The sequence below is a fragment of the Lethenteron reissneri genome, chromosome 13 (genome assembly GCF_015708825.2).
Source record: "Lethenteron reissneri isolate LAM-NWPU_2019-01 chromosome 13, ASM1570882v1, whole genome shotgun sequence".
NCBI classification, from domain to species: Eukaryota; Metazoa; Chordata; class Hyperoartia; order Petromyzontiformes; family Petromyzontidae; genus Lethenteron; species Lethenteron reissneri.
This window is the reverse complement of record NC_083791.1, coordinates 7,964,704-8,086,599: the sequence shown is the minus strand read 5'-3', so window position 1 is coordinate 8,086,599 and position 121,896 is coordinate 7,964,704. Positions and strand designations below refer to the sequence as shown.

At 43.0% G+C, this 121,896-nt stretch overlaps 2 protein-coding genes across 4 annotated transcripts; both read left to right on the top strand.

Annotated features, from left to right (window-relative positions):
- The first annotated feature begins 645 nt into the window (after positions 1-645).
- Positions 646-11,268, top strand: LOC133342063 (hyaluronan synthase 1-like). Its single transcript, XM_061550977.1, has 5 exons — positions 646-723; positions 2,389-3,059; positions 6,196-6,421; positions 7,824-7,956; positions 8,760-11,268. Exons 2-5 carry the CDS (start codon positions 2,391-2,393, stop codon positions 9,421-9,423), a joined length of 1,692 nt encoding a protein of 563 aa, XP_061406961.1. The 5' UTR covers positions 646-723; positions 2,389-2,390; the 3' UTR covers positions 9,424-11,268.
- A 14,488-nt stretch (positions 11,269-25,756) lies between these two features.
- SORL1 (sortilin related receptor 1) lies at positions 25,757-112,320 on the top strand. Of its 3 annotated transcripts, none has more exons than XM_061550972.1 (47): positions 25,757-26,094; positions 35,730-35,846; positions 43,384-43,506; positions 44,873-45,034; positions 47,776-47,843; positions 51,626-51,806; positions 55,696-55,797; positions 56,956-57,125; positions 59,889-60,084; positions 60,575-60,692; positions 61,065-61,138; positions 61,570-61,658; positions 62,437-62,615; positions 65,434-65,620; positions 66,624-66,746; positions 67,029-67,114; positions 67,935-68,107; positions 69,636-69,767; positions 71,826-71,917; positions 72,473-72,722; positions 73,858-73,996; positions 74,569-74,706; positions 76,047-76,160; positions 77,578-77,700; positions 79,085-79,213; positions 80,299-80,418; positions 81,182-81,310; positions 81,687-81,836; positions 83,106-83,243; positions 84,220-84,387; positions 85,976-86,107; positions 88,242-88,364; positions 89,638-89,755; positions 91,466-91,635; positions 92,406-92,518; positions 92,755-92,859; positions 94,563-94,626; positions 95,521-95,600; positions 96,462-96,558; positions 97,815-98,011; positions 99,337-99,456; positions 100,528-100,692; positions 102,977-103,157; positions 105,106-105,215; positions 105,769-105,970; positions 106,761-106,961; positions 109,528-112,320. In XM_061550972.1, exons 1-47 carry the CDS (start codon positions 25,789-25,791, stop codon positions 109,593-109,595), a joined length of 6,522 nt encoding a protein of 2,173 aa, XP_061406956.1. In that variant the 5' UTR covers positions 25,757-25,788; the 3' UTR covers positions 109,596-112,320. The 3 variants fall into 3 exon arrangements, with proteins under 3 accessions (XP_061406956.1, XP_061406955.1, XP_061406957.1); XM_061550971.1 differs by having other exon boundaries at positions 95,521-95,609; XM_061550973.1 differs by lacking the exon at positions 55,696-55,797 and adding an exon at positions 55,112-55,198 and having other exon boundaries at positions 95,521-95,609.
- The last annotated feature ends 9,576 nt before the right edge of the window (positions 112,321-121,896 follow it).

Sequence of the window (121,896 nt, the reverse complement as noted above, 5' to 3'; positions counted from 1 at the left end):
ATCGTGATATAACGTAACACTGAACTTTTCCTGACTCATATCAGGAACATTTTATAAGTGGCAAAATATTCCAGTGTAATAATAACTCAATGACTCTCCACCACCCGACAGAAACACTCAAATGACGTTGTCACGGGGAAATCGCAACTATGCCCAATTCATTTGTTTCTTCAGAAAAAAATTTGAAAATCAAGCGACAATTTCCTTAGATATTACATTGATAAAGCGTTCACAAAATCTCAGCTATCACGTGAAAAGGATCAGAGATGTATCCATCCCCCCACCACCACCACATTCCAATTCAACACACGCGTACCCGAACGATAATGTCACTTTAAACTTAACGCTGCATAATCTTTCTCATTGTTTCTGGGAGGCTCTTCTTCTTCCATGGTCGTGTCGACTGCCATCTACAACAACTAAAAAAAGCGCCTTCTACAAATTGCGTTATCAGCGCGTACCACGGGGGCATGGGAGCGCGTGCACTCGCACACACAAAGACAAACAAACACACGCCCTTAGTGTTCTACGTCAATCTAAGGCAAACCCCACCACACCTAAACCCCCATCCCCACGGGCACGTGGAATGAACCCTGGGCTCGTATATAAACCCCAGTCAACTGAAGACAGCAACCCCCACCTCCCACTCGCTCGCAAGAGCGCCAACAGAAACCCTGCGACGAGCCAACGGGGCATCTTGCACCCTGCTCACGACTTCAGCAGGTGAGGATGATACGAGCTTCATCGTGCCAGACTGCTTTACTACCTTGCTATATTGAACCTATATGGTTGTTTTTATTGAGCGAGTTTGTGAGAATGTAGCTGTATGGGGCGCTGCAGTGGTGAGATGTCATCTCCCTGGCCTGGTATACAGGAGGTCGTGGGTTTCATCCCGACCCTGATGTCTGCTGCTGTATATTTGAAGTTTGAATGTTCTCAACCGTGGTCGCGTGATTTTTCTCCAGGTCCTCCGATTTTTTTCCTTCCACATGTAGAGATAACATGCGTTTGTAGTATGTGGCTGCGATGAATCTTCACGTGATGATAAACCACTTTGTTGAGCCATCATTTGTGGCCAGGTAGCTTCTGAAAAAGAGGTATGTAGCTAAGTGGGCCTTACCTGGTAAAATTAAAAATAGTAAAAAAATGTCCTTTGATGTATATTGTACGTGGTCGCTTTTGACTCTGTATTTAGATAAGCGTTAAATACATTACAGCAAATGCCATAGCAATACACATACAGGTAAATATTTACGCGATTTAACCCAAAAAAACTCATATGGATGATATTGGTCGCGAAAGTGTACGTGTTAAACAGGTATGTTGACAGTCTTGATTTCAAGCTTTCGTGACTGCAGGAATCCATACTCTTTGGTTCTTTCGGTAAAGTCACGTAGGTAGAAAATAAAATAAATCACGACGTTTCGATCGCAACACAAGCGGTCATCCTCAGGCGAAAAAAAATATAATCCAACAGTGGAACTGCTAAAGTTCAACAGTTGGATTATATTTTATGTTTACAGTATATGCATTATATAACTAGTCTGTATATAAAGTTGGATTGATGCTGTTCAGAGAACAATCTTGCGGTCGCTTTTTTGACCGGGAGGAAAGGATGATTAAGAGTGGTTCGATTTTCGATTTAAGGGAGAGTTCTTTGTGGTTTCACACGTAACACGCGCGTTTCACACGTAACACACGCGTGTTACACACGTGTTTCACATGTAACACGCGAAACTACCTGGAGAGCGGTGGTGCAGGAGTTGGCGCTCAGCCAACATCGGTCGACTCGTCCTCAAACGAGTACCTGGTGCGGCGTGTAGTAAACATCGCCACTGGGGAGACAAAGGCGGCCGGGCGTGTTGCTGGCCACCCACCCCCTCGTGTGCCGTGCCAGCCTTTATAGGTGCTCGCCAGAGGTGTGGACTCGAGTCATGTGACTTGGACTCGAGTCAGACTCGAGTCATGAATTTGATGACTTGAGACTCGACTTGGACTTGCATAACAATGACTTTGTCCCACCTCTGAGGTGTGGACTCGAGTCATGTGACTTGGACTCGAGTCAGACTCGAGTCATGAATTTGATGACTTCAGACTCGACTTGGACTTGCATAACAATGACTTTGTCCCACCTCTGAGGTGTGGACTCGAGTCATGTGACTTGGACTCGAGTCAGACTCGAGTCATGAATTTGATGACTTGAGACTCGACTTGGACTTGCATAACAATGACTTTGTCCCACCTCTGGTGCTCGCTAACAGCACTTGCCCCAACAGTCTGTTAAGGCTACACGGGCGGTTGGTGGGGGGGGGGGAATCTTTGTCTTTGTTTCACTTGTAATCCATAGCCATGATCTGAACGTGTCATTGCATTGCCTCTAATCCACAGCCATGGGGTTGAAGGGGAAGAAGACCGCCAAGTCGGTATGCCGACGCCTCTACACCATCCTCTTCGCCTTCCTGGTGCTCGGAGGTCTCATCTTCACCTACGCGATCTCGTTCCCTCTGGTGACGGACGAGTACAAGAAGATAGCGTTCGGCCTCTACGGCGCCTTCCTGGCGCTGCACCTCATCGTGCAGGGCTTCTTCGCCTACCTGGAGCGTCGCAAGATGCTCAACGACGCGCGCCCGTGCTTCTTCACGAGCACGGTGGCGCTCACCGTGTCCGCCTACCAGGAGGACCCCGACTACCTGCGCCAGTGCCTCGTCTCGGTCAAGAACGTGTACTACCCGGCCGACAAGCTCAAGATCATCATGGTCATCGACGGCAACAGCGAAGACGACCGGTACATGATGGACATGTTCTGCGAGATCTTCGGCGACGAAGCCGAGACGTTCGTGTGGAAGCACAACTATCACACGTGGACACCGCCCGAGAGCGGCCTCTCCGCCGAGGACGACTTGTACGCCGAAATCGCCATCGAGGACGAGCAGCGGCTGGAGCTGGAGGAGCTCATCAGGACCAAGCGCGTCATTTGCATCATGCAGCAATGGGGCGGCAAGCGCGAGGTCATGTACACGTGCTTCAAGGCCCTCGCCGGCTCTGTGGACTACATTCAGGCGAGTCGTTGGAACGCAGCTCACGCGAAGAATTCCCACCCCGCGGTTGAGCCTGACTTTTGGGGCAAGTGCTGTTAGCGAGCAGCACCTGTGAAGGCCGGCACTCTGGCACACGTGGGGATGGGGTGGCCAGCACCAAGTGGCTATGTTTAACACACCGCACTCAGGCGCTCATTTGAGGCTGATTCGATCTAGGGGAGGCTCAAGAGCGGTTCAGATGAGCCATCACTGGTGTTGGCTGTGAGTGGGAATCGAACTCGGCTCGCCGGGTTCATAACGCAGTGCGCTAACCACTAGACCACCATTCTCCCCCACACACAAAGACACGCAATCGATGAATAGTCATCAAGCGCTCATTCAGCTCATTCAACATCTGACACGAGACTTAGTGGATGACAGACATAATGGATTGTAGACATTTTGGAGAGGTGCAATAACACAACGTGCGATATTCATCACAATGTGTTGCCAGATTTTATTTGGTTCAATAGCCTCAAAATCTTTGGCCAGAGCAGGCAACAAAGACAAAGATCCCCCGTGTAGCCTGTAACAGACTGTAGGGGCAAGTGCTGTTAGCGAGGACCTACCTACTAAGGCCGGCCCGGCACACGAGGGGGTGGGTGTCCAACACCACGCCCGGCCGCCTTTGTCTCCCCAGCGGTGATGCTTACACACCAGGTACTCATTTGAGGCTGAGTCGACCTAGGGGGAGGCCGAGTACCGGTTCAGATCATCGTCACTGGGTGTTGGTGGCCGTGAGCGGGAATCGAACTCAGGGTGGCCGGGTTCGCAGCACGCTAACCGCTGCACCACCGCAGGCTACATCTGCCAGTGCAGGCTGCAGCACGTGCAGCGAGTGGCATGTCCAGTCTCGGAGCTGGTGGAGGGGGTTGTATTTATTTATAATAATTATTATTATTACAGAAATCGCTGTGGTTGCGGTATATAATGGGCAGAGAAGCGTGAGACCGGGTCTGTGTGGATGTACGCCAGGGTTGCCGGTCACTGATCGTGTTTGCTCTGTTAAATTATTATTTTTTTATGATCACAAAAAAAGATGAAAGGCCTTTACCTAATTTATTTTCAGTTGTTTATAATTAAGATGTGTATTATTAGTAGTATGCACCCGCGATTTCTTATGAGGGACAAAGCGAACCTCTGCCCCCGCCCCCCCCCCCCAAAGTTAAACTCCATCTATGCTAAAAAAAGGTGTCAGTTTTGTTGCCAGATAGAAGGGTAAAAAACCAATTATCATATTTTTACTGGCAAATGAGGTTCCTATAGTCCATCTATGCTTTTACCCTATCTGGCAATTATACAAGTGTTAAGATGTTCAAACACAAAATAGTCACCTAGTACACGGCATTAAGTCTGCCTTCACCACAGATTCGTTTGCACTTTTTTACTCACAAGCATATTTGCCTAACATGCAAACACGTCTTCTTGTTTTATCACAAGTATGTGTGGCTGACATCTTAACACCACCTGCATTTTAGCCTTTTCTTCTTCTTATCATCTTGGAATGGTCAAAATGGGTCCCATAGAGAAGACATTTTCTAGTTCCTTTATTTTTGTTCGTGCAACAATGTCGTGTTTTTTTCTTCTCTAGTTTAGACCAGTTCCTTTTCCCTGCAACTCGCTTGTTCTGTGTCGTGACCTCTGCCACCACGATTGTGTCACTAAGACCCGGAACTGTGCAACATCTGCGCCGTCGCAGGACAGCATTGCAATAGAGCAGTGGTTCATCTTCTTGGTTCTTTCGGTAAAGTCACGTAGAAGGTAGATAATAAAATAATAATAATAAAATAAAACATAATAAAATCAAATTCTCACGGCGTCTTTCCGACAGCCCTGTTCTTCACCTGAGGACGGCTGCTTGCATTGTGGCCGAAACGTCGTGAGAATTTTTTTATTATGTTTAATTTTCTTATTATTTTTTTATCTTCCTTCTACGTGACTTTACCGAAAGAACCAAGAAGATGAATCCCTGCAGTCACGAAAGCTTTAAATAGAAATTTAGAGCAGTAGTTCTTAACCTGGGGAGCGAGATGCCCTTTCAGAGAACCAAAGGAGTTGCAGCCTGCAGTAAAGGTGAAGAACCAATGCAATAGAGAGACCTCGCAACTCATTTTGCCCTCCCTGCTGAAATAAAAACAAATCCACATCTATCTAAAAACCAATACATTAGTGGATGAAAGCCAATACTATCTTTTCCTATTCTCCTGTGTACATTTTGTACAGACTATCATTAAAGTTCAAGTCAAAAGTCATGCTCATAAAAAAAAGTGTGTAGTGCTGATCCATCTCGGTTGATAGGCTCTGAGCCAAGTGGTGTTGATCGCACATTCGTAACGACCTGCATGACGTAATTATTTTATACGTTCAAAAATCGACCACACATTTTTTGCAAACCTATGCATTACGTCCCCAATTATCGACAACATATTAAGTGACTTAATTCGCGCATCTTTACTTATCGACAACAATCAATCATCATGGGACCTCCTTTGCCAGTACCAAAATATACTAATAGGGTTTTTCCCCTTTTTTTTATGGCAACAAAACTGACACCTTTTGCAAGGAATCATGCTTACATTAACCACAATACCTGTTTTTTGTTTGCATTTGACAACAGTAAATCATTTACAGGGGTAAAAAATATTACGTTTGTTGCGCACATTCAAGCAGCTGATACATTTACGTTTGGCAATCGAGGACACATTTAGTTAACAGGCACGTCTTAAACATGTTCCATTATCAAATGTAAATAAATAGGCTGCATATAAATATATGTTGTCGATGTTTAAATATACGGTTTATAAATAGGCTAACATTTATAGGCGGAGTTTGACTTTTATATTTCAGGGGGGGGCAGGAATTGGCTTTGTATTTTACATTCGGAGTCGGCGGGTGTAAATAATTGATTTATATTTAATCTTAATTGTAAACTACTGAAAATAAATTAATGAAGTTGTCCAGTTTGGGGGTGGGGGGGAGGAATTTCCGCAAACTCCGGCTACATTGAAGTATGATGTCGATATTCATGCCACAAACCTGTTGACCTCCCACAAGCCCTTTACAATGTCAACTATAACGATGTATTCTCGTTGCTGTCGTTGTTTGCTGCTGGATGCAGGTCTGTGACTCGGACACGAAACTGGAAACGGATGCCACCCTGGAGCTGGTGAAGGTGCTGGACTACAACAAGGAATACGGGGCAGTCGGGGGCGACGTTAGGATTCTCAACCTCAACGACTCTTGCATCAGCTTCATGAGCAACCTCCGCTACTGGATGGCCTTCAACGTGGAGCGGTCGTGCCAGTCGTACTTCGACTGCGTTTCCTGCATCAGCGGACCTCTCGGTACGCCTCGATTTTCACCCGCTCAGCGCGGTTGGCTGCGTATATGGCAGAGGTGGGACAAAGTCATTGTTATGCAAGTCCAAGTCGAGTCTGAAGTCATCAAATTCATGACTCGAGTCTGACTCGAGTCCAAGTCACATGACTCGAGTCCACACCTCTGGTATATGGTGCGAAAGAAGTTCGACACGCGCACGATGCATGCGGCGACGTCTGCGATCTGGAATCCCAAATTAGGACGCCGCTTTGAGCGGCAGATTTGTGCCAGGGAAGGTGCCACGTGTGTAAGAATCAATACAATTTACTTGGCTTGATTTGGAAGTTGCGGGAATGTGAATTTCGCAAACGTCCAGGAATATAATTCTATTTTTGAGAAAAGAAATCAAAAAAATCAACCCACTTGTTCTGCATGTACATGTGCAGCCCCTTTAAACCCACTGATGGATAAGAGCCTCGTCAAACCGTGCGAGATGTAGTTTTTTTTAACCATACTTCACCAGTGACGGTCATTGCTGGTTGATCAAGGCATGGAGCACGGAGTTGGGAGCAAACAAGTACAGTACAGCGATGTATTTTGCTGCACTGTTCTCTCTGCTGCTCGTCGCAGAGGCGAGCGTAGCATATTTTGCTCATAGGTACACGTGACCCCGACAAATACTCAAAAAATGTTGTTCTGCAGGTACCTACCTGGGCCGCGTGTCCAAACCTGTCCAGGCTAATAATAATAAAAGGCTTTGTAGTCTGCAACTTCACCAAACTAAAAGTGCTCTCGAATTTGTGATTGCGGGCAGTGGTGTAGCTTTAGATTTTGCAGGCAGGGCAACTGCACCGGGCTCAGGCGCCACAATGAAGAGGGGGTGGGGACGGCAGGAGGATTGGACAAGGAGACTCATTTCATGCCTTGCACCAGGGACCATGCCAACCATGCCGTGCCACTGCACACCGATGTCAGTACCAAATTGCTTAGTTCCATCACTGCTTGCGCCATCACGAGCAGAGCATTTCTGTAAGATCACAAGGAAGTCGTTTTTATTTCCTATGAATAATGTTGGGTGTAAATGTGAAAGAACAGATAGTTTAAATTTCGATTTAAAGCTTTCGTGACTGCAGGGATTCATCTTCTTGGTTCTTTCGGTAAAGTCACGTAGAAGGGAAATAATAAAATAATAAAAATAAATATAAAACATAATAAAATGTTTATTATCTTTTATTATTATTATTTTATTATTTCCCTTCTACGTGACTTTACCAAAAGAACCAAGAAGAAAAAAAACAGATAGTTTATTTTAAGTCGTGCCTTTTATTTGTTTTATTTTGAGAGAGGGCCCCGTAGCAGATTGAGAACGATCCTTCCGTGTCAGGATCTTGATATCGGTATTTGAAAGTCAATGAATGTTTCCAACAGGTCTCTACAGGAACGTGTTGCTGCAACAGTTCATGGAGTCTTGGTACAATCAAAAGTTCCTGGGGACCCACTGCACATTTGGCGATGACCGCCATCTCACAAACCGTATGCTGAGCATGGGATATGCTACAAAGTGAGTCCGTGTGTGTTTCTCTGTGTTGACCCTTTGTGCATGGGCGGGAGTTTGACATATATATTTGGGGGGCGGGGGTTCGCTTTGTCCCTCACATTATAAATCACGGGTGCATAAATTAATTTATTATCGTCATGGTAAACTACTGAAACTGAATTAATAAAGGAGTCTGGTTTGGATGGGGCATTGCCTCCCCCCCACAAAATCCGCCCATGCCCTCGTGCATTAGCAAACTAAGCAAAATCTTGAGGGCCCCAAACAGCTCAGGGGGAGCCTGGATTTATTGAAAAAAGATTTGTTAACCAAATATCACCTCGTATTCTAATCCAAACATAACAATTACGATAATTAATAAATAAATCTCAATGAATGTCTCATCTTTAACTTATCTGCATCTCCTCTCTCATCTCACAAGATTTATATTTTCTCTCTACTTATCTCATCTCACTACATTGGCTTCTCCTGTCTATATCTCGGCTGACATTCCCACTAAGGTTTTATAAAATGAAAGGGTGGCCCCCAATTGGCTACCACCGCCACCACTGTTGTTCGTCAGCTAATTAATTGTTGTTACTATAGGAACACAAAACAAATACCATCTTTTTTAAGAATGCATTTTTTTTTCAATATTATTTTTGGAGAGAGTGGTACTTTATATGAATCGTATAATTCGAAACATTGGCATCATTACTAAAAAAATGCTTAGATTAGTCTTACTTTTATTTAGCTCTTTCGCTATATTGCCGTGTGGCTTCCACTGTATTTTAAGCATCCGATTTATACAAATTATTAACATTTTACAGGTACACAAGCCGGTCCATTTGCTACTCAGAAACACCAGCACAGTACCTTCGCTGGCTCAACCAGCAGACGCGCTGGACCAAGTCGTACTTCCGCGAGTGGCTCTTCAACGCCATGTGGTGGCACAAGCATCATCTGTGGATGACCTACGAGTCGACCGTAGCCGGTATCTTCCCGTTCTTCGTAACAGCCACAGTTATTAAGCTCTTCTACACCGGCAGCATCTGGGACATCATCTGGGTGCTGTGCGCCATCCAGATCATCGGCTTCGTTAAAAGCCTCTACGCCTGCTGGCTGCGGGGCAACCTAGTCATGGTTTTCATGTCCCTCTACTCGGTGCTCTACATGACGAGCCTTCTGCCGACCAAGTACTTCGCCATCATCACCATGAACAAAAGCAGCTGGGGCACCTCCGGCCGAAAGAAGATGGTGGGCAACTACATCCCCCTGCTGCCACTGTCAATTTGGGCGGCCATTTTGTTGGGAGGACTCGCGTTCGCCATCTACAACGAGACGCAGCAAAAACACGAACCAATCGATAAAGATTACTTGATCTATGGGTCCGTAGCCTACATCCTTTTCTGGATCATCATGATCCTCGCCTACTGGGTTTTCATCCGGAAATGCTGCAGGAGCCGCACGGACAACTACAACATAGCCGTGTGAGTGGGCTACGGTGGCACTCCCAACAGGCGTGGAGTTCCGCGGAGGTGAATTGACGTTCATTGAGCCCAAACGATCGTATGTGAATTGCGGCAGGGATGCAAGTTACAAGAAACTCGTTTAGAATGCTCATTCTTAAAGGTGCACTCCTTTTGGAAGAGCATTTCTTTTTTTGTCAAGTTCGTTTTGTGCATTATTTAAGTGAGATTGAATAACGCTGATGGTATCCGTTTCTTCAAGACGTTATCTCTTCAAGACATTATTGAAGTGGAGACATTGTTAAACCAAAGGCTTTCAAGATGGAAAACGTGAAAATATATTAGACTTTCTCAAATGTACAACTCTGAACGGGTCCTTTAAGATCCATTGTTATTTCGTTTGTACCACTTCCTTTTTTTTATATCCCCTACAGGGAAGCCCTATTCACACCGTATACTGGGAAAATGTATTATCATGATAAATTGTGGATTATTTTTAACTTTACTGTACATTTGGAGCTGAACGGAATGGATGAATTCTCCAAGGTTGTGTCTGCGGCATGTATGTTGCGGTGTTATAATGGTGTGTTCCCTACGAGAAAATGCTAAAGTTTTGCCTCAACACAATGTAGAGTGCATTTTATTTGAGAGGGTGCTGCATGGGAGGAATTTCTTGGTTTAAAATTTTAAAACGCTTGAGTGGATTGTGCAATAATGTCATTTGCTACGAGTATTGGGGAATTGCAAAATTGCCTGGTGCTAACTATTTAACTTTACAGGTTGTTGCGGGTTAGTGTGGGTCGGTAAAAGGGACTCTGGCGACTGGTCCATATAGAACTCGCCACTGAGGTTAGCCGTGGACTGGGAATCACATTCGGGTGGCTGGGATCGTAGTGCAGTCGATGAGGATAGCGTGAGGCAGCTTCAGCAGTATCTGCTGTACTGAACTGTTTAATGTGATACGGTATGAGGGAATCCACAAACTAGCTTACGTATACATTTTTACTTAAAACTTTCGTGACTGCAGGAATTTATATTCTGTGGTTCTTTAGGTAAAGTCGCGTAGATAGAAAAAATGAAAGTCAATGAAATACAAATAAAACATATTATTATTTATTTTATTTACTTTAATTGTGACTTTACCGGAAGAACCAAAGAATAGTTTGCGCATATATATGTTAAAAAGTGCAGCTTACAGTTTTGGTTTTGCACAAATACTATCCATGTGTGTTGAATTAAACGTGCCCAAAATGTTACTTTACAAAGCAATATATTGAGATCAAACGTATTGGCTGATGTAACTTACCTGCATGAAATTCACACTGTGCAATATTGATGCTGTCAACATGCGCTACGTTGCTGATTCTTTGCCATTCATGAGCTGCCACTGTCAGCTCTGCTCTGAGAGCACTTGTTTTGAACAACGCATCTCTTATTCACTCCCGATGTATGTGTGTTGAAATTATTTTGCATCGTCCGTACGCCAACCGTGCTAATCGGAGGTGATTAACTTGGCGTAAATTATTTCGAAAATGTGGTATTTGTACTGTGCTTATTAAATGCGCTAAAAAGGTTTTGGGTCCTATTCGCAGATTCGCACAAACTCATTTCTGCCTAATGGAGCGTGCCATATTGGTGAATTGTTTGAGGTCAAAGGTCATTTGCCACACGTGCATCACCACCCATTGTGTTTACAACGTCTATCTTTCCTGGATTTATGCAAAGCGAAATGTTGTATTTGTTAAATTATTACGGTTTCAATTGTTCGTACATTTTAATTGATGTAAAAATTATTGTCATTATTATACGGTATTGTGTTATGTTTATCATCGCGTATACATATGCAATAAATCAAACGAAAACAAAGCTCATATACTTCGTAACGTATCATGTTTTGTTGTCTCGTGCTCTATATTGTATCTGTAGTAAGTAGAGGAGGAGACGATGTCGAAGTTGGGACACACTGTTTATTAACTCCGGGACAGGCACAATAGTTGAAGGGGTATCGGCCCCTTCACCCGTACTATGGGAAACCCACCCTAGTACTAAGCCCTCTGTCCTGTCCCCCAGTCCTCCTCTACTGGGCTACGGGAGGCTGACTGATCTGGCCCTGGCAAGCACAGATCTCGGCACCAGCTAACCAGCCTTGCCCTGATAAGGGCAGCGGTCTGGAAGCTCTTGGGCCGCGCCACTGGCTTACCCGGCTCGGCCCTTATAAGGACGGCGAGACCGGGGAGTCCCAGGGCCTAATCTCCGAGTCTTGGATCTTCACTGGTCAGCTTCGTGTCGAACTGCCCTCGAGCTCTTTGGGTTCCACCTTTTATAGGGATCGCCTCCGAGGGCTGGGGGCGTGGGCAATAACTGATGCGGACGTCGGTGTGACCCCCCGTGTATGTGAGTGCCGACAGCCCTGTGTTTGTTGTCCGCCGTTTCTCCCGTAATAACCCCTACATATCCATTAAATCAGGGGCAAGAAAATAATAAGTACAGGTGAAAAGAACACAGAACAGCATGAATCAACCGAAATAGTATCAGTCCTAATTGTTTTATTTTACTCTACTGAATAAATGCTGCCTAAATAGTGCGATCCCAGAAGTCTATTGAACCAATGGGTTACGTGAGAAATACTTTTTTTTACGTGCAGAGACAGATACAGCATATGTAGAAGACTTTGCTTATCTAGTTTGTTATTAAGAACGCTGTTCAGGCCTCTAGATCGATGTCAAGAGAGCTTAACTGACATATTAATGGACATTGATTTGTACAGAAATGGTACCTTGGAATTGTGTAAGCATTAAACTCGGCAATATTCTCGTCCAGAACATTGATTTGATGTATTCTTGGTTCTTTCGGTAAAGTCACGTAGATAGAAAATAAAATAAATAAAATGCTCTTTGGTTCTTTCGGTAAAGTCATGTAGGTAGAAAAATAAAACAAAATAAAAATAATAAAATTAAGAATAAAAGCAAAAAGCCCACGACGTTTCGATCGCGACACAAGCGATCTTCATCAGGCGGAGAGAAAAGAGGGCAAGCCTCCAAATGCAACTGATTTGATGCGTGTAGAATTCCCGATAGGTTGAACGTGCGTCAAAGAAAATATCCCGTCCACCACTGACCTCTGCTGGTCATAGAGATAAACAAAATTTGATCTCGAAGAGCCGGTTAACAATATCATCCACCAATACACAAGTTGTGCAAGATATGGGCACTGACAGGCAACTGCTGAAGACCATCATTAGCAGGAAGTGTTACTACCTAGGCCACATTGCCCGAAACGACCACAAATACCAGCTATTACAGCAAATCCTGGAAGGAAAAATCGAAGGGAAAAAACGACCAGGACGGCCAAAAACGACATGGCTCAGTAACATCAAAACATGGCTACAATTAACAGCAGCACAAACTCTACACGCCGTGCTAGACCAGGACCAATATCATCGTGAAGTCGCACACGCCGTTAGGCAGCACTAAAGAAGAAGAAGAAAAGTTACTTTACAGCATTCTATACCCTTGGTTGTTTACTGCTGCTGAAATGTTTTGAAACCCTCCGTATTATATTTTCTTCTTCTTCGTGTAGCTGTTGTTTATGTAGAGCAACGACTATCATTTCATATCGAGGTGGTTGAGCCAGATCATGGCGTCTGGGGTTAGCGGAGTTCATCGCTGTGATGATGCCTTCTTCGTCTTTGTGAATCGGGCATTGAGTCGTTATTTGTTCTGTCTGTTCTGGGTGATCACAGTCGCATAGCCGGAGAGTTTTTTTAAATCCTTTATATTAAGTTCGCTTGCTTGTACACTATGGGGACCTCATTTGCCAGTAAAAAATATGATAATTGGTTCTTTACCCTTCTATCTGGCAACAAAACTGACACCTTTTTGCAAGGAGTCATGTTTGCATAGACCGCAATACCTGCAGTCATAAATACAAACAAAAGACATAACTCTGATAATGTGCACTGTCCTTGAAGTTGATTGGTCCACACCCGAGACAGCTTTCCTTCGAGCCTAGTCTCATATGGGTTGGACCAGATGACGCCAAAAGGCGCACAACTCAAGGACAATGCACCATCAGAGTATGAGAGCTCGGGGCAAGCATCTACACTATGGGGACCTCATTTGCCAGTAAAAAATATGATAATTGGTTCTTTACCCTTCTATCTGGCAACAAAACTGACACCTTTTTGCAAGGAGTCATGTTTGCATAGACCGCAATACCTGCAGTCATAAATACAAACAAAAGACATAACTCTGATAATGTGCACTGTCCTTGAAGTTGATTGGTCCACACCCGAGACAGCTTTCCTTCGAGCCTAGTCTCATATGGGTTGGACCAGATGACGCCAAAAGGCGCACAACTCAAGGACAATGCACCATCAGAGTATGAGAGCTCGGGGCAAGCATCTACACTATGGGGACCTCATTTGCCAGTAAAAAATATGATAATTGGTTCTTTACCCTTCTATCTGGCAACAAAACTGACACCTTTTTTGCAAGGAGTCATGTTTGCATAGACCACAATACCTGCAGTCATAAATACAAACAAAAGACATAACTCTGATAATGTGCACTGTCCTTGAAGTTGATTGGTCCACACCCGAGACAGCTTTCCTTCGAGCCTAGTCTCATATGGGTTGGACCAGATGACGCCAAAAGGCGCACAACTCAAGGACAATGCACCATCAGAGTATGAGAGCTCGGGGCAAGCATCTACACTATGGGGACCTCATTTGCCAGTAAAAAATATGATAATTGGTTCTTTACCCTTCTATCTGGCAACAAAACTGACACCTTTTTGCAAGGAGTCATGTTTGCATAGACCGCAATACCTGCAGTCATAAATACAAACAAAAGACATAACTCTGATAATGTGCACTGTCCTTGAAGTTGATTGGTCCACACCCGAGACAGCTTTCCTTCGAGCCTAGTCTCATATGGGTTGGACCAGATGACGCCAAAAGGCGCACAACTCAAGGACAATGCACCATCAGAGTATGAGAGCTCGGGGCAAGCATCTACACTATCGGGACCTCATTTGCCAGTAAAAAATATGATAATTGGTTCTTTACCCTTCTATCTGGCAACAAAACTGACACCTTTTTGCAAGGAGTCATGTTTGCATAGACCGCAATACCTGCAGTCATAAATACAAACAAAAGACATAACTCTGATAATGTGCACTGTCCTTCAGTTTTGTTGCCAGATAGAAGGGTAAAGAACCAATTATCATATTTTTTACTGGCAAATGAGGTCCCCATAGTGTAGATGCTTGCCCCGAGCTCTCATACTCTGATGGTGCATTGTCCTTGAGTTGTGCGCCTTTTGGCGTCATCTGGTCCAACCCATATGAGACTAGGCTCGAAGGAAAGCTGTCTCGGGTGTGGACCAATCAACTTCAAGGACAGTGCACATTATCAGAGTTATGTCTTTTGTTTGTATTTATGACTGCAGGTATTGCGGTTTATGCAAACATGACTCCTTGCAAAAAGGTGTCAGTTTTGTTGCCAGATAGAAGGGTAAAGAACCAATTATTCGCTTGCTTGCTTAGGACCGTGCAAATCTTTCGGTCGTTTTTTAACCGACTTCCCGTGATCCAATCGAGCTGACATTTTCCACACAGACTCGTTGTGCGTGACAATTAATGTTTGTGAATTTTTTTTTCTAAATGTAACACTTTTTAGGACAAAAATATTTTTAATTACCAATTGCTTAATGGTGCAATGCAATTGTGGTGCCACAACGACTGGGCCGCTCTGCCGAGCCAGGGAGCCGCCCGGCTTCCACCACTGCACTGCCCCCCATCACCCCCCCACATAAGCACGCACCCGCACCCACGTAGGGCCTCGTGGTCGGGTCACCTACCCTGAGTTTTCACCCGAGGGCCCCCTCGGGGGGTTACCCCACGGTTTCTCAGGGCCAGGGAATTGGACAGGACCCTTCCCAGGCTGAGTAACACTGCGGCGCCGTGGGCGGATTTGAGATCGCACGACCACGGCGAGCTCAGAGAGCCCCGCAGTTAGAAACGCATACGAACACAAACACGGGTCAGCAAGGCAGATAACTAGGATCAGGACCCGGGGCTGCTGCTTAGCAAAAAGGTCAAAGGCCGGCGGGATCGCAAAAGGGCGGGAGATCCTAGGCTCAGGATTGGTTGAGAGACCAAGGCGGTCGGGACGGGGGCGCCTAGCTTTGATGTGGATAGTTTAAAAGAAAACGCAGGGGCAGTAGGGGACTCTCTTCTTCTGGAGGAGTGACACGGGCTGGACGACGAGGGAGTCATCGGGCGAGCCGCAGGATCGTCTGCAGGACGACCTGAGCGCCGCAAGGTCACCTAGGACTACAGACGGTATCGTATTACGCGCCTTACAACACCTCAGAGCGGAGAGTAGGATCCGTAGGAGAAGGTTAGTTCGGGGTAAGGACGAGTAGGAAAGCGGTGTAACAGAGAGCGCAGCATAGAATAGGGCTGCACGCCACTAGAGAGTGGGTTGGAAGCGCCTTGCTGGCTCGTACACACACACGGGTGGCTCGGTGAGTTAACAAGGGTTAATAAAATCTCGAGCGTAGTAACAAAACCGTGTTGTTGGGTGTTTTGAACGTGGTATTAGCGTGCACTGCATTCGCGGGTGTGTGGTCGTTGTATGCGTAAAGGCCGTGATCTCTGTACGATGGTGCGGGTACGGAGGTGTGTGTGTTAACGCCCGGGGAGAGCACTTTTGTGTGTTGGCGTGCCTACGCAGCCGTGTGAGAGGAGAATCGTCCTTGCACGATACTTGTGTTGACGTGCACGCGCGAGTGCGGGAGGGGACGAATCGCCGTGTCGGCGTGCACCCCGCTCGCGTGTGCGAAACCGCGGTGCGCAGTGGAGCTGTTAGCTTTGTGCGAGCTTGCGTGTGCTCGAGCGCGTAATCGGCTGCGCATTGTTGTACGGTTTATCTCGCGCGCACGGCGGCGGCAACTTGAGTCGTTGTGTCGGCGTGTGCCCCGCTTGCGTGTGCTCGTGTGATCCCGTGTTATAAGTGTGAACGCGTGTGGTACGGTGTATGCGTAAGCTCTCGTCGTGCGAAATCGGCGTACCCCAGGTGCGCGATCGTAACGTGAGCGGCCAGCGCGGCGCAGAGCGGCGCAAGAGTGAGTGCCGTGCAGAGCTGTGTGTGTGGGAGTGCGCATACGTTCGTTACGTGTCGGATACGGATGCGCATTGGTAACGTGCCGCACAGGGCTATACTGCGAGCACGGCGTTTGATTGACGATGATGTGCGCACGTATGCTCGCAGCGTGGGAGCGCGGCGCGAGGCTGTAATAGTAGGGGTGTCGCGTTCGAATGCCGGCGAAACCGTAGCGGGTAATAGGGAGGTGGGGTAACGTAAACGAATAGGGGGATGCAGGCGGGAGGGACCCCGGGGGCCAACGGCCCCCACACAATCATCTGACCCATAGGTGGCAGCCATCTCAAGCCAGAGGACGAGAGGACTCTAGCCGCCCCGATGCCACGCATATAAAGGATTTATAGTGAAAAACTTTGTTTTTACTGGTTATACTTATTTTATTTCCATTCGTGCATATTTTGTATGGTGTATGGGGTACAGGGGAAATTCAGTTTTCATGTCCAAAAAAGTGCTTTGTCTATTTGTGTTTCTCCCTTGTGATGGCACTTTGTAGGATGAACGTTGAGGTTTATAAGGGGCACGAGGTGACCAATAGGCTCTGAATTGGTCTGTAATAAGGTAGGGCAGTGATACGGGGTTGACAGGTATGTATATCAGAGGTCGCAAACGGGTTTTGATTTCTTACCCGTACCCGTACCCGGCCGCACCAGGGTCGCAAATGGGTACGGGTACCCATTCCCTACCCGTACCCTACCCGAAATGAGTGACAAACGGTTACTCACCAGTGACTCACGGCCTACCCGTACCCGTACCCGGCCGCACCAGGGTCGCAAACGGCTACCCGTACCCGGCCGGGTACAGGTAGCCGGGTATCGTGTAGGGTACGGGTATCGGGTACCCGGTTGCGACCTCTGATGTGTATGGACAACATTGCCGGAATTCACACGGATTTTCTTCATTGTAAAACTGGCATGCCAGTGACTCGTGCCTGCCCATTGTTACCGCATGAAAGTAACCACGAGATGGCGACAAAGATCCTTATTCGATAGACAACACATCGATCTGTCTTCATGTGCACACTATTGATGTTTGGGATGAGAACTCGTCATGACGTGACGAGGCGTTATCACATTATTTTAAGGAGTTCCAATTACGCTATACATTGCATTGAATGAATAACCAGTGACCGCCGCCATCCACCCCCCGCCGAATCCAAGCAAATGAGCTCCAGTGTGGCATGCGATGCAGAGACTGTTGTGCAGAGTGAAAACAAGATTTATTACATGACCAATGCCTCCCCACGCAATGCAGATTGTCGGGGAAATCTGCCCGTATCTTAGCACGCCGGTGAATGTGTGTGTGTGTTGTGAATATGTGAAGCATAGATGTTGGAGCATAGATAGACGGTTCCAATAACATGGTTGATGCATTGCCCTCTGCTGGGAAGCACGAAGTCCCACAGCCGATAGAAGCAATCAAGGTGGTTCGCCCATTTGGACGATTTACCAGACTCAAGCCTGCTTAGCATCCCGACGATTTAGTCATGGGTATCCAACCCATGTATGATTGACGCTCCGGTAATTGAGTTTCCATAAAGAAGTAACGTTGGAGAAATAACTTATTCGGATCAAAACTGGCCGTGAGTTTTTTTTAATTATTCTTAAAACAGTTCCACGAGTCTCTCACTTGATACAGCAAATCTGGCTGTGACGTTCCCACCTGATTATGGAGACTTGTGTTGCCTCCGAAACGTCGTGATTTTTATTATTTTATTTTATGAATTTTTATTTTATTTTTTTACCTACGTGACTTTACCGAAAAAACTAAGAGTATGAATCCTTGCAGTCACGAAAGCTTCAAATCTGGAATTCCATGACCATACTTTACCACATTGCTCACTGTGCGTTGGAGGCCGAGGGATGCAGGAGGTGTTAATCATCCCCTGTGACCCTTCTTCACAAATCCTAAACTGACAAGCGTGGCGAACTACGGTCTAAGGAACATCCCTCACAACCGATACGTCAAGGAGAGGCAATCTTACATTGGCTTTTAAAAAGGACAGCTGCTAATTTGTTTTTTTTTTATCCACAACCTTCGCTCTGCAAATAACATTTCCTGCCAGTCCAAAGGTCAGCTAGACTGCTGGAGTCAAGTTAACGAGCAACATTGAAGCAAACAGACCCTGGCCTCGACCCTGTCGCTTTGGTACATTCTCTCCTGTTGAATGAACTATGGAGATTGAGAATGGTTTGCATAAATCCATTGCACAATTATGCAAGTACCGTATGTGTACATCATGCCCCATGCGGGCTGCCCTGTGAATGACCATATCAATCAGAATGCGATCGATTTTCGTCAGATCTCAGAAGCTAAGCAAGGTTGATTCCAGACCAGTGCTTGAATGAATGACCATTGCAACAACATCTATTGTTGTATTACACTTTGATCCCTGTCAACTCGCACTGACCAGCGTGGTGAAGTGTGGTGGAATAACTCCGTCCTAGTAAACACGTAACATTGGCATGTGGTTCTAACCGTTGGCCTAACGATGGCCCAACGTTACATGTTTGGTTGGGTGAGGTTTTCCTCATTCAGCAGTGGTTTTGCAACAGGCGTTGTGCTTATGTAGTGAGTTCTTTACGGAGACGGAGACGTTGTCGTAGAGGCAACACGGTTTATTGTTTAACTAACATACAACTCTTCTTGGTTCTTTCGGTAAAGTCACGTAGAAGGGAAGTAATAAAATAATAAAAATAATACATAATAAAATAATTCTCACGACGTTTCGGCCACAACGCAAGCAGCCGTCCTCAGGTGGAGAACAGGTCCGTCAAGTAGACGGAGTATGTTCTCCACCTGAGGACGGCTGCTTGCGTTGTGGCCGAAACGTCGTGAGAATAATTTTAGAATTATTTTAATTATGTTTTATTTTTATTATTTTATTACTTCCCTTCTACGTGACTTTACCGAAAAGAACCAAGAAGATGAATCCCTGCAGTCACGAAAGCTTTAAATCGTAACATACAACTCCCTTAACATCCACTATCTAGGGAGGTACAGCCTCCGGGCTAACGTGACTCACAGTTGGCAACTCAACTCTTTAGCCCTCCGGCTAGCAGTGCCCTAGGGGAGGCTATCTGACCCGACCCAGCCAAGGCACGGGTCTCGACCACTGGCCCCAGCTCGACCCGGCCCTTAGAAGGACTTCGGGCTCTAGGTCCCGGGGTCCTGACTAGGAAGGCTACCCTGACCCGACCCAGCCAAGGTACAAGTCCAATCACTGGGCCAAGCTCGACCCGGCCCTGACAAGGACAGCGGCCTCGAGTTCCCAGGGTCCTAGTCAAGCTACTCTTCAGTCTTCGTAGCACTGCCCCGAACTCCGCTTGGGGTGCCCCTTTTATACACCTCCAGGGGACCCTCCGCCCCTGGTACCGCCCCCTTTCTGGAACCTTCCAGAATATCCTGGATGGGCCCTCCTCCCAGCCCCCCCCCACCTGGGGTAGGGGAGGGGAACCCAGCCTCCCTTGGGACCAGCTCCCTCTCTATCCCCTCGTACTGGCTAGCACACCCTATCGACCTCTGGCTGCAACTGCAGGTAAGTGAATACAGGTGAACGGCAGGTCAGTGGATACCGGCAGTGTGTGCATACGCGATCTGACGCTACACATACACAGGCTGTAAACTGGGTGGTTGTGCAGCCTGCCACAGTTTTTAGAGGTCACAGTGCAAAACACACGAATGCTATAATTCAGATTGCTTGCAACGTACACCCCAAACTATGAACTACCTTGAAATACATGACTTTTATTTTGCTTGTATGTGTCTCCAGAAGCAGATTTGTGCTATTTAATCATGGGTGTTCATTATCGCGTGTTTTTTTTTCATTCATATTTTGGTTTGCATTTCTGAAGAGCACTTCTACCAAGTATTTGACGGTGAAGTGTGCTGTATATGTTACTGCCATTTTCTCATTTCACTGTTGTACAAGGGCCTACCTTTTTGGACGAGGGCCTCCTCAAATAGCTGGCAACCAGTATGATGAAGTATACTCGTTAGGGCATACTTCACCATGCTGGTCAGTGCAGGTTGGTTGAAAGTGAGAAAGCTTAAACGTAGTAGGATAGAAGTACAGATATTCCTCTGATTTACGAACGTTCGGTTTACGAAATTTCGCGCTGATGCAATTCACGAACTAATGACACTTTTCGATTAACGAAACTGAATTTCCACGCGGATAAAATTTCCCACGGCACGCACGATGAGATCAAATAAGAAGCACCCAGGAGGCTGCATCATCCATACATCCACGACAGTGTCACAGTGTCCCTACAGTGCAACATTAACGCCTCCACATCACCTTTACATTCATTCCGACGCGATGCATATCTTTTGGCGAGTTCCCTGAAAAGGTTAGTTATTTTTAGTTTTAAATTCATTATTATTCAATCGTTGAAATATATCTGCTCTTTATTTTCATTTTTGTATTGTGAAGAGTGATATAAATGTATATTTTAGTTCAGGACTAAGAGTTGGAATTTTTGTTGTTGTATTAAATTGATGGGAATAGTCATTCCCATTGACAAAATTTCGTTTGACGCCCTGTCTTCGTAAATTGAGGGTTACCTGTGCCTTGAATAACTTGCAGCCCTTCTGATAAGAGAGGCGTCGTTTTTGGCCCATCTATCTCGATCGGTTGCCAGTAGCAGATTGATTGCAGGAATGTCATCGAGGCGTTTCTTGAAGGGGTATCATTCAATCAGCTTCCACCACAGGTTGTGCGGGCAACCGGTTCCAGCCTGCCACCACTGTGTAAAACATTGCTTTCTAGCCTTGGTATTGAACTTGAACGTTCATACATTTAGCAGCTTCCACCTGTGGCCTCTAAATTCTAATTGAAGCAAATTTGATGAGTATTGGCAATAGTAATAGGTTTTTACCCTTTCAATTGGTACAAAAACTGACACCTTTATACAAGGCATCATGTTTGCAATAACCACAACACAAGCAGTCAAAATGCAAACAAAAAGAAACAACTCTGATGATGATAATGATATGCACTGTTCCTTGAAGTTGATTGGTCCACACCCGAGAGAGCTTTTCTTAGAGCCTAGTCATCTGGTCCAACACCAATGGAGACTAGGCTCTAAGAAAAGCTGTCTCGGGTGTGGACCAATCAACTTCAAAGACAGTGCATATCATTATCATCATCAGAGTTGTTTCTTTTTGTTTGCATTTTGACTGCTTGTGTTGTGGTTATTGCAAACATGATGCCTTGTATAAAGGTGTCAGTTTTTGTACCAGTTGAAAGGGTAAAAACCTATTACTATATTTTACCACTGGTAAAGGAGGTCTCATAGAGTATTGGCAATGTTCTCCAGGTTTGTGCCCTGTAAAGCAAGGTCTATGTCATCTGTTTATGTATATTTTGTACGATATACATGGCAGGTCACTTGTTTTAGATATATATACGTTTGACAATACAATTTGTGGGTTCACTCTGATGCCGGTTGTAATTACTGGCGAAACGTCGTACTCAGAGTGTAAATGTTGTGGCTTTGCTCTCCAACACACCGGTGTGCTGAATTATTAGCGAATTGGTACGTTTTGTTTTACGTGATAAACCTTACGAATTGGCTGTGTCGGCGGTGGCGGGTTTCACGACACGTTTATATTTACGCAATCTAACCAAAAAACCTGGATTATGGACATATATATGTTCGCGAGGGTGCTAGTACCGAGCCCTGAGGAAGGTAATTGTTCATAATTCTCTAGCGGCTGTGTTTACCCCCCATGAGGTGTAACTCTGAAAGCACGGTTGCTGAACATCGCGGTCCATTAGTTTTACAGCAGAACATCAATATCACGGTTTTTGGCCAAATTCAGCAGCAGGCCATGATTACCAAACAGTGTCATAGGCAGGAAGCAGAGAGCTCAATCAGCATTTGCCGTGCCAGTGTTCTGTTGACGCTGGACACCAGTTTCGATGAGCATGGTGAAAGCGAGGAACAATCTGTTCACAGCAGACACCGACCAGTTCCAGAATGTGGCTTGGTCACACCACTTGCAAAAAATTAAATTAATAAAAGTAAAATAAAAATAAAATAAAAAATAAAAATCACGACGTTTCGGAGGCAACACAAGCTTCCGTATTGCCTCCGAAACGTCGTGACTTTTTATTTTATTTTAATTTTACTTTTATTAATTTATATTTTTTACCTACGTGACTTTACCGAAAAAACCTAAGAATATGAATCCTTGCAGTCACGAAAGCTTCAAATCTAGAATTAACACCACTTGCATTTCAGCAATGGATTTGCCCAATGCAATTTCCTACACTGCCCTCTGCTGACAAAGAACGGCCATTGCCCAAAACGTCGCCTCTTACATGTCCTGGATGTATTGACGACTATTTAGACGTAAAACTTTCGTGACTGCAGGAATTCATATTCTTTGGTTTTTTCCGTAAAGTCACGTAGATAGAAAATAAACTTAAAATAATAAAAGTAATAAAAAAATTGTTTAAATAAAGTAAAAAAAATGTTTATTCACGACGTTTCGATCGCAATACAAGCGGGCATCATCAGGCGAAGAGAAAAGGGGGGCAAGCCTCAAACTGCAACTGTTTATAAAGATTAAAAATGGGCATAGCCCAAGTGTCATAAGAAGTGAGGGACAATAGCTGTGGAGCAGTATGAATGGACGAGGCAAAGCTGCGAGTGGACGGGGCACAAGGGCCGTGGAGCCAGCGCTGAGTGGCGCAGTCCAAGTGTGTCAGCAGCATGGGCGGGCCAGATAATGCTGATGTAGGAGAAGACAAAGGGGGAGAGAGAGGGGGTAGAGGTAGGGAGAGAGAGAGGGTGCAGAGACAGGGAGAGGGGAGATACAGGGGGGAGAGAGAGGGGGGCAGAGATAGGGGGAATTGTGTCACTCTTTGGTTCTTTCGGTAAAGTCACGTAGAACGAGAAAATAATAAATTAAATAATAGCATACGACGTTTCGATTGCAACACAAGCAATCAGAGAAACAATGCCTGTGTCGACACAGATGCGTTGTTTATCTGTGTGCCTATGTGTGTGTCTCTCTCTGTGTGTCTCTGTGTTATCTCTCTCTGCTTATGTGTCTGTCTATGTGTCTCCGGTTCTGTGTTTTATCTCTCTTTTAAATGTAGCAATCTTTGGAAGAACGTAATCAACCAGGTGGGGTGTTGACTGTTATGTTAGCCGACTATCTGTGTTGTATTACATTATTTTTCTAAGTTTACTAGGTTTTGTTTTCTCTTCATTTGTACCTAATGATGATTGCTTGTGTTGCAAACGAAACGTCGTATGCTGTTATTTAATCTATTATTTTCTCTTTCTACGTGACTTTACCGAAATAACCAAAGAGTAATTCATGCAGTCACGAAAGCTTCTAATCAAGTTTATAATTGTGTCGGTAAACCCACCACCACCCGACGCAGCCAATTAGTGAGGTTTGTCACGTAAACAGAACGTGGCCAATTCGTTGCTAGTTCAGCACCACCGGTGTGTTGGAGAGCAAAGCCACAACATTTACAATCTGCCGTACGACGTTTCGCCAGTAATTACAACCAGCATCATCAGGCGGACAGACAGATGTGTGGTGAAATCCTCCTCCTGTTTAGTTCCTTAAATAGAGGGGTGGTTGTGATGGCATCGATTGTGAGCCCTTCACGTGCGAAGGGGGGCGGGGGGAGATTAATGAATGCATATACATTGCAATGGGTAATCATTACCCAGTTGAGTTATTCATATGGTAATCGACGTTCATTACGCATGCACATTGTTCATTGTTCTTGTACCTCCTGTCAGCCTACAGGTAATCCTCATTGACGTGTCGTATGTCTCTAATGTAAAACACATCCATGTCGTCGTCATCATCAGCCATGGTCAGTCCACTGCTGGGTAATGACGGCTTCCCCATGCCAACACCGCCACGATCTCACGACTCCCGCGATTCGACAATTCACATCGCATTTGCAAAACGAGCTCGCTGATTGCATCGCTCCATCTCCACGGTTGGACGTCCGCTGTGCAGCGGTGTTCAATTCCGTGGATGCTGCTGCCCCGTCGTGTTTTCTTGACGATCTCGCCCATCGTCTCTTCGAGTGGCATGTTCTGTCACAAGGCCACCTTTATATTCTTGGTTCTTTCGGTAAAGTCACGTAGAAGGGAAATAATAAAATAATACTAAAAAAACAATAACAATTCTCACGACGTTTCGACTGCAACACAAGCAATCGTCATCAGGTGTGAAATCAAATTTTCTTGCTGTGGATTTCACACCTGATGATGATTGCTTGTGTTGCAGTCGAAACGCCGTGAGCATTTTTATTGTTTTGTATTTGTATTATTTTATTATTTCCCTTCTACGTGACTTTACCAAAAGAACCAAGAATATGAATTCCTGCAGTCACGAAAGCTTTAAATCAAAAAGGCCACCTTTGATTACAATTTCAATTGTATGTCTTTAACCGGCGCATATTCTCTAATCAAAGTGTTCCTCCTTTCCATTTATCGGTGTAATTCTAAGCGTTATGCAATTCTCCACGCTATTCCGCGTTTTTTTTCTCTCCCCATATTTAATGACCATGTTTATGATCCATTCCGTAATTTAAAGCAAGTGATGGACAACGAAATCGTGAAATCTAGTCCGGGTTTTGCGTCACGCTCGGAGTATTTCACGTGTTGCTTCCGCGCAAGTTTTGTTGTTGTTGTTTAACCAGAGCCTTACTCTTAGGTTTTTTCGGTAAAGTCACGTAGGTAAAAATAAAAATAAATAATATAAATATTAAAATACATAAAATACTAAGTAAGTGATTTACTATTTTATTTCATTTTTTTCAAATAAATAAGAGATTTATTATTTTATTTCTATTGTTATTATTTTTATTTTTACCTACGTGACTTTACCCCCAAAAAAACTAAGAGTATGAACCCTTGCAGTCACGAAAGCTTCAAATCTAGAATTAACCAGACCCCTTCCTCTGCCCCAACGAGTCCAGTTCCACAACGTAACACGCAAACCCGGCCCGCCACAGCAACACCGCCAACAATCCATCCCGGCTTTCGCGTCCAACCTCGCAACACCGGGCACGCCTTGCCATCACATTCCGTACAACTGACAAGCACGCGGCGCATCTGCTTGGGGCGGCCCGTCACGTGGTGCTGAGCCCGCCCGAAGCGCTCTATGAAATACAAACCGGGGGCGTGGCTCGTTCACCCCCCCCCCCCCTCCTCACTCAACGGCGCAGCTCGGCTGAAGATGGCGGCGCAGGTGCGCGTCTTCCGCACTCGGCGTTTTCTTCCCCGCACATTCTCGCTCCTCTTCTTCCTCATCTCCTTCGTCGAAGCTCGTCGGAGCCACTTTAGAACCGACACCCTCCACGGAGCCGCACACTTCGCGGCGGATCCCCAGGACCGTGGCTTCTTGGTGGTGTCGCGCACCCCGGGGCAGCCCGGGCAGGAGGAGGAGCAGCAGCAGCAGCAGCCGCAGGGGTCCGGGTCGGGGTGGTCTGGTCCGCAGCCTCGTTCCCGACATCGTAGGGAGCTCAAACCCTCCGTGGTGACGGTACGTGAGAGACGTAGTGTTGCTACACAACAAACCCCGTGAGTGTGAGTGGAGTGGTGGTGGGGGGGTGTGTGGGCCAAGCGAGCATGACTTGTGTTGTTTTGATCTTGATTTAAAGGGTTCGTGAATGCAGGAATTAATATTTGGTTGGGGTCTTTCGGTGAAGTCAAATAAGCTATCTACAAACGTAGATTTATTATTTTATTTCTGTTATTTTTTTCTATTATTTTTATTATTTATTTTTCTACCTACGTGACTTTACCGAAAAAACCTAAGAGTATGAATCCTTGCAGTCACGAAAGCTTCAAATCTAGAATAATCTTCGTGACATTTGTGTTGTTTGTTGCGGTTATTTGGGTTTTAGTCACCACCACCATCGCCTCATCCTCATCATCATCCTCCTACAGCTTGTGTAAGAATCGTGGTGTGTGTAGATCACTTGCTGTGTTACAATCATTGGGTTTCACATCGCCTTGTTTTGACTGGCAAATGTAATTATTTCTATTCGCGTCATGGTGCGCGAATTGTGTTATTCGTGAGACGTGTAATTATTAACACTTCGGCATTTCGTGTGAGAAGTATACTGATGTAGGTACACAGATGTAACGATTACTACCACTCAACATTACACATTTGCCTCTACAGTATATTATAGTCCACCACACCTCGCATTGCGTGTGTCTGCCACTGCACCACCACTCGCCCAGCGCGTTATTTGCATGTAACATCAATCCTTAATCACAGTATACAATGTTTATTACGGTTACATTTTTTATTATTTGCATTGACCTCCAAGTGTGAGGAGTGTTCTCTAGTCGGTAAAATCTGTACGGTTTTTAATTCAACTTGTGTGGAGTATTAATTCTAGATTTGAAGCTTTCGTGACTGCAAGGATTCATACTCTGATGGTTTTTTTTCGGCAAAGTCACGTAGGTAAAAATAAGTAATAATAAAATAATAATAAATAATTTAATATTAATAGTGATTTTTTTTTTTGTGTGGAGTATTTATCCGTACCAAGTATACATTATTATTTTTTACGTATATAAATTGTGTTCTGTATTGTAATAAGGTACAGCATGACCCATGCTTTTCATTTAGCACCTCATGCAAGTATTCAACTAGGTAAGACCTATATAATTTACGTTATCCTTGTGTGTGGTCAGTGTATCGTAGTAGGTGTATTAAATTACGACGACGACGATGGTGGTTATTTAATGTTACAAATATTTATATTCACCTCGTCGTGTATGCTCTGGTAGGTCCAAAATGACGAATTTAATTATGCATATTCAACCTTGTTTGAGTCGTGCATTTTAGTAGGTTGGCAATTGTTCACATTTAGCTCCTTGAGTACTCTGAGTAGGATCTGTAATCCTATTATTCACTAATTTCCTTGTGCAGTAGGTTGGACGTGGAGTAATTCACATTCTCGCGTAATTCGATTAATTTATAACGATTCCGGATCAAGATTCCAGCCAGTAATTGATACTCTTTGGTTCTTTCGGGAAAGTCACGTAGATAGAAAAAAATACGAATAAATCACGACGTTTCGATAACAACACAAGCCACCGTCTTCAGGTGAAACAACACAGCAGGCTGACTGCCGAGGAGGAAATGTAGCGAGAGAGCTACTGCAACCAAAGGTTATACATGTATATGTTTTATACGTCTCACGTGTCGTTCGTGTGTCGGGTTTTAACCTGCCACGCTTGTACCTGCTGTATGTTGTTATCTGTACCGCCCATCTCGTTAATACGAGCTGTTTGTCTCGTGTACAGTCTCTCTCACGTCATTGTATTCAGTCTCGTTTCGACCGCCTCATCTGCACTATTTGTGGAGTGTGTCTGCGACGTTGTGTGTGTGTGTGCCATTTCGTTTGTTCTGTCTCTATCAGATGTCTCCTTTGGGGGTGTCCATGTGCTTGCAATTACAGTATTATGAAAACCCCCAATCAAGGTGTCTTATTTAAACAAACTGCTGCCCAATAGATAGGACCAGACTGACTGGCCAATGGACACACATTATTGGCCTCCCCTCAAGAGTGGTTAGACATGTTTTGAGCCGCGAGGGCACATTCACTGGGCAACGTGAGGGTGTTTCTGTATTAAGTGGAATCAGTTTGAATTCCTACCAGACGAACAATCCGCCACTCATCTGGAGTCCGTCAAAAATAACGAGAATTCATCACTTTGGGAAGTCGAGCGGTGATTGTTACAAAAACAAATGGTGCTTTTTCTGGAAGATTTTGTATTGTTTTTGTAGGGGATGTCTCAATTTGCGTACAGTAAATTTTAAATGTTTCTTGTAATTGTATTGTTTGTTGCGGTTGCACCCGAATCAAGGGCCGAATGGCTCACAGGGTTATTCCAAATGAATGAAACTGGAAACTGAAAATGGGCATACTCATCGCTGCGGCAGATGATACTGCACCCATGCTACTATTGTCGAATACCTGTGCTGCTGACTGGACAAGGGCCCTCCAATTAAATATGACGTCCTCTTGGAGGTTATGTCAACATACTGCAACCATGCTGCTTCGTGCGGGTTGAGGAACCCAGGTTGGCAACTAGGGCTGAACGATTTGGGGAATGATATATCTAATTGCGATTTTTCTGACAGATATTGCCATTTGATTTGCGATTACATTTTTGTAAGTCAAGCTTCGGTTCAATATTCACTGTGTAATAGATTTAAAACGTGATGGAGCATTACCACATGATACCATCAAAATATGAACTGCTCTATATATTCTAATGCAAGGATGATAACTTAAAAGATATTAGTTGCTTCCAAAATGTAATTGAAATATAACAATCAAACATAATAATTGTTAAGTTAAATAAAGAAAGTTATTATAATAAGTAATAAAACAATTCCAATAACAAAATAATAGGACATTTCAAATCGCAAAAAATCGCAGCCTTTGCGATTTGCTAATCGCATTGTTTCAAATTGCGATTTCGATTTTAAATCGATTAATCGTTCAGCCCTCTTGGCAATGCAAGTACGGCCCGGTCATATAATGTTCTGCGCCGTTATACACAGCTTGGCCCCCCAGGAGCCTATATATATATATAACACCTGTATTGTGCATGGTGGTCAACCCATCAATGAAATAATTAGACTCATACCTGCTTAGCTTCCGAGATGAGACAAAATTGAGCGCATTCTGGGTGAATTGTCCGTAAGCGATGTGAACATTATTCTTGTAAGATACACTCGAGATCGTTATGTGGTACTAGTGGAGCAGCAGAGAGTCTAGTTATTATAAGTTTGTCGTTTAAGACGTGAGTCATTCAGACGTGAGTGCAGTTCTCCCGCTTGTGTCAGCTGATCATTATAACCAACAATGTGGGCGGATTTTTGGCACTGTTTGATTTGGCCCCGTACCATTTGGTGCAGTGAAGTCAACCGGTTGCTTGCATTTAATTTAATCGTGTTTTTTAAACCTCTGAAATAAATCAGCAGTTCTGTCGTTATATGTATTAAGCACAGTCAGGGTTAAGTCAGGTCGGTGTCATAGTAACACTACATTTTCACCACTTGGTGCAGGAAGGTCAGTTAACGATGACCATTGTGATTGTGTACTGTACAAATCACCATATGCTGTATTGTATATTTAATTTTGGCTTTACCACCCTCTGTCGATTGACATTTTACACTCCATGGCATGTAAATGACTTGGTTGATTGCTGATGGAGATTGTATATTTAAGTGTTTAGCATGACACTTCAAGCATTTTTAACTTAGGGTGGCTTTGCCGTATAAGTAGGTATTATCAGTGAACCTCGGAGCCATAATTTTTGTGGGTTAAAATTTAAATGCCTACACTTTTGCACTTTTCTAATAACGTCCATGTGTTCAACAATGTGCCAAATTTCAGCATTTATAAGCCCTTATAGACCATCATTAGAATGTACACCAATGGGTTATGGTCGTCTGTAAGTTTAAACTGTATATAATTATTATTTCTTGTTCTACAACTACGGTATGTTTATACACATGAATAAATACTGACCCTCGGTTTCGACTTTATACTGTATATGTTTGTCGAAACTGTGCTGCACAACGAACCCGGCCAGTTGGATTCCCGCTCACGGCCAACACCAGTGACGATTATCTGAACCGGTCATGGGCCTCCCCGAGGTAGGCTCAGCCTCAAATGAGTACCTGGTGCGGTGTGTAAACATCGCCACTGGGGAGACAACGGCGGTCGGGCGTGGTGTTGGCCACCCACCCCCTCGTGTGCCGGCCTTCATAGGTGCTCGTTAACAGCACTTGCCCCAAAGTCTGTTCAGACTATATGGGTGATCTTTGTATTGTATGTTTAAAGTGATGTTTGACTAAGCCGTATTGATGATTGTATTTGTTTTAAAAATCAGCACAAATGACTCCTGTTTTGACCCTGGGCTTGTGCTTTTGATTATTTTTGCAAATATTTTAAATGTGCATATTTTGGATAAGCTGTACAGTATACACCTATCTGCTCATGACCAAATCAACCAGAATACAATCGGTCAGCCTAGGTTTTGGAATCTAAACAGCATTGAGCTTGGATATTACTTGGATGGGCACTGCAGCAAAATCCAAAGTCCACATCTGTGCTCCCTATGTTCACCAACTTGCCCTGACAAGCAAGGTGAAGCATGGTCAAATAACCGCCATGGACCCACAAGGTGTGAGTAGGCCGTTCTTCAGCAGTGCTGTGACAGCTATAGAGAAGATGGTTTAAACCACTGTTCTCCACTACATTTCAGAGGGGAGGGGGGGGGGCACTTTCGCGGATAAGACGACATCAAATTTCGATTTAAAGCTTTCGTGACTGCAGGGATTCATCTTCTTGGTTCTTTCGGTAAAGTCACGTAGAATGGAAATAATAAAAATAAAACATAATAAAATAATTCTCACGACGTTTCGGCCACAACGCAAGCAGCCGTCCTCAGGTGAAGAACAGGTCTTTCTGACAGACCTGTTCTTCCATTCTACGTGACTTTACCTAAAGAACCAAGAAGAAGACGACATCAGTGTGAGGGCCGCCTCACCGCCTGCAAATGGGTGTTGTCACCATTTGTGTATTGTCAGGGGCTACACGTCGGGTGTCGCACTAAAGGCCACCAGGGACCGCCAGTGGCCCCTGGGCCTTGCAATGAAGAACGCCGGTTTAGGGGATTGAACTTTAACCAAAAAAAACGAAAAGAAAACATGCGTTTGGCTGTATAATATAGGTGTGTGCAGATGATTGTAGGACTTTTATTGTCGGATAGTGCAAATAACTTGGAAGTTGAAAATAGAGTGAGGCAAGAAAGTGTTTTACGGTGAGGATTGAGAGATTTGAGTGGGTGGTGAACGTGTCCAGGCAGGAGTACCAGCTACAAACAGGTGTAGGGAAGTAGCAGCCATCACAGGTAGGTGACCAAGAGGAAGACCTGAAGCCACCAGGTCGCGGAATACAATGAGGGACTAATGAGCGTTGAGTATCAACTTGGCAGTACTTCAGAATCCCGCAGGAGCCGTTGATCGTGGTGTGGTGACAATCACTGCCACCGACCATTGTTAACTGTTGACCAGCGTACATTGTGTACTGGGCATGAAATAGAATAAAATTTTACGGTATTACTCAGAAGTGAGATTTTCTGCAGAGGACATTGAAGCAAAATCCATGGTACTGTACTTTCTATAATGCCAACCGTCACCAACCCTCATTGGCCAGAGTGGTGAAGTATGGTCAAATAACCCCCATGGCATGGGGGAGTCCCTCATCCAGCAGTGGATTGACAAAAGGGCTGTACATGTGCATATACATCCATTTAGTAGTCTACACATAAAACAGTAACAATGGTGCGTTTCTGTCAATCTGTCTGATGATATTCGCGTCGTTAAAGCTGTCGTCGAGACCTGTAATTTAATATTCTTAGGTTCCACCTGAAGACGGAGGCTTGTGTTGCCTCCGAAACGTCGTGATTTTTATTTTATATTAATTTTACTTTCATTAATTTAAATTTTTTACCTACGTGACTTTACCGAAAAAACCTAAGAATATGAATCCTTGCAGTCACGAAACCTTCAAATCTAGAACTGTAATTTCATGTTCAGTTTGTGACGCATCCTTATTGCCGTAGTAATTTGCTGTGCCCTTTCGCGAGCAACAAACATGCTCCCTGGAGGTCTGTCCTATTTTGATTTTGTGTCTTGAGGGGAGGTACATTTTACCTAACTCGTGTGAATGGAGCAGTGCTTCTCGTTATTCTATTCTTTATGCTCCCCTTACAGAGGTTCACTATTATAGTGTTGCCCAGCATTTTATAACTTGCTACAATAATAAAACGTGACTTTACCGAAAAAAACCTAAGAATATGAATCCTTGCAGTCACGAAAGCTTCAAATCTAGAATTAATACCCTCTACGGGGAGGAATTCCAGATTGTGATTTTTATTTTATTTTTTATTTTACTTTTATTAATTAAATGTTTTTACCTACGTGACTTTACCGAAAAAACCTAAGAATATGAATCCTTGCAGTCATGAAAGCTTCAAATCTAGAATTGCTACAATAAACCATGTCTCCAAATGCATTTAGTTTTTCCTTTGTGTTATCACCATTTTGATGCCCTCATGAGTTATATTCATAATTTATTCTGTCAGGCAGGTTTAGCAAATGTATGCAGTAAAACGTGTCGTACAGTCCACTTACACACACACACAGTAGTTTGTTAACAAAGTGGTGGAAAATAACGTTCACTAACATCTCCCGAGTGTTTATTTTCTGCAATTGTATTTGCTTGAACAGTAAAATAAAACATTTACATGGATGAAAATTGCTGGCGGGCATAATGTGTCTGGACCTGCCCTTCTCAACGCTGCTGCTGCTGCCGCCGCGACCCTCACGAGGACAAGCAGACTGAGAAACGGAACGAACGAGCATAATTTGTAAATTCAGAGCATCAATTGTCAGCGTTTCCTGGAGATTGCTGAAGCGTTGTAATCAAATTCTTAGGTACAGCTATCGTGCTGTGACGGTTCCACCTGAAGACGGAAGCTTGTGTTGCCTCCTGAAACGTCGTGATTTTTATTTTTATTTTACTTTTATAATTTTTATTTTTTGCCTACGTGACTTTACCGAAAAAACCTAAGAATATGAATCATTGCAGTCACGAAAGCTTAAAATCTAGAATTAATACCGTTGTAATCAACTTAAAACGTGTTTTATCAGTGCCTCCCCCATTGCAATTCTAGCTTCTAATCGTTGCCTCCAATTACATTTGAGTTTATCTATTGCAGCTGTCTGTGTATACTTTGAAAGCTTGTGAGTATCACGTCCCTCAACGAATATGGATGATGCAATTTCATGAGTGATTAGTGGTGTCCATTGGAGCCACTTTAGAATTCAAATAAAATCATGTTGCCTTCAATTTATATTTAAAGTTTCACGATGACGGACAATACTGCATACATTTTTTATGATAAAGTAAAAGTAATTCGCTTACTAACTTGAAATATTTGAAACAACTGTATGCTAGGTACAGCAAGTGCATTCATTGTCTAATCTACCGCAGTAAATTGTATTACTGTGCAGTGCAGTATATAAATTATAATTTGTCGTCTCACCAGTTTCAGCATTACACTTAAATATAATTTTCTCAAATTTGATCCCCAGACATTGAGATTTATAAACTGGACGTTTTAAAAATACATCCCAATGGAAGGAAATCTTATCGGCCCTTATCTGTTGCGATTAGAAGACCGCATTGCACTGAGACTTCAATATCGGTGAACGCGTTTTTGTGACTCATAACCACATTTGGGGAAAACATGTGCTATTGTGATAGTGTAAGAAAAGAGGCGTTTTTTTTGTTACATTTATTATCGATTGGGATTGTCAATGAGCCTTGTGTTTTTAACATGCCTTTTTTAGACTCCACGTGTTATGTAATGTGGAGATCGTATAGGTTTTTGTTATTTGAATGCATTAGGTAAATGTTTTCACGGTAACTTGTTATTTTTTTAAGCCATTTAACTATTCATTTGTAAAGTAAACATGCACTTTACTGTGAGAATAGGTTCCCCCCTGTTTTCTGGCAACAAAAAAGGTGTTAAGATGTTAAAGCACCAAACTGAGACCTTTTACAAGGAATCATGTCTGCATTAACCACAATACTTGTGGTCAGAATGCAAACAAAAAACATACATTGCATATATTGTCAGTGCTTTGGTACTGACAAAGGAGGTCCCATGATGCACTTTACTGTCGACTTTATTATTTTAAAACAAAACCTGAAATGGCCACCTTGGATAGTTTATTGTTTATGGAGTTACTGTTTAGACCTTTACTGTTTGTGCTTTGAACATCTCTATACACGAATGGAAAATATGTGACATTGTTTTGAAAACACGTTGATGCTTTGACCCTCATTGTTAAGATTTCCTAATACTGTACTTCAAATCACCAACCACTCTATCCGGGCACCATCCACTTTATTACAATTCTGATGAGTCATTATTTAAAGTATGAACCCAAATAACACTTGACCATATGTGTGCTGCATATCTTGAAACTAAGAGGTCTGTTTTCCATCCACTACTCGATTAGGGTCTTCCTACACCGTGCAGGTTATAAGAGTTATTTGACCAGGTTGGTGAATGTGGGGAGCACAGGCGTGGAGGAATAGTACAATACAACAATGGGCTTTTTTGCACTACTGTCCCGCTGCTCACAACCCATGTTTTATGCATCATCGTCGCCCATATACAAGCGCAGTACGAGACTCAAGCCTTAGCGTCTGTGATTTGGTTTATCGGTAGAATATGGAAAACAGTCGTTGCGTGAAACCTGATAATAGCATGTGTCTTGGTATCTTGTTCGTTTTTTACAATTTTACAGCAGCCATGCCTTGTTTGACATTGCTAGGCTGGAAAGCCCCGAATAAGGCAGAGGTTATTACACAACACTGCACGATATCACGTTGTCCCTGACTCATTGTTTTTGGTGGTTTAACGTTAAGAATCTTACTTCAAATAAGTGTATTGGAAATGTAATATTCTAGCTTTGTTTTACGAATGTCGTAACATTCTCTTGTGTTTGAAGCAGCAAACCCCCCCCCCCCCCTGTTTTAAAACACATTCTACATTATGGTTTATTTTTTACAAGGAAGTGGTATTGCCATTTTATTTTGTATGTTTCTCCCTATTCCAACAGATTGCAAAATGTTTCAGTAATTTAATAATGGCGCAACTCGATTTGTAATAAGCTGGTCTTGGTTAAAATCACGACTGGTTTTATATGCGCATGCAGTACATGACTACATTATACTCGACATGTATGAGCAATGCTTACTCGCATTACATGCATGCTATAATATATTATTGATAATTTATCAACTTTATATGCAAATGATATGCTCCTGTTCCATTTAGGCTAATAAATTGGGGGGACAAAACTGCAAATCGGACAGCGATAAAGAGGGACAATACAAATGAGATGTAACACGTTAAATACTTGACAAAAAATACCTGTTTCTTGAATAAAATCGTGGTAAGTCGGGGAGCAGACACGGGGGAAGTTTACAGTTGAATATTTACGCTTACATAAAGTTGCTTTCGTTTTTTGGTGTTGCTTATGAATGTGTCTGTGTTTAGGCACCGCTTAATGACAACCACAACCAGATGGTGGTCCACTGGGCTGGAGAGAAGAGCAACGTCATAGTGGCCCTGGCAAGAGACAGCCCCCTGGTGCAGAAGGAACCCTCCAGTGCGGTAAGGTCACTGACTGCTGTGCGTCTCTTTTTTGACAGTTCTGTTTCTACGTCATTGGTACATCCCAACACGCATGCATTATTCAAATGCGCGTCCTGTGCTCAACCTTTTTCTGTTCCGATGACGTACCTGACGTACCTGTACGTCATCGGCAAAAATAAATTAACTTTTTTGGGACCAAGGCTCCCACAAGGCCATGCGGGAAAGGCGTATGGCGTAGGTAGTTTGGCGCCAGCTATCGTAGAGTGCGGTTGCGTCGCTACGGTTTTCCGCAGTGAGTACGATGTCTTTAAACACAAACGGTGACATGCCTCTCTAAATAAAAAATTAACGCTGAACCGCTTGTGCGTTCTGAGATTCAGCGGTAAACGGGAGCCGCCACCCTGCAACTTGCAGACGTCTCTGAACAAGAAAGGGTTAATTTATTGTAACCACTTGAAATTCCGGTGATTTGCTCCCTTCCAAAAATGTACCCATTGTTAACTTCTGAGGTATGAATATCCCAGTTAACTCTTGCTATTTTCGGTTGATTTATCCGTTTTTTTCTTCATATATTTCGGATAATTCTGCATATGATTTGTGTGGATGTGTTGCTGCAAATTAGTTTTGCGTGGTGTTGTTTGTTGAATTCACTTCAAAACGTCATTCTTCTTTGACATTTTTTTGTAAATATTTTCAATTCAGGGCCATGGTGCTGCTATTTCTAATCTGGCTCTTTTGAGAGAGTGGCAAAAATCTCGCTTCCTTTGAATCTTGCAGTACTCTATCTGTACCAATACGCCGATTAATTTATTTTTCCGCCAGGTCTGCTTATTGACCAAGTTATAAGCATTGCATCTAGAAGTCGTGGCATGTCCAGAGAAGTGGCTTTGCATGCGTTATCTGTGTGGTCCAATAATTAAAATAAAATTAGCATGACAAAATTATCTATATTCACTCACCAAGTAAAAAAAAATTTGACTATTCAAAATTTATGGAATGATAGCTGTAGTCCTATTTATTTTTTATTCACCAATAATCTGCATTGGCTATAAAATGTGGTGAAGACTGATGTAAGATAAGCTCAGGATGTGGGAGTGTGGGCTCTTAACTCTTTTGCAACCCATGTTGCACCAACCTGTTTACAGTTTTGAGAGACCACGACCTTTTTGAATTTAAATATTCTGCAGCAAGCATTGAATGCACATTTATATATTACAAATCCTTTAAACAGCAGACTGTATGTTAGTGGCTCATGAGCAGGGCCTAATCCAATGGCATATTAAAGTTTTATTTGTATTATTTGTGTAGTAATTGTGATGGAGATGGTGTGTTATCAAAAGTAATAGCTGTCAATAGTGGCATCATGCCACTGTTCGCAGCTGTTTATACAATTGAGGAGTGAAAAAAGGCAAGGCAAAGCTATCTTTGCGAAGCATTTGCCATGTGACTGGTCATTTTCTTGGCCAAATTAGCCTCTTGCCACAAAGGCAACAACATATCAATTGTTTTGTAAGCTATAGACATTTGGCCTTGGGCATCTTTTAACCATTTCACTTGAAAAGTAATATGATCTATATATGATATTAACCATGCAGTGTAATGATACACTTAATTTGTCAAAGTAACATTATGCTTCTACAATTCTGTTGGTCTGCAGTCCTAGAGTGAGCAATAATTTTTGGGACTCAAATATACACAAGTCTTTAAAATAATGTTTTTTTATTAAGGCTGCTGCAGAGAAGGTCGTGGGGACGTTGAGGTTAACGATAGCTTTCTCATGATATTGGCAATGCAATCTCATTTTGCAGACGCAAAGCACGGTTCAAAAGAGTAGGCCATTCTGTGTTATGGTAAAATATATATTCACGCAATCAGCAAGGTTTCCGAAGATTTTTTTCTGGCATTGAACATATTTGTGCAGTGTATAGTGTAATGAGACTTTGGCAATGCATCATACTCAATAAATACATTTGGGGGGTTTTTAAATAAATTCTAAACTACTTTGGTTCAGACGTACATAGAGAAGATTGATGACACCATTTCTAAATTGCCAAATCTTTTATGTATCATGGAGGCCGCAAATGGCCAAACAAGGGGCAACTGTTATGATTAGAATGGAATGACCTGAGAACTTTCGAAGCATTTGAAAGGACTCTGTGTACTGTATTTAAGTATACATGCATTTGTTATGGTGCATATAATATCTTATACTGGTAGGAACCTCCTGGTTGCACCAGCCCACAGGGGATTATTGTGTCCGTCGTGCAGGGAGGGGCTAGGTGGGGAGGGAGGGGCTGATTGGGGAGGGGAGGGATGTGGAGGGGTTGGGTGGGGAGAGTGGGGCTGGGTGGGGGGTGGGAGGGGTGGGGCTGGGTGGGGTGGGGCTGGGTGGGGAGGGGCTGGTCACCCCGTGGTGCCCTTATAAAACTCAACGTTTAACCTACTCACGCCGGTTTGTTCCTGCCCTCAGTTGGGCATATTTGCGGAATACACCACGCCACCGTTGACCCTGGCCATTGACCGAGCAACCCAACGTTCCTACCAGCTCACTCCGCAGGAATGTGTTCTCTAATTAGTAATATGTGGGGCTTGTCCACGGTCGTGTTCAAGCAGTTGTAATGTATTTCTTATGTCCTGCGAATGTGCATCACATTCCAGTCAATACCACATATATATTGATGATAAATTTGAATACCTGTGCAACATCCTGGAATTGGCAGTCGTGGAGTGGCTCTCTCACTTTCCTGTGCGCAGTATTCTTTACACTCACAAACAGAATACGGAGAGGAGCTAGATTTGCTTGTGGAACCTACGAAACGCTCTTTTGAAATATGACTTCGCACGGGCACTGAAGCACGCGGTCAAATTGATGCTTAATGCTCTACGCACTGCAGCCAAGCGTAGGATCTCCCGCCACCACGTGATGAATGAGCTTGCACAGGGACAAGCTATGCGACCTGCAAATAGATTGTGGGTGTTGGGAAGCAGACTGGCCCAATAGTGAAGGTTGGTCTGCCTAGCGAAATGTTAATGGGTGCACAAACATGAGCTCCGTGCAGCTTTATTTGCCTTGTCCTTGTACTGCTGTCAAGTGCACTGTTTAGGCCTTGGGTTTAGGAGTATATTGTGGGGAAAACGTACATATCCTAAGTGAAGCATTTATATGTATCTTGTCTAACACTATTGCTCGTGTTAGAAAGGATTTGATTTTACTAACACGGGCTTTGCTTTTGAACTTAGCACATTTGCATAACATTTTCCTTCAATTAAGCTTGTCATTCTATTTTGGGACGTGCTGCTATGTGTTGATTTTTGATTAGTCATAAGAATAACAGAGGCTACATTGTCTTAAAGGTTGCAACCCTGAGAGATTTATTTGGCTTAAAAAAATAATTAATGTGGTTCATTTCCAACACAGCATGAGTGGCAAATAATTAGCAGTGCGAGTTATTATAATTAGCATGATCATTTATAATAATTTTGATACCTAATTATTCATTACTAACTGTTAACCCTTTGCGTGATGTTCAGACAATAGTATCTATATTATTTTCAGAGCTCGGCATATAATTGTTTTGGTTTTTGCCAACATGCCATTGGTGGTTCAATCCCGCGAGGTACTGTTATGATTTAGGAAAACGTGTATGCATATTATTACAGCCTTTTTCAGGTTTATAGTAATCCTTAGTTGATATGAAATGTAATTTCTGGTAGGCTTTTGCACGGATCATTTGCGTGCATATTCGTTAAACATTAATCAATCCAACACTGTGGAGGCGATTGTTGGTGGATCTCACAAATGTTGTGAAACTCCTTTTCCGTGGGCTTGGAGGTGTGATCCGCTGATTTGCCAGCGGAAGGAAGTACAGCAAGTTGACTTGTCATCTAGATTTGAAGCTTTCGTGACTGCAAGGATTCATACTCTTAGTTCTTTCGGTAAAGTCACGTAGGTAAAAAATTAAATAAAAATTAATTTAAAAAAATCACGACGTTTCGGAGGCAACACAAGCTTGCTGTGACAGTTTCACCCGAAGACGGAAGCTTGTGTTGCCTCCGAAACGTCGTGATTTTATTGTTTTTCTTTTTTTATTAATTTTAATTTCATTTTTTACCTACGTGACTTTACCGAAAGAACTAAGAGTATAGACTTGTCATCTGTTTCCATGTGAATGGGGATATAGTGTTGTCCCCTCGCCTGTATTTCTTCGGGCCCTCCGTTTTCCTCCCGCTGGTTTAGCAACTCATTAATTGGCTGAACACATTTCTTAAAATATAAAAAAACAATCCATAACAGGACCTTCCTGAAAATGGGTCCTGTGACTAAGTGTTGTTTTCCTTGGAAAAATCGAGTAAATTATTGTGATATGGCATTTTGCGTAACCCTATGGTTTGCAAATGTTTTCCGGATCAATTTGGCCGTTCGTCACGTGCCGCTCTTTCACTGTAATCGGCAAATTTTTCGCGGATGAATGAATTTGTTCGGTTTATTCCTCCTCCCATTATCCAATAGACACCACGACGGTGTTAATTTGATCACGGATTGTAAGTCTAACCTCCTGTCTGCCATATTGCAGAATAACACTGCAGTTTATTGGATTTCTGCTCTATGTTGAGACGGTTGAAGATAATATTTTTTTTGTATAGCTGACAAGCATGATACTACTTAGTTAAACTCATTGCTGGTATTAAAACAAATGTACCTGTTTCCCCCAATGATAGCCTTCATATCATTGTGAATTTAGTCGCGTGTATTGCATGTAGCCAAAAACATTCTACATTACAATCGATCATGTTTATGCATTGTCTCTTTAAGCATATATGTATTAATATTCTTGGTTCTTTCGGTAAAGTCACGTAGATAGAAAATAAAAAATAAAAATAAATACAATTTAAAATAAAAGGAAAATACCACGACGTTTCGATCGCAACACAATGTATTGGCTGAAAAGTATGGCTCATGATTGCCTATGCATGTATGTGGAAGAACTGTACCTATCTGCAGTTGCGTTACCCTCGACTCATATTATCTGCGAGAACACATTTTTTCATCCATGCCCCTGTTCTACCCATGAATCACAATTTTACTATGTGATGGTTTGAAGTCACATGCTGTTCCTTTTTGAGATGTGCTGATACATTTCAAGTGCAGTGCACTAACATTGTGGGACATGGGTAGCACTATGATGGGAAAATGTACAAATATTAGAGCATTTCACGCAGCTGACGGCAATATCATTATGTTATATTGGTGGCACGCAGCTTTTTCGAATGAAACATCTTTGGATGGTGTTGCAATACTTCATTTGCCAATCTTCATGTCGGCCTACTTAACCATTTAAATATGTATTACTTTTCATATAGAAATGGTGCAATGGGCTTGTTTCTATGATTCATCGATTTAATTTTGACTTGGGGTCACATGAGCCCTCTTTAATAGAGGCTGCTACATTTTTTTGTTAAAGTAACTCTATTATTGAGTAGAATCGCGACCCAGAATCGCAACCATTTATTGGACCGCCTGGGCAAATCATCACACCCATTTTGGTTCATCCCCCACTTTGGTTATTCGTGTTTTTACCATCACCTATATTATTAATTGATGCATTTTTAGATGTTCGGTTTTTTGTTGTTGGTTTCAGCTTGACTTGACAGTTTTTTAATTAGTTATTATTCTTGACTTAAAGCTTTCGTGACTGCAGGAATTCATATTATTTGGGTCTTTCTGGTAAAGTCACGTAGATAGGTTCAAAGAAAATAACAAAAACTACGACGTTTCGATCGCAACACAAGCGGTCGTCATCAGGATGAACCTATTTACGTGACTTTACCGAAAGACCCAAGGAAGATTTCGATTTAAAGCTTTCGTGACTGCAGGGATTCATCTTCTTGGTTCTTTCGGTAAAGTCACGTAGAAGGGAAATAATAAAATAATAAAAATAAAACATAATAAAATAATTCTCACCCAAAGAAGAGTTATCATTTTATGCCACGCTTAACCCACTGCTCAGTATGTGATGGATCTGTGAGATTTTGTATGTAATTTCATCACCCTGCAGCATTATAGTTGGTGTCAAAAATGAAATGACATCAGCAGCCACAGTCAATTCACTGCTGGATAAAGGCCTTCCCAGGCTGCTGATAACGTTTACAATCCAATGATGCAACAATACACCCAGCACCTGAACATTAACTGTAAATAAGGGCATCGGAGAGTTTTGCGAGCGAGATTTTAAAAAAAGAAATGGATCCCAACCTAATTATATTTCATATAAACCTGAATCATTGTGCACAAGCTACTGGGCAGCCCGTTCTATGGACGGACGTGACACATGACACCCACTTACCTTTCGTCACGTAGTCACCACTCACCTGGTGCCACTCGCCATTCATCTGCACGGCTGACCCTCAGCACTCACCAGTTTATGCAATAACCCAGAACGTAATTTGCTGGGATGTTATTTTTGATGGTCTGATATACAGTGTCAGGGATAATTGTTCAAATGATCTGGTCAAAGATACATTTTTAAATGTGAATTTTCACCTCATTTGCTTCAACTACGTATCACAAGATTTGCAATGACACCACGTTCGTTGAAAATAGTGTGGAGTTTACACCATTGGAACCTCATTTGCCAGTAAAAATATGATAATTGGTTTTTTACCCTTCTATCTGGCAACAAAAACTGACACCTTTTTTTACAAGGAGTCATGTTTACATAGACCACAATACCTGTAGTCATAATGCAAACAAAAAACATAACTCTGATAATGTGCACTGTCCTTGAAGTTGATTGGTCCACACCCTAGACAGCTTTCCTTAGAGCCTAGTCTCACATGGGTTGGACCAGATGACGCCACATGGGTTGGACCAGATGACGCCAAAAGGCGTCATCTGGTCCAACCCATGTGAGACTAGGCTCTAAGGAAAGCTGTCTCAGGTGTGGACCAATCAACTTCAAGGACAGTGCACATTATCAGAGTTATGTTTTTTGTTTGCATTATGACTGCAGGTATTGTGGTCTATGTAAACATGACTCCTTGTAAAAAAGGTGTCAGTTTTTTGTTGCCAGATAGAAGGGTAAAAAACCAATTATCAATAGTGTGGAGGTCGAGGAATAATTATCGGGACAAAGATACATGCAGATTAACGACTTGCGTACAAATGATATAATGTAATTTATATTTGAGGAACCCTCATGCATTTCAATATCCAGTACTGTATGTCAAATATTAACTTATTAAAACCATAGCTGTGCGACAGCTATGAATTTTCATACAATTATGCAATGCATCATGGGGGTGCGTACCTTGTACAAGGCCATGTTTTGTTTCATGGTTACAGGGAGAAATGCAGTGTCCATGACCTCTTAAAATACCAGCTCTCTCTTCGTGTAAATATTTAACAGTTGAAAAAAATTTGTTTCAAAATACAATAAGCTAAAATTATTTCAATTCAGCATTACAGTGTTTTGAATGTTTAAAATGTTTAACACTTGAATACACGTCTTTCTAAAACAGTATTTATGACTCCCGTGTGATGTGCTTTTCATTCTAGGTTTACGTGTCTTATGACTATGGCTATTCGTATAAAAATATCCAGACCAACTTCAGTCGCTTACCGAACGGCAGCGAGACCGTCATTGCGCAGTTCTACCACAGCCCTGTTGACAACCGGAGGGTGAGTATCCACTCTTTGAACACCTGTTTTTCTCAGATACAGTTTTGTTACCTCGGTTTCATCCCGCATTTCATGACGCTCATCGTCAGTAAGCAAATGTGACGTTTCACGCTCTTTCAGCAATTGCGGTGCCTTCGTTCCATGGCCTGCAGAAGCCACGCATCAAGCCAAAGCGATCGTCAAACTACGATGTTCTTCATTAGTTGGGACATTATTGCGAGAGCTTGACTCATTTAAACATCGTTTTTAAGTTTTCCCCGCTTGAGTGGGAAATCTTTAGGGGTTTATTTTTCTATACGGGTTATTAGTAAATGTAACCAGGGGGACAGTGGTGCAATTATTAGCACACCATGAACTCAAAGATCCTAGTTTGCTTCCTGGCAACAGATAACATCAATGTCAAGGGATAGCTGAAAACCAGTCCTGAGTTCTCACCATGACCTTGAACGCACACCGGCCAGCCTGGTGAAATATGGTCAGCAGTCAGTGGCTCTGGATGAAGAGGAAAGACCCCAGCTGGGCCCCAAAGTGAGAGGGCCAGGAGGTATGCAATCAACAATGCTTGACTCAGGGAGGAGGACACCCCTGCCATGCATAGTCCCATGGGATGTTGGCTATCAACAACAAGGCAACTCCTATGACTAATTGGGAATGGGACGCAAGCGTAGGATTGATCACCCTGTCGCTGGCCGCCTTTGGGGAGGGTGTATAGTATGAAAGGCCGATACACCCTAGGAACCAAAGGTTCACTACTGACGATGCGCTCCCCAAATTTCACCAGGCTCACTGTTCATGAACTCTTGGAAGTGCTTGCACAAAGGATAGTAACATCTCATCCTGTGTTCTTTGGAATCTGAATATAAGCCCCCATAGTGTGGGGAGGGCATCATCCAGCAGTGGATTGGCAAAGGATTGTACATTCTTTTGCCATTTTACATTTTGCAGAGTACCTGTGCGAATATTGAGGTATCCCTCGTTAAACAATACTTTTGTGCAATGCATATTAGGGCTTTTTTAAAAGAAATGTCATCTGTTAAAAATAGGGGGGCTAGGAAGTCTAAAATGGCCAGGAAATGAGCTACTTCCACAAAATTGTTTTGGGGATAGGTTTTTTTTTGTTACACAAGTTGTGAGGTTGTGTCCACAGAAATGAATTAATTCTACGTGTAAACATTTGCTTGTTATATTTACAGTGAATGTTTAGTTTACCAGCAGCCATTGACAGCCACAAAGCCCATTAACTGTGTGCCCTTCCCCATGATACTGAATTGCATAAAAAATGTTTAGCCTCATTTTGTAAAATGTATGGTGTGCACTTCGCCTAATACCTTGCATTCTACTCAAGGCCACATACTTTCCTGTGCAGTACATATTCACAGACACCTTGCACAGCTACCTGTGGATGACAAACGACTTTGGGCAGACGGTCAAAAACTTCTCCTGCCCGTTCCGTCCAACTGATCTGCTGCTGCATAACAAGAACCCAAACCTGGTCCTAGGATACGACTCCTCTCACGCTGACAAACAGGTTTGTACGTGCGCTTTTGTGCTGCGTTTGTGCATGCGTTGCCCTACTTTACATAGCGTCGCCATCGGTTTATTTAATTAGTTTTGCACTCTAACGCGCGAGTGCTTCATGGTCTTCACCTGAGGACGGATACTTGCGTTGTGGCCGAAACGTCGTGAGAATTATTTTATTATGTTTTATTTTTATTATTTTATTACTTCCCTTCTACGTGACTTTTTATATTCTTTGGTTAGATAGAAAAATAATAATAAATAAAGTGAATACAAATAAAGAAAATGAAATAAGTATAACCAGTAAAAACAAAGTTTTTCTCTCTAAATCCTTTATATGCGTGGCGGCTAGAGTCCTCTCGTCCTCTGGCTTGAGATGGCTGCCACCTATGGGTCAGATGATTGTCTGCAGTATTAAACAATTGGTAATTAAATATTTAATTTCTTTTCCCTAAACAGTGTAAAATTTTGGAAAAAAATATTCACGAACATTAATTGTCTCGCACAACGAGTCTGTGTGCAAAATGTCAGCTCGATTGGATCACGGGAAGTGGGTTAAAAAACGACCGAAAGGTTTGCACGGTCGTAAGCAAGCAAGCAAGCACGCAAGCGAACTTAATATAAAGGATTTAAAAACACGATGGTTCACCTCCTAAAGGCAAACTGTTTATAAAGGTTTGTAATTGGGCGTAGCCCAAGTGTGTCAGCAGCATGGGCGGGGCAGCTAATGTTAATTTTGGAGAAAACAAGTAAACCGACAGTGGGTCTCCACCAATCAAAGGGCCGCCAGGCAATCATTGCACCTCGCTCCACACACCCACACTGCTGACGGTGGAGGTTGACAAGAAAACACAAATCAAGTCATGACCCAAAGTGGTTGATGACATCTTTCCAATGATTGCCAAGTTCATAACCATCCTCTCGGTTGAAATTGTCTGTGTCTGTATATATGGATGGCTTAATGAACGATTCTTTGTTGATAGCCAGTAGGCTTGCAAAGTACCATGGTTATTTTAAGTTTGTCGAGTTTGTTATTCCAGTGGTTCATTGGAGAAGGTACAATACTTGAGCTGGAAATGTTATTCTCTGGAAATGTTGAATTGTGTATAACATTTAACCGCCTGACTCAAGTGGATGGACAACTTGATATTGTCTCCACTAAAATATAATACCATTTTGGTCCACCAGCTTTGAACCATCTGATACCAATATTTGCCAGCAAGGTTTATTTAATCAGGCATAGGCTTGTAAGCTAATTTATATTATTATACAGTCATGTGGAGTTCCATACACACTTACCTATTACACATATAAAAAACAAATATAAATAAACGTGATATACATGAGAAAAACATTCACCTCGTGATTGCTTTGTTAAAACTTGCGAGTTAAATTTTTTGAGTATTACTCATAACCCTCCATGACCTCACAACAAGCACCATTACCACTTTATACTGCGTAGTAGGTTTCTGCTGCTGGCTAAGAGATGGTATCTCCAATGCCTATAATGCAAAGTAAACCAGTTTGTGACACCTGTTCGATTGTAAGGTAATGGTGCTTGTATGGCATTACCCCACCAGATTGGTTTTCAAGACCTATGTAAACACAGGCTCCCCTGAACTGGTTAACCTCATATTTGTCAAAGCCTTTTTACCAGTGGTGTGTGCTGTAGGTTGGAAAAAAAGTGTTTTTTATTGTCACAGAGAAGACGTATGAGATATACCCATGTTTTTAAATTAACTCTATTTACAGTAAGGGGCCGTCCATAAATGACATCACGTGATTTTGGACGATTTTTGACCCCCCCCCCCCCTCATCACATGGCGTCACAAAGTCAGAACCCCCCTCAAATACGACGTCACAAAGCTCTGCCCCCCCCCGAAAACCATATTTCCACTTTGAAAATAAAACATGCTTTAAATCGCTTTAAACTATTGTCATTGTGGTGTGTATTTAATGTGGCGCTGCACTCTGATGTTGTAGGAGAAAACATTTATTAAAAAGTCTATTTAATTAAGTAGATTGTGTTGTCTATTTATTTAAAGTTGCGCATTTTGATGTGATGTCACATTTCTCACCCTCCCCCCCTCGTCACACATCGTCACACATGTCTGACCCCCCCCCCCCCACCAGGTGCATGACATAATTTATGGACGGCCCCTAAACCCTTGTTAATTTGACACATGGGGCGCCGGCTTTGCGGAATTATCCAATGTTCCGAATTATGCGCATTGTTATCCCCCAGTCCCTCCTGCAACCAATAAAAATAAATCCAAATTTGTTTCCCAAAAATTATTTCCCCCCAAAAAGTAACACCATCAGTAACCAGCATTGCAGGCGAAGGAGGAGGATGTCATAGGTTCCATGTGGTATGTTACAGAGGTTGTGTGGAGGGGGTCTTAATGCACTCGGTATGCACTTACTGGACTTGCAGAGCGCATAAACAAGGTAAAGTCCAAAGCAACAGGTCTGCACTAATGGTCACCACGCGTGCCGCCACTCGACTGAGTCATTGTTTTGGTCGTGGGGCGCGCGGCGTCGCTTCGTGTGTGCCGAAATTGGATCATTCATTACGGAAATTCGGCTCATGTCGAATTACTAATATACTGGATATGCCGAAAGCGCACACGTGCCGAATTATCCCCAATTACGAATGATCAAATACCGAAATAACGAGGTTTAACTGTATATTTTTCATGTATAGGTTTTTTAAATTTTCAGACATGTTTTTTTCTCCTCTGCCTCTTTCAGCTTTGGAAGTCAGACAATTTTGGTGAGAGTTGGACACTAATTCATGAAAAAGTAAAGTCCTACTACTGGTAAGCAATTGAACTCGTGTTTTAACCTTACGTGAAAAATCACGCGCGTATTATTTTTCTGATATATTGTCAAGTTCATCCACGACTGATTTATATTACGTCTGGTATTTTTTTTTTTACTTTAAGATTATGGAATAGCATAATGCATTAAATGTTAGTTTGACCTCACTTGACCACACTGGTCCATTGCGGGGTTGGTGAACGGGGTTCGTGTGACCAGTTAAGACATTGCTCGCCACTGATGTTAGCCGTGGCCGGGTATTGAACTCTGGTAACCAGCCTCAACGTGCGGTGCGCTAACCACTGCCCTACCTCTCCTCTGTAAACTACTATAATCTGCTGTTAAACTGTGATGTATGCTATAAATGGCATCGTTGAGAAATATGGGTCTTAATCCATTTTAATTGGTAAAACAAAAATGACATTGCATATGCATTAGTTTAAATATGCAGTGTAATGTGTGCCTTAGTCATCTTGTATAGATTGAAAACTCTTTTGTTTAGAACTGCTTTTTTGTTTAGTTTGTTGTCCTTACCCGCACCTCCGATTAGCACGGTTGGCTACGTACAGTGCGAAAGAAGTTCTACAGACATACAACGTATACTCTTTTTGTTTTTTTCGGTAAAGTCACGTAGGTGAAAATAAAATAATAATGAAAATTAAAATAACTAAATTAAATCACGACGTTTTGGAAGCAACACAAGCCTCCGTCATCTTTTTATTTTCACCTACATGACTTTACCGAAAGAACCAAAGAGTATGGATGCTTGCAGTCACGAAAACTTCAAATTATAGAATAGAACGTATACAAAAGGCTAATTATATTATGTTCGGCCATGGTCTATTTACTGCTGGATGAAGGCCTCCCCAAGCTCTCCCTCCACCTGACAAACCAATTACACAATAATGTACTTCAAACTAGCACACCAATTGATTTCATGATTCTATCTCCTACGTAGATATTCTCTTGCCATTCTTTCGCTGCTACCCAGTTATTATACCCGATATCAGCCATCATCCCATCTCGTGACATTTTCAAGTCCACTTTTCTGGATAAAGTTGTTAACTATATCATTAACCAGCACACGTTCTCCAAGCCACGTGTTTCTCTTTGTATGTCTGTGTCATTTCAAGGATGCATCCTCATGCTTTCAGTTTTTGTTCTATATTTCTAGCTACTGTTTTCTTGAATCATGTCACACAGCAGTAAGTGCACACTGACTTAAACATATATATGGTATGGTTTTTATTTTGACATCTCTTAATTTTTCTGGAATATTTTCTAGAAAAACTAAATATAATAACTTACACATTAGAAGATTCGTGCTATTTATTTTCTATACGAAGACCACGTGTTATTGTTACGCGCTGTGCTAGAGCCTGCATAGAAATGAACAGCTTGACTTGTCAACTTTACGTTGAAACCACCTGTGCTGATGCGTGTGCTCTTTAGCTCGCACAGAGCGTGACATTAAGTGGGATCCACTACTCGGAGCTGTGTGCTCCCTCGGCTATTGGTCTGTCTGGACTGGCGTAGAGGCAGAAGCTTTGAGAGGGTGGTGCGCGTCAGGTTGGGGGATAGGTGCAACTGCAATCCATCTGGCCGTGTCTGGAACGGTGCCCGGGTGTGTGGTTGGCTTTTCAGCATAGACCACCAGCCTGCAGCTGTCACGTACCATTAGTGTTAGAGCGCATGCCCCAAGTTAAGCCCGTTTGTTTTCGTGTGCAGCAGCGGTGTTATTGCACTTCCCAATCGGCTGCGCTTGCGCTGCGTAATGTAATGTGAACATTCAAAACGTTGGGGGAGTGCTTTTTCCCAGAATATGGCGTTTTTTTTCATTATTTATGGTAATAGTACTTTACTTGATTTGGAAGTACGGTATTTGTTTTATTTGCAAGCGTAAAAGAGAAACTTAAATTCTGACATTCTGGCTTTGTCAGCACTATTCTTGTTTTTAAACATGCTTTACCGGTCTGTGCAGTAAACAATCTATTTTTTACGTATTTTTTCATTTTTCACATTCTTGTGATGTTTTGCATAGATATTTTTAGTAAAGACACTTAAGATGTCTGACTTAAAATCCGATCTATTCATGACATCTTGCGTTTTTAACCTATGCCTGCGTACTCGGCACTAACGCATATTTGTGGTTTTAAATTAATCTACGCTTTTGTAAACATGCATAACCTTGCCTGTTGCATGAATGATAGCTGGAGGACACGACCTTAATCTCAGCCTCAACACGGAAGCAGTGTTCCTTTGCTGTAGGCTTCCTTCTCTTCCCGCCAGCATGTTATACTGCATTCATTTATAGCATGCGCTTTTGACAACAGTCCTTGCCCTTTAGATATCCTGTCATCTGGCAGATATAATCTGCAAGGATGTGTGTCATTCCCGAACTAAGACTGAATATTTCAACCACATTGTTGCAGCTGTGCACAAGGATTGCCTAGCCGCCAACAGGAATAAATTAGCTCCGTCTATTCCATGGCTATTGTTGGTGTATTGTCAGAACTGCAAGGTGCTTATCAGTGGACTAGATTTGAAAGCAGCCTATGTGATTATTGCACTTATTTTGTGTGTGTATATTTCTAAATATGTGGCGATGTGTCAGGGCGGGCCATTGACACGCCTTGATGGTTGCTTTATAGCATTCATTAGCGGTGGTGTAATGTTTCGTGGACCGTTTCATGAACCCGGTGACCCAAGTTCAGTTCCTGACTGTGGCTACCATGAGTGGCAAGTGATGTCTGAACCAGTGCCAGCACACACCCCTCCTTCATCATCCGACATTGTCTAGCATGATAAAGTCCTTTCAAGCAACATCCAAAATCAACTCGGCCTGTGGGGGAGGGCAGTAGGAGGGGTCCTTCATCCAACAGCTCTAATATTAGGAAGCCACTGGAGCTATGCACTTTTAAATCCCCTAGATAGAAAACTGAGTTTTTTAGAAATCCTGTTTGTGTTTAGTTTGTTGGCCTTACCCCGCACCTCCAATTTCGCATGGTTGGCTATGTACAGTGTGAAAGAAGTTCAACATAAAGGCACTCCTCTACTTAGGAACATTCGACTTACAAACTTTCAAATACACGAACAAACCTGTCTTATGTCCATTTTCCTGTTCGGAGCGAGAATGACAAGTTCAACCGCCACGCAATAGATTACGGAGGTGGCATTTACACGTGCAGAACATGAATAACCAGTGGCATCTTCATCTACAGGAGTTTATACAACTTTTAAAGCCATTCCCTGTGTTTAGTGTATGTTTGGAATCGACAGGAGTAAAGTTGGACTTACGGACAAATATACTTACAAACAGACCTCTGTAAGATAATTGGTTTTTTACCCTTTTATCTGGCAACAAAACTGACACCTTTTTTACAAGGAGTCATGTTTGCATTGACCACAATACCTGCAGTCGGAATGCAAGCAAAAAACATTACTCTGATAATGTATGCACTGTCCTTGAAATTGATTGGTCCACACACGAGACAGCTTTCTTTAGAGCCTAGTCTCACATGGTGTTGGACCAGCTGACGCCAAAAGGCACACAACTCAAGGACAATGACCCATCAGAGTATGAGAGCTCGGGGTAAGCATTTACACCATTGAAACCTCCATTTTCCAGTAACAAAATATGATAATTGTTTTTTTTACCCTATTTATCTGGCAACAAAACTTACACCTTTTTTACGTTCGTAAGTAGAGGACTCCCCGTACATACATTGGTGAAACGGATGAACGTATCGAGACCAGCGTGTGTTGTGCCACGTTCACGCAGGGGCATAGAGCCGTACGACGAGGAGAATGTTGTGTACGTGGAGCGCCTGGAGCCAACAAACACCTCAACCATCCTCCGCAGCGATGACTTCTTCCAGGATGCCACCAAGCAGCACGTGCTTCTGCAGGGGGTCGATGACTTCCAGCTCCGGGACAGCTACATGTTCGCTACGAAGACTGTGGTTCGTGCACCCCCCCCCCCCCCCCGTGCCTCGCCCTAGCTCGCTCACACTTACGGCCAGTGCAAGCATTTCACGATTTAATTGTTTGTCCTGAAGCCAAAACTGCTTTGGTTAACGTGGAAAAAATGGCACCTTAACTTCACAATGATTTGTATAATCCATGTTGACGTAGTTTTCAAAGTTATTTCATTTCAACAAAAACGCTTCCTGGACTTAGAATATTTGAGTATACATCTTGTTTTTTCATTTGGAGGGAAATGCCTTGGATTTTTCAAAAATTAAACCAGAACATGTCAACAGGATACAACTGTAAACTTGAAGGTGACATTGAAATTTGCCCGGTCTCTACAGCTGTGTTGTGCTTCTGAAGCGTGGGTGATACAATGAACATACATTTGCGGTCACCAGGAAATGGTTTACAAACCTAGGTCACCACAGATGGGGAGGTACAATACTGTTCAAGTGTGTTTTCATGGTACAGAGAACCCACTAACTTTGTTTTACCATTAAAGCAATAGGACATTATCCTGCTGTTTGCCCAAATGCCACGGTGGCTAGGAGATGTTAACTACCTCGCCTGGTATACAGGAGGTCATGGGTTCAATTCCGACCCTGACGTCTGTATATGTAGATTTTGCGTGTGTTCTCCCCATGGTCGCGTGGATTTTTCTCCAGGTCCTCCGGTTTTTCCCTCCACATTTAGAATCAACATGCATTTAGAGTGTTTGATTTGGCTGCTATAAATTTCAACATGATAAGTAAGCCATTTCGTTGAGCTATCGTTTGTGGCCAGGTCGCTTCTGAAAAAGAGCTATATAGCTCTGCTAAAATAAAAATAGTGTAGTTTTATAGTTTATATACGTTTTGAGAACCCCACATCACCCCAAAAGCTAACTAAAAATATAAACTAAAATGAGAAACCTGTTTGACCACTAGTTTGTGGTAACACAGTAACAACGAGGAATTTATTGTGTTTATTGGGCAGTGATATATATTTGAGGAAGTGGTGTGATTGGCAATTCCGTAACCTTACTTTGTTAGTGCCACTTATAAGTTGTCATTTAATACCCCTGTAGTCCTAATGTTAAAGATACATTTGTGTTCATGGCTAACTTTTAGATTTAAGTTAGCTGACACGTACTCATTTACAAAATGTCTTAACCTTTCCTTTTTGCCCGAAGTATTACAGTCAGAGGTGTGGACTCGAGTCATGTGACTTGGACTCGAGTCAGACTCGAGTCATGAATTTGATGACTTCAGACTCGACTTGGACTTGCATAACAATGACTTTGTCCCACCTCTGAGGTGTGGACTCGAGTCATGTGACTTGGACTCGAGTCAGACTCGAGTCATGAATTTGATGAGTTCTGACTCGACTTGGACTTGCATAACAATGACTTTCTCCCACCTCTGATTACAGTATTGTGTAGCGCTGTTTATAAGAAGATAGAGGAATTTCACATGCAAACATTTAAGCAGGACATCGCACAATAATTAATGTATTTTGTATGAACACAATTCTATTATGTGATCCAAACACCCAAAGGCATCACGTTCATAAACGTCGCCTTTAACTCTGACTGTTTATACCTTGTTGTGTTAAAGTGATGAGTGTGGAACACAGGTCATTTGTACAGTAGTTGTTTTCAATTCACATTGGTAAGTAACTGCGTCATGACCAGCCCTGTGTGGTCAGCGCGCACCTCTGCTTCTGTTGTACTGCCATCTTGTGGCCTGGCTGCCCCCAAAGTGTAATGCACTCAAACAGGATAGGCTACTAACAGTTCGTAGCCTTCCTGTGGTTCAGTGTTAATTTTATTTAGAGAGGCATAGCGCCGTTGTTTTTAAAGACATCGTTACTCTAGATTTGAAGCTTTCGTGACTGCAAGGATTCATACTCTTAGTTCTTTCGGTAAAGTCACGTAGGTAAAAAATTAAATTAAAATTAATAAAAATAAAACAATAAAATCACGACGTTTTGGAGGCAACACAAGTCTCCGTCATCAGGTGGGACCGTCACAGCCAGATTTGCGGCATCAAGATGCCAGATTTGCTGCATCTTGACGGTCCCACCTGATGACGGAGACTTGTGTTGCCTCCGAAACGTCGTGATTTTATTGTTTCGTTTTTATTAATTTTTATTTCATTTTTTACCTACGTGACTTTACCGAAAGAACTAAGAGTACATCGTTACTCACCGCAGAGAACTGCAGCCACACGACTGCACTCGATAGCACATGCCCTCTCGCATGTTTTAGTTTGACGTACATGGACGTCATTGGAATGGGAAAGGGTTTAACGTGGCATTACACACTCCCCACTCGGCGTACCTTCGGGACCGAGATTAATTTTAGTGAACATAAAATGTCATCAAATGTGATTTTTTTTTTATATGTCCGTTATATTCGGTATGATTACAGGATATTATTTCTCGGAGTGGTAAACAATTAATGGCATCGTGTCCGCTTCATTTGGATTTGATAGTTTTTGCAGTATTCCATTTCAAGTTGGTTTGGCATGAAGTTATTTTTTTTTCTTCGATTTGTATTTATCCTCAACACTTGGATATCAAAGGCTTATTTTAAAGATTCACAGGCCTTTGCAAAACTGCTGCTTGATGAAGGCCTCGCCTTGCTGTCTTCTTGGTCACAGGGGTTGTTTGACCATACTTCACCACTGTGGCTGAGTAAAGAGGGAGGGAGAGTGGCAGGACCAGTTTAGCATAAATGTGTACAATCGTACTTGTACAGATTTTTATAAATATAGTAAAAACTATGCTTTCATTGTGTAGTTTAATCATAGCAAAATTCAGCTTGCACTGTGTAGATGAACATAAATGTATTGAAAGGGATTTACTTAATGTTTTCTCAAAAATTAGAAACTTAGAGATAAACTGTATATATGGCAAGCATATTTTGGAACAATATCATTGAGTGGCTTAAGCCTGCAACACACGAGTGCTCATTTTGCCAACGAAGCTTGTCTCTGTTCTTATTTAAGGTAATTTGGAGACGTTATGCTTCCACACAGAGCTCGGTTTCATTTTACCATGCCATACAAACTTCCTTAGCTCAAAACACAGCCTTTGCCATATCTGTTGATACACGTGACACATTTGTAGATGATATTCCAAATAATCAACATGTATTTATGTATGGATGTTGGACTGCTGTCGCATATTGATATTTTAAAGTCTAGTGACAGGTTTAAATTGCAATGTTTGTACAGTATGGTATTACTGGTATGTAATCAAAATATTAATAGGATATTTTTGTGTAAATTTGCTTTAACTGCCTACTTTGCAGCAACATAACAGCTCTGTTGTGCTGATGGTGTCGTACGTAAGACGACCGTTTGAACAGGCCATCTTCAACCACAACTGGAAGAACAAGGTATAGCTCTTGGTCTAGGCATCGTGGTCGAAGGAGAAAATATTCTCATACTCCATCTCCCCTTCCTACTTTGGCCAGTGTAGTAGGTCTGAACATATCCTTGCAACTTTAAAAGTAATAACTTATTGGAAAAATATTACCATTTGGCCCTAATTTGTACATCCCTCATGGGAATATCCGACACATTGTCAATTGGCTGCAAAGCCTTGGACACTTTTTTTATTGGACCATTTATGAATGGGCATGTGATGTGCACTGACCTACAAAAATAACCGACATTCACCGCAGCATGTAAGCTATTAAACACAAATGGTGCTAAGCACCAGTGTTCGCACTCTTGTTTTTTTTTTTACAAACTTGAGCTGCGGTGCATGTCGTGTTACGGCCACAACCTTCTCTCGAATCTCTCGGTGCACCTTTCTGGTTCTGGCGATTGACACTTCGGTGTGGGGTTTTTTTTTCTCTCCTGTTCTGGCCTCTGACTGTGTATCCAACAGCACCTGGTGGGATCCAAATACCCACGCTCTGTTCAACTCTGGGTCTCCCACAATCGCAAGCCATTGCGCTCCTCTCAATTCCGAACCAAACACCCAATTGTGGTGAGTTGGAGATGGCGGTGCTGAGACCCCGTCATCAAAGGGGGGTGGGGGGGGGTCATTTGTTTTTATATTTTCCAACTAAATAAAATGTACCTAATACCCGGCAAAAATTTATTTACTAAAATCCTTATTGTGTCTTGGCATCCTCCTGACTTTCGTGAGTGCACTAAGGGGGAGAAATATTATGTATTCATTGTAAATATATATGGTTCGCAGCAGCAGCAGCAGCAAAAAGTTAATAGAGAATCGCATGTGCGCATGACAGTACTGTGATATGGCTATAGAACGGCCTCATTTTTCAAATGTGCACTTAAGTGTGGGACATAAATAGGGTGTTCTTGCATTTGCGGTGCATGGCCCACAAGGTAATTTATGTACTAAAGGGCTCGCTGGGCTCCAGGAGAATGTGACTGCCATGGCAATAGTGCTTTGCTGTAAATGTAGTGGTTAACGATTATTAATGGTATTTTAAAAGGTCAACGTACGTTGCCCCGCTGGTACCTTTCCGCTCGTGAAAATGTTAACAAATGACCCCTTGCACCATTGTAAAATTATCACGTGTCTGTCTCTTACATTCATTCTTAAAATAAACATTCTAAGTGTGTGTTTAAATTGATTTGCTTCACTCCCAACTGTTAAGCATTGTATGCATGCACCCACTGCTGGATGAGAGTCTTTACACAAAACGATCACGGGAATTATATGAACATACTTCCCCACGCTGGTCAGTGCAGGAGGGAAAAAGCATTTTATAACTTTCAATAGCCAGTATACACCTTCATCTCTTCGGTATGCTGTAAATCCACTAGCACAGTAATTGTATCCATTACAATGCTGTGTTCATACTTAAATTATAAGAAAACCTTAATTTTAAATTCGCAATAGATTCGAATTCCAGTTAAAATTTTCACCTCTGAGTTGCGGCCACTACGTCTGCAAATTTGTGCGCTTTATAAATTGAACTATTATTATTACTATTATTATTTTGCTCATTAACCATGACAAAAGTAGCTGGAAGCACACAAAATAAAATCGTACATTTTTAATTATTCCCATTTATTTTTCACCCAAAACAAACGCCTTTGCCCAGCGGTTAATCCACGGTCTGTTTTTGTTGCCCCCCCCCCGATGCTCGTTTGGCCACACGTCCCCTGGCAGGAGTATTACATTGCGGACGCGTCCGAGGACCAGGTGTTCGTGTGCGTCAACCACGAGGGTGGCCTCACGAACCTCTACATCTCCGAGCGTGAGGGCCTCAAGTTCTCCCTCAGCCTCGAGAGAGTCCTCTACTTCAGTCCGAAGGGGCCCGGCGCAGACACGCTCGTGAGGTGAGAAGGGGAACGCGGCTGCTCTGGCTGCTCCGCATGACTGCAGCGTGTAGTGGCTCTGTCGTGGTGTGCCGTGCCCGGCATTCATAGGTGCTCGCAAACAGCACTTGCCCCAAAACATCTGTTAAGGTTATACAGGGGAGACCTGTCTTTGTATTGTTTTACTCCAACAGTAACTATGATCATCACGGTGGCGAGATGTTAACTACCTCGCCTGGTATGCAGTAGGTTGTGGGTTCTATCCCCCGACCCTGATGCCTCTATATTTGGAGTTTGCATGTTCTCCCTGTGGTCGCGTGGATTTTTCTCCGGATCCTCCTGTTTTTCCCTCCACATTTAGAAACACCCGTTTAGAGTATTTGCTGTACATTTCCACACGATAATCATCTTCGTTGAGTCATCATTTGTGGCCATGTTGCTTCTGAAAAAGGTATTCTACTCAGTGGGTCTTACTTGGTTTTGAGTGAAGTGCAACAATGAACAGTTTAGTGCCATTATAAAAATTAAGCATTGATTGAGCTGTGTATTTATCAATAAGAAGTGGAGAAATATGGTACCTATATTTCCATGTAAATTCTCCCGCTAATGTTATTTTACCATGCTTCTCGTGCCATGTAAAGTGGTTTAATTTGTGAACAAAATGCCCACACCTCGATAAACACAACAAACACCGTACAAAGAAATACACTCATTCACGCATTGTAACAAATTAAACATTCAGTATCCATCCATTTCCTCGTACAATGCACACGAGTAATTTTTCACAGCTAATTCTGTTTTTATAGTTTAAGCCAGATGTCTTTTGCAGGAAAACCCACGTTGTACTTTGCTTCCTGGTGAAGGAACATCATGTTTGTGTACGGGACATTGCTAAGATCGAAAAATATTACGTCTACGTGCTGTTGAATTTCACAACGTGGTTTTACGCTTATTAATTGTAACATGGCTCATTCACAAGCACGAGTGATCGGTGTGGCATTTCTCACTGCTTCATTTATTGGTGAAGAATAGTTTTCGTGTCACTGAGCTCAGATGTGGCATCTGTTAAAAGTAAGTTAATTAGAATTTTGCCTTGTGTTTGCACTGCCATTAAATTTTATTCCAACTCGGAATTGAGTTCAGTCGTCACTGCTAATTTTATAAAGTCGTTGGCTTTTTTTTTAAGCTGTAAATAAACAGAAATTAAGTTAAATAAAGTCTTTATAACCCAATGAGAGTCCATTAAGAGGACAAGTCTTTTTCAAGGGAGAGCTTGGTTACAAAAGAGAATACAAAATAATGGTACAACCAAATAAAATCTTACAGCATAGTAGATCATCATGGCGACTTCGGGAGGGGGAAGGGGGTGCCAGATAAGCACTAATCACTCTTTAAAATAGCTTCTTTATTTACACTCTTGCATAACATTACGTTTTAGGTGTTGTATATATGTTTTTTGTGTTTTGAATGTTTACATATGAAATTGGCACAAGTAAATATACAAATAGATACAAATAAATATCCTACGGTAAAAAGTGACGACTTGCCACTCCAGTCTCGAAGACTACATGGGTTGATATACGCACTTCACTCTTGTTTCAACAACACGTGTTTGACGATTGCAGGACTGGAGTGGTTTTGCCGGATCAGCCCGGGTACTGCCGGATAATGTTGGAAGCCGGATAATCGATGATCAATTGTAATTGGTTTAAACATATCAAAAATAAATCCTTGAATGGTGAGAGGTATCAGTTGGGATATAATAATGTCGAATTTATGTACACAAATCTGTCCTATTAGCAAGATACAAATTGAGGGTGAGGTAGAAGACCACATATTTCTCGTATTAACACAGCCTGTTCAGCTATACCAGACTTTCACTGCTAATAATACATAGAAATGATAGCAGTTGGTATTCGCGCCATTGTTATAACGCAAGTTTATGATTATGGTGGCTATGCTTCACAAATGAGCATAGTCTCAGCAGGGGGGTAACCTTATTACAAAATTAAATAACTTCATAGTAAATTTAGATTTAAAGCTTTCGTGACTGCAGGGATTCATATTCTTGGTTCTTTCGGTAAAGTCATGTAGAAGGAAAATAATAAAATTATATATATATTTTATAATATATAATAATATAAATATATATTATATCTATTATAATATATTTATATTATTTTATATTATTTTATTGCTTACCTTCTACGTGACTTTACCGAAAGAACCAAGAATATAACTTCATAGTAATTAAACATTTTTGGCAAATTTTTATATTTACACCAACATATGATGACGAACGCCTCTGTTGCCTTCTGTTTCAAATAGAGTTACGGAATCTTTTAATGTACCCCGCGAAGCATACGGCCGGCGTATATTTTTGGTTAATGCACCTCCAGCATGAACCAGGGCGGCCGCTGGGCTCGAACCACGAACCTCTGCAGCAATCGGCAATCACCCTGCCGACCGGTGTAATGGGGCGCCACGGTGGCGAGATGTTAACTACCTTGCCTGGTATACGTTTTCAGTCCCGACCCTGATGTCCGTAGTGACGTGGATTTTTTTCCGGGCCCCTCCGGTTTTTCCCCTCCATGTATAGAATCAACATTCAATTAAGAGTATTTGGCTGCTATACATTTCCACGTGATAAGCCACTTCATTGGGCTATCATTTGTGGCCAAGTCGCTTCTGAAGAATAGCTATATATGGCTCGGTGGGCCTTATCTGATAAAGTAAAAAATAGTTTAGTTTTAGCTCATCGCATTGCGTGGGTGTCGCTTGCAGGTACTTTGCTCAGGAGCCGTTTGCAGACATCCACCGCGTGGAGGGCCTGCGCGGCATCTACATCGCCACGCAGGTGTCGGGCGAGCACTTCAGTGAGGAGAACATGCGCTCGTTCATCACCTTCGACAAGGGAGGCGAGTGGCAGCCACTGCTGCCACCTGACACTGACAGCTGGGGCCGGCCTGTCAACTGTCAGGTTCGAACGCTCTGATAGGCAGGGGTGGGACTTCCTAAAGCCGCAAATATAAAAAATTAACCCGTAAAAACTATAGAGTCCTCTCGTCCTCTGGCTTGAGATGGCTGCCACCTATGGGTCAGATGAGTGTGTGCCAGCATTAACCAATTGGTAAATAAATATTTTAAAAAAAATCCCTAAACAGTGTCAAATTTTTGAAAAAAATTTTCACGAAAATTCATTGTCACGCACGAGTCTGTCTGGAAAATGTCAGCTCGATTGGATCACGGGAAGTGGGTTAAAAAAACGACCGAAAGATTTGCATGGTCCTAAGCAAGCAAGCGAACTTAATATAAAGGATTTTTAAAATGCCCTTATTTGAACTCTTAACATTTTTGCGGTCATGTTTTTTTTTTATTACGTGTTTGTGCTGTGGTTTTTATGTTCGTGGTTTCTTGTCGCGTCGGGCTTCTAACGTGCACTTGCGCTCACGTTTGTTGTACGTCTGCAGCTTAAGGACAACTGTTCCCTGCACGTGACACAAAAATACAGTCAGCTGCTCAACTTCCGTGACCGATTGCTTCCAGTCATGTCCAAGATCTCTGCTCCTGGCCTGATAATGGCATCAGGTGGGGTTGCATTCAGATTGTGCCATGGCACCCTTGTATTCAGGACGAATATTTGTTGAGATGCTGTGTTGATCTAAATTTGAGAATGATTGAAGCCCAAGTCACAACTTGTTTTTGTTTTGCAGCAATAATACCCATGCAAATGCTCAAGTGTCTTAAAATCTCCTGTGCCACCTACCTTTTTCACATGAAGAGATTTGTGACTACTGCCATGTATCATTTAAAGATTTATAAAAATACAAATTACCTTTTAGTGATTAAATAAAACAATGCAACGTAACATTTCAAAGATTACAATTTTAAGTGATGCTGTTTTATTTTGTATGTACCTTGCCTGGCATTTATATTTGTATGTATGTATGTCTGTGGTAGGCTCCGTTGGAAAAAATCTGGCTCATAAGCCCAATGTGTACATCTCCAGCACGGCAGGTGCCCACTGGAGGGAGGTGAGTACATCGCTTGGAATTATCTTTATCAACAAACCTACAATCAATGTAATATAAGTGTCATGTAGTAAAAAGAGCTTTACTAATAACCTCAACATAATTTTCACATTTCAGCTTTTGGCAAACCATCGAACAAAGACGCTCGCTGCATCGGGCGCTTTGAAATGCGCTTCTGTGGCCATCTGGAATGTTCTTCCGATTTTAGGAAGCCACTGGAGCGATGCACTTTTAAATCTAGATTAAAAACACATCTTAACTTATTTTTTGTGTCTAGTTTGTTGTCCTTCTTACGCACCTCCGATTCGCACGGTTGGCTACGTACGGTGCAAAAGAAGTTCTACACAAATACATTTGCTCACAGTAACATTCCACATTTTGTTCCAGATAATCACTGTAGCTTTTCTTAAATCATTGCCCGACTTATTGTGCAGACTTTGGTGGGACCTCACTACTTCGCGTGGGGTGATCATGGCGGCATTCTTGTCGCCGTCTCTCAAGAGGGACTTACAGGCATGCTCAAGTAAGTGTCACCATGTCCAGTAAAGGTTATGAAATGGATGAGTTTTGCAATAACATAATGAATGGCTAATAATCTTCAAACAAACCCATTAGTAGAGTTAAATAGGTCAGCACAGAGCTTTTCAGTAGAATGTATTTCAGCCGGGTGTTGTGGCCAATACTGACTGTCTCGCTCCTTTATAGGCAAGAGCATGTGCTGGGGTCGGCAACCAAAATAACAACCTCACTATTTCAAGAGCCGCAATGCCCTGTGGTGAATGCAGAGGCTGGTCTTTAATAAATAATGTCACGAAGCAACTCCTTAGCTGCAGGTTGCTGACCCATAGGCTGGTGCATCGCACAGATGAGTGAAACTCCCAAACCCTACCCTCGCTGCAGGCTGGCAATGAGAAGACGGTGCAGAAGTGGGGTTATGAAACCGTGTGTGTATGTGCGCGTACCTGAGTGTGTTAACCTTTCGTATGAATGGGGGTTCTCCCGTGCAATACAGGTTTTTTTTCCACTCGTAAAAAAAAAAAAAATTTACATTTTCCTCCTGAAAAAAAGACTTGATACTAGATGAGGCATTACTCACGAAATAAATAAATGGAAATGTTCGTTTGGGTTGTGATGCCGCGATACATTCATAAATGTGTTGCATATTTACATTAGCATTTTGTCCTAATGCCACAGGCTCACTGGTGGTAACATCCCACGCGCTATCGACTCAAATCCTTTTACTTGGCACCAGCTTCTGACGGTTGTGTGTCCGCCCTCTTGCTGCTCGTGCCACCCACCAGGTTCAGCACCGACGAGGGGCAAACGTGGCGAGACTTCCAGTTCTCTACGGAAAACATAACGGTGTACGGTCTCATGACCGAGCCAGGCGAGAAAAGTGCTGTCTTCACCATCTTTGGCTCCAAAGCTCCAGCAGCGCACAGTTGGCTCATCCTGCAAATCAACATGACATATGTGCTTGGTAAGTAGCGCACGGAATGGCTACGGATGGTGCAAAAGAAGTCACAACGTACATCAGATTCGGAATATTTATTCTGGACGAATCCGATTAGCTATGAAGCTCTTTTTCACAGATGTCCAGTAGGGGAGGTTAAGAACGTTACAACAGCAAATACAAAAACACAATACGAGTGCAAAGTACAAGAAAGGCAAATAAATCGCCCAAAAACATACAAATAAAACTAAACCATCCCCATCCTACCATGGGCAAAGCCCACTGAGGTATTAACTTATTTTTTCAGAATCGACCTGGCCACAAGTGATAGTTCAACAAAGTGTCCTATCGCGTAGAAATTAATAGCAGCAAAATAATCTAAATAATCTCAATGCATGTTTATAAACGTGGAGGGAAAAACCGGAAGATCCGGAGAAACGTGACCATGGGGAGAACATGCGAACTCCATACAACAGCAATACATTTTCTTCATAGTGTAGAGGTGTATTGGTACGGATGGCAAACAAACACAAGGGGTGTGGTTATGGCCGTACGCTGAGAAGGTGCTTACATCGACGTCCGCACCTGCCATCTCCCACGGCCCCCCCGGGGGGGGGTGGGGGCGAGTGCTATATAAGGTGGTGAACCGGAGGGCTCGGGGTCGAGTGTTAGCTTTAACCAGCGAAGATTGAAGACCAGCTAGAGTAGGCCCTGGAACTCCCCTGGCTCGCTGTCCTTGTCAGGACCGACCAGGGAAAGCCGGTGGCGTGGCCCCGAGAGCCCAGACCGAGGTTCTTATAAGAGCCGGTCTGGAGACTCAGGGTGCCGTAAATCCCAGCTTGACCAGGGCTGGGATAGATAGCCTCCCTTAGCTCTGTAGTGGAGGACCTGGGAGTTGGCTAGCCGGGTTAGACGTTGGGTCTCCCTGTTAGACGGGTGAAGGGGCCGATACCCCTTCAAGTGTTGTGTATCCCCGTCTCGGTAAATACGTTGGTGTTAATAAATAAGTGTGCCTCCAACTACGTCGTCCAAGCCTCCTGCAACTTACTACAATAGTAACTGCACTTAATGGATTCGGACATCCATTGGGGGTAGGGAGGAGGCTTTAGCCCACCTAATAGTAGCTTTGTGCGACTCATTTTGGCTCTTTCAGGAATCCTTTCAACTTGCTTCATATGTGTAAACAGCTGGTGCATTCCTTGAAATTGTCTTTTAATCTCCTTGCAAATGTTGTAACTTTAATTGCAGCAATTACTGTCCTATTTTAAGCACTATCCTGTACTATTCAGCACAGGCAATGCTATTGTTTACACCTCAGCATATTGTTCACACCTAATCTCTATGTAGCATATGGTATTCCCTTGATATTTTTGTATCCTACAATTATCTCTGAAAAATTACTTGAAATTTGGCTCGAGACATTCACCAGTAATGCATTTTAAAGTGTAAACATTGGATATTTTCTTCAGCAAATTGTAAGTAGAGGTGCTTTAGGAGTTTGTTAATTTAGCAGTAGAACATTGGAATTCCTGTAGTTATTTAAGGTTTAAAATAATAAATGAAAAATTGAGGTTTAAAATGTTGGCGTCTAAAAGGCATGGTACAACTGTACTCTGACAAAGCACACCCATTTGAAAATGCTGGCCAGTTGCCAGCAGTATTACCGCTCTTGCAACTCACTCCTGTGAGCCTCGCGCATTGACAGTGAACCCTAAGAGCCGTAAAGATGCCTTAGTCTCATTCTGTGAGCTTCCTTCGTCGATGCGAAACCCTTACAATCGTAAAAGTACCTTGGTCTGGCTCTCGTGTGTTACAATGTCACCTGGTCCGATGCTAGTCAACTTATTATTTACATACATGTCTAGAATAGGGATTGGAAATTGAAGTTTTCGTGACTGCAGGGATCCATACTCTTGGTTCTTTCGGTAAAGTCACGTAGGTATAAAATAAATTAAATCACGACGTTTCGGGCGCAACACAAGCGTCCGTCATCAGGTGGGACAACCACAGCAAGAAACAATTGCTGAAGTGGGCAAAAGGGCTGCCGTGACAAGAGGCTATATAGGTAAGAGAGGGGGGAGGAACCAGGGAGGAGAGATAGAGAGGGGGGGTGTGGGGTAGGGGAAGTTGAGTGCTGCTCGAAGGATTAGGAGCAAGGAAAATGGGGGGGGCAAGTGGGCGGGGCTGGGAGTGTGAGGCTGAAGAAGAGAGGGGGGTGTGGGGTAGGGGAAGAGTAGGGATTGGGAATTAAAATGTAGCCATGATATTATCGTCTGCTGTGTTTTGGTATCACAGTATCCCTTGCTGGTGGCGACAAATGCAACATATCAATACAAATTGACGTATTTGCGGTACACTGGTACAGCATAACACACCGGTCCTCATAAAACGGTCTAATATCAACATTTTATCCAGAAATCTGTCTTTAATTAACCCTGTCGTCAAGTTTTTGTCAAGATTGAAAGGTCTATTCAGTCTGCTGAGACTTGCTAAAAAAAGGTCAATATTGACCGTCGATTTGGGTTCTGTTGAATCGAGGAACCGTCCGACCATGTCTGGGGCACGTGGAGTCAAATCTGCCTTTGGAACACAGAGCAGCCAATTGTGTCATCAGGCTGGGTGCTGCTATATGTGAAGCATGATGTTCAGCCGCCTCATAACATTCGTCTTCCGACCGCTTCGACATCCCAAGAACTGATTTTGGCGCACTCCCCCGCAAGATTTTTTGGCCAGGGGGGGTTGCGAATCGCGGGAAAGTGAATAATTATTGTGCAAAATTGTGCTTTATTTTTATATCGCGCATCATCGGTGTAAACGCCAAATAAGTCAAAATGTGCATTGTTAGGTTCTGCCTGCTTGGACGAGGACTACAAGCTTTGGTCGCCGGCAGACGAACTGGGAAATGAGTGTCTGCTGGGTCGCAAGACCGTGTACAAACGGCGTACCGCCCACGCGCTTTGCTTCAACGGGGAAGACTTTGATCGGCCCATCATGTCCTCCAACTGCTCCTGCACACGTGAAGACTTTGAGTGGTACGTGAAGTGCGGTCGGCGTTTGTTAAAATAAAAACGTGCAATTTTTTTTATTTTACGCAGTTGTGTTGCATGCTTGGAATTCAGAACTTTGACGGACAGTGCAGATTTGTGAACCTCCAAAATCTATTCGGCTGCGAATTTATGGCCAAGAGATGGCAGCACTGCAGCTGAATTCTTGAATATTTCGGTAAAGCATTGAGTGTTTTCTTCTTGTACATGTGATATTTCACAGCGTACTCCAATTTCCTCCTACATACCAAATGCTCATAAATGGAATTGGCAAAATATACGAAAACAGAACCTTTCTGATAGAGTGAGACTCACTGAGACAATTGTGGATTAAGGGATTTATTATGAATAATCTTAGAATTATGATAATGCATTACATCACAAATAGAGGCAATGCATTGGTTACTTACCTTCTGTCTTAATTTACATGTTATAAATACCTGGCCCCAAGAAACCTGTCATTACTAGTATGTATTATTCCCCTTGTTTACCCAGGAAAGTCTCACAGAGTTTTGCGACTCTTTATCATAAAGCTCCTGCCATGTATTCTTAGGTTTTTTCGGTAAAGTCACGTAGGTAAAAAATTGTTTAAAACATTTTTTTACCTACGTGACTTTACCGAAAAAAACCTAAGAATATGAATCCTTGCAGTCACGAAAGCTTCAAATCTAGAAGTTCTGCCATGTGTCCATCGTAGTGGGAAATTATTGCTGTGCATGTGATCGCAATTGAGTAATTGGTGCGTGACCTTTCAAGAATTGTAAATGCCTAGATGAGAATATAGAACGTTAAATCATTGACTTAGAATGTCACTGTTACTGTCAACTATACAACTATTCATTGCTAAATAAAATAGTGCAGTTATTGTATGTATTTATATTGAACTTATTTCGTCACCGTATATAGCCAACCGTTCTAATCGGAGGTGCGGGGGAAGGACAGCAAACTAAATAAACTCACTGAGGCATGGTGGTATGTGATTCGTTTGTAGTGACACGGGCTTCAAGCTGACGCTAGAAAATGAGCAGTGTGTTCAAGACACAGACTTTGATGGAGATCCGTATGCTCCACCTGTCAACTGCCCTGCGGGTACCATGTACAGACAAACCAAGGGGTGAGAGTGCATTGACACACAACAACACACAATCTTCTAATTTCAAACTACAGTCAATACTATCATTTATTTGTTAGCCAGCATAATGCCATACATAAATGATGCCGACATATAAAATGTTCAACTTATTCATAATAAAACAAAGGACTTTATTAAAATGCCGCCCACAATATGAAAATGTGTTTTTTCTCATCCTGTCGTATCCCTTGGCTCTTGAAAAACAAACAAAAAGCTTATAAAGAAATGTGTTTTTTCCCTGTGCGTGCGCGTTTGTTTGTTCAGATACCGTAAGGTGTCTGGAGACACGTGCAGCGGAGGAGACATGGAGGGGGTGCTTGATGGAAATCTTGTTCCTTGCCCAGTCATGGGTGGGAAATTCTTCACATTTCGTCGTGTCGTATATTTCTGTAATGATAATAATAATTTACATTTGTAAGGCACATTTCACCCGTAGATCGCCAATGCGCCCATGTATGGAAAGCAGAAAATTAACAGAACCATGATAAATGGCCAGAACTGGGGGGTCAAAAGGCCAATTTAAAGAGGTGAGTTTTCAGGACAGACTGAAAAAGCTCAAACAACTCTTTATTGTCTTGTTGCCAAAGGCAAGGCTTTCTATAATCTGGGAGCTGCACAGTGGAAAAAGCCTGATCACCCCAGGAAATGAGCCTTGGCCTCGGAGTCCTTAGAAGAAGGCGATACGAATATTTCGGGGGGGCCTCATTGGAGTATAAAAATTGATCCGCTCCTGTAAATATTGTGGGGCTAACCCATATTGAGAGCCTTGTAGCACAACACGTGTGCATTCAGTATTGTGAAAGTAAAACGTTAATGATCAAAAGCACTATTTACAAATGTGGGTATAACCTTATTTTTCTATTCCTGAGTAGTGGGACACATACAGCCTTGTCATCGACTGCTGGATGAGGAGACTGTATGAGGAGTTAGGACGGCCCTTTGCCATGCAGGTAGAGGGGTTCTATTTTACCATACATCAACAAGGCGAGTCAGTGAAGGTGGGGAGCATAGTACCTCTGATTAGCACACTTGGCTACATACTGTGCGAAAGAAGCTCAACATACATAGTATAGTGCACTTATTTGTTTTTTTTCACTGCCCTCTGCTGAGCCCACCTGTGGCTCCACGCAAGTGAAATAACGGTACCTTGCCCATGTTTTATTGCTCTAGAGGAGCGCGAGTTCGTCCTGTACGCTCGGCGCACGAGCATTCACCGGTACGACCTTGCGACTGGGCTGGACGAGACTTTGCCACTCACCGGGCTGCACAGTGCAGTGGCACTTGACTTCGATTACCTTCGCAACTGCCTCTACTGGGCTGACATAGCCTTCGATACCATACAGGTGATCTTGAGCAAATCTCACAAGCTACATTTTTAAAGCTTTGTAACTAAAGTTGAGCACGTTTGTTATGCATCAGCTCTGTCCATTTGTCGGAAAAGATAAAGGGCGGCATAACTATCTTGAAGATGGTCCTGTATGAGCGAGACTTATAGTGTAAAGTGGGTGTGATTAGGGGACTCTCCCTTTTGAATTCCGGCCTTGTGGGTCAAAGGGTTGGCGATCAAGAGCCCCTTTGGCTCATTACGGCCTACGCACACACTGCTTCCTGCGCTCCTGGCAGGAGCTACCGATATCGCTAATTAATCATTTGTGAGAGCAAACATGTTGGAAAGTATTATATAATACATGCTAATGAACGGGGTTTTTTTCAATTTGAAACAAGTATCCTTTTGGACTGGTGTTGGCTTTTTTTGTCTATCTGAAAGTTTATTTTTTTGTTCAAGAAAACTGCATCATCTACAATTACTTTTGTAATGAGCATTTATGAGTGTGTTCAGTTATTGAATCATGCGTGTGATATTCATTAATGTACAATTTACGTGAGTGTTATGCTCGTGAGATGTGTGTTTACACACAAACACAGTACCAACCGTGTCTGTTTAATGTCTCTCATATAATCTGCCCTAACCGACTTAATTTGCAGGCAATTTATTGTTTCACGTTCATTTAAGTTTGTGCAATTTTTGAACTTATTGATAGTTATTATTGTTCTGTATTCTTTTTGCTTAAATTTTCTACTTTATTTTGTTTTGTTGTAAGTTACTCTTGTAAATGAGGCTATTGTGGTCTCTTTAAGTTCTCACCAGGTTAAAGAAAATCATCTAAAACATTTAATTCTAATCATGTAAACAAACGTGTTCAATTGAGAAAATGTGTACTCTCTGGTTCTTTTGGTAAAGTCACGTAGGTATAAAATAAAAATAAATAACAACGTTTCGATTGCAACACAAGCAATCATCATTATGCTATAAAATAACAATAGATCACGACGTTTCGATTTCAACACAAGCAATCATCATTATTCTTGTGTTGCAATCGACACGTCATGATTTGTTTTTATTTTATTTGCTACCTACGTGACTTTACCGAAAGAACCAGAGTATGGATTCCTGCAGTCACGAAAGCTTCAAATCTAGGTTGAGAAAATGTGTTTTCTTTTTTGTAATTTGGCAAAAAAAATTCTAAAAGCACAAGCATCTTCTTGGTTCTTTCGGTAAAGTCACGTAGAAGGGAAATAATAAAATAATAACAATTAAACATAATAAAATGTTCTTATTTAATCATGTTTTATTTAATAAAAATAAAATGTTATTATTTTATGTTTTATTTGTATTATTTTATTATTTCCCTTCTACGTGACTTTACCGAAAGAACCAAGAAGATGAATCCCTGCAGTCACGAAAGCTTTAAATCGAAATTAAAAAAGCACAAGCACTTGCACAACGCTTAGACAAGGTGGATATCGTATGGAGAATCGCGAACGGAGTGAAACGTAACGTTGAGTTCCCTCCTCTCTTTTCTCCAACAGCGCCTCTGCCTCAATGGTACTCTGGGACAGCAGCAACTGTTGAAGGAGGGCCTCAAGAATGTGGAAGGGGTTGTGGTTGACCCCAACAGCAATCTCCTCTACTGGGTGGATGCGGAAGCCAGGCACATTGAGGTGCATAATCGAGGTTTTTTTGGGTTAGATTGCGTAGATATGTATTCTTAGTTTCTTTTCGGTAAAGTTACGTAGATAAAAAAATATTAATTTTAATTTTTTTGTTTAGTTTTTTCGGTAAAGTCACGTAGATAAAAAATTATTAATTTAAATTTTTTATCTACGTGACTTTACCGAAAAAAACCTAAGATTATGAACCCTTGCAGTCACGAAAGCTTCAAATCTAGAATGCGTGGATATGAATGTAGTTAAACCCGCCACCACTCGACAGCCATTTAGTAAGGTTTGTCACGTGAACAAACACATGTCAATTAGTTCCTAGTTCAGCACACCGGTGTGTCGGAGAGTAAACCCACAACATTTACAATTCAAGTAGGACGTTTCGCCGGTAATTACAACCAGCCTCATCAGGCGACAGCCAGAATTGTGTGAAAAATCATGTTTCGGTCTTAAATTGAGGGATAAATGCGATGTCGTCACTTGTGAGACAATCGGGTGCGAAGGCCAGACAGAGTTGGTGGTTGGAGGGGGGTTAATCTGTTCTTATAAATTACAATGAATATCTATGATTGGTTGGGTTATTCATTGAGGTGCTTTTCGGGTTTTACTTTTGAACCGGTCATTTGTGTTTCAGCCGCACCGAATCTCACAAAAATAATATTCAGGGCCTACCTTGGCTCCTCTCACCCTCAACCAGTATATATACAAGGACTGTTTTCTTGGAATTTCTCTCACTTGATACAGCAATCGTGCTGTGACGGTTCCACCTGAAGACGGAAGCTTGTCTTGCCTCCGAAACGTCGTGATTTTTATTTTATTTTTATTTAACTTTTATTAATTTTAATTTTTTACCTACGTGACTTTACCGAAAAAACATAACAATATGAATCCTTGCAGTCACGAAAGCTTCAAATCCAGAATAGATAGATCTATGTATTTTCTCGATTGCAGCAGTCAAATTGTTGAATCTCACCAATGAAAAGGTTTTCAATCAACGTTCATGTTAATGATTTAAAGAGAAAAGCCCAGATAGGTGAAGTGTAGGAAGTAGATTGCAAGTGAGAAATCAAGAGTGATTTCGACTGAACCACCAACGCATTGACTGTCAGACGTAATATTACGTGCCACTGATGTATAATTTTTTTTCCTGAGTGACCGTATTCGTGTATCGGCAACATATACACATCTTTTACTCATAAATTGTAGAGAATAGCATCACTATTGGGCGGCGAAGTGTCACTTAAACTCACTTGTTGGAATATGTTGTTAATGAGTTTAATGAAAGTTCTATGGTTGAGCGGACATCCCTTTATCAATCCACATCCACTGCTGGATAAGGGCCTCCCCATCACAGTGTGAGTTATGGGCGTTATTTAACATACTTTATTATGCTGGTCAGTGCAGATTCTGGTTTGGAGCATAGATTTTGGGAGCATAGAAGTACAGTACATATATTTTGCTGCGCTGTCCTCCACTGTCTGCCATGCGGCCCCGCAGTCTATACTGTATCCTATAACACCTGTAATGCATGGTGGTCACCCATGCAGGTACAATTGGAGGTTTTCAACGCTGCGTGGCTTGCGAAATCTGACAAGGGCTCACTGCGGTTGATTTGGTCCTGGGCACTTATCATGCATCAACGTTTCATGTGAAATGGTGTTGGGTAATTCTTCACGGCATGCGTGGAATGAGTGATTGCTTAACCTTTGTAGCTGAGCGTTATGTACCAGAGCGTGTGTGGCATACATTTTGTATGATCACAAGGGGTCTCTGTAACCAATAAAATGCTTTCCGCATTTGTAACCCACGTTAGACATTGAAGCAGAGGAATCTATCGTTCTGCTTTCACCTTCAAGTTATTTCACACCTTAGGCGAGCCCCTGGTGTTGCTGAAGGCACCACAACTCCAACTCCCGTTGCTTCCTAAAGTGTTATATTTTTAAGCATCGGACTGATAAGTGAAATAGCATCGTTTATATGATATGCAATTTAATGTTTACGTTCGAGGTCTCTTTGTGTCGTCTTTTTGAGGATTGAGCCAATGGTTTGTGTTTGCAGGTCAGCAGGCTGGATGGGACCTACAGGAAAGTGATCCTCAACTCCACTGTGCTGGAAAAACCTCGTGGCCTCGTTCTGGTGCCCAACAAAGGGTCAGCAAGTTCATTGTAGTTTTTGTCACGTGAATTATATTTCAATTAGTGTCACTAATAATATTGCAGTAAAACCTTGGATTGCGAGTAATTTGGTCTGCGAGTGTTTTGCAAGACGAGCAAAAAATTGAAATAAATATAAATTTGATAAACGAGCGAGGTCTTGCAATACGAGTAGTGCGTGTATACGCTTCGTCTGCCGAGCGTCACGTGATCACAACTGATATACGAGTGCTTTGGATTACAAACATGTTTCCGGAACGAATTATGCTCGCAATCCAAGGTTTTACTGTATTATCTTATCATGATTAAAACATTACCCTGTTTGAGCCAAACTATTTTTTTTGTATCTGAATCTTTTTTAACTGTCAGCGTGAACCTAGTGGGATGAGGAGGAGGAGACTACATGAATAACCGGTTCTTTTGGTAGTCCGTTGAATCGGATAATTGTTTTAATATACGTAAAATATATATATAATGACCCCCAGTTTTCAGGATAGAGAAATACTTCGGCCGTTTCTCTTACTTGCACTGTTGGGTTGCTTTTCCTCCCAGGGTCATGTTCTGGACAGACTGGGGGGAGGTGAACGCAGGCATCGGCTCCAGTGACATGGACGGCCAACACAGCAACAAGATCATAAGTAGCAATGTGCGCTGGCCCAATGGAATAGCCGTCGACGGAGAGACCATCTACTGGACAGATGCTTTCTACGACCGCATCGAGCGTGCCTCCCTCGACGGGTCCAACCGCGTCGTTCTGATCAACAGCAACCTGCCGCACCCCTACGCCATCGCAGTCTACAAGGTACAGAGGGGCCTGTGGCCTGTAGCCGACCAGGTGGCTCTGCTGTCGAGCAAAACACGCTTAGTGTCAAACTCTGGAGTTGGTTAAGTTTGTTGGAGGGGCGAATGCGCCGAGTCAATTTGAGAAGTAAAATATTTTTTTACGAGTAAAATTTCCAAAACAGTAGTGCGAGCTTTTGATGTATGCATAACATACATGCAATCTTAATGTAATACATTCGTGATAATTTGGTCTTATTGATCAGAAAGGCTTAATTTATGTCTAAACCAGGCCCAAACTATAAGCACATGTCATGTCACAGAACGTGGAACCCTATGAAGCTCCAGTGCTGCGGTGTGAAGTTGGTTTTGCTTAGCCGAAAGCATGTGGTGCTTGCTAAATACAATTATAAAGTATTGCGTTAACTGAGCCTTCTCAACAAGGCTTGTTTAAAGGTAGCAGAGTTAGGCAAATTATAAAATTAGTTGCTTCTTGTTAGTTTTCTCACATTTCACGAATGATAAATTCCCATAATCCCTGACAAAACAAACGTAAGTTGCAAAGTTGTTGGCAGTGAGGTATATTAAAAAGTGAGTGGGCATTGGACAATATTAGATGTTTTCTGTATAACTATAATAATGGTGTTCACCGTCATCCACTCTACACAATCAGATATTTGTCCGTTGGATCTAATGCATTGTCAGCCACATATATCATCGCTTCATGCTTTGCTTGGGACACTGTGTTCTAATATATTGGTGTCTGGCTTGCTCTTATTCATTCATCACATATAGTCAGCGAAGAACCGTTGCGCCAAATGTGTGACCTCTTGCGACAGCATTCGCATAAACTGCTCTTGGCTGCCATATACCGGTGTCTCGTGATTTGTTTGATCCACGGATCACGGGAGGGGGATGGGGGGTGGGCACCACGGGGGGGTGGCGCCATTCCTTTTGAGGGTCGTAGTCGTAGATAATTTGTCTTACTTGTGTTGTCGCTCCATGCATTCTCTAACTTCTTAAACAATAATGCACATTCATAAATTAAAAGCGCACTTCGGTGCTTGTTTTATAATCACGGAGTAAACGGCAACGAGGAACGGCTTTGCTTGTTTATCGCGAGTAATGTGACGCGTTGGTGGGGTGTGTTTTAACAGAGCGACGTGTACTGGGACGATTGGTCTCGCATGGGAATCATGCGAGCAAACAAGTACGACGGGTCGGGCGTACAGACCCTCGTCAGCCGTGCTCCTGGAATAATGGACATGAAGATTTTCTACAGGGGCAAACAGAACAGTGCGTACCAAACGGCACATAACATTTCATGCAAAAGTAGCAGCAAGGTTTTTTTGACGTGAAATTTATTTTTAATGGCACCCATTTCTTGTGGTAGAGAGAGGGTCTTTGCCTATCATCTAGCAGTTCACCAGCATTGATTCTAGATTTGAAGCTTTCGTGACTGCAAGGATTCATATTCTTAGGTTTTTTCGGTAAAGTCACGAAGGTAAAAAATTTAAAATAAAATTGATAAAAGTAAAATTAAATTAAAATAATTATTTTTATTTTACTTTTATTAATTTAAATTTTTCACCAGCATTGGGTCAACCAAGTCTGCTGACTCTACCGATGAGACACTTTGTGAAAACCAGTCCAGAGGTCTCCTTGTTATTTATATCGATCCTAGTAAACTTATGCACTCTGAATAAGCCATGTGGCTGATGGGGATGTGTAACAAATACGTTTATATATTTTTCAAGTGTGGGAACAGGTACATGAAAGGAGACTTTGTCGTTTGCTTATGTAATTAGAATGAAACAGTGGTGCTTACTTATTTATTTATGTCTGTGTTTGCGGTTGTATTTATGCAGTGACGACTTCTTGTTCGGACAAGAACGGTGGCTGCACTCACCTCTGCCTGCCCAAACCAAATGGCCGGACCTGCCAATGTCCTGACGGAATGTCCTCCGTTCAGCAGTCTTCTGGAGATTTTATTTGTAACTCCAAGGGTAATCTTGCCACAACATAATATATCATGCAACTCTGTCATACCCGGTCAAAGTAAAAAAACATGTTGAAGAAATGTATGCTATATTACGTACAAATGTTGTAATAGAAGGTGATTAGGTTGTTACAGTGTTAAGTATATTTATAAACAACTTTGCACGCAGATCATGCTCATTTGTGGCATTCACTCAGCATAGTAGGGGAACCTTAACTGTGGTAATGTGGTGGGCACGATAGAGTGGATCCTCTTCACTTAAAGCTTTCGTGACTGTAGGAATTCATACTCTTTGGGTCTTTCGGTAAAGTCACGTCGATAGAAAATAATAAAACATCACGACGTTTTGATCGCAACACAAGCAATCGTCTTCAGGTGAAAAAATACAGCTGTATTTTGAATTTTTATTATTTATCTACCTGACTTTACCGAATGACCCAAAGAGTATAGAGTGCTACCTATTGTTTGTATTATCCGCTGAATTTATGTTTTTCATAAGTTATACATGGATAAACGCAGATAACGCGATACATTTGCGACTACTTGCATGCGAATCCTATTGATTAATTTAAATGATTTACGGTAATTTGTCAATCCATTGCTGGATAAAGGCCTTCTCGTGTAATGTTGGTCATCTGGATTGCGTGACCATACTTCACTATGCCAGCCAGTCTGGCTTGGTAAAGGGAAAGGCCCACCCATCAGTGACGTTCCCTGTGGCTGGGAATATTAAAACTATTAATTATGTATATTTTACCAGGTAAGGCCCACTGAGCTGTATAGCTCTTTCAGACCGGACCTGGCTACAAATGAAACCGTAACAAAGTGACTCGTCATGTGGAAATTTACAGCAGCCAAATACTCTAAGCGCATGTTGTTTCTAAAAATGTTTAGGGAAAAACCGGAGGACCCTGAAAATCAAATTGAGGTCACCATGCTTCAGAGCACAGTATGATCACCACAGCTGCGCTATTCCTCTCCTAACTCTCCCTATTCTTCGTATAAAAATGTGGAGAATAGATAATAGAGTCCATCCCTGGATGATAGGATTTTCTGTGGTTTGATTTTGGCTGCATGTTCCTGGAATATCAGAAAGTAATTCGCTTGACAGGAGGCTCTTCACAACGCCGCGATTCACATTTCAATCACGAGAGAGTGTTGTATAATACTTAAAAAGCATCACCAATTCATCTAGATATTTTTTTTTACACAATACCTGGCGGTTATATGCCGAAGAGCTGCGTTCGCGTTTTAACTGCTGATAGACAAAAAACAATCGAAATGTTGGAACAGTGTTACAGTATTTTTGAGCCGCGTGAAAACATGTTTGTTTTTTCACCCTCCCAGAGCTGGTTTGTGCCGAAAGCCAGTTTAAATGTGCCAACGGCCGCTGCATAAACATCCTGTGGAAATGTGATCACGACAATGACTGTGGAGACTTCAGCGACGAAGCAGACTGCCGTAAGTATTTTTTCTCAAGCGAATGTTGTGAAAGCTGCAGTGCTTCTGTGTAAAAAAAAACTAGCTCCAAGCAGGGTGATCCTTTTAAGTCAAATTACATTCTTAGTTTTTTCTCAATACGTGCCCTTTTTTCTTCTTCTTCTTTGAAAGAGGATTGTGTGGGGTCTTCTGTTTTTTTTAAGAAAAATGGCTTTTCTGCAGAGGATATTTTGTGTTTAGAATTAACTTTCCAATCACATTGGTTAAAAATCTGTAACCGCCATTTTTTCTAAAGTTCTGTTCATGCAACCTTTCCTGTGGGTTGTTGAAAATACCACATCATAAAGATAGTCGTAAGCACAATTAAAGTTTCACTTCTATTATAAGTTGCCTCATGTTTTTCAAGAGTTGCTTGGTGTTATTTATGCTATGGTGCAATGTCACTGATTAGCACGGTTGGCTATATAGGGCGCCAAACAAGTTCTACATCCATGCTTTCATTGGCACATAACACATGCCTTACAGTGATTCCTCGTTTAACGCGGTAGATGCGTTAGTGAAATGTGCCGAAAAACGCGTTCAGTGAAAACAACTCCCCATAAGAAATAATGTAAAAGGTGGGGATTGCAAGATACGATGTACGCACACACTGAAATGAGATGAGGGAAACGTCGCCGTCTATCGTATCATTCCGCGCGTGTGCCCAAAATTCCGATCACGGCTCAGCCACGCAGCTCAAGAAAGTAGCTTGTTGTCGATTGCTCAGAAATGGCGTTATAACGGACACGTTTCACGTTATAACGGGACATACTTTCACGTTATAACGGAGCACATTCTGCGATGTGCGAAAAGTGTTCCCTCATGGAAAAAACACATTATAGCAATAACATGTTGTGTGAATACGCGTTAAGTGGGGACTTAACATATTCAGAAACTCTGCCAGTCATCATTTCCATAATACTGAATTAGTAAAATGATGTTGAACATTCATTGTGATTTTGTGCAATTAACTGTATTGACATGCCTAATACTTACTTTGAAGACCTGTGGTTGATTTGTTATCACTGAGCAAACAGCCCAGGGACTTTGTGGCACTGTAGGTGAACTTATGAGCTTTCGGCAAAGCACATTTTGTTGGCTTACACTTGCACTGCCACTCTTCGAAGACTGTCCCAGCAGGAGCGTCGTCGGATGATGAAATTGAACCATGTGAGAAAGCACGTGTGGAAAATCTTTTGCCTTCCCACGCAATGTTTAAAATGGCTCCTGCAGAGCACTGAGCACAATGAAGTGCGCGTGTTGTGAAAAGGTTTCCTCTCGGCACTCTGCTTGCAGCTAAATCCTACTAGCGTGTGTAAAGGTAGCGTCTGTAACCTAAACGCACAATGGTCGTGTTCACGAAGCCTCTGCTGGGGCGCACAATTGTTGTTTTTTCCAGCACTGGGGACGTGCGGCACAAATCAATTTCGCTGTCAAAACTCGGGCCGTTGCATCCCAATGTCCTACAAGTGCGATCAGGAGGACGACTGTGGGGATAACAGCGACGAGCCAGCTGACTGCCGTAAGTGACGTGCCTCCACACTCGCGCCTCGACGGAGGTTTTTGTGCCAGCTTCCGCAGTTGCGTTTCGCACCGGCAGATGTTCATGTGTCTGTCCACAGCACCTGCCTCCACCTACCAATGGCTTCCTGCTCTTTCAATAACTCGAGCACTTCTGATATTAAAAAGAAGACTGTACTTTGCATGCACTTAATTAAACTGTATTCGGTGTATCTTTTCAAGAGTTTATTTACAGTGTGGAATTCCGAGTGATATTTCATTACTCGTTCGTGTATTTTGTTGTGTTGAGTAGTCGCTGTCAGTGGTTTTAAATTAAGGTTCAGTATCTGTCCATATTTTTTTTATATTTATGACAGATTGCAGTCGTCAACACCTATCATTTTCATTTTCACAAACGACAAATATAGAATGAGCAATTAGAAGAAAGAGGTGGGGGGAAATGTGTCACATCTGCCTTTACAAACTCATTTAAAAGAAGGAAGTAATGACAATAGCTCATCCTTTCTGTTTTTTTACATGTTATTGGGAGATGGAAGTTGTTCTGTATCCAAACCATAGTGATTAATGCTTCTTGTATAGAGATAAATAATTATTTCTGTACTTAGTAAAATTGGGGGGTTTTTTTTCCATTGCTTGGAGTACTTAAGAGGTCATCACATCTGCTACCCTGAGCTCATGAGCTCATGTGGCGTGTAATTTGTGCAGGGAATTGCCAACATATTGTCTGCTTTAATAAAGAAACTAAATATTTTTTAAGGTCATTCATTACAGTTGCCCATTGTGTGCCACTGCAATTGCCTCCAATTGAAAGAAGAAAAACACTGACCGTACATTGAATATGAGCTATAGACATAATTGGCTACAGCATGGATATCAAGAGAGGTTAAACGAGCAGCGGAAGATTGCGAGAGGGATGACGATCAGAGTGATGGTCACAGTTAGACCATCAGAGTTCGTAGGCCACTACTGGAAACGAGCAACTATTTTATTAGGAAGCCACTGGAGCTATGCACTTTTAAATCTAGATTCAAAACTAATTTCTTTAAAACAGTTTTTTATGTTGAGTTTATTGACCCTCCCCCGCACCTCCCAATTAGCACGTTTGGCTGTGTACAGTCCGAAAGAAGTTCAACATGCATACTACTGGGGAAATAAGGAAATGTAATACAATTACAATGGTGGGTGGAAGGGGTCACCTTTGCCCAGCAGTGTGAAGTTTCAGGCTGACAACAACAGCAACGTCAAGCTTTAAAATGAACTAACCCCTTACCTAGATCTTCCTCGTAAAAGAGAAGAACAGTCTTGTCTGGGCTTTCACTTGATTTAAGTCACGGACATGGTGGGATTGTTGCATTCTTCAGTGTCGTTTCATCGTTTCCACACAGCTCACCAGAAGTGCCAGGCCACGGAGTTCTCCTGCAGCAACGGACGCTGCGTCCGAAGTGCTTGGCGATGTGACGGAGACAACGACTGTCATGACTGGTCGGACGAAGTCAACTGTAGCAGCAGCCAGGGTATGGAGTGCGCCGCGGTGGCTAAGAGATGTTAACTGCCTCGCCTGGTATACAGGAGGTCGTGATTTCTATCCATATCCGGACACCTGTATATTTGGAGTTTGCATGTTCTTCTCCCTGTGGTCGTGTAGATTTTCTCCAGGTCCTCTGGTTTTTCCCTCCACTTTTAGAATCAACATTAGTTTTAGAGTATTTGGCTGCAATTCATTTCCACGTTAGTGATCATTTGTGGCCAGATCGCTTCTGAAAAAGAGCTATATAGCTTAGTGGACCAGAGCTGGTAAGTGTAAAAAAAAATAGGATGTGGACAATGCAATACAATTTGCACGTATGTGGACATGTTCAGCCCTTTTGTCAACTCAGGGTCTCGCCTACATTCAGTGGGGTCATGCGGCTTTATTTGACCTTGGTTCATATCAGATCTGGGAAGCATATTTGGTTTGAGCCTGGATTGTGTTTACACGTGGGACCACCATGCACGGCAGGTTGCTCTAATTATGCCAAATTGCCTGATGAAGCTGGTTGTAATCACCAGCGAAACATTCTATTCGGATCGTAAATGTTATGGGTTTACTCTCCAAATACACCAGTGTGTTGAACTAGTAACTATTTGGCATGTGTTTTTTTTACGTGACAAATCTTACTAGTTGGCTGTGTCGGGTGGCGGCGGCGGGTAACTACACATTTATATATATGCGATTGAACCCAAAAAACCTTTGTCGTGGATGCTATAGGCTGTGTTGTATGGTCAAAATAACTTTCATGGCGCAGGGAGGCCCTCGTCCAGCAATGGATTGACAAAGGGCTGTAAACGTACATTTAAAAAAGTCGTGAATAAGAAGCCGTGCATATGGGCTCTCACTTGATGGAGTACAGGACGATGTTTTATCACGTTATCGTGACTCAATCTTTTCATGGACGAAGGTATTTTCTGTGCTCCGTGCGGCATCGCGCTCTTCTCCGCCGAGTCCGCTTGCGCAAGTGACCGATTAGAGAAGCCCGCGCGCACACTTGGTCCGAGCTTTGTTTTCCCACCTGAAATTTACGTCGAAATTTGTGTCGAAAACGTGTCCCCCGTGCTCAAGGCAACATCTCGTGCTCTGCGGACGGATTCCAGTGTCCGAGCGGTCCGTGCATCCCCCGCCGTTGGCTGTGCGACGGAGACAAGGATTGTCTCGACGGAGCCGATGAGCAGCAGCAATGCGGTACCAGACCTCCCGCCACGTGGCGCTCTATGCTGCACCAACCCAGTGTGAATGTGTCCTCTCGGCTCTAACCATGTATTGGCAAGCTGAGAAAATTTGTTCTTTTTGAAAATTTCCCCACCGGTGTGGAGGTCTGCCTTCCTCGTCCTTTTTCTCCCACTTAATCCTGTCCGGGGTGATCTCCACGTCCACACTCTCCACAAGTCCTCGTATCCTAGTTAATCACTTCAGACCGCCTCTTTTAATTAGGCCTGTCTCTGTCTGCGCCCTGATATTTGCACGTCCATCACAGATATTTCCCCTTACCTCCTGTTTGCACAGTTGACTACGTACAGTGCGAAAGACGTTTAACATCCATCAGAATCTTAATCTTTATTTAGAGTGCAGGAGGAATCCGATGCGCTATGAAGCTCTTTTTCACAGACGTTCCAGTATGGGTGGGGTCAGCAAGTTACAACAGCATACGTACATACATACATCTTCAATGTGGTTTTTCTCTATTCTTAGGACATGTCCTAGCCGTCTGAGTCGACTTTCTGCCAGACTATAATTAATAGTAATCTGGGGAATTGGTTGATCTAACTGTGTAGGTTGAAAAGTCACTTTCAGTAGAATCCATTAATACATCTGCTCTGAGTTTACAAAAAGGTGGGCCAGACTTTACTTTCAATGAGATTGCTCTGACCACAAAGTGCTTGAGGTTAAGTAATGTTGGTTGTGAATGTGGTTTTGTGTTTTTTTTTACGTGGCATACCGGGCACAGGGGATAGACAGTGCCCGCCCTACGATTTCAAGTGCGTTGCATCTGGCCGCTGCATCTTGGGGTCGTGGCAGTGCGATGGCGAGAGGGACTGCACCGACGGGTCGGATGAAGTCAACTGCACCGATTCAGGTCGGTCGGTCCCGTGATGCCCGTTGCACTTTGGCGTCTGTTTGTTGCAGAGTAAATGCAGTGATTGAAGCAATAATATACTAAACTCAATTCCGTTGCATGAAACCCAATTGAAGTAAAACAAAAATGTACAGTCCCACATCAGGTAGGTAATGACTTAAAAACCAATGCTTGCGTTTTTTTAAATTGGTAACTATTGATACAACTTGAGTGATCCTTCCTCTGCTAATAGTTTTATTTTCGCTGATTATACCGTTTTACGTACGTCTAACTAGTCATTTTTCCTGCTTGTGACGTACGCGTTAACTTTTAAGCCGGCTCAAAAGGTTCTCAAATGTGGGTGGAGGGTGTGACGTCTTTTAATTTTTCTGTTCAGGCGGCTTAGTACCCCCGCAGCCAACGCCGGGCCACCTCAACTGCAGCTCCTCGGAGTTCCAGTGCCGCAGCGGGGTGTGTATCAGCCTGCACTGGAAGTGCGACGGTGTCGACGACTGTGGAGACTACTCCGACGAGGCCAACTGCAGAGGTGAGAACGATATGCGATGGCCAAATGTCGCAGCCTTCTTATGTTAACCATTTTTCCATTTTCTTGGTTCTCTTGGTAAAGTCACGTAGAAGGGAAATAATAAAAGGAAAAAAGAAAAATAAAAAAAAAATACTAAAATAATTCTCACGACGTTTCGGCCACAACACAAGTAGCCGTCCTCAGGTGAAGACCAGGTCTGTCGGGGAGACAGCGTCTGAATGTCATTCAGACGCTGTCTTCACCTGAGGACGACTGCTTGCGTTGTGGCCGAAACGTCGTGAGAATTATTTTATTATGTTTTAATTTTATTATTTTATTATTTCCCTTCTACGTGACTTTACCGAAAGAACCAAGAAGATGAATCCCTGCAGTCACGAAAGCTTTAAATCGAAATCATTTTTCCATTCTGAGACGTCTGAAAATTGCGGGGTTGTATGACTTACACTTACGTCATTGGAATGGGAAAGGGTTAGTACTCTTACGAAAGCAGGTCCATGGCTCAAATTCCTTTTCACCTATACCATCCCTCTCCCCGCCCCTCCTTCCCCCACTGCCTTGTAGCGGGACACTCCATCTTGCGTTTGCAAACCTTAACTCTGGAAGGCGAGTTGAAGTGTTTTCAGCCTTGCCTTCAGCAACGGCGCGTGTTGCAAGACACGCTTTTCCGGATGTAGCTTCACGTCGCAGCCTGTGCACAATGTCAATCGTTTTACATAAAACAACCTTTATAAGTTCAAAAATGAATTCTGAAATTAGGTTTATTTCCAATATACTGTGAATTGAAGGCCTTCCTACACTCAATGATGAGGGTTGATTGACCAAACTTCACCAGGTTGGTTGGTGCTAATTGGAGAAGGGAAAGGCTCAGGACCAGTTCAGATTTTCACCGCCACTGATATTGGCTGTAGCTGGAAATCAAACTCTGTTGTTCCGTAGAGTGCAGTGTATTAACCAATGCTTTATCACTCGCCTCCATTTCCTCACGTACACCACGTTATTGCAAAACGATTCTCGAAGAAAGTTCAGCCGTTAATTAAACCACATTATTAATTTGACAACAAAAATGTTGCAGCTTTGCATAAACAACATGGTCACCTCTCAATCTTTCGCACCTCTGATTCGCACGGCTGGTTACGTACGGTCCGAAAGAAGTTCAACGTGCATACAAACATCCTGTATAATTTGTTTGAGAGTTAATATTTTTGTTGCTGCGACCGTTGCCATTGCACGCTTGAGTGAGCGTGTTGTTTTGTGTTGTGACGACACTAGGTTCCGGACCGACGGTGGCGCCACGGTGTCTCCCGCTCTTCCAGTTCCAGTGCAGGAACCACCGCTGCGTCCCCGTCTGGTGGAAGTGCGACAATGACAACGACTGCGGGGACTGGTCGGATGAGGACACCTGCCCCAGTAAATTGTTATTTTGAGATTGCGTCGCACCAACGTGTCCCAAAAATAAGGGTACAAGTTATTAAAATTATAATAAAAACAATGATCCTGATTTATTTTTGATATACGTGCCCCCTGTACGCTGGGGCGTCTTGTAGCGCTTTACATTGCATTTCCGCTCACTCAATTATTGGAAACGGCACCTCCAGTCGCAGCTGTCCATGTGGGGTTCAAGGTCGCACAGACATTGGCCTGTCAGTAGGGGGCAATGATTGCAACGTATAATTAACACGGAGTGATTTACAAAGTAGATGCCCAGCCCTGAAGTGGTTTGCTCCACTGTCATGATAGGTGAAGCAAGCAGATACATTTGCTGCCATTGTGCTTAATCTAGACACACCTTTGCATTCTCTTAAGCTATACCCGTGTACCCCTTACTAACCTGAATTACTTCATGCCATTTGTATCCTTGGGCTTGTTTTATGCAACTTTACCGATTTTTTTTTGCGTGTGTCGATTTTTTTGCTACAGTGGTTCTAACCTTTATGTTTGGTTTCTTGTCCTTCCCCCGCACCTCCGATTCGCATGGTTGGCTATACGTACAGTGCAAAATACATTCTACATGCATACCTAACCAGGGTGTGTCAGAAATTTGGCATTGACAATGTGAATAAATGCCAGTGCCTGCAATATTAGTTGTCTGAATAGATTGTAGCAGTTATCAGTGGTCATATTAGAAATTGCATTTCAGACCTTTGTAGAGCATTCATATTTACCCAACACCAATATTTACCCATATTTCCCCCTCCATTCCCATCATGCCTGGTGACATATGTAGTAATTGGCACAGTTTTTCTCACGGACCCACGTAGGCATGAGCTTAGAGCAGCACCACTGTCTAAGTTTGGCTCAAGAGGAGCAGGCCTGAAATTCCTCGGTCGTTATGCCCTGTCTAAATCCGACACCGTGTTCGTGTCGTTCTCTTTGCCTCGGCCAGATTGGCAGCCAAGTAGGGGGAATGCGACGACCTCCTCACAGCCGTCCGGCTGCCCAGCCCATCAGTTCCGGTGTGGCGATGGAACGTGCATCTTTGACCACTTTGTGTGCGACGGCTCACCCGATTGTGGGGACGGCTCCGACGAGTACGGCTGTCCCACCCAGCATGGTAACGTGTCCCACTCGCCGGACAACCTTCCACTTGGCGTTCTTTATGTTTTATTGATTTATTATTGCCTGCAATTGTGAACAACAGCCATATCAGACATTAGTACATATAATTGGCATACGCATTGGTTCACTGCAGCTCAAAGACTCAGTCCTAGAAGGTGTGCGGTGAAGTTAGGAGATGTCCATGTGCTCGGCATTTGAAGGCCTAAAAACCAGAAACAGTGATCTCGCTGACAATGTGTTCAGGGAGGCAGTTCCATATCCGGACAGCAGAATGAAGAAGTGAGCTTCTGTTCAGGGAGCATGTTCTGGCAACTGGGGGGAGGGGGGGGGGGTGCAAGGGCCATGGCTTGGCATGTGACAATATGCTCAGAAGCTTAAATGCCAATTTAATATGTTCGTGTTGTTCATGTTAACGTATTAATTGCCATGGATTCCCAGACGCCTGCCACTCTTGCTCTGCCACGGGCCCCGCGTTTTCATATTTTGTCAGTGTTCTCTATGAAAGATGAACAAGGTGTTTGTGTTTAGTTTGTTGTCCTTCGCCCCACGCTTTCAATTATCATTGTTGGGAAGGTACGGTGCGAAAGAAATTTAACATACATGCATATAGAAAGTTTTACGTTCCACTCACCACCCAGAGATGGCAAAAGAAAACATATTTTTTTTTTGCAATTTGTGCAGCCTCATCTTGAGACTGAAAGAGCCCTCTTTAATTTTCAATCGTACGTAATATTCGTAATCATTTACAACCCTTTGTGCAAATCTACTGCTGGTTGAAAGCACCTCCACACCCAGTCAATCATAAGGGTTGTTTGACCATACCTCGTGATGCTTAGCCAGTTCGGGTTGGTGAAGTAGATGGTGCACAGGACCGCTTTCAGATATTACTCACCACAGATGTTAGCTGTGGCTGGGATTCACACTCAGGTCACTGGGTTCATTGCGCAATGCACAAACCACTATACCACCGCTCCCCACAATGTCACAGTAATATCCATATATTTTTCGGACAACTTTATTGCACTGAAGTTTTCAAGCAAACCTGGTTTGTAGAATACTGTACAGTAAAACCTTGGATTGCGAGTAACTTGGTCTTGCGAGTGTTTTACAAAACGAGCAAAAATTTTAAGTAAATATTAATTTGATAAACGAGTGAGGTCTTGCAATACGAGTAGTACGTGAATACGCTTTGTCTGCCGAGCGTCACGTGATCACAACTGATATACGAGTGCTTTGGATTACAAACACATTTCCGGAACGAATTATGCTTGCAATCCAAGGTTTTACTGTACATGTATTTTAAAAAACCTGCTTCAGGTTTGCTGCAAAGCATCTGCCATGAAAGCATGTTTGAATTTCCATGCATAGTCAGTTATCCTTTATTTACTTATAGGATTGAATAAACCCATGAGAGGCGCATGATACATTGCCTCTTTAGCAAAGGCGGCTTGGTTTATAACAATACTTATTAGTTACACAACATTTCACGAACTTTTGATAATTGACAATTCTAGACCAAATGTAGGAATCATTTCTATAGCATGGCATTGTGCTTCCATGTAACCTTTTTTTTGTGCCAGCAGTTATCACTGGACGACCATCTCCGTGTAGCTTCACCCAGTTCCAGTGCCTGAAGGACAAGTCGTGTGTTCCAGCAAGCGCACGCTGTGACGGCCGTAAGGACTGCGTGGATGGCTCCGATGAACTTGGCTGCTGTAAGTGTCTATGTTCATGGAGTTATACGTGGGTGGGAACTGCCCAATATCGAGTGCCGGGGGGGGCGCCTTGCTTGAAATTAAGGTGGGGCAGAATTTCCGCATGATTTGGCACCGCTCGCTAATGTTTAGGCCAGACCCAGAACACTCCGCTCATCTCGTAGCTATTTGGAAATTGAAAATGGATTGCTCAGCTGATCTATCCAGAGAGTCACATGGGGAGCAGCGTGTTCTTTTGCCGTGTTAATATTAGGCACGCAGTGATTATCCCCACCCACCCCCCCCCCCCCCCCCCCCGTGATTCAATGAATTGTCACGATTCATGATTCAGGGTCACAACTGTGTTCAAGAATGTTATTCGAGAAAATTAGTTTTTTATATATACACAATTTTTCAGGTTTTGTTTGTTTTCCCTCTCGTTTTTTGTATGCTTGGCACAGTTGTCACTTTTAGACTAATTGTAGCAGCATATCATTTGTTTATAATTCGCAGAAATAATAACTTATTTTTACATGCATGGTTTGTGAGATATATATAATGATCACACACACGTTGAGTTTCCTCTCAATGCATCATTGCTTGCCTATTTAATCTCCACAAAGTTTAACCTGACAATATTTGTACATGTTCTGTTATTTTACAGTGCATGGCATTGCACTTTACCATATTTACGAAGCTAGAGCAGTTGAGGCCTATAAACCATGAATCCAATCACAACGTACGGCAGTGTATTTTTAGGTGACCGGGCATGGTGCTGGTCACCCACCCCCTTCGTGTGCCGTGCCGGCCTTCATAGGTGCTCACTAACAGCACTTGCCTCAACAGTTTGTTAAGGCTATACGGGGGATCTTTGTCTTGACTATTCTTAATGGAATCGCACTGAGTCATGCACTGCGATGAGACTTGCAACTGTTTCCATGTGAGTGCTTCTGTTAAATGGGGGGGGGCGGGGAACAAAGAGGGCAATTCTATGACACTAGCCTTTTGCCCGTCCAAGGACGGGTGTACTGCAGTAAATCTGAAACTTGCAAACGAAAAGCAGATCGCGACGTGATATTCATTGCATTAGTGCGTGTGCATTTTGCAAGGGCGGACACAGACCTATTTCATTTTAAGGTGATAATCCCTTGTTCATCATGACGTCCTTTTTACTTCGATGTCTCAATAGCGTTACGGAGATCACGTGACGTGAGGGTTCTGCCTTTGTAGTGAGGGTTGTAAGTTGACGCCGAGGAGGGGGGAGGAGGCGCCTCGCCCCCCCCCCATGTGGAGTGACGTCACCCGCTAATTATTATGAATGGGGGGGTGGGGGTGTCCATTTGGAGGACGTCACCTGCTCATGAATTAATCTTTGGTTCTTTCGGTAAAGTCACGTATAAAGATAAAATAATAAATAAAATACTAGCATACGACGTTTCGATTGCAACACAAGCAATCATCATCAGGTATAAATGAAATAGCAACGAAATATCTAACCAGAAAACTAGGCAGAGGGGGCGGGGGCCCCACCCCCTCTGCCTATTTAAGGCCACCCCACAGAGACGATCCCCCTCTCTGTGCTTGTGTTACTCTCTCTCTATGTATCTTGGTGATATCTGTCTGCTTATATGTCTGTCTATAGTTTTCTGGTTAGATTTTTTGTTGCTGTTTCATTTATACCTGATGATGATTGCTTGTGTTGCAATCGAAACGTCGTATGCTATTATTTAATTTGTTATTTTATCTTTATACGTGACATTACCGAAAGAACCAAAGATTAATTCCTGCAGTCACGAAACTTCTAAAATTAAGACTGCTCATGAATATTAATGAGGGGGGCTGGTCGATGTGGAGTGATGTCACGAGCATTAAGGACAGACATTCCTGGGTGATTATAGTAGGTAATGGCCACACATTTAACGCAAATGTAAGCAATCATCGTTATCTCCAAATGGCCTTATATTTGGCCATAGTATCTTAACCAGTCGGGACTGATTTGGATCGAATTGATTTTGTCCACCTTTCTTGATGGGTGACAAATGCTAATAAAAGACCGCGGTATTGGACGTTAATTGTAATTTTTGCTCCACAAGCGAGCGGTTAACACGTGTGTTGGCGTGCGTTCACGCTTGGTGCCGGGCTTTACATCCCACAGTGCCGGGCGTGTGCGGGGAGAACCAGTTTGCATGCGCGGACGGCAGTGGGTGCCTCGAGCATTTCATGCTCTGTGACGGCTACCACGACTGCCAGGACCGAAGCGATGAGACGAACTGCCCACGTGAGCGACTCCTCGTGCGCACTGCATGCTTACGCACGCCTCTCGGCAAAGGCGAGAGCCGGTTACAGAAGGGTGTTTGCGACACGTCACTAGTTAACGCGATTGGAATAAAATCGTGTGTGTGTGCGCGTACTGTAAAAGCCGTGGGAAGCATCATGTCGTGTTTAGGTTACCTTGATGGCTCTTGTCAATTCATCGCCTTTCCTGGAAAGCATTTTCCTTCAAGGACAACAAAGAGGTTTTGATCAGCGGCCAATGTCGTGCCCTCATGTCTCAAATAAAAGTTTGATATATTAAAAGTCTCGACGCTGGGTAATTTGCTAAAGTGTTCAGTCGAGGGTGGCCACTGTCTGATGCTTGAGAATAATTTATATTAAACTGAACGAGGACGTGATTAAGTTGTGCATTTTCTGGTCCGGTTTAAAGAAGCCATTGTGTACTTAATATACAACCTGCTCTGTTGATGGAATTAAATGTCCATCCTGAAATTGTTTTTGTGAAATTAAAGCGAGAACCCTGCCTTTTTCATTCTGAGCAATATTACAACTCATTTTACCTCATCAGTCAATGCTCTTTTATCTCCATCATCATCGTCGTCAACAGCCATGATCAATCGACTGCTGGATGAAATCCTCTCTAAGATGTTATCATCTCCCATGGTCCTACGATGCAACAGTCCATCTAGTACCTGCACATGAGTTGAATTTTTTTCTTCACCTCCACAGTGGATGTACCTTCAGGCAAATTCCTTTCTCTTCGACTGCCACTTCATCATTAGTTTCGACCACTAGCTGCAATCCCTTCGAGAAAAATGACCTGCTTGGCATAACAAGTTCAAGTTCATGTATTAGGTATAGCCCTGTGAGCCATTCGGCTCTTGAATCGGGTGCAACCGCAAAAAACAAAAACATGAACAATTTATTTAAGCTATTTCTGTAGCCAGGTTGCATAACATGCCTTTTCCCGCTCGTCATACGTAGCAGTACCAGTCAGCGGGCAAAAAAAATCCCGTGGGATAGGTCAGAATCCGAATCGGAATATTTATTTATACTCGAGGAATCTGATGAGCTTTGAAGCTCTTTCACAGATGTCCAGTAGGTATCATGCGTAGCCAGTCGCTGGACTCCAGCAATGCATATACGTATAATCATCACCTACCTACATTTCTGATTTGTTAATCATGTCGCGTTAAGCCCAACACAGCTGGGCGACTAGTTGTGCACTGGATGCGAGGGTGATTTTACTCTGCGTTTCGTTACTCTCCACTGCACAGAGGACACCTATCATGTGCAGAATCTGCGGCAGTTTATGGCGCACGGTGACACGACCGTGCAGTGGGATGAGCCCAATCCCAAACCACTGAGGGCGTTCTCCTACATGGTTCACTTCAGGTTAGTGAAACACTGTTGCCCTTCCCCCCCACTCCTTCCACCCTGCACATTACTATTCATGTCCATGGCATTGCTAATTCATGAACCAAGTGAGACCTCAAAAGTAAATGCTTTTTTTCTTCTTGGTTCTTTCGGTAAAGTCACGTAGAAGGGAAGTAACAAAATAATAAAAATAAAACATAATAAAATTATTCTCACGACGTTTCGGCCACAACGCAAGCAGCCGTCCTCAGGTGAAAACCAGGTCCGTCGAGGCGACGGAGTCTGAATGACTCTGAATGACTCTGTCGCCTCGACGGACCTGGTTTTCACCTGAGGACGGCTGCTTGCGTTGTGGCCGAAACGTCGTGAGAATAATTTTATTATGTTTTATTTTTATTATTTTATTACTTCCCTTCTACGTGACTTTACCGAAAGAACCAAGAAGATGAATCCCTGCAGTCACGAAAGCTTTAAATCATAAGTAAATGCTTTGTCCACTCACACCGTTGGCAAAGGTTGGCATCGGTTACGCTGTAATTGTAATGAGGTGGCGTGCTGTCTCAAAAGGCTAAATCGCTGAGCTGGCAACGTTAAGATCTTGGGTTCGAAGCCAGGCAAGCGACCTGTGATTACGTTGGGTTCTCAAGAGTCGCGAAGCTATGGTGTCAACCCGGTCACCAATGACTCCCAAAAAAAGCAACCCATAATATTACAGCGCTGAGTAGTCAAAGTGTCGATTTGACTATCATGTGATGAACTATGCTCTCGGTGGCAGAGGAGCAAGCAAGTGGGAAAGTGCTGTCCTATGTGGAATAGGGGTTACTTGAAATTATCTCAGAGGTATGTCTGCTGTTTTCTAATGTGAAGCTTTGCACTGTGCGGTGAGAAATCTGAGTGGACACTTCCTTTTGAGACATGATGCTGATAAACTAATCAGGATAGAATTGAAGGAAAAAATGCACAAAAGCTATAATTGTTATGAAGACTACTCATGTAAAGGTGTTTTTTTAACCCATTGTCATCTTTTCATCAGGCAAACTGATGCATTGTATCACAATGTTAAACTGCCAGTTTATATAATGCATGTCGCTATGCATTAGTTGATTCAAACATATTCTTGCACCCATGATACACAAAATGAATTGTGCACGAAATAATTGACTACTTATTATTTATATAGATTATATACAAATAATATTCTAATATCGTAGTTAAAGTATTAGAGGAAACAATACCAATCGGCAAAAACGATACAAAATGAACAGATTCTTGCATTGAATTGTGAACTAAAATCATAACAATTATTATTGTAAAGCCTTATGTTCCCAGTTAATGCTTTTGCTCATGCATCTATTCAGCAATGTGCCCTCCAGACATGTTGTTATATTTTAAAATTCGCTGGTAATGTAACTATTAACAGAATGCTTCGTACCATAGTGTTGTCAACCGTTTCTCAGAAATAGTGATGCATGGTATTTGAACCCCAGAAAATTACAGGTCATTTTATTGTCTCGTAAATTGAAATGACAGTGTGTCGTCCAGTAATTTAGATTTTTGTTACTCAATGCTGTATGGCAGCTGTAGATTTCTGGCGGACAGTAATGTATGTTAAACACTAAAAGCAGTTCTAAAGAAATTAGTTTTCAACCTTGGAGACGTTGTTGAGGCTTGGTGTGTCACTCACATCTTGATTTCAACTTTCTTGTTTTGCATGTGTATTTCTTCCAGTGATGTGGCCAAACTCAAAATGTACAATATCAGCCTGAGCAGCCATTTCACCAACTGGACCTCGCAGACGCTCCAGCCCTACACGGAATACCGGTTGACCGTCAACGTGGTTTTGGCATCGCGTGAGATCAGGAGCAACCACTCCTTGACTTTCCGCACCCCGGAAGGACGTGAGTCTGCGCCCCCCTACCTGGCTACGTGTTTACCATTGGGATTGTTTTTAATGTGTAGTTTGTCACTGTAGTTTGTTTGGGTGCCTCGGTGGCAAGATGTTAACTTCCTCGCCTGGTATAGAGGAGATCGTGGGTTCGATCCCAACCCTGACACCCGTATATTTGGAGTTTGCATGTTTCCCCCGTAGTTGCTTGGATTTTTTCTTCATGTCCTCCGGGTTTTCCCTCCACATTTAGAAACATGCGGAAAGAGTTTTTGGGTGCTCTAGATTTTCACATGATAAGTCACTTTGTTGAGCTATCATTTGTGATCGCCAGTGGGCCTTACCTGATCTAGGTGAAATAGTCATAATAACGGTTTTTGGATTAGATCGCGTTATTTATAAATGTGTTGCAACCCTCCACCACCCGACACGGCCAATCAGTAAAAAATGTGTCACGTTAACAAAAGACAAATAGTTCACTACTTTAGCCCACCGGTGTGTTGAAGAGTGAATCCACAACATTTACAATTAGGTTCTTGAATTGCAAACCCCACATTGCAAGTATTAATCGTCATCATGGGGTTTCATCTTTACATCTCTCGCAATTAATGTAATTTGCGAAGGTATTGCCTGTAGCTTAACTTGTACGTGGCATAGACTATTTTAATCAGTGATTGGCCAAGTGTCTTTCTGATCTGCTTGCTTATCATTTGCTAAAATATATGCTTGTGATAACCCTTGTGACTTGTAATAGCCTAATGAGTTCCACCTGTTTATCTGTAGTTCCAAGTGCACCAAGACACCTCAACCTGAGCCTCGTGATGGATGGGAATGTTCACATCGAGTGCGTTTGGCAGGAACCTGACTCTCCGAACGGTCTCATTAGGAATTACGTGGTGAGTTGTCTCTGTTTATGACACGTACATGTTGTTGTGACAATCGGCATGCAGACACATGACTTCAACTCGGTGGCATCATGAACAATAATGTTTATTGAGAAAGTAACTACTATATTTAAAATTATACAGGAAAACACTTGTTTAAATTTAGTTGCCAAGTCAGAATCTTCCGGCTAAGTTTACACATTTCTCCGTGCAAGTTTTTGCTAAACGTGAGTGTATATGTTGGACAGGTTCAATATCGGACATCTTTACTCGGATCAAGCAAAGAGGATTTGTCACGGCAGCCACGATACAATATCTCGTTTGTTCAGCTCGACACCACCTATCATGTTCGGGTAAGTAAAAAAACACACAGCAAGCAATGTGTGCAGCACGTTATGAATGATAATACAGTTGATCATCGATTATCAGGTGGTCCTAGACCGATCTGATGAAACCGGCAAAACCACTCGAAAGGCCTCAACCAGTCCGGCTATCGGCACCACGTGCGTGCCAAAAAAAGTAGCCTTGCTTGATTTCAGTGTTAAATATTATATACAGTACATTATACACTGTGTACAACTTAAACAATTAAAATACAGCAGTATATATACATCACCCCATAATGCAGAGTGTTCAAGATTGGTTGGAGTGGTAAGTACGGTGGTCCAGTAAATACGACACTAACTTTATCAAGTAGGATATTTATTTTTGTTTTTATGTTTATGCCAATTCCATATAGTAAACTAATTTAAACATGGAAAAAACGTACAACAACACCTAAAAACATAATGTCATTAAAGAATGTGCAAAAATTAGCTATGTAAATTATGATGTGGTTATCCGGCGTTTTTGAGAATCCGGCGCGCCCTCCCCTCCAAAGCCGCTGGATAATCGGTGATCTACTGTTATTTTATTTTATATAGCATCATTCCTGATAATTGCATCCGACAATGCTGAACGTTAATTTTATATATATAGAATGGCCAAATCTAATATGTAGCAACTACCAAGCAAATTGAAACCCTCCCAGGAAATAAAAGGAAGAAGCAAATAATGAAATGGCACCAAAACGAAAGGCGCACACACAACAACAACACAAAGTTATCACAACATCGTAATTAATCCATTAAATCAAGATCACAGACCACAATCCCAACGTCTCACACGAGCAAGGAAATCTCGCCTCTGTTGAGGTAGCAGCAGTGTTATATTTTCGTTAAAACTTTCGCTTACATTTGGGCTACAACTTTCGTTCGTTATTTTTTATGGTTTCAAGTCTTTATTGTACCACTCATCAAAACAATCCAGCAAACCATACTCCAGGATGTCTTCACACCAATGTTGATCGCTCCACAGAGGCACCAAGGATTAATTGTTCGTATATGTGGCTGTGGCTATGGTTTGGTTGTTGGAGAGTTGCTAGCTCAGACCTTGGTGGGGTGTTGATTCAGCCCTTCACCTTCCGGGGTTAATTAAATCATTAATGCTTAGTTGTAGCAGTTGTCCCGGATAAACTCGTTTCTGCCATGAGAATGTTACATTTCCTAAATTGGCTGAAGCCTCATTGAATCTCACGACTCTTTTACAAGGGATGCCGCTGCATTGGAGTGTTTGGTTAAAACCATTAATAAGTGTTTAGCGTATGGAAGAAAACCCAAGAATCTGGAAATCACCCACTCTTACGTCGTGGTGGCACTCAGCATTGATGTCCCCATGTTGTTAAGTCTTGGCAAGTCGAGGTGGGTCCCCCATCCAAGTACACACCAGGCTCGGGCTTGCTTCCCTTGCAAGATCGTATGCATCTCTGTTGATTTGCTCGAAGGCAAATGAACAGCATGTATGAGATGAACGCTGGACCATGCTCGTTTTGAGCTGGAAACGACTTTGCCTCTCTTATTATCTGTTCAAACAATTTAACGTTGATCAGGCGACAATATTAATACTGTGTAGACTGAAATATTCACGTTAATATTGAAATACATAAATAACATCACAATCACTTAGCTGTACTCTGAACAGTTTCTAATTGCTGGTGCTCGTGGTTTTGGCTCCACAGGTTGCCGCTGCCACCTCCTTCGGCCAAGGCAACTGGACCAACTGGACATCTATCAGCAGCGAAGGTGAGCCTGTGGTAGTATGTATGTATGTATGTTGAACTTCTTTCACACGTACATAGCCAACTTTGCTAATCGGAGGTGCGGGGGAAGGACAACACGCTAGATACAAAAAGCAGTTCCAATGCAATTAGAATTCAATCTAGATTTAAAAGTGCACAGCTCCAGTGGCTTCCTAATATCGGAAGGAAGAGTGTTCCAGACAGCCGCAGAAGCGCATCTGAAAGCGCGCGAATTAGTCACTGTCTATGTTCGACGGCCAGCCTAAAGCCGCCGCTGCGAGGATGAACCGGAGTTCACGTGATGATGGTTTCTGCTCCTTGACGAGATCCGCAAGCTATTGGTAGAGGGCCTCCTGTATGCTGCAACTGTACATGTGGTGGGAATGTTCGTGACCTTTTCTGAATTCAAGGTCATAAGCAAAACTCACCTGTGAAGGTTTGCCATATATGGCAGGATGTTATGAATGACAAAGTAAATGGTGATTTTAAGTCCTATGGCTTGTATAGAACATGTACAGCCCTTTTAGTTGTTACACTGCTGGATGAGGACCTCCCATTGCTATATAGGTCGTGGGGGTTATTTAACTATACTTCACCATGCTGGTCGTTGTGGGCTTGTAAAGGCGGGCTGCATAGACATGGGAGCATAGAGGTACACTCTCCAGCGATGGATTTTGCTTCACTGCCCTCTGCTTGCCACAGCATGGACTTACGTGACTTGTATTACATCATTTATTTAGCATTGCGACTAATGATTGCCATTCTTTTTGGTTGTCATATCTCCATTCCAGATTGTTACATTTAAGTCCAGAAAGTCAATAGTATTTGAGCCTCGTGCGTAAATGTGGTTTCGAACTCCGTACATTTTTTTACATTGCTTGAAACTTTTGTTTTGCAGTGGTCATTGGCCCTCCGACCAATCTCAGAGCATCCGAAGTGACTGACAACCGCTTCCGTCTCTCCTGGGATAAGATCAAGGTTGGACAGGTGTGACTGTTGAACAGTCTCAGACTTAAGGCAGTCGGTGCTCCTCAAGCGACAACAAAGCACTGAGACCCAGCGTGGCTATTAAAGGATTTGAAAGAGTTTTTGTTGCTTTAAATAATCGCTTTTGCCGTTTTTGTCCGTAATTTTCATTACTGCTAGACACCTACCTTAGCATTGCATTTGTGGTAGGAAATAAATTATATGTGCAAATGCACATTGATTTTGTATATAGATTGAAGGTACAACACTAGATGAACATTAAAGGGAGCTTACGTTGGGGGCGTAGTTACTTGAAATACTCTGGACATCATATCGCAGCGGTGGCACTTTTTTACCTTTTTAAAATACCAGCCGTAAACACTTCTTAAAGATTCTCCATACTCCCATTCATTCTCTGCTCCAGCAACCAAGACTTTCTGTCTAAAGTGCCCATTCAACCTTTGCTCAGTGGGATGTGTGGGGGGGGGGGGGTCACTCATTCAACTCTGCTGTCCTCTGTAAGGTCAGGCATTCCCTTCCCACAACCACTCATGTCGTTGACTCTCTGCCCCCTCTTCAAGTCTAAGGCTCTAATGCCTTTTTCCCCCTACTCCCATGATGACTATCACTGCAAAAAGAAAATTATTCATCCCATTTCTGTCTAGCGTCTAGAAAGATGTGGTCACATTTCGATGCGATTTGTATTTTGAATCGCGTTGTAAAATTCTGTTCAACGGTTGTCAGCATTTCAAAGTTTGCGTGGCATGTTTCCCTCCCCGTTTTTTTACAATATATACTCATATGTATATATATATTTGCCCTCAACTGGAAATACAGTTAATTTATTGATACGATGTTTTTGGCTCCTGCTAGGACGCACGCTATGTGGTGACAGTCACTTGGAACTACAAGGACATTCCTGAAGAGTTGCGCAAGATATCTGTGGCTCCAAACGAGAACTCCGTCTCTGGTTTGTCAGCTGCACAGTCGCCGAGCTTATTTTCTCATGGTTTTTTTATTTGTATGTACGTATGTTTAACTTCTTTCGCACTGTATGCAGCCAACCGTGCTAAGTGGCGGTGTGGGGAAGAAGAACGACAAACAATGTCCTCAGTAAAAAAGAACGCTGATCACGCGCTTATCTTTTACACTTTCACAGTGTTTTTTATTTCGCTGTTTATCAAACGACAACATTGATTTCAATATGAGACCTCCTTTACCAGTGGCAAAATATAGTAATAGGTTTTTACCCTTTCAACTGGTACAAAAACTGACACTTTTATACAAGGCATCATGTTTGCAATAACCACAACACAAGCAGTCAAAATGCAAATAAAAAGAAGCAACTCTGATAATGATATGCGCTGTCCTTGAAGTTGATTGGTCCACACCCGAGACAGCTTTTCTTAGAGCCTAGTCTCCATTGGTGTTGGACCAGATGACGCCAAAAGGCGTCTTTTGGCGTCATCTGGTCCAACACCAATGGAGACTTTTTGTTTGCATTTTGACTGCTTGTGTTGTGGTTATTGCTAACACGATGCCTTGTATAAAGGTGTCAGTTTTTGTACCAGTTGAAAGGGTAAAAACCTATTACAACATTGATTTCATTTGTAGAGTAGTTTGACGGTCAATATATGCAACGATACTACACAATGAGACCTAATATATACACGTGCATGTATATGCCTAATGTAACTTAAAATGTAGTTATTTACAGAGCTTATTAGTACTTGCTAATAAGGATCAATTATTCCCAGCCTTTTGTCAGGCGTCTGCTGGATGAGGGTTGTTTGACCATACTTGACCACACTAGTCGGTGCAGTAGGTGAAGGGAATGGACCCAGGAGTTTAGATCTCCCTCGCCACTGCTGTTGCCTGTGGCCAGGAATCAAACTCGCGTCGCCAGGTTCATCGCGTTAGTGCGCTCATCATGAAGCCACTGCATAGGATGTTGCATTTGTGCCGTATAGCTCTACGATAGTCCGTGTGTTAGGAGCTTAAATAATTTGTGAAAAAAGTTCTAGATTGGAGAAAAACGTCGAAAATCATACCGGACAACACATGGTTAAACCCGAAAAACCATTGCACGTCATTAATACACACCAACTGTTATTCATCCAGAATTGAATGAATATCAGTGCTGATGATCACGACTTCTACACAAAATAGAGGTGCACGTGAAGATGGCATGTGCACGTCCTGGTGTGTTGCCCGGTCGGTGTGCAGTGGAGGGCTTGGCACCGGGCCTGGAGCATGTGGTCGTGGTGCAGGGATTCCTGGACCAGACGCCGAGCCCACTCAGCGGCTTCCTCAGCGTAACGACGGAGGGCCAGCTTCCAGCCGAGATCGCCTTGAACCAGCCGACAGCGCTCAACTACACCCACCTCTCTTGCGTATGGAGTAGTAGTATGCCCAAAGGGGTGGTAAGTGTGTGTGTGTGTATATGTGTGTTGAACTTCTTTTGCACCGTACGTAGCCAACCGTGCTTATCGGAGGTGTGTGTGCGAGTGCCGACATCAACACGGCACGTTGGCACAGTGGGGGAGCACAGGTGGTGCATCGTCCGGCTCGGTCAATGCATAAAAAACCTGCATCTGTCCCGTGACCTTTTTCCAGCGAGCCCTCGACACTTCACTTGACCTCGAAGTGTATCTAGCCATGCACTTGCACAAGCATCTGTGGTGATGACACCGGCACTTGCTGGCGAATTAGTTCATTGGTCAGAGCACAAATTGGTACCATTTAAGGCGGCAAAACTTGAGTAGCACTCATGTTTTTACATAGCTAATGAAAGTAAATAATTTCATAGCACACTCATTCAAACCGTATCGCGGAATTCACTGTTGTTGGCCACCATAACGAAATTGGTACCACTCATGTGATGCCACCTAGGCTGGTACCGACAAGTGAAATGTCATTTATTAACCACTGTATGCATGACCAGTAGTCTTTAATAAAGATAAACTATCCCGTTCTAGTAAACGGTAAGTTACTCAAGCTATCTTCTTGGTTCTTTCGGTAAAGTCACGTAGAAGGGAAATAATAAAATATTAATAATAGAACATAATAAAATACAATTCTCATGACGTTTCGGCCACAACGCAAGCAGCCGTCCTCAGGTGAATAACAGGTCTGTCGGCGTCATCCGACAGACCTGTTCTTCACCTGAGGACGGCTGCTTGCGTTGTGGCCGAAACGTGAGAATTGTATTTTATTATGTTTTATTTTATTATTTCCCTTCTACGTGACTTTACCGAAAGAATCAAGAAGATGAATCCCTGCAGTCACGAAAGCTTTAAATCGAAATTTACTCAAGCTATTAAAAAGAAACCGGAAAATTTTGCTGTTAAAATGTTCCTTCTCTTAACTGCGCTCATTTGGGTGCTGGTACATATATTTGCTTGATTGGTTTAGTCCTCTGCTAATAGAATGAATGTGGCTAATGTTAATAATGATACAAGTCTTAGTTGGAATATATCATGATATGTGCAAATCAATATATTTGTTTCACTCGATATTAGTAACATAATAGTGTCTATAAACAGCACATAGCTGAACTAGATCAGTCTTTTCTTGTGTCGGTTATGACAAGATTACACGGTGGTATCAAGCAGGTCTTTGTTTTAATACTCCAGTTATTAGGACCGAGCGTATTGTCGGTGCGGACTGTTTTGAGTAGTCACTGGAAGTTGATGACACATCCACGCTTCTTAACATTGCGGCTGTTTTTTGTTTTACTCTCCTCTAGACGTACGGCCTTTACTACGGCGTCAGTTTGTACAACCTGCATCAGAACGGAATCCGTAACACGACAACAGACTTCAGCATTGTCATTCCCATCATCACAGACGATGACTACATCATCATGGTAAGATGGTTAGAACTACAGTTTTTTTTTACAGACGTAATTTTAAAACTGCTAACTTTTTCAGACATTTTGCACTTTTCGTCTGAAATATATCATTTTGACTTAATTTTCACATGAAAGTACATATCTTAGTAATAAGACTTTCATCAACTAAATAGCTCTAAGGCTCCAGCAGTGTTAATATCTCACCACTGCATGTTCCTAATCCTGGCCATGACACACCACTGTGATAAGGGTACAGTTTAAATACACCATGGCAGTGTGATGTCGTAATCATCTGACAGTTCAGTTTACAATACTCCAGCTTGGCAACTATGCTCAACGCATTCGCCAAGAGCACTGCCCCAAAAAGGACATTGTATATAATAGTGGACATTCCAGGCTCTACAACACAGATGAAGGTCCATTGCCTGAAATGTGAAGTATAACTTTTGGTTTTCTTAGGGTGGTGTTATTTACCAGTGCTAGTATTTGTTTTAGTCATTTGTGCATGTGCACCATTGCCAAACGCCGTATCAACGAGACGTTTTTTTGCTTGTTGTGTTTAGTTTATTGTCCTTCACCCGCACCTCTGATTGTCGCAGTTAGCTACGTACGGTGCAAAAGAAGTTCAACATACCCATAAACCTTTATTATGAAGTTCAACATACAAAGACAAAGATCCCCCATATCGCCTTAACAGACTTAGGGCAAGTGCTGTTAGCGAGCACTTATGAAGGCCGGCACGGCACACGAGGGGGTGGGTGATCAGGACCCCACCCCTGGCCGCCCTTGTCTCCCCTGTGGCGATGTTTACACACCGCACCAGGTACTCATTTGAGGCTGAGTCAACCTTAGGGGAGGCCCAGGACCAATTTCGAAAATCGCCACCGGTGTTGGCTGTGAGCGAGAATCAAAATCGGGTCGCTGGGTTCATAGCGCAGCACGCTTACTGTCGCACGACCGTTCAGTTTAATATTCATACACACAATACATTCTGCGCATTGCACATCCACCCTTCCCGATAGTGCTGGGATGCCTGTTGCACTGTGAGCGGGTATTGTTCTGACCTCTGAACTTTGAACCCCGCAGGTACGTGTGGTTAAACCATACTTGGGTCCTCCGTCAAACTACATGCATGCTCGCGGGATCATCGACAACAAAATGCCTCCCCGGGAGCTGCACGTCGCAAGGGTCAGGGAGACCGAAGTCACGCTCAAGTGGCAGCCTCCCTACGATATTCCCGACGGAAACATTGTGAGTTTACCCACATACATGTTGTCTCGTGGTTTTGTCTGTCATTGGGGTGCTGCCGTGGCGAGATGTTAACCCCCCCGCCTCGTATGCAGGAGGTCGTGGCTTCAATCCTGACCGTGACGTTTGTATAGTTGGAGTTTACTTGTCTCTCTCCCCTAGTCGCGTGGATTTTTCTCAGGGTCCTCCGATTTTTCTCTCCACATTCATAAACATGCGTTTAGAGTATTTGGCTGCTATAAATTTCCATGTTATAAGCCACTTCGTTGAGCTGTAATTTGTGGTCAGGTCACTTTTGATAAAGAGCATTATATCTCACTTTGCCTTACCTGATAAAATCGTTTTTAGTTTAGCTTTGGTCTACATTTTTGCGATCGCAATATAGCGTGTGGAAGCTGGGGTAAGGAACCATGTGGGAATGTGTCCTTTATGTAATGTATGTTGAACTTCTTTCGCACTGTACGTAGCCAACCATGCTCATCGGAGGTCCTATGCACGTTTATAAATTGTTGCACGCCTGACACAACGAGAGTGGTTTTTGTATATTTTTTCTTCGTGAAGTTTTTGCGAGCGTTGGAAGTCGTCAGTCAAAAGAGAAGTCTTGTGCAATCGTTATGCAATGGCAATTATGAATGACATTAACCCTCGTCTTAATAGGGGAATAATTCTAGTAATTCTAGCAATTTGCTTGGCATGGTATATAATTTTACTTGATGCCATTTTGTGCTTGCTGCTGCTTTGTGTTATTAGCTAGGTCGTAGTGCCTTTGGGACATTGGTGTCACCTTGAAAACCAGTGTTATACAACTACAATCCTTGCAGCTGATGACAATTAAGGCAGTTGTGTTGTAGGTTTATGTTAAGACTCTTCAAAGCTTCCCTGTGGAATGTCAAAGGAAAATAACCAAAAGGCCAGCGACTATCCTGGCAATGTCTTTGTGAATACCAGCATTTAAATTGCATAAGGTGTTTATCTTGGCGCTTTACTCCAGTGGTAGAGCTGACACACAGAAGTCATTCTAGTTTGTTTAAGTTTTTTTCTGCTTCCTGTGATGTATTTCCAATTCCCCGTTGGCTATCGCAGTGCAGAACAGCTCATGAGAATGGAAATTGTAATTGTTCATTGATGAAAATGCCCATTAATGTTTGAATAGTTGGGTAGATAATTTCATGGTCTTCTAACCCTTCATTTTGCTTTTTTTCCAGTCATTACCACAATAAGTACATTTTCTCCCCCCCTCCACCAAATATATGCTTACATATTGTACGAATGATGCAAATAAATTCATAAATTACAATTGACGAGGATGTATTCAGATTAGTTTTGCTGATAGGTGTTCTATTGTTTCTGAACTATTTTCCACCACTTGGTATCTTTAACCAAATAACCCCAGAATGTGCCCTATCACCTCAGACTTTGGAAGTTAAGTATCTTTGAGCCTGGGTAGCGCGTGGATGGGCAACAGCCATGCACGGCAGGCGTTACAGCCTGCGTAGTTGCATGGTGGGCAGCAGAGAGCAGTCTAACAAAACCCACTAGGTACTGTTTGGACTGGTCTCCCACATCTTTTCCTACCTGATTTTTTATCAACCTCCTTGAGCCAATGTGGTGTGGGGGGAGTGCATTGTCAAAGGGCTCTACATTATAATTAATCTTCGTGGGTTCACAGCACATCTGCAGCCATTAGATTTAAAATTTCTGGTCCAAAGCGATTTTGTTTTATCTTGTCCCCCCATTACCATGTATGCACGTTGAACTTCTTTCCGACCACACATAGCCAACCGTGCTAATCGGACGTGCGGGGGAAGGACAACAAACTAAACACAAAAAGCACTTCTGAAGAAATCAGTTTTCAATATTGATTTAAAAGTGCATAGCTCCGGTGGCTTCCTAATATTGGAAGGAAGACCATTCCAGACGGTGATGTAGTGACCGTCTTTGTTCGATGGTTAGCCAAAAGCCGCTGTTAGAATGACCGGAGTTTGAATGCGGGTTTTTTTCCTTGACGAGATGAGAGGTTTTGTGGTTCATTTGTAGCAAGCACTTTGTGTGTAATGAGTGCAACCTTATAATGTATTTGTTTGGCAACCGAAAGCCAATGCAAGCTCAGCGAGCAATGGACAAACATGGTCGGATTTTGCGGTACCTGTCACAGGTACCGAACTAAATTTTTATGATAACTTCATCAAAGCCGTAAAATGCCTAACATGGCTTCGCACTACATCAAAACCGAGCCGATATTTATGCCGAGCCTAACGCCCCCCCGTCTGACCGCCGTGTGTTCCAGAACTACACGGTAATCGTGACGAACAAGTTGTCGGTGCTTGATCAGAAACATATACGTGTCTCGACCGCAAACAACACGGTGGAGTTTGTCGTGAAGCCGTTGACACCGAGTACGGAGTACACCGCGGTTGTGAAAATATTGGACACCGTCGCCGAAACTCCGACCATCACCTTCACAACAGGTAACGGCTTCCCCTTCCGAGCGTGCCTTATCTTTCCCGTGTTTCTGTGGCCTAAAGCCACCTTCTGCACGTTAAGTTTTTGGGCGCCGCGGTGGCGAGATGTTAACTGCCTCGCCTGGTATACAGGAGGTTGTCGTTTTGATCCTGGCACTGACGCCTGTATATTTGGAGTTTGCGTGTCTCTCTCCCTGTGGTTGCGTGGATTTTTCTCGGGGTCCTTCGGTTTTTCCCTCCGCATTTAAAATCAACATCACGTGTTTAGAGTATTTGGCTGCTATAAATTTCCACATAAGCCACTAAGTTGAGCTATCATTTGTGGCAAGGTCACTTCTGAAAAAGAAGCAAAGCGCTCCGTCGGCCTCACCTGGTAAAATTTTAAATAGTTTCGTTTTTTTCCAGGAGTGGATAATGTTGTCATGGATAACACCACCGCACTTGTGGTCGCCAGTTCGAGCCATTGGCAAGTTTGTTAAATCCCCCACATGCCCTCTGTTAACCCAGTGTATCAAATTGTAAGTGTAAAAAAAATTCTGCATAAAACGGTGGTTGTAGAATTTATGCAAATGCTCGTGGAATCGATGCATTTTAGCGAACGAAGCTGACAAAAGTGTGCATCACAAGAAACAAAATGTGAAATAATCCAAACGAAATGGAAATATCCAGACAAAAGAGATCTGTTTCTTAAATCCATTGCGACCCCAAACCATAACAATCTAATTGCCTTCCTCTGTTGCAGACAAATCTATTTGTAACTTACAACTCAATTATGAACATAAAATATCTTTCGACATAAGTCGTAATATCAGTGGGTGTTTTGAGCCATGTATTTTTTCTCTCTCTATTAACCACAATCACAACGTTTCCCACTATTGGGTTTACCACTTAAGTGCACAAAGGTTAATAGCACCTCTGTGTAAAACGTTCTTGGCTCTTTGTAACGTGGCAACAGTGCTAAGAGCGGAGAAAGAACATTTTTCTTTCGTCCTCAGGAATCCCGGCAAGCCTTCCAGCACTTTCGCAGTTTAAGTTCGGCTGTGTTTGGAGAGCTTTAATAATCAGTCCAAACATGTGTATTCAGCGTGGCAGAGTTTGCATCTCTGCGGGGTTGTCATGCTGTGTGCATTTGGGCGTTTCATCCTCTGTTGTGTTTGAGCACTCTTATGGACATTTCTTTTGGGGTATGGGGAAGAGAAATTCCAAAGATTCTGTCAGGACACCGGTGACTTTAACACTTTCATTGTTGCCTCCCCCACACCTTTTTGAGATACTTTGAGGTTCTCCCGCTGTGTCGTTTTAAACGTGAGGGGTTCCCGGAGTACACGGAGAAAACCTACGGATGCTACGTGGTGGGGGGGGGGGGATAATACTCAATCCCTTTTTGGATAGAAACAGATCGAAATTAATCCACTTGCTGTTCTGCCATATCCTGGTGAACGGGGACATGGCGACGTCCGTTTAGCACTATTGGCTACGTACGGTGTGAAATAAGTTTAACGTGTGTACATACACGTACCACCAACCCTCGCCCCCGCAGTACTGTGTCATAGACATCCATAGCCATCAGAGCACATACACTAAAATCTGTGCATCTTCTTTTATAAGTTGTCTATTCCGGATATGTTTTTACTTTTATCCTTTCAATAGCTGCTTTGATTTTACAGCGGACGGTATCTTCCTTTGAGACCAGACCGCAAGAGCGGAGATTTTTTTTTTAAACCACAGATTTTACTTTATCGGACCATTGTCAGGTTGACTGCACCCTCTAACTATGTTGATATCATTCCCAATTGTTCAAGTTGTCCTGAGATGCTACTCTCTTATTCTTATCTTGTCACGCATGAAAAGGACGGGGGGGGGCGGGGTGGATGAAATCTAACCCGTCATCGGTGCACAATTAGAACGGCCTTTTGTGTGTTTTCCTGACCCTCCCTCTCTCCCCTTTATGCAGACGACATCCTTCCCCCGCAGACCGTCAAGGTGATCCCCGTGGACGACAGCACCGTACTTTTGATTTGGGCAGACGTGTCGATGCAAGACAGCAATTTCGTTAGAAACTGGGTAAGAACAAAAAATAAACGATCAGAGCCGCACTCTTTCTTTACGAACGTTTCCCAAAACTTTTCCTATTTCGGTTTTAAGTTATTTATACGAAGCGCGCTACGAGCCGTTGGGATATATCGCACGCAGACTCGCAACAGTGATGAGTCTTCTTCTTGGTTCTTTCGGTAAAGTCACGTAGAAGGGAAATAATAAAATAATAAAAATAAAACATAATAAAATAATTCTCACGATGTTTCGGCCACAACGCAAGCAGCCGTCCTCTTGGTGAAAAACAGGTCTGTCGGAAAGACAGCATCTGACCTGTTCTGTTCTTCGTCGTGAGAATTATTTTATTATGTTTTATTTTTATTATTTTATTATTTCTCTTCTACGTGACTTTACCGAAAGAACCAAGAAGATGAATCCCTGCAGTCACGAAAGCTTTAAATCGAAAGTGATGAGTCTTTTTCGAAAATCGTTTGCGAATTTTCGACGAGAATTATTGTTAAAGCGCCCAATCTCAAATTCTCCGTTGCTCACCGCCCCCCACCGCCGCCCCGCTCCCCGACAGGGCTACGACGTCTACATGTGTGTGGACGGCAGCACGGCACCCAAGCGACTGGGCAACACGAACGAGACGCACTACTACGTCAGGGACCTGCTTCCGGGCCACAACTACACGTTCACGGTGCAGGCGGCGTGCGGCCCTCAGAGCGGGGGCAAGAAACAGTGCGGCCGCGGCGCCGTCGCCAGATACGACATGCTCGAATCAGGTGCGTTGGCTCCGCCACTCACCGGGGCTTTTGCCCTCGTCCAGGAAGCAACGTCCGCCCCGCGCCTCTCACTCTGTGTTGTCGCGCCTACGATTAGCGCGTTTGGGGTCACGCGCGGTGCGAAAGAGGTTCGAAGTAACGTACGCGAACGTCGACGTCTCCTGCGCTTCACTGACATTGTGAAATAGTTGCTGTTTTAAGAGTGAACAGTGGGGCAGCGAAGTCCGTTCACCCATTTTTCTAGCCCCCCGATTTTCATAACCGGTTTGGTTTACGTTGATGGTGTTCACGTGTGTCACAACGCAATGTAACAGGGCCGCACATTGCCTCATTTAAATTAACGACACATTTCTTATTTTAAAAGCTCGTTAAATCTTATTCGATAGTTACACGATGAAGGCTTTTGCAATTGTCATCACTCGTTTGGCAAAGCAGAATATTGATCATATTTTTGCCTACGTTTTGCTTGTGGAGTTCCGCTGAACATTTTTGCATGTTTTTGTAGAAAAATTAAGTGTCGTAATTTCTGAAATTAAAAATGACGGTTTTGGAAATGTAGTTGGATTGATAAAAAAAAAATTGTGCTATAAAAACTACTTATTTATGCTACGGCTGACATTCGTGGATGGAATCCCCTTGCTATTATTGTGAATACTCACCTGCAAGTCGTCACCAGTTCGGCACACGCAGAGTTGCAAACATCGGCAGTGTACGATAGACACCCGGCTTTACCGTCGCCCATTCAATAAATCCCCCCCCCCCTACCCCACCCCCCCATCTTGTTGTTTAGCGGAGTCTTTCTTCTCCAAGCCGAGAGACATGGCCACCGTGGTGGTGCCCGTGGTGTTCTTCGTGCTGCTCCTCATGGGTGGCGTCATGGCCTACTTTGTCGTGCGGCACCGCCGTCTGCAGAACAGCTTCACCGCGTTCGCCAACAGCCACTACAACTCCCGCCAGGGCTCGGCCACCTTTTCCATGGGTGATGACCTCGGTAAGTGAGGAGTGGGGTAGCCCCGCAGCAGCGCGCTGCCGTGGTTATTTTTCTCTTCGTCTTGCCCGGCGCCTGCTTCGAACCCCCCCCAATCGGGTTTATGCGTTGTGGTGGTGACGAGATGTTAACTGCCTCGCCTGGTGTGCAGGAGATCGTAGCTTCGATCCTGACCCTGACATCTGTATGTTTGGAGTTTGGTCGCCAACCCTTGGCCTAGCCGAAGCCCTCTCGACAGGTTGATAGATAGGTTTATGGTTCGAATCCATCGACCGCCCCGGTTAGTACTCCGGGTTTATTAACCATAAAAAACTATATATATATACGAGCTGACTGCTTCACAATGGACATTAAGGATCTTGTGATCTAAGTCGCAACAGTAGTCCATTGTGTGCTTGAGTCATGGTCTAAATTTGCTGAATTTGAAAATAATTATCCCATAAATGATGATTGGAATATTCATGTTTGCAAGGACCCGACTGAAAAATACAATAATGGGACTCAGTGAGCCTTTCCTGGGTAAACAACATCTCTCCACCGCGGGCAAACACGTAACTACCTCACTAGGTATACAGGAGGTCGTAGGTTAAATCCCGACTGATGTATATTTGGAGTTTGTATGTTCTCCCCGTGGTCACGTGGATTTTTCTCCAGGTCCTCCCGGGTTTTCCCTCCACGTTTAGAATCAACATTAATTTAGAATATTTGGCTGCTGTACATTTCCACATGATCAGCCACTTTGTTGGCCTACCATCTGTGGCCAGGTCACTTCTGAAAAAAAGAGCAATATAGCTCGGTGGGCCTTACCTGGTAAAATAAAAAGATAAATAGTTTTTTGTACGGTTAGTAATCCTGCCGTGCACTCGTCGATACCCTTGTGAGGTTGGGTCATTGCTTCCTAAGAAAAAGATGGTGAACCCAGTTCTGCAGGGTTCTCCAAAGAAGGGAAATGCTGATGGTCCATCCCCCGTGAGGTGCCTCTGCTTTGCCAAACGGCTGGCCGGTGGCCCCCGGGTGCTAGCGAGTTTGGGGGTAGAGGACAGCGTTAGCCCTTTCCCGTTTCGAGACGTCTGCAAGTTGCAGGGTGGGTCCCGTTCACCGCTGAATCTCGTTGGAGACCATCGCGGTAATGCTCGTGCATGGCACAAAGTGGCGGCCCTTGGTACCACCTAGATGTGGCCAATGACACACGCTTAGACAAAGTTGAAGTGTCGATTTAAAGCTTTCGGCCACAACGCAAGTAGCCGTCTTCAGGTGAAGAACAGGTCTGTCAAGGAGACAGAATTCAGATTCTGTCTCCTTGACGTCTTGAGAATTATTTTATTATGTTTTATTTTTATTATTTTATTAAATTCTTTCTACGTGACTTTACCGAAAGAACCAAGAAAAAAAAGTTGAAGTGGTTAGTCCATTTACACGCTGCAGCGTCATGCTAAACAAATTCTCACTGTCCATATCCGGATAAATAAAATGTTGTACAGAGACGGTGCATATATTTGTTTTGTAGAAGCAGTCGTTTATCGGCCGAAGTACAAAGGAAGGTCTTGAGCTTAGATTTAGACAGGGAGTTGACGGTACGGATTGCAGGGGGAAGGGTCCTTCAGGCAGGGTGGCCGGCTTTCATTGATGGAATCGATGCAGGCACCTGACACGGGCTCCAAATAACAGCTTTTACTTCAGTACAAAATCTTTTGAAGTTGGCATCGGAAGATTAATTCCACTGAGGAGAGAACAGTTATTTATTCTTACTGTAACTCGTAGCTATAAAGTTTCTGTTTGTTCATGTGCGCTTTGCTTATTTACATAGATATCAATTGTCTCATGTAAGCACATATACGTACGCATACATTCATTCGGCCATGCGGTGCATTGATAGTCTATGTATAGCGGTGGTGTTTTGGTCAATGTCCATTGCTACTACGATATTTGCGTCCTGTTATCTAATATCAAGCCACAAACATTAAGTGACCATTGGTATGTGAGACCAGCCTGGAACTTGCCTTCGTTTCAACTGATATTACATTGAGTACCTCTGGTGCAGTGTCAACACCAGCACTTGGCAAACATTTTGGCTGGATATGGTTCTGTGACCCCCACTATCACCTTCATTACTGAGTCGGCTTATATAAGTCCTCAGTGACCTACATTTTCCCAGTTCTATTTTCTGACTTGAAAGCTATCTCTGTACGACGCAGTACTGTACATGGGGTGAATTTTACACGTGCAAATGTATTGCCTAGAATATACACATTATTATGCACAGGCTTAATCAAGCGTTATTGGTTGTTAGGTGGCTGTTAAGTTTACAATGTTTCAATCGTGCGCCCATAACTCTGCTGCTAGAGGTATATGTGTGGTCCAAGTGAGTATTGTTTTCCACGTTGAAATGTCATCGTTGTTACCTTTATTGGTGAACTGGCTAAAAAAAACATTCGGGCTAAAAGTCTCTTTTTCAATAAGGGACTTGGGTTACGGAGAAAAATGGAGGAGTTGCCAACAAACAGTCCAGCAAAAGTAAAATATCATAAAGATAATCCTGAAATCTAACCAAACATTTTCTTTTTTTCAGGGGACGAAGATGAAGATGTGCCGATGATTCAGGGCTTCTCGGACGATGAACCGCTTGTAATTGCTTGAGGCGTCATGCTGTGTGTGGTTGCCCGTTTAGTTGTGGGAAGATTTATTTTTGAAAAGGCGTCAAAAATTAAACATGCCAAAATTGCACTTTTTCTCACATTGTAACATATTGCTGGTCAAAAGTGAATTTTAAGTTACTTTGCAGTTGATTTTTTTCTTCCTCTTTCCCCCAAAGTTTGGCAAGCCTCTTGTGGTTTTTTTTAGCAGCTTTATTTCTGGGCCTCGTTGGTACTTCATCTTTACGACACCCAATTAGATTTTTTTCTGCAATGCCTCGTGACAAGGTGCAGGTACCTGATGCATCAGCCGCTACTCACAGAAGTGCTTTCTTTGCTGTGTGAAAGCATTGTGTGCGATATGCTCCGCTGTTTACACTTTTAAAGACGAGCACTCCCCTCTGTACTTCTCAAATGTTGCGCAAACACTGTTAAGTAACTGTGTGTTGAATATGTGATAATACGTTTAAGGGTCCATGCTTTGCTTCGGTTAAGGGGTGGGGGTGGGGTTCAATTATTTGTTAAGACAATTTGGCCAGATTGTTCACAAAATATAAAATGGCGAGAAAAAAAAGTTGGATCACATGTTATAAGCAATTTGCTTTTATGGTACCTATTAAAATGTGTGGCTATATGGGAGTCCACTTTTGGGTTTGATATTTGTATAATTTCATTCTCAGGAATGTTGTAAACCACATGCATTCATCTGGTTGTCGAGCATAGTATACCCATAATCTTACGTTTTGTTTTTAAGGTCTGTTTTACCTGGTAAAAAACAAACTTACTGGAGTGGAATGCAGTTTTGGTGTTGTGACGGGAGGATTTCTGTTCATGTGATTTAAATGTCAGCGAGCAGAAGCTGATGGTGACGGGGTACAATGTCGCATATTTCTAAGTGAAAAACGTCGGCTATATAACCAAATATAGAACATGACAGTTACACCATATGCACAAATATTACACTGGGTGTGGGCAGTTCATTGTGGTGAGAGGGAAAATATGTGATAGTGGGATATGCGACATTGTGCTGGATTTTTTTTATTTTATTTTATTCGGTAAATCAAAATATTGTCAAAGGAAGAGATTTCCTGTAAAACGGAATTTAGTTCAGTTTTATTATATGCCTTATCTGTAATTCCATTAATTGGCTGGACGAAATGTATTACACAGGTGGTAATTCATTAATAAATCCTCAGAAAGTCATGGAATTGCAGTACCAATATAGTTTTAACAAAAAATGTAATCAAATATTTTGAGTGGCTGGAAATGTCCAACGCCAAAATTGTGCACTTTGCCTGTAGTGGTTTGTGCCATTAAAGCTGCGTTCTTCCCTGAAAGTTTGACGTTTTTGTTGAGAATTGCATAACCAACGAGTTTTTGGTGACCAATTTCAAAGCCCATGACTTGATAAGAGGCCGCCTTTTCTTTTGGCTCATTGATTTAACGGGGCGTATGCGACATGTATATTTTTGTAATATTCCGCTTTTGAAAGGAATGTTAGATATGTCAACATACAGTTAGAAGCATTCGTACAGCGATGGTTCATGTCTGGTACATTTTAAAGTTTCCATCTTATAAGTTTAACACGAGACCACACATTCTATGCAGTATGGTCCAGGTAAATGTTTTTCATCATATACTATTTTACTACCAGAAAACAATAAATTCGGGGTTTAATCTAGCAACGCAACATTGTGAATTGATAGAGAAAACATAGTGACGATAAAAGTAAGCCAATTTTTTTGAGCCGATTTAAGTGAGTTGAACGTTGGCGGCTTTATTATTTGTGTCGTGATTGCATGGTAGGATTTGCATGTAAATAGTGAGCACACTTCGGTTATTCGCTTGCCATTTGAAGAATTAACTTTAAGGGTTAATGTTCTTGGTTTAAACAATGTATTTTCCCATTCTGGCAACTGGCATTGAAGCTAACATAAATCTACACATATTTTAGAACATTTGCGCTTCTGCAGTGATAACAGAAAATACGCAAATGTAGAAAGACATTCACACCTTTAATGAATTCAAATGTGCTTTGATGTGCGTGCTTATAACAAACTAAGCAGTAGTTGATGTTTAATTCCGAAATACAAAATGTGAATATAGGGACAGTGCTGGACAATTTTGAGAGTAGATTAATTTTGGCTTGAGTTGGTTGGGTCTAAGGTTTTCTTTGACTTTCTTATTTTCAAGATGTGTTTTTAATGTGGCATTTTAATATGTATATTAAGCACAAATTCCACTTCAAATGTTTTTTTTTCCTTCAGATTATTCCTTCTGGTTTTACATATCTATGGAGTTTTAGTGACATACAAAGAAATCGAATGTCCACCGTTTGGCTCCATAATGATGCATTTTTTTTACTGACATCCACACTCACAAGCAACCTTCCACATCGTCAGGTTCCGTATAATTGTTTTAAATATCTTAAATCTCTTTTCTCCATGTGCGTATAAAAAAAGTTTTGTTTTATTGTGTCGAATTTTTTGTGTCTTCATAAATCTTGCATATCATTTGATCCTGATTTAAATGTCAAGCTTGCTTGCTTGCAGGAGCCTTGACTTGTTTGGAGGTAATCAAAAGTTAACAAACACGAAGGGTGGTTCTGTTTTGGGTAATTCTTGCACTGTTACTTTGCTTAATTGAGCATAAAATGTGAGCTTTGTTTTGCAATACTGTATATGTTTTTAAATATTCTGTATTCTCTCAATAAACAAAGGCAAAACATTTCCTCGTGGCTTTATTTTGAATGTTACTACTGCTTATTGGATGTGTAAATCTGATCAATGTAATTGGCCAAAACCTGTTCCACATCACGATTTAATAAGAGTGGCAAATGTGGTTATGCACCCTTCCCTGTGAGGAGTGCATTGCATTGCTTAACTGCATTCCTTCACTAATGACGATTTCACTTTGTACTGCCAGGGTAAATATTTGTAAATCGAATTGTATTTTACGGAAGATTACACGCTTAAAAATCTATACATGGAAAAAAATGCATCAAACGTGTTTATGCAAGTGCATTGCTGTTGGATTCCATGAAACAGTTTACCAGTACGCAAATATCTTCTTGGTTCTTTCGGTAAAGTCCCCCTCCAACCCAGCTTAAATATACGCTGCCAAGCCTGGTGGTTTTCATTCAGACGCTATCTTTCCGACATGCCTGTTCTTCACCTGAGGACGGCTGCTTGCGTTGTGGCCGAAACGTCATGAGAATTATTTTATTATGTTATATTTTATTATTTCCCTTCTACGTGACTTTACCGAAAGAACCAAGAAGATGAATCCCTGCAGTCACGAAAGCTTTAAATCGAAATTGAGTACGCAAATACTTTTATACCAATACTCTGCAAGCTATGTACGTACATGTGTTGAAAAGGAGTGAGACCACTTATCTAGCTAACTTTTATTTGACCAGGTCAGGCCCACTGAGCTTTAAGTCTTTTTTAGAAGTGCCCTGGCCACGTAAGATGTCTCAACGAAGTGGCTTATGTGGACATTTATATCAGCAACAAAATACTTGAAACGCACGTTGATTCGAAATTTGGAGGGCAAAACCAGAGGACCCGGAGAAAAATCCACGCGACCACGGGGAGAGATACTCCAAATAAATAGGTGTTAGGGTCGGAATTGAACCCTGTTCTGTATACCAGGTAAAATAATTAACATCTCGCCACCACTAATAGTTGAGTGGTTATCTTCCCATCCAAACAGCCTTAATTGGAGGGCTTTGTAGTGGGAGAGCAGGGATTTTGCTAAGTACACCCTCAATATGGAAAGCCTTGTTGACTGGGCAAGCCAGATCCAGGCACTGATGGCTACAGGGGTTGCTGTGCCATGGAAGGGCATCGGTGGGATAGTCGGACCCACTGCCGCGCGTGTTGAGACATTGTACCGAGGTTTTTTTTTCATAAAAGATAAAGCTGCAGCGATGCAATGTCTCGCACCACTGCCGGCAGAAGGGCCTCCACTAGAGGGAGCTCTATAGAGCCCCGCTCTGTCGAGTGTACGTTGGCCTATACTCTTAAACGCAGACCAGACGTCTTGGAAGATGTGTTATTACCCACTCTTTACCCCACCACACGTGTTTCGTTTATTACCCCCCACCAGTACCTCCCGATGAGCACGGTTGGCTACGTACGAAGCGAATGAAGTTCAACATGGATACTTATACTCTTAGTTCTTTCGGTAAAGTCACGTAGGTAAAAAATGAAATAAAAATTAATAAAATAAAAATCACGACGTTTCGGAGGCAACACAAGTCTCCGTCATCAAGTGGGACCGTCACAGCCAGATTTGCTGCATCAAGTGAGGCAAGGATTCAAGATGCAAGCTCTTAAATAAATACAAGTTAAGGGGGAGGAGAGGGGGTGGGAGCTGCCTCACTTGATGCAGCAAATTTGGCTGTGACGGTCCCACCTGATGACGGAGACTTGTGTTGCCTCCGAAACGTCGTGATTTTTATTTTATTAATTTCAATTTCATTTTTTACCTACGTGACTTTACCGAAAGAACTAAAAGTATGAATCCTTGCAGTCACGAAAGCTTCAAATCTAGAACATAGATACTGCCCAACACGTAGCCCCACATAGCCTATGGCAACCTGGTCTTTCGCTTAGCGCGGGTTAGCTTACGTACGGTGCAGAGAAAGTTGAACGTGCGTGCAACGTAAAAATGCCGCAACGCCGAATGTCCACTCCGGTGGCGGCCTTTCCAGCAGGGGGCCTTCTGACTCCGCACGCCGCGGCCAAACCGCTGCAAGGCGTTGCAGTCGGAGGCTTTTGCTTTGCTACCAAGAGGAATTGCGTGAATCTTTCGTGCGACGTCGCGACGCTCTCTTCATCAAACCTTTTGTTCCTCTCCTCGGCTTGTCTGTTACGCGATCCTTCCCATACAACCCGCTCCCCACCTCCCCCACAATGGGCCCATGTTATTTGCTGCGACTGCATCTTTGCTTCGCAATGCCGACAAGGTTTAAATAAAATAGATTTGAAGCTTTCGTGACTGCAAGGATTCATATGCTTAGGTTTTTTCGGTAAAGTCACGTAGGTAAAAAATTTAAATTAATAAAAGTAAAATAAAACAATAAAAAATAAAATAGATTTGAAGCTTTCGTGACTGCAAGGATTCATATGCTTAGGTTTTTTCGGTAAAGTCACGTATGTAAAAAATTTAAATTAATAAAAGTAAAATTAAACAAAATAAAAAATCACGACGTTTCGGAAGCAACACAAACATGAAGACGGAGGCTTGCGTTGCTTCCGAAACGGCGTAATTTTTATTTATTTTACTTTTATTAATTTAAAATTTTTACCTACGTGACTTTACCGAAAAAAACCTAAGATTATTTAAATAAAATATTACAAGCGTACCGATATATATATGTGTGTGTGTGTAAACCGTTACAACTTGTCGCACCGATTGTACATCAAACGTGCGTTCCATTTAGGTTTGTTAAAAAATATATAACTCTGTGAGCAAAGGTTCCCAAAGTAGATCTTCGAAAATGCATTCCTCCCTCCCACACCTAGATTGATATCTTAGATGTATTCCAGTAGGGTAGGAATATGTAATATATGAATGCGTTGGACTGCAAAAATGAAAATGCGTAGATTGTTAACAGTGAGACTACCGCTTATCTTTTTTTAAAATGCCATGTTCATAATGAGTTCATTAAACGCATTTCTCAAATTGTCAACACGAGATTTGATTGAAATCCAAGTAAGGCAATCAAATATTGGTATAAATGTACAATTGCATGCTTTATTTGAATCGTATGAGAGCACTATGAGACCAAATGTCTTCTTGTTTTTAAATGGATACCTGGGAAATAAAGCAATTCACGAAATAAGTAAATAAAATGTATTATCATCAGCAGTAGTCATGATCAATCCACTGCTTGGTGAAGCCTCCTCCAAGCTTTCACTCTTTCAGTCCGGTGATCACAATCCACCAAAGAAAGTTTAATAATAATACAAACTGACATCATTATTTCATGTCAAATAACATACAGATAGCAACGCCTCAACAATAAATATAAAACAAATACAACAAACCAGTGCGCATAATCAGTATAATAATTACGTATACATATGCAGGGATTTGTTAAAAAGAAAATATCATTATAATTTCCAAACAACCAATCGAAAATGTTCAGTAAAAACTGAAAATAAGGATTAAAACGGGTTGGAGTGCTTATGGAAAACTGAACTTAATGAAAAAGCAATATGCGAAAATAAGAGAGGTTTTAACCTGTACATGATTTGCTGCAACGTGGATCGGAAACGTGCGCATTGAAAAATAAAATGGAACTCAACCTGTAAAGTGTGAAAAAGAAGCCCAGGGAGGTCACTCGACGGGACGATGGTGGAGACAAACAACGGAGTGGCAGTCAAAGGACGGAACGCGCCACGAGAGGAAGTCCACCTCGGATCTGAAGCACGCTGCGCGGTCCTTGGCCTCGCCTAGGTCGACTCGGCCTCAAATGAGTAACTGGAGCGTTGTGGGAACATCGCCACTGGGGTGGCAAAGGCGGCTGCGGCGTGGTGATGGCGAGGTGGTTACCCCCTCGTGTGCCGTGAACTTCATAGGTGTTTGCTGACGGCACTTGCCCAAACAGTCTATGGTGACTATTTGGGATGGTCTTCTTGGTTCTTTCGGTAAAGTCACGTAGAAGGGAACTAATAAAATAATAAAAATAAAACATAATAAAATAATTCTCACGACGTTTCGGCCACAACGCAAGCAGCCGTCCTCAGGTGAAGAACAGGTCTGTCGAGAAGACAGCGTCTGAATGCGTTGTGGCCGAAACGTCGTGAGAATAATTTGATAATGTTTTATTTTTATTATTTTATTATTTCCATTCTACGTGACTTTACCGAAAAAACCAAGAAGATGAATCCCTGCAGTCACGAAAGCTTTAAATAGAAATGTATTTGGGATGGGCTTCATCTCACAGTGGATAGACAATGGCTGATGATGATGATGACCAAAACAGAACGGGAGTAGTAGGTAAGGAGAAATGTTCTCATTGGGCCAGTTTTACAGCACACACAACTCACGCATTGCATTGCGGGTGATGTGGAATTGAATTGGAATATATTAAAACACAACGGGGCAATGAAAACGTTGAGATTTGAGAGTCGGAAGAGCACATCAAGGGGCTGGCGAGAGTGCATTGCAGGAAATGTATTTAATGACAAATCAAATTTTGTATAGTGTATAATATATCAATAGAAAACAATCGCTCTGCCGTTCGTTGCAGCAGGTAAAATATAACGTTCAACATTTAAGTGTTTTCCATTACGCATTCCACAAGTAATAATAATAATACAATTTGTAACGCGCGCAAATTTGCAGACGTAGTGGCCGCAACTCAGAGGCGTGGAGCCAAGCTCAGAGTCGCTCAAAAGCATGATTGTAGAGGTGAGTTTTTAAGTGTCTCTTGAAGGAGGCGATTGAGGTGATGCTGCGAATGTGCAGAGGGATATCGTTCCAGACTGTTGGGGCTGCCACCGAGAAGCGGCGCGTAGACATGACCATCCTGGATCTTGGTATTGAGAGGAGGTCGTGAGTCGCGCTGCGCAGGCATCTGCCGTGTGCTGAGCTGCAAGTTGTCAGTAATGAAGAAAGATATGGCGGGCAGGCGGATATGAAGGCATTGTGGCAGAGGCAGGCGGTCTTGTATGTGACCCTACTGGCAATGGGGAGCCAGTTGAGAGCGCGGAGACGAGCTAGTGAGTCGAGGCGGGGATGAGTGTGGGCAATGACGACGCGTGCTAGGTTATTTTGTAGTCTTTGAAGCTTCCTTAGGTTGCCAGCGGAGGTCCGGACAAGGACGGAGTTACAATAGTCAAGGCGAGACCCAACTATGCAACATGCCAAAGTGTTGGCAATTTCAGTAGAGATGAGAGGACGTATGTGTCTAAGAGCCTTCAGGTGAAAGTTACATGAGCTGATGATATGGTTGGTTTGACGGTCGAAGGATAAAGTTGAATCTAGGATGACACCGAGGTAGCTGAAGTGGTTGGTGAACTTTATGCTATGACCGAAGATGTGTATGTGTGTGGGGAGTGCTGCTGAATTGAGACGTTGCTTGGTACCTAACATGATGGCCACTGACTTTTTCGGATTAAGGGCTAGGTTGTGTGCAGTGAACCATTGTTGCACGGCGGTGGTACATTCCGAGAGCCTCTCGAATCCAGATGCATTGCTAGAATCGATGGCGGTGAATAGAATCGTGTCATCCGCGTATGAGTGATGCTTAACACCGAAGCTTGCAATGAGTCGGCCGATCGGGGAAGTGTAGGCTGTGAAGAGCAGGGGACCTAGAACAGAGCCCTGGGGAACCCCGCATAATGCTCTTGTTTCAGGCGATGTGGACATGCCCACCCTGACTGAGGATTGCCGGTCAGAAAGGTACGAAGCTATCCACTTGAGTGCTGAGCCGCATATACCGAAGTCGGATTTCAGGAGGGAAGTAAGGAGCGAATGGTTGATGGTGTCGAAGGCTGACGAAATGTCCAGACTTACAAGTGCAACAGTTGAGCCGGAATCAACGATCGTTAAAATGTCATCGAGCACCCTAGTGAGTGCTGTTTCTGTGGAATAGTTTTGACGGTAAGCTGACTGGAAGTTGCAGTAGTTTGCGGAGGAGGTGACGTGTGGTTGTAGCTGGGCGAGGGCTAGTCGTTCAAGGAGTTTAGAGAGGTTCGAGAGGTTAGTGATGGGACGATAACTAGATGGGTCATCCGGATCTAGATTTGGTTTCTTTAACAAGGGAGAAATCAGGCCAGATTTGAGGTTGGACAGAAAACACCCCGAAGAGAAGGAGGCATTTGCGATGTTCCTGATCATGATGGCGAGTTCCGGAGCACATTGCTTGAACAAGGAACCTGGGAGCACGTCGAGTGGAGATGACTTCAAAGGAAGTGATTTAATTAAAGCGAAAACGTCTTTTGTAGACACAGGCTTTAGCATAGTTAGAAGAGTGTCTGGGTTAGTGCTTACAATTTTAGGTACCATGAGCGGGGTACAATGGTGCAATGTGTCAGTAGACGTGCACGAGTTTGCGACGGCGATTAGCTTGTTGTTGAAGTAAGTATTAAAAGAGGTGGCACGTTTCAGTGAGGCAAGGGGATCGCTAAGGTGAGGGACCATGGTGCTACCAGGATGGAGAAGATCTTTGAGAGTTTTCCATAGAATGCGCGGGTTTCCGGTTGCTTTTTTGATGCGTTCCTCAATGTGGGAGGAACGTGAGACAACGATCAGTTTGTTAGTTTTCCTGCAGGCGACTCTGTAAGCAAGTCGATCAGCAGGTAGACCACTGCGGGATGCGATACGTTCAAGACGCCTCCTGGTTCGCTTAGCAATGATGGCATCTCTTGAGAGCCAGTGAGTGTCGTGAGAAGACTGCCTAGCGGTTCGTGATTTTAATGGAGCTAGTTTGTCCAGCGCCGCCCTCATGTCAGCTTCTAGTTGGAGAGCGCAGACGGTTGGATCCGATGATGGGGATAACATTGAAAGCGAGTTTGCAAGGAGGTGACGAAAAGCAGAAAATTCGATACCCTTAAAATTACGCAAGTTGCGGGTGAATTTGATGGTGATTGGCTTCGGAAAATGGAGGGAAGAAAGTATAAGGCGGTGGTCGGAGTAACCAGTTTGGAAAACTCCCAGTGCAGTGATGCGTCGGTGCTGGTTAGGTTCCAGAACCAGGTCGAGCATGCTCTCAACGTTTGTTGACGAAGCTCTGGTGGGGCCTGAGTTTGTGATGACCAGGTTATGGCAGGCCAAAGTTGACTCAAGGTGACTATCGATGGAGGCTGGGGTATTGCCGGGGCAATTGAAGTCGCCTGTAAGCACGAGCCTGTGAGATGGGTTAGGAATCAGATATAGGAATTCCGAAAGCTCATTTACGAAGGTGTTGATGCTGCCATCTGGAGGGCGATAGATGGAAATAATGTAAAAGCACTCGTTGTTAGTAGTAAGGGATACGGACTGGACCTCGAATGTGGCCTGAGCCATTGGTAGATGGAGCTCTTTAATTTTCAAGTGAGCATTGTAAACGACCGCTAAGCCACCACCCCGCTGGTTAGTTGCGCGAGGTTTATGTAAAACCTTGTATCCTGGGGGCGCAACTTCCAGAGAGATAGCTGGCGGGGAGTCTTGCCTGCACCAGGTCTCAGTGATGAGCAAAAGGTCGATGTGGTGGTCCGAGATGGTATCGTGAATCAGGGCTGATTTATTGGTGATGGAGCGTGCGTTGAGCAGACCGAGGCGGATATGTGAAGGTAGATGTGAAGATCCGTGCAGGTGAGGCGTCGAGGGAACAGAGGAGTTGGCTGGTTCGAGGTCTACCTGTGAACGGCAGCCCCTGCCACCTCTGCAACCACGGTGCCGATGCAGTCTCCGACGTTGGCCTCGGAGAAGCCCAAGGACAGAGAGCGTCCTCAGGAGTGCGGGTTGCAGGTGCAGATGATGAAGAGATGGTGCATGTCGTAGCCCTATTATATCAGCCCGTGCTGCAACGATGGTGCGGATGAAGGGGCCCGGATTCGGATGGACTCCAATCAGCGGCTCAGCTGCCCTGAGCAGCAAGTCGAGGTGTCGTTGTCCAAGCTCCACGCTATCAGCAAGCACTTCCCCGTACGTAGCGGATGCAAACACGCCCGTGTAAACACTCGCTGAGCGCGTACACGGGCGTGCAGAACCACGCAGGCGGGGCGTACAATGGAGCAGCCAGAAGTACACGAAGTCCAGTGGATTAGCTGACCACGCTCTGTGCTCCAGCTCGCAGGTGGTGCAGCAGGATGGACGTACCTCGCAGAGCTCCCGTTCACTGGTGGTGCTGGGCAGCAGGCAAGCCAACTCTCTCGTGTTGAGGAGATGACCGTCTGCTTCGCGTTCCCACTCGCTGATGGTGGTGAACGTTGGACGGAGCACGTAGATCTCCCACTTGCTGGCGATGCTGGGGCACGCCAAGCTCACAGTCGCTGATGGTACCGGAAGAGGTGCCTTGTGAGGACGTTGCTGGTAGAAACCGTGCCCGGGGCGGATGTTAAGCCGCGCCGCATGAACAATACAGCCAGCGTCCTCCAGCTTCGTGAATCGAAGCAACAGGCCTCGTTTACTCGCACTGCCCAACAGCTGTGCGATGCGGCAGTTGAGGCGAGTTGTGTGGCACTGCAGTAAACGGCATTTGTCGGCTGTTGTAGCGCCGCGAGGCGTGTGCAGTGAACACGGAGGCGGGCGGGTTTGGGTGCAGGGATCGGCCGCCACCCGAAACTCGGGCGACGCCAAAGTAATAATGAAAATAATGAAACAAAATAAATTATATGAAAAATGTAATGGAAGATGAAAGTAAGAAGAGTGGTGGTGAGTGAAGAAGGACGTGGGTAATGTACGAGGTGTGGTTACGGTTGATAAACTGTGAGAGCGATCCGGGACTGCAGCCAGCTGCGGCGCTGTCGCCATGGCAATGTAGTGACTAATCCCATATCTGCATTTCCCATAAATATGCTAAATTCCTCTTGATATTTCTAGATTTGAAGCTTTCGTGACTGCAATGATTCATACTCTTAGTTTTTTCGGTAAAGTCACGTAGATAAAAAATTAAATAAAAATTAATACAAATAAAAGAATAAAAATCACGACGTTTCGGAGGCAACACAAGCTTCCGTCTTCAGTTGAAATCGTCACAGCAAAATATCTTATATGCAAATTCCTTTGTCAAGGCGCCCCTTCCCCCTCCAACCCAGCTTAAATATACGCTGCCAAGCATGGTGGTGCCCATTCAGACGTTGTCTTTCCGACAGACCTGTTCTTCACCTGAGGACGGCTGCTTGCGTTGTGGCCGAAACGTCGTGAGAATTATTTTATTATGTTTTATTTTTATTATTTTATTATTTCCCTTCTACGTGACTTTACCGAAAGAACCAAGAAGATGAATCCCTGCAGTCACGAAAGCTTTAAATTGAAAATTACGCTAAGTATTTAGATGTTCACTATATACATATAAAGCTGTATCGGTAAGTGAATTACATCCTTTAAATGGGAATCCAACCCAAATTTCCCGAGCAATGGCTAGAGGTGCTGCCACTACGGCAGATAAAAAGCAATGGGTGTGTTCATAGAACTTAGGGGAGAAACATGTTTACAGTACATATGCAACAATAACTTTGGCAGGATCTTACAGAGCCGACTCACACTACCGTGGCCGTGACCACCTGTTCGCCACGATGGATGGTTGATGAATGGGCAAGAGATCTCCACTCTCTCTATTCGCCTTACCCAAACATGCACTCTCT

What these genes read in the sequence shown, in the direction of transcription:
- LOC133342063 (XM_061550977.1), top strand. Translation starts at nt 2,391, where the DNA reads ATGGGGTTGAAGGGGAAGAAGACCGCCAAGTCGGTATGCCGACGCCTC. An exon ending in GCTCTGTGGACTACATTCAG is followed by an intron (nt 3,060 to 6,195) that starts GCGAGTCGTTGG and finishes TGCTGGATGCAG; the next exon opens with GTCTGTGACTCGGACACGAA. An exon ending in AGCATGGGATATGCTACAAA is followed by an intron (nt 7,957 to 8,759) that starts GTGAGTCCGTGT and finishes AACATTTTACAG; the next exon opens with GTACACAAGCCGGTCCATTT.
- SORL1 (XM_061550971.1), top strand. Translation starts at nt 25,789, where the DNA reads ATGGCGGCGCAGGTGCGCGTCTTCCGCACTCGGCGTTTTCTTCCCCGC. An exon ending in CGATGAGCAGCAGCAATGCG is followed by an intron (nt 80,419 to 81,181) that starts GTACCAGACCTC and finishes TACCGGGCACAG; the next exon opens with GGGATAGACAGTGCCCGCCC. An exon ending in ATACGACATGCTCGAATCAG is followed by an intron (nt 105,971 to 106,760) that starts GTGCGTTGGCTC and finishes CTTGTTGTTTAG; the next exon opens with CGGAGTCTTTCTTCTCCAAG.